At 39.6% G+C, this 128,862-nt stretch overlaps 6 protein-coding genes across 6 annotated transcripts; 3 read left to right on the forward strand and 3 right to left on the reverse strand.

The window, feature by feature from the left end:
* Positions 1-766: 766 nt before the first annotated feature.
* LOC135463481 (ficolin-1-like) lies at positions 767-1,273 on the forward strand. The gene has a single exon (XM_064740742.1). The coding sequence runs from the start codon at positions 767-769 to the stop codon at positions 1,271-1,273; it is 507 nt and encodes a 168-aa protein (XP_064596812.1).
* Positions 1,274-18,394: 17,121 nt separating this feature from the next.
* Positions 18,395-30,479, forward strand: LOC135482386 (uncharacterized). The gene is made up of 12 exons (XM_064762341.1): positions 18,395-18,784; positions 19,682-19,841; positions 20,932-21,102; positions 21,285-21,376; positions 21,756-21,988; positions 23,584-23,837; positions 24,703-24,925; positions 25,526-25,615; positions 25,849-26,057; positions 28,642-28,845; positions 29,654-29,834; positions 30,351-30,479. Exons 1-12 carry the CDS (start codon positions 18,543-18,545, stop codon positions 30,464-30,466), a joined length of 2,175 nt encoding a protein of 724 aa, XP_064618411.1. The 5' UTR covers positions 18,395-18,542; the 3' UTR covers positions 30,467-30,479.
* A 1,330-nt stretch (positions 30,480-31,809) lies between these two features.
* On the reverse strand, positions 31,810-41,990 carry LOC135482379 (uncharacterized). The gene is made up of 12 exons (XM_064762332.1): positions 40,553-41,990; positions 39,291-39,450; positions 38,700-38,870; positions 38,127-38,218; positions 37,319-37,554; positions 36,760-37,013; positions 35,519-35,741; positions 34,984-35,073; positions 34,496-34,704; positions 33,304-33,507; positions 32,541-32,718; positions 31,810-31,962 (listed from the first exon to the last, which is right to left on the reverse strand). The coding sequence occupies exons 1-12, from the start codon at positions 40,855-40,857 to the stop codon at positions 31,847-31,849; spliced, it is 2,238 nt and encodes a 745-aa protein (XP_064618402.1). The 5' UTR covers positions 40,858-41,990; the 3' UTR covers positions 31,810-31,846.
* Positions 41,991-54,336: 12,346 nt separating this feature from the next.
* On the reverse strand, positions 54,337-80,669 carry LOC135474749 (uncharacterized). Its single transcript, XM_064754334.1, has 2 exons — positions 80,386-80,669; positions 54,337-57,449 (listed from the first exon to the last, which is right to left on the reverse strand). The coding sequence occupies exon 2, from the start codon at positions 57,375-57,377 to the stop codon at positions 56,766-56,768; it is 612 nt and encodes a 203-aa protein (XP_064610404.1). The 5' UTR covers positions 57,378-57,449; positions 80,386-80,669; the 3' UTR covers positions 54,337-56,765.
* Positions 80,670-86,387: 5,718 nt separating this feature from the next.
* LOC135461314 (galactose-3-O-sulfotransferase 2-like) lies at positions 86,388-92,791 on the reverse strand. Its single transcript, XM_064738338.1, has 3 exons — positions 92,741-92,791; positions 89,240-89,330; positions 86,388-87,848 (listed from the first exon to the last, which is right to left on the reverse strand). Exons 2-3 carry the CDS (start codon positions 89,272-89,274, stop codon positions 86,777-86,779), a joined length of 1,107 nt encoding a protein of 368 aa, XP_064594408.1. The 5' UTR covers positions 89,275-89,330; positions 92,741-92,791; the 3' UTR covers positions 86,388-86,776.
* Positions 92,792-117,621: 24,830 nt separating this feature from the next.
* LOC135463492 (uncharacterized) lies at positions 117,622-126,517 on the forward strand. The gene is made up of 8 exons (XM_064740753.1): positions 117,622-117,684; positions 118,416-118,534; positions 120,669-120,732; positions 121,197-121,310; positions 121,855-121,939; positions 122,910-122,998; positions 124,801-124,911; positions 126,329-126,517. The coding sequence occupies exons 1-8, from the start codon at positions 117,622-117,624 to the stop codon at positions 126,515-126,517; spliced, it is 834 nt and encodes a 277-aa protein (XP_064596823.1).
* The last annotated feature ends 2,345 nt before the right edge of the window (positions 126,518-128,862 follow it).

Consider the following 128,862-nt stretch of genomic DNA (forward strand, 5'->3'; position numbering starts at 1 on the left):
CGAAGCATCGTTATCAACATTGAGAATAATTTGGAGTAATACTGAAGGTAATATCTCGAATATTCATAAATCTTCAGTTATGCGTGAATAGATGTCAGTCATGACACAGCTTTTTTTTTAATGCTTGGCCTGAACTCAGCTCAACTCAACTGGTCGTTCGCAGATGGTTGCAGACGCTGATAGCCATTCGACTTTGGACTGAACCGGCAAAAGCAACGATTGAGTACAATTACCGTTGAATCGCGACCATCGGGTTGATTTGAGTTGTGGTCTAGTGCTTTCCGAGCTTATAGTCACATCGCTTTACATTTTTAGCCGTAACAAGCAGCTCCATACTCTCTTTGTCCAGTCGGCCTGTCTGTTGGTTGGTCAGATAATCAGATAATTTTGACAACATATATCTGCGCAACTGCGCAGTTAGTTGAGTTCTTCAACTAACGAGAGATATGGATACAAAACAACATCGGCTTAATTTTTGAGGGATGTTGTGGCCATTGCGAAATTGTTCTTGTTTTGTTTGCATTTCTGCTTGAAATTTTGTCCATAGAACAGCAATTTTCTATTATAACTTTGCATACTTTGGATAATAGAAAACTTGTCAATACGTTCCGACGGCTCGCAGTTGATGAATTCCTTTTGTTTTCCAGACTGCAAGGAGGGTTTTAATCTCGGTGGTAGAATTCTGAGCTCCGCTCCATTTGATTACGCTTATATTCAACCCGCTTTAAGCGCCACCCCCCTTTCCAGTCTTCTGTTTATAATTTGTATGGAGGGTACACTTACCTCATGGTGCGCAGAGGCCCTGAATATTGTATCGACTTCAACAGAACATGGGGAGGAATATCGCCGAGGTTTCGGGAGTATCGAAGGGGACTACTGGCTGGGTTTGGAACAATTCCACATGGTTGCACAAACACAGGAATACCTGGATGTTGCGCTCATTGACGGTTCTGGCAACGAGACCATTTTATATTACAGACATTTTAATGTAGACGACGAGGCCGGAGAATATAGTATTGTGGCTATGGACTTCCAACGCCACCGTTCTAACCCCGATGCCGTTGACTCGTTTACACCTCCAACTAACCAAAGCATAAGTGGTAAACCATTCATCACCTACGACCACAATCCCTCCGGAAGTTCCTGTCCAACTGACATGCGCAGTGGATGGTGGTTTGGAGATGGGGTGCACAGCGGGGAATCTCAACGGGCCGGCCTTGACAGAGGAAGAATACAACAACAACCCTTCACAACCGAGAATTACTTGGACTGACTTAGGTTACATAAAATATGCTCACATGAGAGTTAGCTCTCAGAGTAAATGAGATTTGTAGAAAATGGTAAATTAGCGAAAGTTTTTGAAAATTGTTGAAAACTTTTTGCGAACCGAACATTTTGAGATCAATACGTTTTGAGTATACACACAACTGAACAAATGTCGAACTATGTCGAAACAATAAATATCTAGAAAAACTGTCCACTAGATTCGTTAACTCAGTTGAATCATGAGGTCAGCATTTACTTCTGTGTTCATTTGCCGTGGAAAGAAGTTAGAAGACCAAGATCATATGCGTGAGAGATTTTGGTAGTCGCCATGTTTTGTTTTTTTTTAGTACTTAGTAAGGCGCGGAGTAAGTCTTTTGCTCATTTGTAATATCAACAAAAGGCGCAAAGACAAAAGCAACTAAAATTGCAATGATTATTTATTATAGAAATATTTATTTATGAAAGCGTTCGAGGGTGAGAAACGCTCTTGCCGTGCGATATAATGCCCAAATACATGAATTTAATGCCAGAGCATCGATCGACTAGTTTCATACAGATAACTCAGATTTGTCTTTCCTCGGAGCTATCTTCGTATCACATATATCTAACGTGCGATGGATAGTATTCATTTATTGTATCGACAAATACAGAGGATTAGTTGGTCACAGTTGCCCATGAAATATCCCCGATCATTTTTACACACAAACACTTATTTATAAAGTAATTGGTTTAACTTTCACCATGGTGACCTTTATGTTTTATTCAGATCATTGTTAACGTCAGGATTTAACCAATAAATGATAATTCACTAATCCCTCAAGGATATATAGGTATCTATGTATGTATGTAGCTTGTAGTTTTACGTCGTGCTTAACAATTTTTCAGTCATATGACGACGAAGAGTCATTAGTTGTATGTACATATACTGTGCCTTCTTGTGGCACTCATGGATATAAAGTTAATGCAATTCTGCGACGGTGGCCGTGACATTTGTCAGCCGTTGTGTTGAGTGCTTGAGGAAAGCAATTCTTATTTACAAACTTCCTTAGCAAGTCGGATCTAAAGATGATCAACCAGATTGTGCCGCACGAGGTATTTCTTTCAGTAGATAATCTTCTCCATTGCCCCAGAGCTTAAGTCATCTAAGTTTTCTGGCTAATGGAAGACGGCACGCATGGACTTAGCCATCAGGCGAATTAACATGACATTCCTGCACAGTAAATACCAAAATCGTTAGCAGTTTTGTCTTATTGCTTAATCCTGGAGAGCTAAATACAATGAAGTTAAATATCAATTATTTGAAACAATGGTTGGCATTAGTGATGTGTACAAAATCTCAGAAGTAGTGAGGAAATGGTACAGTTCATAAAGGGAAGTAACGGACCTACACTCGAACACGCAAGACTGGAAGAAGTATCCGCCACTTACACAAACAGCAAAGAAGAAACATAGAGTTTAAATTGAAGTTCAGTTAAAATTACGGAAAGACACACCAATATAGCAGGTTCTGGCGGGAATTATAGGCTAAATGAAGCGCAGTAAACTTGCCAAGCGGGAATATTAATGGAAAGTTTGACTCACAGAACTTCAATGCCGTATGCTGATCATTGCTGTAGATAGGGAGCATGCTGATTGCTGAGCGTGCGGATAGAGGCAGTTCAACCAGGCGTCTAACGGTCGATGAGATACACTCAGAAAACGAAATCATTCCTTTTTTGTCATTTTGTGCACAGACGTACGTAAAAGTGCTCAAAAGTTCTGAGGAAGGGTATTTGCATAAGGTATATATAACAGAATTGATAGCAGGGGTTAAGTTATAGCCACAGGAATATGTATATGCATGTTAGCAAATGTCGAACCTATAACAAGCATCGAATCTCTGCGATCTGAAAAAGACTTGTCCTTCGGCTGACAGTCTGTCTTATCACCCTCTGTTCTATTAACAACTGTCAAGACTTGCGGGATGGACTATTTTCAAAGAGTCTTGTGAAAAAAGATTGCTTTGTCTGGGTTGGAATCACTTTCGTGCAGGATCCTATCATGGACGGGTTCGGACAAGAATCCAGCGTGTATCACGCTGCTTGCAGGATGAAGGGTGTGCCAGATTTTTGTATTGTCCTCACAGAGACAATAACCGCATCATGATTAAGCTGTTTGGTGTGTTCTGTTCAAACCAAAAAACACGTACTAATTGTTATTGTTACACCAGGGTGAGCACAATTACATTATTGAAGAGTATTAATTAGATTTAAACGACAATTAAACAGAAATCAAAACAATAATTATTTCTGAGGAAATGTATGTAGACCTTACTTGAGAGCTCAAACATTAAGTATAACTTTAACAGCAGCAATTACCAGACAAGTATGTATACTTGCAGAGTAATGATGTGTGACTTAAGTATAAAACCAGCATTGTATATTGCTTCTGTCGAATCCTGACAATGGAAATCCATTTTCATACTCCGATATATTTTGTACTGGAAATAGTTTTTGTTTTCTTACGCATTTACATATACTCTTTTTTATCCCTTATATCCCTACATTCCTTAATGTTCGAAGTATTATTTCCAGAACGAGTCATTGCCGTGTAAAGACTCCTCCAAATGTTTCCAAGGATTTTACGGTAATACATGTGAAAATGTTATAACAGGTAATACAATCAACATTGATTCTATGAGACATTCTATGTTACGTTCTGTTTGACATTCTATGTAATACTCTGTAAGGGAGAACACTTCTAATTTGCTTTTGTTGGAAAGATGTGGGCCAGTGCTGATAAAACTCAAATTGTAAAATATAGGCTTGGGCTCCTCGACGATTTATTTACAATTGCTTAAAAGTGATATATAGCGGCTTCAAATTAAACGTTGTATACGACTTGCCTGTTCGTAGGCAAGTCGTATACAGGCAATTGATTAACACTCAATTTACCTGTTTCCTTGTAAACTAGGAGTTACAACAAAATATACCGAATATAACCTTTGCTAATCTGATGTGGAGTCTTTTCTAGAGAGTCTCTATATAGCGATCATTGCTGTATGATATAATATTCAGATTGGTGGTGTACTCCAGGCTCTTGCAACACAGAGCTATCTTAGACTTTAGTCAAAATTTCATTCATTACATTTGGCATGTTCCTTTCCGTTATTTTAACTGAAATTTGTTGTACAGTAACTTGCCTAGAGCATTGTCAAGCAATATTTTGACCTGATTACATAAGAAACACCACTTTTAAAGTGATTTTAAATTTTGACGATCGCTTCGTGATTCCCGGTCCAGGCTCTCCGCTTTCTTCCATCCCTAAACTTGACAATCGGCGTATATGAAATAGGAGCACGACGTTAAACACCAACCAAGTGAACTTAATGGTTCAATAAGCGAGCATCGAATTCGCACTCTTTTATTGCTGAAGGTAAAAAAACTTTCTGCTTTGACCTGTCAGAAATGTTAGGCAACTATTTTTGATTATAGATTTACTACAACATGGGCGCATGAAAAAGTTTCACAAAAAGTTGTTTGGAGTAGACGAACGATGGAAAGAATTGAGGTGCTGAAACTTTTTGAACTGAAGTTCCTGAAAGAAAGAGGTGTCATTAGTAGCTCTGGAACAGGGAGAGAAAGGTGATCGATAAACTAATGTCACCAAGTGTTGCCTAACATTTCAAAAAATCCCATGATGCAGGCAAACTCTTCTTAACTTTAGCGACAAAAGAATTCGAACTCGCAACTCTACTATTGTTGTCACTCTTCTCTAGGGTGATTCTAAATAGGCTATTGTACTGTTGTCCGTTAGATTCCTTAGCTTGTCAAATTATTATAACATGCTTGATAGCAGACAATTTCTACTGATTTCTCCGGAGGTGGGGCAGCACTATGGTCTATCGTATACGGTTGTAATGTTTTAGCAAACTGTTGAATTAACATGAACAACCCTTAAAAGCTGACGATTCAACCGGACTTGGAACCTCTCATCAATACGGTCGCTTTGAGTTAAAATCCAGCTCATGCTGACTTCCTCTGATCGTACATGGGGAGGGTTTATCAGCAACCTGCGGATGGTCGTGGGTTACCTCGGGATCTGCCAGGTTTCCTCAGACCATAGTGCTGGATGCCGTCACTAAAATAAAATATTCTTAAGTACGACATATGACAGCAGTCAAATAATAAATAAATAAATAAATTCATTGGCGCATCTTTTTAGACCACAGTGGAGCTATGCTCAATTCAGCTACGAATGGGTATGCTTACATTCGGCCTCCTGGTAGTATGCCTCACTTCCCAGTGAAATACATTAGTATGTGGGGATGGTATAGATATTTAATGATACGCATGGGCCCCGAATATGCCATCAGCTTTAAAAGAACTTGGTATGAATACCGCTGGGGGTTCGGGAGTATCGAGGGGGTTTACTGGCTGGGTTTGGAACACATCCACCTATTGACATCATTTTTGAAATTTTTGTTCCTTGTTCGCAAAGACGGTGAAAGCAAATATGTTCAGCTCTTTTACCAATCTTTCGAAGTCAGCAGTAAGAGTCGTGGGTTTTCGATGCAGGCAGGTCTCTTAAGGTTTTATTTATTTGTAATTTCATAAGCCTACATACGTTTTTCTTTCCAGAATGTTATGACTTCATCTTAAACTTGCTCGATAGCAGCAAACTCAGGACACATCATACCTACTTTTTTTTACACCTGCAAAAATGTTGCTCTGTGTAAATTGGTTGTTCTGTCTATATGTAAGTCGGACATTTTTTTAAATTCCTATCTTTTAATACGAGCCTCTGATCCTTTAACATGTGCCTCCTATGTTTTAATATAGGCCTCCTATCTTTTAATACGGGCATCCTATCTTTTAACATGGGCATCCATTGTTTTAACATGGGTCTGTCGTTTAACATGGGCATCCCATCTTTTAACACGGGCATCCTATCTTTTAACATGGGCCATTCCCTTAATCAATGTCGTGGATGCAAGACGACACGAAATCCTTTTCGACGGAGCTCGATGGTATTGGGAATTTGTGCTTGTTTATAGGCAGAGGAAACCAGACCGAGTCTTAAAGGAACCCTCTGCCGCGTGACTGGCATCCATGAAACCAGGTTTCTTCTGGTGGACTAAGCATCCCCTTTGCATTTCTAATGTTATTGTATGTTAAATGTGATGGAAACACATCACTATTTAAGCATTTACGTGAACAGTAAGGAAAAAAAGCGAAATGAGGTAAATTGACAATAGGCCGTATTCCACCGGTTACGTGTGACCATTTACCAACTATCACGTTGTCGTCACTGTAGAAGAGTATTTTTTTAAAAATCTGTGTATACCCATTTTGCCAAACCAACTATAGCGTATCTAGACGATTACTGTGACTCTAATATTGATTGACTACATGATCTTTCACACGTTGTACTGTATTAAAACTTAAATGATTAAACGTCGGCCATTTTTGTGTCGATGCTGGGTAGAGCCTAGATTTATTTATTTATTTGATTGGTACTCAAGAAAATTCCACTTATATGACGGCGACCAGCATTATGGTGGGAAGGGCAGAGCCTAGAGGGAGTCGCCGCAGCTTAGCAGGTCCCTATAGATAGTATCTGCCCCGATGTCTCAGTTGATAGAGTGTCCGCTTCGGGGGCGGTAGATCCAAGTAGATCCAAGGTCAATCCTAGGTGATCCAAGGTCACGCCTAAGACCTGAAAAGAGGAAGTTGTAGCTTTCTCGCTTGGCGTTCAGCATTAAAGGGATGGTGCAACAACTGGTTGACCAGTATCAATATAATGGCTCGGGTGGGGCGGTTTACTTGCCTTCGGTTAGTCGCCTCATGAAGCATCACCAGATAAAAAAAGCAATGGAAATCCGACCTGGAACAAGGAGGCACATTACTAAGCATGCCAAATAGACAGATTTATTTTCGAACGTTGACTTTACCTCTCAGGACACTTGTTGATATAGCCCTTGTCCAATATATACGTCTCATTGGCATGGTCGGTCAACATTTCACTTATCTTTTTTAATGACAGATCACCAAGTAATGAAGGCATATACGTTCAATGTTTTGCTTCAGTGCTACTTTCAAGCGCAGGAATCTTCTATCGAATAGCAAAATATACCCATCACAGTCCGATGGACTCTTAAGGTCGTTTGGAGTGCCACAAGGTTTACTAATTTCGCAAACATTATCTGTTGTGTACATTAGGATGTAAACAAGGTTTCCCGTTTTCTTGTTAATAACATTTCTTCTTGTACAATAGATCTGTGAAAGGAATCAACTTTACAGCCTAGAGATGAAATACTTTCAATATACGCATGAATTTCACAGCAGCTATATTGGCTGGCCTTCCGGGATTTGTTACTCCTTTACGTAAAGATGGGACAGCACATTGGAAATATTTCTTTTGTGGAAAGAACATGCTTACATGTTGGTATCCAATTATAAGTTTCAGGTTTAATGGCGCTTGTTTGCAATGTGAATGTCGATCCATACACTAGATGATAGATATAGATGAGTGTACCCGATTGGTGCGTGTAACTATAAAGAAAACATACGTATGATGCAATTAGTGAACTAACGGACATTGGAGATCGGATAAAGTCAGTACTGACAATGACGGTTGATTGTTAGAAATCATTTCTTTCTCCAAAGGGAAATTATATGAAAAATGGCAGAACACCATATGAATATATCGCTTTTCCGTTTGTGGTTTCATAATCGGGATTTCAGCACGAATAAGAAAGTCGATCCTTTCATTTCACAGTATAAAGAACTGTGACAATGCGTTATTGTTTGACGAATGCCATCCATATAGATCTTGGCTATTCAGCAAAAAGAAAAAAAATCTTGTATAACAATGACACTTCGAAATTGTTATATAATGAACGCATAATCTGTAATCGGCGAAAGCTGTTTGCTGACATACTAAGAACTGCCTTGTGTTTGTTATAACGGTTGCGTTACTACCGGCCAACTGGTTCTATACAGATCAACCTCCTTTGTGTCTGTTCCTTGGCTTTTTATTAAACAAAGATATAATCAGCTTTTTTCTGTTTTGCAATTTCAATACAGCTTTACTAACGAGCAAACTTACTTATACATAGTTTATGATTGCTAATCGAAATCGATTCTTTGTTATTTTGGTAGATATATTTTGTTTTCCTCTTACATAAACCATTTTGCCACGCGAAAAGTTTAAAGCACAGACTCACTTCCACAGCCAGATATTTCATGGCCGATACCAATGGCAAAATTGGGCAAAATTTTAGGTTAAAGTGACTATTCCTGAAATTTTCGGCAAAGAATCCGTCAAATAAACTTTTCCTTTTTTATCCAAGAACAGCCCAAAATCTGAGACTCGCACGTGTGCAACTTTCATTCTTAAAATAATTCTGAATTTTGGAAAAGATATTTCGTGGTCGGCAAAGAGCGTCAAGAATGATCCTTCATGTCAATGCGCTTTTGTTTCTAGACAATGCGGACTAACTGGTCTCGTGCCATTCATCTGATAATTAGCAATGTATAATATAAATTTATAGAAGGTAAATCAATACCTTAACTTTGCGGATACATTCGGCTCACTGACATCAGCTAGATGAGAATAGCTAGTATAGCTGTGTGTATGTTAAAGAAGCTGACTGGCCCTCGTTGCCTGTGTTGTGTTTCACATATCATATAGAAGTATCAGTTATTGTTAAAAATCCGGGCTAAACTAAAAGCATTCTTTAAGAAACAATCAATAGCAGAGAGTCCAAATTACAGTAAAAACGTATCGCTTTTTAGTGTAACGCCGTATAGCTTGTAGAGCTACTACCTGAATCATACATAAGCACATATAAATCGGAAGTTGTGACTTACTACAGGATAATACAACACAGTACGTGGCTTTTGTTCACTTTGTCAAAGACAAGAAGTTTTAGGAGTTCACCATTACAATACACAAAGCTATTCATCAGTGTCGGCAAAACGTCATGTAATAATCAAACGGAAGAATCGTGACAAGATCCTTCAGTGGCGAGAACAAGTTGTGTTATACGCATGTGTTGGCTTTTTCTATTGAATACTTCTGTTTGAGAGACCGTAAATTGTTATTCATGGTTTAGAGCTTTCATAAATATGCGTGATCACTAAAAGGATATTCAGCGGCTTTTCATGAAAAGCGGACGAGTAGCAGTGTCGATTTAGATGCTCATTGCACAAGGACACCATATATATGCCTCAAGAGTTCAGCAAACACAGTGCCCTCTGCTAGCGGTTGTTTTTACTACAACTGCTCCTGATATGGCCATAGTTCCGTTCGCTTTCCTGTGGAACGGCTTCCATGTTGTTTGTATATATTTGGGAATACTTAAGCTCTGACTAACTTGTAATAAAACTCCAGCAGTTGTTCTTCTTGAGATATTTATATATCGATTCAGGACCTCTCCTGTTCTTTTCCATGCACCTGTGTATTTGTAATGTTAAATTTCATTCAACAATTCTTGATCATGTGCACTTTATGTAACGATATGATCCCTTTATGGTTATATGGCTAGTAGAATTCAAAGGCGGAAATTAAAACATTGATAATCAAAATTAGCTAATCCCCTTTAGGGTGGCCAATACTGGAAAACATTACAACCAGAAATCAGTGATTGAGTTCTTACTTTGAAAATTATCAGTATTGATTTACGGAATGTAGTTCATGATGCTCTTGTGTGTAACTGATTGTGGGATCAGTCGCTCTCGAAAGCTCATATCAATAACACCATGTATATATTTGTACAACTCGTCCTGTGTTTATATTTTTCCATGCTATTTTTTTACACAGTTCTTACTGTCATTATACAGTTGTTGTACATATCGTTGAACAGAATTCACTTGTGTATAATGTGCTTTAATACAGAGTTACAGAGTAAGTAACGATCTGACTATTTATGTTTACGCCGTACTCAAGAATATTTCACATAAGCGAAGGCGACTAGCATTATGGTGGGAGGAAACTGGGCAGAGCTTGGGGCAAACCCACGGCCAGCCGCAGGTTGCTGACAGACCTGTGTAGGTGAGACCGACTTTATGAAGTAGATAGATAATAAAAATTAAAACTGTAATAAACATGTATTTGATAGTCAAGCTTTTGACGAGCATTTAAAGCGCAAAATTAAGGCCAGCAATAAAGTTCATTGTGGGAACAGCTATTAGCATCATGTTCTCGCTTTCATCCCTGAAATGTCATATAATAAAGGAAGAGATTACATTAGCCGAGAGGTTTCCTCTTCCCTATATCCTCCTGGTTTACTTATCCAGACGAAATCCCTGGCAATAAATGTTCCGGATACTGGTGGCTTTTGATCGGGTACCAAGCTTGTCACCAGGGGGCGCTTTAAACGCCAAGCGTGAGGAGAACCCAAAATAACTTAGTGTGACTCGACAGATTTGGCATTATCCATACTGACTGACTTTCCGATTATCTCCGATTATCCGCTGGATCCGCTGTGATGAATAAGAGTTCAGTTGGCAGAACGCTGACAATGTGCTCCATTGGAAGGCGAAAGCGCAAAGCTAACTTCACCATTTTGCCTTACTGACTTTTTGAAACTGAAAGTTGGAAAACCCGAAACCCAAAGCGAAAACTAAAAAGTACGAAGTGAAAACCCGAAAATGCAAAGTTATAACGACCTCGCTCTTTCAGGTTCCCGCCTCTTGCTTTCGGGCTATTGTTTCACACGGTAGGTTTATTTGCACTTTCGCGATTCGATCTGAAAAATCACTAATGGCCACATCCGGCATCGACACACATTATGCCCTACACCGAAGCCACAACTGCTAGCAGAAACGAGCAGCAAAGAATAATATTTCTTTATTTCGGGAAATGTATAGCGACAACGTCAAAGTCCTGGTCTTTTCTCGCCACTGAAACTTGGGTCTTGTCTGTCAAGCTATATTCAGTGGGAATAACAGTGTAAATCAGAGTCTAGTATTTTTTCATGCTGTCTTCAGATTAGAAGCCTAGTATTCCTGCTTCATCATGAAGACCAATGTACCAAAGATGCCAAGGCTGGTTAAATCCATGAGTCTGTTTACGGTAACCAAGGTGACTGTTATGGCACTCCGTGCCATTTCTATGATCTCAGTCCCTGATCTTATCCCACAGCTTTTCATAACACGACTATCGCTTTAGCTTCCTTGGGTCAGTATATAAATAACTGTGAACATTAATGAGGTACTCTACGTCGCTCAGTGATATTATGTAATAGTATTATTATTTTATATGTTTTATTTTTTTTATTTATTAGTAGGCCGTATTTTAGCACGACAGCTCCATCATTGCTATCTCTGTTCACTTAGGGGTTCCTGCGTTACTCATTTAAGCCCTTATCATTATTAAAAAATAAATACTTGAGAGTGCAAATGTGCAATATACATTTACAATGTACATTCATGTCGGCTGTGACAGGGCAACATTATTTCTTACATGGGGCCTCCGTGGCCGAGGTGATTAGCGTGCCAGCGCGGCGCAGTGACCCAGGAGCCTCTTGCCAAGGCGGTCGATGCGAGTTCAAGTCGAGTTCACACTGGCTTCCTCTCCGGTCGAACGTGGGAAGGTCTGAGAGCAACCTGCGGATGATCATGGGCTTCCCCCGAGATATAAAAATGTCATTAAATTTACAGATAATCATATACTGAGATATCATTTACCTTTAGGAAGACTTCACGCTGTGAGAGGAACTCACCCTGACCACTTACTGGTCACTCACTGATTACTCAAATAAAAACATTTGGTCAAAGGCTGCAAACATAATAAATGCCACATAAACATGACATATCGGGTGGGCATAAAAAATGGGCCGTACTTTGATGCTGCATTGCTCCATTATCCTTTCTTTAAACCCTTTCAAACTTTAGACAATCAAATTGCATGCTTTTGTTAATACACTGACGAATTTTCAAGGTCATAGCTTGAGTAGCCACAGGGTACACAGGGTTAAAATGAAAACATAACCTCAAAAACGCACGTTCTGGTGACCCACATTGCATCATCTGTCAGGTGTCATGAGCAAAGGCCCGCTACACCTGTGTGACACGGGTCAATCAAGTGTCGTCGGGAAAAAATGTCTGGCTCTAGTGTCAGAGAAACCCTTCTGCCAGATAGGCACAAGTTTTGCTGGATCGAGATTTTTTTCTCTGCGACGTGCAAGGAATTGATCGCAACATGTTTCACTAGAAAGGGTTGGAGAAGGGCAAAAATTGTGAAAATTAGAAAGGAAGTCAGACAGTGAACGACTAAAAACTGTTTGCTCGGAAGAAAATCTTCAGTATGTATAAGAGGCACTTTGTTCCCAGAATCCCGGCACTCACAAATCGCAGAGACAGATTGCAAGGAACCTTGGAGTATCTCGGACCTCTGTGAGAAATATGACAAAAGAACTGGGATTAAAATCGTACAAGCGAATGCGGACTTCAAGAAGGGATAAAACGGTTCGACAGAAAAGAAAAAACGCGCTGCAGAAACCTTGATGATAAGTATTCAACGGAAAAGTTGAAGAAAATTGGCTTCATGGATGAAAAAGACTTTCCATTTGAGATTGCCCGCAGTAGACAGAAAGATCGCGTTTATGGCAAGCCAAAGCCGGGCATTCCTGTTAAGAAGCTGTATTATGAATCAAGTCAGTTTACAAAAAGAAGTTCATGGTTTCTAGAGGAGTTTGTTGGCGCGGGAAATCCCTCATACATTTTATTGATACCGAAAAGACTAAAGTAAATTCCGAAAATTACATGAAACTTCTCGATCGTGGCCTTCTCCCTGATTTTCGCCGGTTGTACCCAGAAAATGACTTTGTTTTCCAGCAAATCAGCGCCCCATCCCATGCCAGCCGTGCAACACAGCAGCATCTTGAGGAAATAACTCCTTCATTCATAATTAAGGACGAGTGGCCACCGCAGAGCACCGACTGCGATCCCATGGACTACTCTGTGTGGAATTCTCTGAGCGAGAAGGTTTATGAAGGTCGCACGGAAAATTTACTCTTAAGTATATTCGGGACTGAATCAGTTCATGGAAGAAACGTTTGCGCGCCGTGTGCCGAGAAGATGGAGGACCAATTGATCACCTTTTCAAGTAAAACAAGGTAGAACATCATTTTGGAACATGTGTTTTTGACTCTATTTTGATTTTGATCCCATGAACAGAAATCTTAAAGGATGAAATTGAAATTTTGTCTGTATACTTAGGACATAATGGCTTTTAAGAGTGTAAATATTTAGAAGCTGATGTAAGAGAGTTTTGGAGATTTTGAGTTTCAAAGTACGGCCCATTTTTTTATGCCCACCCGATATGTTTACTATACTGACATAAGTTACACGTTTATCGGCGTTTTGCATTTAGTATAAACATGAAGCCATGCTCTCTGGACTATTTCTAGCTTTGTAAACAAGCGTACAAAAAAAAAAAACATCCACTATGATACTAAATACTGGAACGAGTTTCTAAACACAGGAATGTGTTTAACACGAAGCAGCCATTATAGTATGTACTTGTCCACCAACATTTTGATTATTTTTGTGACTAAGATTTTCTTCGTCCCGACGACCAATGATATTAAAATGTGTCAAATTTAATTTCGGGCCTAGTACTGACAAATATTGGAGAAGCGACAAGCAACAGTTGATTCTTGAAAAAAAATCGACAAGATGCAGAGCCATTTTCAAGAATCAGTTATGGCGAGTTGTTTCTCCTACTTTAAATGTGTTTGTAGTAATGTAACGACAGTCGATTATTTTTCAAGAATCGCGCGATGTTATTTTGTGTCGATGAATGCTCTTTCGTGCCGGCTGAACCACATTTATTTGCACAGTTGAAAATAATGCGTAGCATGGTTGATCTTTCGTGACGGTATTACATGAAGTTTTAGTGCAACACCTATAGAGCTTTTAGCCAGTGGGAGTAGAGTCGGTTGTACTATACATAGGGTACCATATGAGCATACACTGGGTGTGTAAGATTATGGAGAGTGACTCGGGAATCGTTATTCTTGACGCAGTGTAGAACGGCGAGCAAAAACGAACAGGAGTTTGAGTTCTCAGCTGCCTGCATGACATACGAAGAGCTTTTTCAAACTGCATGTGAGATGGAGGAGGAAGTCTTCCTCGCTCGACGATCAATTCATTCCGGTAACACCATTGAGGCCTTGTCGTTTCTAAGCCTCTAAAACTGATGTCGAAGTGACGCTCTGTTCCCCACGCAGGTAAGAATACGTACATAAGTAGAACCATGGTTTGGTGGGTAGCGTTTCGGACTGCACATCCGCCGCTCCAGGATCGTTGCCCCGGTTAGGAACAGAGAATTTTCCTATTCCACCACAGGTAGTTCAGTGATTATAGAATCTTGTATACTTGTGAAAACGGGACTGCAATCGTTGGGGACCGCCTGCTCACCACCGCCGTATATACGTGTGGGGAAATTGCCAGTTATTTGCCAAGGGTCGGTGGTTTTAGTTCGGTTTCTTCCACCCACTCATAAATACAGATCCGTCGTCATATGTGGAATGCTCTTTGAGTACGGCGTAAAAGACGAATCGGTCAATCTGTCTATCATATGTTGCGTTGGCGTTCATCTTGCAGAGGTTGTTTTGTGCATCACTAGCTTGACTGAATGAAGTTGCATGTCTATTTTTCACTTCGCTGTAGTCCACAAGAAGGACTGGCTTTTTACGTTCGACCTCTTGACAAACCCCAAAGAGAAGTGTTGTATTCAAACCAACTCATTAGGATAAGCATACTGGCCAAAATCGTGGGACATCTGTGTAAGGTTGCCGAAATCCCAGGGTTCCGTAATCACTGGTTACGTGCGACTGCTGCTACACTGTTGCACAAGGCTGATGTTGACAGCTCATCTGCGAGATTACCGGACACAAAAGTACGGCAGTTAGAAAGTACAAACGGACGAATGACCAGGAGGTTTGTCATTAGCCCGGTTGTTTCTCGGCGACAAAGCGAGTGCCCTGTAACTGCAAAAATGTTCGTGTGGATGACATTCGTGCTCCTCCATATAACTGTAAATGTGCATGAAGGCAATTAGTTTTCAGACCTGAAGATATCAGTCTTCAAGTTTAATCCAAGTAGATGTAGACAGATGTGTCTGAAAATACACTGGATAACTGCAGAACTTTTTTCCTTGTCTAAACAAACTGAAACAAAAGTAAACTGATTTTCGTTTGTGAATTGTGTTTAATAATTCAGTTGTCTAAATATACCGTAATGCTTAATTGCTTAATAATGCAATAAAGCACAACACACCTGTTCATTTAACCTGGCCATGCGCGTTGCCAACTACTGGCCTGTTAGTATACCACCACTGTGATTTAATTTGTTTTAATTCTTTGTTCTTTTGTCACTGTTCACTACAGAATTGCATGCCACATTTAGATCAGACTACGTTAAATAATTCGTGTAAACATCTTTCAGATTAGGCTACCTTAACCCCACGATACACCGCTTACCCACAATTTTTGAGGGTGGGTGGGGTGGGGTGGGGGAAACAGCCTTTCTGGAAACTCATAATGCATTACTCCTTAACATCATCAACTGAATTTAAGAAATAGCACCGAGATTCAACTACATGGATGGAACTGTGTAACTCTGCTTATATTAAGCTCAAAAGATCCTGTATAGTCCAGCTGAGTTCCTCCTGTAGTATATGGCCCTGTGGATATCCCACAGTCAGAATCCACTGCAAAATGAGTTTGCCTCGACTTTCCAATTCTCTCGTTAAACTAGAGGGTATTTGATTTTTGGTGCATGGTGGTGATAGTGGGTGTCATGACTACGAATTTAAAACAGGAAAGACTTGTCACTTCAATCCGAGTGGGATGCGAGAATAGGCCAAGTACTGACCATACACCCTGTTTCAATTTTCTGTAACTGTGGGCGTTCATGCTTGGTATCTTTGGCTGGTCATACAAATTTTTCAACATACGATGGCGATAATTCTTATGTGGAAGGAGGAACCCGCATATTCCGGAGAAAAACCACCAACATTCGTTAAGTTACTGCCGAACTTTTCCACGTTTGACGTCCATATATGCACTCTATATAGGTCGAAGATAAGTGGTCTTTCCAAAAAAAAAACGTTACAGTGCACAGAGACGGCTAAACCACCGTGGTTGGCCTCTGATTGTGAACAAGGCTCTACGAACAGTGAAAACCATGCATTGTGGAAATTCATATAGACATAGCAGGTGTTTGAGATGATAAAACATGGACAGAAATTTTATCAGATATGCCTAAGGCTTTCATGTCCGCAGTGTTATCGTAGCAATAGATATAAATAAAATGGTGTCAGTGTGCTTCTTTGCAGTTTTACAAATATGTATAAAACGTTAATACGCCAATCATTAAAGTAGTACCAGTGAGTAAATTAGCCACATAGCGATTTTCCATTGTGCATTGGTATCAGAACACACCAGTAGGTCCAGCGAGATATTTTCACATGTCTACTCTGTGAAAGCTTTCAGTATAGCAAACGTGCTGTATGTAGACATGCGCAATAGGCTGAATAGGTAGCTTCTCAGTTGTCTTAATTATTTCCTCTTACATAACTGCAAACCTGTTAGCTTCAGTAAAAACTGGAATTAACTATAATTTAAAAGATTTCAGTTATATGACGCTTCTCCCCTAATGTGAATTATGGCACAAAAGCCTGCAAGGCATTTGATGTTTGTTCATCTAACCCCCAACACCCGCCTATCACCTATTCGTTTACTGCTATTTGCTACTATAATCATGTTTAGTTTCAGTGAACTCTACTTAGCAAGAAATTCTATAAATCGAATGTTTTCTGAAATAGGCATTGTACTGTTTGATGATGGCAAAGAAATATAGATTTACCGAAATGGTTATAACCTTGCCTTTCTTCCTGTTTACATTCATACATGGAGCCAATCAATGGTCCAATAGGTTGTTAGGAGCTAAATTGTCCAGAGCCACAATGCGTCAAAGAAGTCAACGCATTTTCAGTAAGGTTAAATCTGTGAGGGTGTTTATAGTAAGCACCGTAACTGTTATCACCTACTCTGCCATTTTCAAGATGCAGATTGCTAATCTACAGCCCTTCATAGCACGTCTACCACTTATGGTTTTCTGGGGTCCATATCTGAACAGCGGTGGACGTAAATGAGTTACTCAAGTTGGGTAGCGGTGTTACAAGAAAAGACTTTCTTTACTAAAAGTGTCTATGTATGCATGCCTGGGATTTAACATTGTACTTAACGTTAGACGTAAGCTCTGTGTATATATACTGCGCCGTCTTGTGACAGGGAGATTCCATGCCGCCAAAGTGCTGCCGTCACTGAAGTATCACGCCGAAGACACCAGACATGACACCCACCCAGTCACATTATACTGACACCGGGTCAACCAGTCCTGTTTCCTTGTCCTACCCTCTCAGTACTGAGTCCCAAGCGAGGCAGCAACGAGTACCATTTTTAAAGTCTTTAATATGACCCGACCTGGAGTACTAAAAGGTAAGCTCGGTGAAGTTATTATAAGATTCCAACACAACATTCAATACCATATTCGCCAAAATGATGCCCGTGCAGCTGCGAATATGGTGTTCGAATTTTGTGTCAACTTTAGTAAGCGTTATTTTTTCTTGGTGTTGGTATTTTGGGGATCATGGTCGTTTGGCCAATAATGTATGCCCATAGCAATCGTCGGAAAATATTAACAAATATCTAAATCACGACAAAATCGCGACTCCGCAGAATCTCATTTGCATGATTTATAGAGACCTTTATGAATGTTCAGATTATAATGTTAGGGATTATAATGATACGTCTTGAACAGTTTAGCTGTATTCTTTATTCATTCACATATACAGTTGTATGTTCGAGTAATATTGAAACGAACTGGAATATTCCATACTTTTGAACGAACTGGAATATTCCATACCTTTGAACGGCATATGCTGTTATATTTACTGGGTGAAATGCATAAGAAAGTTGCAATAAAAAAGCAATTATCATGTGCATAGTATATCTCGAAGACAAATAGGGCAACTGAATACAGGGAAAAAACTTCACACACGTGTACCTTGAGTGATATAGGTTCCTTATCTGACACTGAATATTCTGTTAAGATAGTGGGTGTCACAAGTTTAGAAGCACTCCAGAGGCTTAGTTCTGCATCCAGTCACTCTGTACAATTATTCCCGTCGCTCAGTGTACCAAGCCATCATGGCTTGCAAACTGTTCCTTTTGCTTGTCGTATTCCTCGTTTTTAACCAGTCCACGGGCTTCCTGGTGGATGATGCGGACTACTTTAATACAAACCTTCCCTGGGAACACCGCCGTGGACGACCTGGTGAAGAGACTGACGCCCCAGGAGATCGCAGATCTCATGCAACACGGGGGTACAGGATCTTCCCCCGCCATACCAAGGCTGAAGATACCGGAGTTCTCGTGGGACACGGAGTGCCTTCATGGTGACGGACAAGCCGGCAGAGCCACCTCCTTCCCTCAGGCCATTGGGCTAGCAGCGGCGTGGAGGTAGGCCGGTTGGGAATAATTGTATATGTTCATGTTATTATTGCTATCTCCAGTAAGGTATCATTGTCATGTGCCTGAAAAATTGCTAAATACGTCGTTAAACCCTAATTACTCACTTGCACTCTAATGAGGTAATGCTTTCCACGTGTTTATATTTTTCTGTCTGCCTGCTCATCTGAAACTTTACGTAAAAAGGGATTGGGTGAGTGAATCAACAAATAATTTTGGCATGAAACCGTGATTTGGATGAAATTTTGGGCACATGCTAACCTTGGGCTAATGATCTGTTAAATACTTTTGATTTTAATCTAGTTGAGGATCTAGGATTTTTGAATCGATTCTTCACCATTTAATGATAGGACAGTAATGTAAAGTATTGTCCCTTTGCTTGTAGTGTATTTCTACATTTAGCTGCTGGGGGGGGGGGGGGGCGCAGGGGTAAGCGCTCTAGATCTGCGTCCTTTTCAGTTAAGATTAGCAATTACATGGCGATACATGCTTGTTGCTTTTCTCATTACAATAAACCATGAAAACTTGGTTGTTCGTGTAAAAAGTTTGGCAAGGGAAGGCTACAGTTACATGTAGGACCGCTATGATCTATCTAGGAAAAGATGTTTCCTTTCGACATGAGCACATCCTTAATGAACTGTACTTAAACATGCACGGTTGTGGTCATATACAGGCATCTATGTACCAGACAACAAAATCTCCAAACTCTTCCTCTCCCGCCGCACGTGTGAAGGTCTTACAGCAACCTGCGGATGGTCATGAGTTTTTCCTCGGGTGAAATATTCTTAAATGCGGCGTAAAACACCAATCAAAAAAAAATGAATACATAATTCTCCTCCGAATTGTTTCGGCTAGTGTCACACTGATCCCATGGCATATTTTATTTAGTACACGGCTGATTCATGATATCGCCGAAGCCATTTCCGTTGAAGTCCATGCCAAGTACAACGACTTCATCAAACAAGGTTTACACGGCTTCCACAAGGGGATCAGCTGCTTCAGTCCCGTCATTAACATCATGAAACACCCGCTGTGGGGAAGGAATCAGGTAAGATGTCACTCACTCACCCGGGGAGGGTATAAAAATACTAAGTTTAATCAGGTAGGCAACCTATTCTCAGGCGATGTCGGCTCAGGTCCAAGTTGTTTAGGCCATTGTTTTCTTGTAATATATGAGTATTTTCCTCAATTACCAGTTTGCCCACAAATCGCTATCTTAAAGATAGGAATGAATAAAAACAATAATCTTGGACCCGAATTACTTACGGGAACTGTCCGAACTGAGTTCAACGCTCAAGTACTCAAGAATATAATCCGGCTCTTGAGTGCCCCTCTGCACATCGAACTTTTTGGAAAGTTTGTCACGTTCATTCAGCCGTTTCTATTTGCCTTTCCTATAGTCGATATGCCTAATTGCAGAGGTATTGTACAGTCGTAATCGTACTGGCGGAAAGTCAAATAGCGGTGTTCGTGAATTAACGTTAAGTAGGTTTCTAAAAGGATCCTGGGGAACATTTGACAAAGTGTGGCAGCGCTGGGTGCACGTAGCTTCCATGACAACCAGTGCTGTAGGTATTATGTCACGATGGTAGTTACGCGAACGTAGCGCTATGTTTGCTTTGTGAAACGCGCCCCTGGATTTTCAAAATCACAATACATCAGTTCTCGAATCCAATAACACAGTGACAGAAGACTGCGATACGTACGTTTAGTTGCAGCAAACTCTACTTAGCTCTTACTTCTAAAAAAGCGAATGTTGTCTGAAATGCTCACTCAATCTCTTGACGATAGCAGAAATGTATGTCTAAAAATAGATTTATCAAAAGGAATAAGCCTTGGCGTCTTTCGGTTTACATTTATACATAACGTAGAGGGCTTTTATTTTTGCATCAGTAGGTCTTATACATGTAGCTGACCTTAAAATGATGCGATATATCTCTGTTGTATCTGTCATGAAAAGGACAGAATTTGGAGCAATAATCTTGACACACATGAATTAAATGTCCAACTAAACGTATCTTAGTGGTTCAAGTCCTCGTGCAAATTTACGAACTGCACTGGGAAAAAACATATGCTTTCTTTTTAGCAAAGCAGAGAATTTGTAAATTATTGGATTGTTTTGCCCATATTTTCTACAGGAAACTTATGGCGAAGATCCTTATCTGTCGGGCCTTTATTCCCAAAACTACGTCCGTGGTCTCCAAGGCAACCATTCTCGCTATCTAAGAGCTAATGCCGGATGTAAACATTTCGCTGCGCATGCTGGGCCAGAGAATTTCCCCGTCTCCCGCTTTTCCTTTGACGCCAAGGTAAATAGTATGGCTTTAATCCCTGTCTAGACATATTTTAAGATCAAACCGTTGTAACCACCGATTCAGCTTAGTAGACTATAGTATTTTTGGGCAAAGGATTTGTTTTTCTCACCATTCTCTCACTGGAATATATCGCTAGGAAGCCTGTGTTTGTATGTTACTCCTATATTTTCTTACAGGTGAGTGAAAGAGATCTGCACGTGACCTTCCTGCCTCAGTTTCGGATGTGTGTCCAGGCTGGAACATACAATATTATGTGCAGTTATAACAGGTTTGTCAGAAATGACCCCCCAAATATCTATGATTTCTGAAAAGCGGAAAACATTTGTTTTCTTTTTAAACATATACTTGAAAATATTGATTACATACATGTGTTCTTTCTTTTTTGTTTATATTCAGGTGATGTAACCTACTTGATAAATTAAAGCTACTCTGTTCTGCTAAATATAACGCACATATATTAATTCAACACAAAGATTCTATTAGATTCTAAATATGACAGATTATTGTGTTATGATAACAGAAAACCTTCTAGCATCACTTAGACAACAGACTTTCCGTTAAAATTAACAGATTAATTTTTTGAGTGCAATGGATTTACACTATATTGTCTTTTTTGACTCACTAACGATACCTGTAAATCACTGTAGAGTGAATGGAGTCCCTGCGTGCGCTAACCGGAAGTTGTTGACGGACATATTGAGGACGGAGTGGGGGTTTAAAGGTTACGTCATCAGTGACCAGCAGGCCCTGGAGAATATCGTCACAAAACACAAGTGGGTAGACAACAACGTGGACGCTGCCGCTGCCGTGGTGAATGCCGGTTGTAACCTGGAGCTCTATGGATATGGTCACACCAAGCATCCAGTCTTTGCTTCTATTTGTAAGTGTAGGCCTGTACAGGCCTTAGTATTAACGCCCAGGCAAATGTTATACTACAATGATGATATGTTGATAAACAAGAGACATTCCGTATATACAGCACAATGGTGGAGTGGTCCAGATTGTAGGGTTAAGAGACAACTTCCAGAAGAAAACGTTATCTGATAAAAATTAAAACCAGCAGCACTGGTTTTGCTATAAACAGGCTTCTGGAAGTAGCTTTATACGTTTCGGTCACATACGGCGATGTTTTTTCCACTCTCAGACGGATTGACATCAAGTTAGGCCTGTTCAGCGAGTGACTTCAGGAGTTGTAGGATCAGACTGAAAACATGAAATAAGTTACACTTATGGACTTGTCTAAACTATGAAGTAAGAGTGTTCAGTTTGTCAACCTACTGTAAACTAAAAGCGCAAATGTAGTATGTGTCTTGCAGGCTCCTTAATGTCGACAGTCTTTGTCCATTCCTTGAAGTATCGCTCAGCGTTAGGATATAGATACTCCATGTTAGGTCAGTGTCACTACACTGTGGCTTGACCAAGCGTATGGTGCCTTCGACATGGTATAAATACACTATAAATATGTCCTCATTTCGGTAAGCCTGTTCTACAGAGACATCTGCTCAAATGGACGAAACAGTCTTATTTAGTATGAAAAAGCATTGACAGATAATTCTCCTCAAATAATAAAGTCGGGCCTCCGTGGCTCAGTTGGTTATCGTGCTACCGCAGCGTAATGACCCAGGAGCCTCTCACCAATGCGGTCGCTGTGAGTTCAAGTCCAGCATATGCTGGCTTAATCTCCGGCCGTAAGTGGAAAGGTCTTCCAGCAATCTGCGGATGGTCGTGGGTTTCCTTCTGGCTCCGTCCGTTTCCCTCCCACTATAATGCTGGTCACCGTCGAATAAGTGAAATATCCTTGAGTACGGCGTAAAACACCAATTAAATAAATAAATCAATCAATCAAATAATAAAGTTTGCTGCCTGAGTGATGCTAGAATGAATTCTTTTATTATAGCATAATACTGCGTCATATGCAACATGATATCCTGTTTGTAAAATAAAACCTTTATGCTGAATTAATAGAACATTTGTGTTACAGTTAACGAAATAGTCTGCTGCAATAACAAATACATTTTAATACAATTCAGGTAACAAACTTTTTGTTAAATGTAAGAAATTTTTAGTTGCACCTCTTCAGGTGGAATACTCATTGGAATACACTCACAAAGTGCAAGGTCTAGGGTATATGACTTGGATTCCTGGCAGTTTCTGGCTTGATGTTTTATTGTGAAACAGAAGTGACTTTTAGTTTCACGGCTGAACAAGGAATACTGAGTCAGAGATCGGAAACTTAAGCTGGCCTTACACTCAAACACTGAGCCATAAACCGGAAACTGCCCGCCAGTTCCGCAATTCAGCATTCTATAAGACAGCCCGGAAGTGATCACCCTAGCGTGAGCGAAAACAAAATGGCCACCCCATGTTGAAGCGTAGGGAAAAAGGGCCATGTTTGCCACTCATGCAGGGACAGTAGTAATAATAACTAACTAATAAGCGCAAGTTTCAAACAACCCTGCAATGTCTTTAAAACAGATGATGCATTCAAAGCCGGTAAGATAACAGACGCTACTCTTCGTGAGCGAATGAAACCCCTGTTCATGACCCGGATGAGATTGGGAGACTTTGACCCCAAATCCATGAACCCGTACAGTAAACTGGATATGTCCGTTGTTCAGGGTCAGAGTCACCGAGACCTCAGTCTCAGAGCCGCCATAGACACATTAGTGATGCTTAAAAACAGCAATGGCTTTTTGCCATTAACAAAGGCAAAGTACAACAAGATTGCGGTAAGTTTCATTTGATACTCAAATTACTCCAAAAGTAACTTACGATTCTCTTTGTCACCAGTCATTTAACATTTAACCGTATTGTCTAATTTATAAGACAGTTATTGGGCATGAATTTTAGCAATATTTCTGCTTTTGGAGGCACAGAATGATTAATTACCATGATGTGGACCTAAGAATTAAAGTAAATATCATTAAGGTAAATAACATTTAGAGGAGCATCTTTGATATTTTCTTTGCGCAAGGTGGTGAGTTCTCAAGTTAGGGCAAACCGCTTTATTATAGGACCTATTTATTCCATCTTTAAGTTCAAGATAATTTTGTTCCGGTAATATTACTGTCTAGCTGAAGGTACATAAATTTTAGTGCTGGGCCAATAAATGTATCGGGCGCAAAGTGTTTTTCAAAAAGAATAAATATCTCCAGACAGCTTCAAAAACAGCTTCGATGCACCACAAGTGAAGTAATTTCAAAACGTAAAGTAAAAGCTTAATTACTTCATTAATTGTTTATCTAAAGGCATTAATGGTAAATAACGGATCACGCCTCGTTGCAATGGTATGAGGAATAAGCTCCTCTAAGCCTCTGTTGGGGGAAGAGTTTACAGTTACACCTGTCTGGCCCTTTGCAGAAACTATTAATATCATTGACCGTACACAGTATTTAGTTAACATTTGACATGTTAGTAACAGCCAAATTTAAGCAGCTCATGAAACCACACATGTTCTAGAAACCCGATCTCAAACAAAAATGGCTCCTCCACACTGAGGAGGGTTCCTAACCTAGAAAATAACTTTCGCTCCTTCGGCCAAATCTTGAAATCAAGAAGTCTGTCATACAGGTTTGTTTCACTGTCTTCGAGCAGGTTGTCGGTCCGATGTCGGATAACGTTAATCAGCTGTTTGGAGATTACACGCCACAAATAGATCGTCATTACACCACGACGCCTTATGCAGGCTTGAAGAGCTTAGCAAACACTGTGTCCCATGCGAGCGGCTGTTCGGATAACCGCTGCGCAAAATACGACCAAAGTGGCCTTCAGTCCGCCGTAGGACAATCCGATGTTGTTGTTGTGTGTTTAGGAACAGGTAATATGATTTGCAGTCAATCTGAAAAGCAAGCATCGCTTTCTTTCTAAAACTTTAACGAAGTTAAACAAATGGATTGAAACATTTGAATGACATGGTGTCTTTTTGGAAGACATTGTTATTCTTGGGCATCAATGACATCACAAGGACTTTACTATTATTATTTAAATATTGAAAAAGAACAACATAAAGTTATCTTCGAAAAATTTGAAAGCAATAACCGAAGGTACACTTAGGAATAGTTTTTAGCTCTGTATAGATTTGATGATGATGGCTTCTTTCCACAAATAATGATATGCTTGATAAATTCCAATGTCGGGATATTGCGATGCTTGGTTGCAGTGTTATTGGGTGTATATGTTCAATGCGTAGCTTTAAGCTCACATGTCGGCTAATGCCTTATGCCAGGAGGGTTGGCAGGAACCTGTCGAAGAACAGTGAATTTTTCTTCTAGATTTTGACATGTTTCTTTCATCCTAAATTCTGACAGCTTTAAACCCTAATCATGCCTTGTGGTTTGGTAAGTTTCTTTTTGTCTGCTCTTGTGCAGAAGTCAGAAGTCAGCTGTTATGTCACCATGTTCGTGCTTTGTTCTTTCAGGTGTTGAAATAGAAAGGGAATTCAGTGACAGACATAATATGGATTTACCCGGGCATCAGCTGCAGGTTTTACAAGATGCCGTGCACTCTAGTAAGTATAACTAGTACAGTCTCCTGCCGTATTTTCAAAGAATAGGATCCAGCATGGATTATACACTAATGTCTTTTCAAAATAAACTAAGGTATATAAACCGCAACTGTGACAAATATCAAGAAAAGCGGTGAAATGGAAACAATTCAAAATGACGAAACATACTTCTAAATCTTTAGTAGGCTTATTAGCAATTTTGATCATGTCAATTTAGAACGCTTTGACGACTCCAGGTAATGGTGCCCCGGTCATCTTACTGCTGTTTTCGGCCGGACCTATCGACGTCTCCTGGGCCGAGTCTAACCCGAACGTCAAAGCTATCCTCCAGTGTTCTTTTCCTGCCCAGGCGGCCGGTGAGGCCATTCGGAAAGTCCTCACCGCGGACTCTCACGCCAGTCCGGCCGGCCGTCTGCCCTACACCTGGTACAAGACATTAAATCAGGTAAATGAAAGTATCATTGTTGTCGATTACGAAGCCACGTCCTGGCTACAAGAATAATGGAGGCATGCCTTTCACACCGTGTGACAGGTAGAAATTATTTTCAATGGGCACCGCATTAGTAACTATTGTTAACGACATGAAAAGTCAAGATGTGGCGGAAAAGGGGGAATAACTTCATAGTCTTTGCTATCGCAATATACGTGTATTACTCTGGGCGAGTAAAGCGTACATAAGCAACTCAAGTTGAAAATTTTAATTGGAACGGTTCTGTAGAAACAGCATTAACGCCGAAATACTGAAGGCCACCATAATACGACCCGTCATTAAAAGTGCTCATATAAAAGAGGGATATCACAATCGGTCCAAAACTGATTAATCAAACACCCGAAGACAAGAGCAGAAACTTATATTGTTATGCTCTGAATTCAGACTATACAGAGTATACTGTAAGTCCTAATTACTGTAGCGCTTTTTATCATCAATTAAACAATATAGATTTTTCAGTTCAGTGTATAACACAAGGGGAAACACATTTCAGTTATACCCCTGTCAGAATCAGTATTGGTAGCATGAAACAACCAGTGCCAATCTATGGGACAATATCCATATACTCCTGGAGACGTCCGCTACTATGGATTCGTTTGAAAGTCAGCTCCGGTCAATCCATGTCATTTAGTCCCATATGTGAGAAACCAGTTATTAGCTCTGAACTTCTAATAACCAAGAAAAGTCAGATTTCAAGGTTCAGCAAACAACAGCAATAGTTTATTAAAATAATGTAACAGGAATATATGTTCAGAGGTGGATAGGTACGGTTACATGTGGGCAGGTAAATGGCATCTGTATGACGAACTAGATATTGTACTAGACAATGTGTAGGGAAAATATCAGCAAATATTTCTTCGAGTTCTTCTGTGGGAATAACAGTTCAAGAAATGGTACAGTAACAACTTGAGATAACTAATTCCAAAATCTGGGACTTAGGGTCTCACTATGGCGAAACTGGGGAACCCAGTCCAACGGTTGCATGTATGTCTAGGTAACTTTGCTCAGTATAACTGTTCCAGCACTGACTTTTGAATTATAAACTTAAGTCCAGAAAATCTCAGTTGTAAACTATTGAGATAAGTTGTCTCAATCACGGTCAGGAATATCAGTCCAAAAGCATGGGAAAGTCAGTCCCACACCCTGGGAACAGTTGTGACACAATTTGGTACTGACAGTGTCATATTCTGGTGCTGAAATATATTCAAAATATCTGACTTACACACACTAACAATGTTGAACTTGAGATGTTATCTTGATGGCGGTCCAAGATCACCTGGGATTAAAAGTCGAAATTTGCATGTGAATGTACTGCATGTAATCTTATAATGCAAAAATGTAACTGCAAATAAATTTTAATAGTGAAAATATGAACCATAAGTTTTAGAAAAAAAGGTAATGTATGGTAAAAATGTTTACATTGACCAGCACAAGTTCATTCATTTCACTCTCCAGCATGTTTAACAGTAAAGTGTACCAAATCGTAAAACGGCATTTCACCATGAACTATGATTGCGTGTAGCTAAACAACAACAACAAAAATGAATTCTTGTCCTAAACCTGGAAAATGGACGTTTAATGCCGAAATCATCGTGTATCCAGTAAGTACTTATTTCTTTAAACTGGAAAAGTACAGTACATAGTTGCTTAGAGCATAAATCTATCCTAAAGAGATGGAAAGTCTTGTCCTATTTTCTCACATCAAAATATTTAACATGGCGGATGTCTCGCAAAATCTGTGGTCGTTAGAAAAGTGCTGCGTACGTCCTAGTCATATCACAGCTGATCACCAGACTTGAAAAGTAACATGTCTATGTATTGTACGTGAAATATGATCACCCAATGGAATAGTTAAGTATTGAAATTCTTACACAGGGGTCCTCGAAAATTGTGTCCTTCAAAATTTAGATATCGGCGCCAAAAAATATAGTCTATCAGATCAAAAAATTCCATGTCTCTATGTGTTAAAAATATTCCAAAAATTTCCCCAAAAATTCTTATTTAATTTAACCATATGTAAAACCCATGAATCTTCAAATTCTACAGGTAAGACATGTCTATTTGCACTATATGGGCAAGGCAGTGGTTTAACCCTAACCTACTAAACAGTCATATGAACGTATTAACTCTGGCAAAATCTCTACATCACGGAAAACGCCATACTCAAGAATATTTCGCTTTTTCGAAGGCGGCCAGCATTATGTTGGGAGGAAACAGGGCCGAGCCCGAGGGAAACCCATGACCATCCGCAGGTTGCTGTCACACCTTCCCACGTACGGCCGGAGAGGAAGCCAGCATGACCGGTGGGAGGCTCCTGGTGCATTGCGGTGTGCTGGTGCGCTAACCCCAACGGTCAAGGAGGCCCCCTTACGGAATGTAAATTGGTAAATACGTTTCATTTTAAAGAGTACTGCTGGATTACGTAATTCATGTGAACAGATGCCACGAGCTCCACGCGACGTTGGTGGTGGGTGTGTGTGTGGGAAAACTAGGAAAACTGATACTTTGCGAACCTTATTATAATTAAATCCTTCTCCAGGTAGGTTCCATCACGGACTACAGTATGGCGGGGAAGACTTACCGTTATTTTACCGGAGAACCGTTATACCCGTTCGGATACGGCCTGTCCTACTCGTCATTCCACTACAGTGATCTGCACATTCATCAAGGCTCCTTACACGCCGGACATAGCCAGCAAGTCTCCTTCAAGGTGGCCAACACTGGACACCGACACAGCGATGAGGTTCGTGTAAAAGATGAAATAATAATATAGGCCTAGACAAATCACGTATTCATTTTTCTTAATAGGAGACAAGCCTCATATAAAATTAGCAATTGACCATAGTCTTAGGTCCATGCAAGCTAGCCTACCAGAACGGCAACATTTCACTTCTGAAAACATCATATAGGCCTCATCTGGATTCCGTTTCACACAATCATCCAAGAGACAATTTTGAGTCAAGTATCTAAAAATCTGACTAATTCCAATTCCACACAGGTACTGGGTTAGATCAGATCGGCTGTATCGTTTAATATATATCTGGCGGCTTTTGTGACTCACTAAAGGCAACTGAGTCATTTGGCTACCCCTTTAATCATGGCCATGTGACTCTGTTTTATAGAATTATAATACCTCAATCGGAATACTAAAACTTTTGAGCCAGCTCACCCAAACCTTTCTCTCAGTATATATGACGGCGAAATCTATCTTATGAGCTGAGCGTATGTTGAATGTGTAAAAGATACGATCTGAGCGTCATGGTTTTCTCATGGTCTTGGTGGCAATATCTGGTCTTAAGTTCATGTTCGTTTTACGTCACTTGCTTTCTATCAAGACAACTGACAGTTCCATCAACTGAACTCGCTCTGCGGGTGACAGTCTGTGTGTCACACGCCAGAAGGGTCGCTAGTTACTTGCTTAAGACCTATGGTTTTCATAGTGATTGGTAAGTGTCCATGATTCCATCATACAACTGAAGCCCACAGTCAAAGACACTACTAATGTCGTCCAAGAACAAATTAATTAATTAGAGAGCTATTCTCTTCCCCAGGTCGTCCAGATTTACTTGTCCAGAAGAAATCCCTCACAACCAATGCCCCGGATACAGCTAGTAGCTTTTGATCGTGTCCCAAACTTGTCACCAGGGGGCGCTTCTAAAAGTTTGACCTTCACCGTCAATCCTGATCAACTGGCTGTCTGGCACGATGACAAAGGCTTTGTCGTGGAGCCAGGTGGGTGTAAAGAGTTTCACACAGAAAAATATACAACTATGCAAGGTTCCAAAGTTAACTGAAATTTGGATACTTAAAAAATTCAAAGGACTTATGACAAAGGGACAACATCACGTAACAAGAATTGGGTTTATTTGTTAACGTTTCGTTCGACCAAATCAGAACATTACCACTTCCTGACAGGCGAATTTCTTTTATGCTTCATCAGCAGTTTAGAACATTTTTTTAAGTCAGCGGACAATTTCAGTAAACTCCATATTTGCCTAAGCTGTTGTCATTTACAGATGGGGATCTCTGTATGAAGGTCCGTAAAATTACATAGATATGTAGATAACAGATGCGTATAACTGAACACTTGAGACAAAGGAAGACGTTATTATGACTTACTGGTAACATAAGCAATTTCCGCTAGTATTATGTTATAAAACATGCTCTCTTCACTTTACATCATAATTTACATTCACGCATGTCTGTGTTGATATATTCATATTTATGTCACTTCCTTTATTGCTACAGGTCATATTGACGTTTACGTGGGAGGTCAACAGCCTAACCAAACCAAGACGACTGGTTCTAACGTTCTACATTCATCTTTTACTGTTACTGGCACCAAAGTTTTGGGCAAGCACTGAATTAAAACGAACGATCGCTGTTGTCTTGCTGTTTCAGTTTTAACTGTTTATATTCTGTCAGACTTTTATATATTCTTGAGTACGGCGAAAAGCACCAGTCAAATAAGTTAAATCTTCATGAAGGGGTCTTGAACCACTACCCCGGTTTTTGATGCTTCTGCATGTATTTTGCTTATTTGATTGGTGTTTTTATGCCGTACCCATGAATACTTCACTTACACGGCGGCGTCCAGCATTATGGTTGAAGGAATCTGGACAGAGCCCGGAGAAACCCACGATCATCCGCAGGTTTGCTTGAAGAACTTTTGCTGGAAGTTCTACATGTATGTTGTGGACGCACATCGCGATATCCCTGTTCTATTAGTCCTTGGGCAAGCCGTAAATATGACCCAGGCTGAAACCAGGCTTTGGCCAATGAGGTCAGTCCTTATTTGAATTATCATGAAGCATGTGAATCATGACACTGAGGGATGCATGGCTTGAGCACTCTTAAGTCACGGAACGAATGTCATTGCTAACATTGTAGCAAAAATGACTTGAAAAATGACATATTTGAGCATCAGACAGTTCCCTGATAATCTGTATTGCCTTGATGCCCATTCTAATATGAGTGAGTGAGTTCTAGGAATTTAACGTCGTACTCAACAATTTTTCAGCCATATGACGACGAAGGAACCATTCCAATATGAAGAAGGGAGCTAATCTTTGCAGAATGATTAAGGTTCTAGCCTTTCAATCACCAGGTAACATGAAACTTTTTATTCTGGGACAGGCAAGTTTCAAAATCTCTGTTTCAATTGCTCTCGAGACCTTGGTATCAATGCTCTCGTGGGAATCTTAGATGACGTTTACCTAAGAATGGATGCCTACCACCAATATATGACATATTCACACTTGGAGAAGTTCGCCATTAACATGCAAAGGAAGATGGTTTACTCCGGTCGTAAAACTAGTCGCCAACATATAAGTGAAAACTTTGTAGCATTTATGGAAGCCGATAGAAAACATTAAACTTCATCGCTAGCTTCGCTGCCTCGCTATTGCTTGACAGCGAATGGTGTTCTATCGGGTCCAAAACCAATCATCATTTACGGCCAGAAGCTGAGTATCGACAAGGATTTTGAGAAACCCTGGGCAGTTCGCAGGTTAACGGGATGAATATCATCACCTACGATAGCTGACTGGGATAAACACCAGTTAAAAAGAAATCATAGACTGGCATAAGTACCCTATATACTCTTTGTAAAGATGAAATAAAGATCAAGTAAAACACTTCAACGTCTTTCTTTGTTTCAAAAATATGTTTCAGAACATGCAGGATCATGAATCTGTTATATCTCGTTGACTTGAAACATTGCTCGTTTTGGTAAACACATCCCGTTAGTGTTTCCCCAGCACCTTCGTCCCGGTAATAGTGAAGGTGGACTGGAGGACATTAGAGTTACCCTTCTTGTGTTGATTGGGCTGCTGTCCGCCAACATACACATCAATCCGGCCTGTAGGAAACGGACGCATCGTTCAAAACGTAACGTTCAAATATATAGCTGTATAACAAAATATTGTACATGTAATTATATTGTGCAAGAAAAATAGGAGGAAAACATATATTTAATTTTGATAACTAGTGAAGGTGCAGTGAACAACTTACTACAAAAACTACAAAAATGCGAACCAAGTATGCCGATTAATTCATCAAGTACTGCTCTACACTCACAGTATCAATATCAATTCATATTCACATTCAGTGACTATAGGCTACCGCAAGGGCATGTAACTTTTGTTTCCACAATAAACTAATCAAAAATAAAATAATAAACCATGAAATAAAGTAATCAGGTTCAATGTGTCGATGTTGCTAATTTCTGTTCACGTTTCATTTCACCGCAGAAAATCGTCTTATAGAGAAGTTTTAGAGGTTTGAGAATAGGACTTAAACTGTGACATGATATCAAGATTTACATTTATCTATATACATGCACCTCCTATGGCTAACAGGGGTGGAAACTGTGCGAGAGTCTTGAACGTCTGATGGACTAATAGTACTGTACAGGACTAAAAGCAATAGAAGAAAAACCTGGCTCTATGACGAATCCCCGGTCATCGTGCCACACAGCTAGATGGTCCTGATAGAGGTCAAAGTTCACAATGCGGGAGCTGTGTGGCTGGAGGCCCTCTACTCGGTCAAACCCGGACAGCTGTAGGTGTGGCATGGCCTGTGATGGATTCCTCCTGGAGATGTACACTTGCACAACCTGGGTCAGGGGAGACAATCCTGTAGCGCATGACTCGCTCAGAGATTTGATTGAACAAATACGTTATCCGATGAATTCACGAATATCTTCCCGTAGTCCACATTGACTGGGACGGTCAACGATTTGTTTCGCTCTCGCTTTCAGGCCCTGGACCAATGGGGTCGAGTGTTCAAACCCAGCTTTGGTTGTTTCTACTGTGCCTTTAAGTCAGGTTGTTTTTTGTGTTTTCTAGACACTTCGGCTTCCTCCAATAATAATCCTTTGAAAAATTCTTGAATACGGCGTTAAGCAACAGTCAGGGATATAAGTGATAATATTATGTCTTAGAGAACAAAGTGTTCATGAAGATCGGTGGTTTACTCTGGGCACTCCGGCTTCCTTCATCTATAAATCTGACACCGTCATATGAGTGAAATATTCTTAGACACCAACGTGGGTAGTTCAGCTATCATGTCGCGAGTTCATGTCGCGAGTTCGTGTCTCACTCGAGCCAGTAATTTCGCTTTTCTTAGATTATTAGCATAAGAAATCATGTCTATTGTATGTATTTCCGGACGACAGTTGTAATTCGCCATTCTCACTTACCTCGTCACAGACTCTGTTTCCGGTGTTCGTCACCTTGACAGTTACTGTCTGCTTATCACCAGCGTGTAGCGTGGAATGCTGAACACGGAGATCGCTGTAGCGGAATGTTGAGTAAGACAAGCCGTAACCGAATGAATACAGAGGTTCCCCTGTAAAATAACGGTATGTCTTCCCCGTCATGCTGTAGTCAGTCATGGAACCAAGCTGTGGAAGAACAACAACACGCGGGATGTTTCTCAAACATGTAACGAAATTTAAATGTTGGTCAGTTGACAAATTATCATATGGTGGCTAACAGAGACAATTTTTGACCACAACGTTGGCGACCTCCTCGAAGGGTGCGGTCTTAACAAAAGAGGTTTTCCGCGACCTCCGTGGAATCATTAAGGTCGTGCATAGCTACACAGTTTGTGGCGTTTTCTTCACTTAGCCAATACGAGTTTTACCTGCGAGACACCATGACAAAATTCTACTGAATATGATGACCGTGACGTAACATTTTTCGCTGAATCAAACTTCATCAAGAATAACCCAATTCCATTTCTCCTATTAGAAAGTCGTATGCAGACATGAAGTTGATGTTCCATGCGTGGATATCTTTGGTATATCAGTATATATGTATGAATATATATGGATATATTTGGTATATTAATTATTTCTCATATGTTAGAAAGTGGGTCAACGTAATTGTGTGACGTTGACTGCAAACATTCTACTTAAAACGAGAATGAACAAGCCCAAGCCCAGCATTACAGTGGCCTCCAGTCCGCGGTGATTAAGATTGGTTACGATTGTCTTTGGATGTGAAGGCGGGGAAGGGTAGGGGGGGTCTCCGTAGCTCAGTCGATTAGTGCGCTTGCGCAGCGTAGTGACCTAGAAGCCTCTCACCAATGCGGTCGCTGTGAGTTCAAGTCCAACCCATACTGGCTTTCTCTCCATACGTGGGAAGGTCTGTCAGCAACCTGCGGATGGTCGTGGGTTTCCCCCGGGCTCTGCCCGGTTTCCACCCACCATAATACTGGCCATCGTCGTATAAGTGAAATATTCTTGAGTACGGCGTAAAACATCAAATAAACAAATCAAAGAAATAAATCTTTGGATGTCGAATAGTCGAAGCCATATTTGTGGATTCGAGGAGAATACAACTGAATCATGAACGGTGAACATATGACTATAAACACCTTGACTGTACCTGATTCAAACTCTTGTACCATGTGTATGGTAATCTCCCGGCTGGTCCCACATTCGATTCGAAAATCAGCACTTTCCGCAGGGCTTCCCCAGTGCCCTCAGCGGAAAATGAGCACTGAATGATAGCTTTGACGCTAGGATTAGATTCGGCCCAGGAGATGTCGATAGGTCCGCCCGTGAACAGCAATAAGATGACCGGTGCCCCGTTACCTGGAAAAGGAAACCAGGCAGTATACGAAAAACGTGCAAGTAACACAATTTGAGAACCAATCCAAATCAGTTTTTAATCATATTTTTATACGTTATTCTGAGTTTATCATCCATCTTGTGGGCACCTCTGTAACATTCCAGCTTTTATTTATTTAGTTATTTATTGGATTGGGTTTTTACGCCGTACTCAAGAATAATTCACTCATACGACGGTGGTCAGCATTATGGTGGGAGGAAACCGGGTTCAAGCTTTCATGATATAGGCCTACATGTACATACTGTGTGTAACGACGTCTTGAAGAATCCTTAACTGATTTCCAGGAAGATTAAGATCCCGACGGTCTTTGGATTCTGTTTCTATGTCAACTCCTGCAACAAATCAACGATAAGAAGAATGAATGAATGCTTGGGGTTTGACGTCGTCCTTAACAATTTTTCAGTTATATGACGACGAGTCATAAGGAGTGTGTACAGATACTGTGTCTTCTTGTGGCAGGGCGAGTCCATGCCGCCAAATTGCAGCTGCCAAAGTATCATGCCAAAGACACCAGACATGACACCCCACCCAGTCACATTATATTGACACCGGGCCAACCAGCCCTGTTTCCTTCATTTAATCTCTCAGACATCAAATCTCTCAGACATGAACAAGTATCATTTCAAAGTCTTTAGTATAACCCGAAACGGGTTTGAACCTGGGTCTCCCGACTTCGAGGCGGACGCTCTAACCATTAGGCCACCGAAACGGTCGCGCTAAGGTAAACATCTAACATTTTTCACCGTTTCTCATGAGCTATTTGGGAGTCTGTATTACCTGTTCCCAGGCAGACGACGACAATTTCGGAGTTCTTCATTGAGTCCAGGACCTCGCCCTGGTTATACTGTGTACAGCGGTTATCTGAACAGCCCTGCCCCAAACTGCCAATATCTGCCAGTGTCTTCAGACTGGTGAAGGGTGTACTGGTGAACCTGGCGTCAACGTCAGGCGTGTAGTCTCCAAACTGTTGGTTACGGTTATTCGCCATTGGTCCAACAATCTGAAACATATAAAGAGAGATATAAACAGACACCGAAAGATATATTAATCAGATACCGCACAGAGCGATACAAACAAATATAAAAAGACACAAAAAGATAAAGAGAGATATTAATAGAAACAGATAGATGCAAACAAATATAAACAGATAGAGAGATACAGATACAAAGAGACACGAGCACAAGTAGAGAGATACAGAAATAAAGATACCTAAAGAAACAAACAGATACATTTTATGGGATGAGACACTGGAACTGAAGACATCCAAAGCAAGATTGTGCAGTCTACTCTCTCTCTCCTATCATACACAGTAGAGTGCCGTTTGTCTCTGTCAAAGAAGTTGCGGAACTGTCACTTTGGATCTCTGACAAAAGAATTCCATGATCTCTTCTTGACTTCACCGTTTACTATGCGCACTCGACCATGATAGAATGAGTGCTTGGGGGTTTAACGCGACCATGATAGGGATCCAACATGGTCGAGAATGCAAGTCAAATGTGAGAAGACAAATGATATTGGCTGTGTTTAACAAGAAGTTAGAAACTGTGAGTACAAATGTCCTCTTGGAAGTTTGCCTTTCATTTTTTTCTCTACTTTTTTCTTTTCCATTTTGTTTTCCTGTCCAACTAGCTACACTTGCAAGTTTCGGGCATACTTTATTGGTCGTTGCAATTTATGTGTTCATTATCAATATTCTGACTAATTATAATGCTCAAAATAGAGCTCTGAGGCAACACCAACAAATAGAAATGCCTAACCACTCTTTGATTTCAAGTTGTTTTGCCACATTATTTACCAATTTATCAGCTCGTCAACCCATCAACAGGCATCCAAAGGGTATGTAAATCTTTCGCAATGTCAAAGCAAAAAAACGTCCAAGAGCTTTAATACAGGTTCTATATTTGCGCTAGGCTCTCTGCTATAAACTATAAACTATAAACAAGAGTTACAAACCAATAAGTTCATATGATGAAAGAAAGCGTTTATGGCAATGTTTTTTTTTTCTGAAAAATACTCACCGCAATTTTTCTGTAATGTTTCTTCGGGAGTGGCAGGAAACCATTAACGTTCTTGAGGAGAACAATAGACTCGATGGCTGCTTTGACAGCCAAGCTCCTGTGAGGTTGACTCTGTACAACGGACAGATCCAGTTTACTGTACGGGTTCATGGATTTGGGGTCAAAGTCTCCCAGTCTCATCCGAGTCATGAAAAGGGGTTTTACTCTCTCACGGAGAGTTGCCTCGGATATCTTACCCTGCTTGAACGCTTCATCTAGTAAATAGAAAATGGAATACAGTTATTCTATATATGTAGCTGGACAGATGTTTATAGAATTCTTTTTTTGTTTATATTCTGCATTTTTGTCTATGGAAATACTTAAAACGCTTCATTTATATGATGTCGGGGAAAAATCAAGGGAAAATTACAAAAGTGTGAAAGTGTGCTAAATATTTGAGATGGAGTGTTCACTTATCTGACTATAACAACATTACTCGTGTTAAATTACGGCAGTATATAGTCTCTAACGTCTAACATATATTACGTAGTCGAAAATGAACGCATGGAAACCGGCCTACAGATTGCGGTATACACGGGTTGTGGGGCATTAGGGTAAGGTCCGAACAACTCCAGATTGCACCCCGCATTTACACAGGCGGCAGCAGTGTCCACGTTGTTGTTGATGTATTTATGCCAGCCGATGATATTCTCCAGGGCCTCCTGGTCACTGATGACATAGCCTTGAAACCCCCATTTCTTTCTCAGTATGTCAGTGAGCAGCTTCTTGTTAGCACAGGCCGGTACACCGTTTATTCTTGAAAGAAGAATGAATCATTTTGACATTATGCCACTTCATCTAAATCCCACGTCTGTTAAATTGTAATCACTGTATTTTTTAAACCTAATTCTGCTTAAGTTTGGTGCTTCCGGGCGTGCAGTTTGCTACCTTTTAAGTATTTACAGGAACTTATAATAAAACTCTAACAAGGCTAAATTGACATGAGACCGTATTAAAAATTTCATCGATTATTGATGCTCTGGTTTTGATCTCTGTATCTATGTCTTTTATTAGATATTATACCAGCTTTATCGTGGCAAAAATGAAAAAGAAGACAACTGATCATGACTGAACTTATGGCCAAGACTAGACGTTTTCAGATTTTACAAACACTTTTAGACAAAAGTAATTCACCAATCTTTAAATGCAGTCAGGTCTACACCAAAAAGACAGGACTTGGATTGATTGAATATAATATGCATTGCTTTCCCCCTAAATGATTCCTTGGTGCTTAAAATCGTGCAGAATGAGTCAAATACTGTACGTTTCACAAACACTTGAAAAATGTGAGTCTAGATAAATTCTTGCGATAGAAACGTTTTTCTCACCGGTTGTAACTGCACATAATGCTGTAAGTCCCAGCTTGGACGCACATCCGAAACTGAGGCAGGAAGGTTACGTGCAGATCCCTTTCACTAACCTGTTAAGCCCGGCATAACTGTTAGGTCACCGTTATGAGTACCCAAAATGTTTGCGAATCGCACTTTTTTAAATCTTGGTATGTCGATTTCAACTGATATCACACATAATTTAGGTTATTGCCAGAAAATGGATGTGTGTGTTTCATTTTACGATATTTAATTGTGTTATTGAAATATTTTATAAAATACAAACCAACCATAAATAAAGACAATCTCAATCACTATTTAATACTATTCCCTTCTTAACTTGCCCAAACACCCGCTACTCGACAGAATTGGCATATACAGCATCTTTGACGATGAAACGGACAATTAACTTTGGGTGTCAACACTTACAGGTAAGATTTATTTTTCAGTGAGCTTTAAGAAATGCAAGGAAATTTCCATTGGTGCAAGTGAACCAATAAGTGACACGCTATTTTCTCAGTTATTCTTAGATGTCATAAAATGTAATGTACAAAGACGTAAAAAGACACAAACCTTTGCATCAAACCCAAATCTTGACACAGGGTTGTCTTCGGGACCAGCATGCACCGCGAAATGTTTACATCCGGCGTTAGTTCGGATATAGCGTGAATGGTTGCCTTGGAGACCCCAAATGTAGTTCTGAGCATAAACTCCACTGAGATAAGGATCCTCACCATACGTCTCCTGTGCATTGGTATGATACAAAAACAAGTCACAGTATTTTGCATTATCAAAGTATTACATCAACTAGATAAATGTAGACATTATCTTTTTCTATATTTACGAAACCAGACTACACAACAATGTTGGATTAACAATGGATAATGATATGATATCAAATGAAAAAGCAATTTGTTGTAAGTGAAAAGAAATTGTGCATATGATTATAACGGCTATACTTTGCATTTAATGTATTTATTTGGCATTATGGTGAGGAAAGAACGGGGGAAACCTATGTTCATTCGCAGGGTTGCACGTCAATGACACTGTTCACAGTATAAAACGAAGTCAGACGAGAATAGTCATTGTTTCAGGAGGTTCACTCGTCAAGTTTGAAAACTGGTAAGATATTTAGAGTAGGTTGATGAAACAAGTAATACATACCTGGTTCCTTCCCCAGAGAGGATGCTTCATAATGTTAATGACCGGACTGAAGCAGCTGATACCTTTGTACATACCGTACTGATTGCGCTTCACGTAGTCATTATATTTAGCGTGTACCTCCACAGAAATGGCCTCGGCCACTTCACGGATCAGCCTAGGACTTAAGAGAGTAATAAAAAAGACCATTTCTTAAAATTAATAACTGCAACACAGACTGATATTACCTACAATACAGCTGCCTTTCACATCGAGGAAGAAATATGTAAATCCATAAAAAAAATGTGAAAAGCCAAAATGGAATTTTAGCAGGGTTTTGTTTTGAGGGTAATGAATTAGTTTTGCAGGAAACCAATCATCATCTGAAATAAAAGTGTTACTTCGTTGTTTATGTACTATGTTATATCACAGGTACCGGCCCCGATAGCACGATTGGTAGAGCGTCCACTTCGGGAACGGTAGATCCAAGGGGATAGTGCAGCGACCGGTTGACCCATTATCAGTATAATGGGCGGGGCGGCTTACTTGCCTTCGGTAAGTCATCTCAGTGCAGCAGCACTAGATAAAAGAGGGGTGGAAATCCGTCTTGCAACAAGGAGGCACATTACACGTGCATGCACCCTAAGGACTCCTTCGTTGTTATATGACTGAAAAATTGTTAAGTACGACGTTAAACCCCAAGCACTCACTCACTCACTATGTCACATGTACTGTATTGATCTTTATATTTGATTAATGTCTTACAACGTATTTACTTCTGTGTTGGCGGTCTCTTGTATACCTGAAGGAAACCAGGAACCAACCATAGTTATACTTAGAAGAAATCAGACGACGGTCTGACTATAAGGTTTATACCTCGAGGAAACCTGGTGGTGGTCAAAGTTCTACCTGGAGGAAACCAGGTGGCGATACGGTGATATACCAGTAGGAAACCAGACAATGCAATGGGTGGTGGTAAGGGTTACACCTGGAGGAAGCCTGGTGGCGGACAGGTCTATGCCTGTAGGAAACCACGTGATGATCAGGGTCATACCTGGTGGAAACCAGGTGGCTCCCAGGCTTATAATAGAAGAAAACCAGATGAAGAACCGGACGGGTCACCATACTTCTCCAGATATCTAGCAAATATTGCGTATATTTCCGCAGGTGAGCTAGTGAACATTTAGCGACTTGTGACACTTTGCCTGGCAGAATACACTACTTTAAACATCTCGACCAAAGACAGCTGTGTTGATAAAATGTTCACCAGTTTAATTGAGACCTACTTCCAGGCTGCTGCTAGTCCTATGGCCTGCGGAAAGCCCGTGGCCTCTCCGGCAAAAGCGTCCCCTCTCAGGCACTCAGTGTCCCAGGAATAACGTGGGATTCCAAGTCTGGTAATGGCCGGAGAGGCGTCCGTTCCCCCGTGAAGCATCTGGTCAGCTATTTCCTGGGGTGTTAGCCTCTTGACTAGGTCCTCAACTCTCTCTTCCCATGACAGCTTCGTGTTCCTGAACGGTGCATCGTCCACCAAGAACGCCTTGGCGTGGACGATAAGAAGGCAACCGAAAAGTATGCCCAAACCATCCATAGGTCCTGTCACCCAGAACAACTGTTGCTCAGGCCTCCAACGAATGGGATTACATTCCAAAACACTTCTTATCAACACACCTTGGTCTGCTTCTATATCTAACCTACTTCACTCTGTTATCAAGCAGTATTATACAAGAAGGAGTTATGACATTGAACTGCTAAGCCTTCACTATGGCACAGAATCATAATAGATAATATGGAATTCCATATACAAAGGACATGGGTAGCGTTGGAACAGAAAGAGCTTAAAACAACTGATATATTTTGCCTATCGACTCATAACATATCAGTTGTTTTCTTCGGTTTAAATTAGGTAGAACATGCAGTATTACCGTGTGAGCACAAGTAACCTGTTAGCAAAATCTGAATATGTATTTGAAGAATATTTCCCCATGCCCTAAAAGTAAGAAAAAAATGAACTGTGACCACCTACTTAAACCTGGCTCCACAAATCGTTTAAAGAAGCACTGACCCATACGTACATGTATTTCACGAGGCTTCTATGACCTTAAAATGAATTACCGTTACTTCAAAAATTTGACACCTGGAACCAAAAATGCTTAGAAAAATTATTATACCCTCTAAAAATACGTCGTAGACATGCACTTTACTTTACAGTTAACATGACTATCCGTGGTACGTGATGTTCGTGGTTCGAATCCATCTCTTGGTCATATCACATACCTGCATCATATTTTATACCTTTGTTATTTTTGCCCCTTAATACATTAGACCCAGCAAAGTAAACACTTTGAGAAAAAGAATTATATTACTTTCCAAAGGAATTTTGTAATGAAAATGTGTATACAAGTTCCCGTTAATCCAACCCAAGAGTTCATATATATACATATCAATGAAATGGCAATCAACACGTACGCATGCATATATAAACACAGAGTTAATTAAATGACAGTAGTATAGGCTGTACTTAGAACAAACCCTCAAAACCGATATAGAAAATATTTCAGCTAATAAAGCGGAAAACATGAGTTTGATAAAGCTAATAAAGTGGAAATATTGGTTTTGATAAAGTATAAAAAAAAACGTTGGTTTGATATTCGTAATGGTATGTTGTACAGTAGTTACAAGGTCACGGCTGTTTGTTCACTCCCACGTTCTACCTAAATTTACCGTGTATGTAACGTCGTTTCCCTTGAAAACCGAGTCCTGCCGATGCTGACGTCACACAAGACAGACGGACAATGTCAGCGACTGTGACGTCACACCGATTGTCCGGCTTTGTGTTGGTTACGCTGTTGTAGGCGGCATACTACAGACAACACTTGGTTGATGTGTGACGGATATATATTGTGGCAAAGCGATCTTACGACTTATCCTAGTCACAAAGATGGTACAATGTTAAGGAGTGACTATAACAGTGACTATGTACACTCAATTAGTCTCTATCAGCACCATTTGGATGGTGTTGGTGCTCAGCACTCGGGAGCCGTCGTCTCTCACAAACTTCACTGAGGTGATGGACGAGGAAGGAAACCTTCCCGACTGTAGGTAAGTGGGATGTAATGGTAGAGACACAACACAGTCGACATGAACTTTACTCGTGGATGAGCCACTTATTACAGCGGCCATACCGAAGATTTCACCCGTGACTTTATATAGGAATTGAACTCTGATCAGCAAGGCCGAAGTCATCAGGTATGTCAGAAGGGTCGTGGTTTACTCCAGACATGCGCTCTGGTTCTCCTCGTCTATCAACCAGACCATCGTCGTATATGGGTAATTTGGTAACTCTCGTGAACAACATTAAATATCCATCAACCTAATAATATATAAACACAGAAAGATAAGGATTTAAGGAATAGTTAATTTCTCGTTTCTTGAATATTTTTTAAGCGTATTTCATAAATTATCCAAATAGTTTTAAGACATTCATTTATAGGCGTTATAGGTTAGGCGTTTCTTACTGACAATTTTCTAACTCACAGGAACAAATTCCCTCTCCGAATCATCGACATGGATGCAATATCCAGCACAATGGCTACAGGAATGTGTCCAAATATCCCTTGGGGCTTGGGGATGGGCACGGCAAAGCAGGGGCTTCGTTATCCAAGAAAACCTCGAGGCGAAGAACAGACTCCTGTTAAGGTAATGTATACAACGCTGTAAAAATATCATCTTGTCCCTATAATGAATTTTATATTTATTTTTTAGTATAATTTTATTTCCATCTGCGTATGAATACCAATGTACGTAATAGTAGTAAAGTACTGTTTTTTCTGTTTTAAGCCTTCACCGATGACTGGGTACCACAGACTTCCTCCAGCTCCCGCCATCTTGTATAACACAAAGGAGATGTATTCTATGAGGAAGTATGGAGATACGATGGCTGTCAACACGACCCTCTATGTGGCACACAACCACACATGGGGTGATCAGATAGAAACCGATTGTGGACGCCCACAATTTGACGGCCTGGATACTGAATGTGTGATGCTGATTGTCACACACCTAGCACACCTAATAATCTCCAGGAAGAATTTCTGGAAAGCAGGTATGCAACAGTAGAATTAAAATGAAATTTGTATGTCACGTTTATTTAATGAAAAAAAAAGATTTTAATATCTGAGCGTTAGAGAGTGGTGCCATTCGTCTCTGCTTTTAACAATGTGTTGGGAAAACAAAGAGGTTTTCAGTTATCTTTGTCAAAAAAAAAACGTTCCCCACGTTTTTTTTTCTATTTGATAAGCCCTATTGACATGATATATTTCGTAATTTTGGTATTTCATTTTCCTTTACAGGATTGAACACTTGTTTACAAAAACTTAAACCAAACACTGGTGATAAGGATTGCAAGGTTCAGATAGCAAGTGAAGCCGATATGTGCACACCAAAAAAGCGCAAAAGGAGGAGAAAGATGAAACCCAGAAAAAGGAATGCACCTGACGCGGCTCCAGTAGCCGATTCCAGCTGTCAGAGTGAGGACAGAAACATTGAGAATGGGAAAGACAAAGTTATACATAATGTGGACGAATTTAAATGTGGAAAGATGTACAAAGAAGCCGGGGACAATGGAGACTACAGTGAAGACGAGTGGACTTTAGTGTGCAGAAAAGCAAACAAACTTAAGAAAAAGAAATCGAAAGAAGCAAAGGCGGCTGAAAAATGTTGGCATGAAAGCCCAGCCGACGAAAAGAAAAACGCCGAAACACGCAAGGGACGACGAAAAAGACGACGAAGGTCTTACCAATCACGAAATAGAGAAAATACCCATGGAGAAGAAAGATACAGTTGAAGGTCACAGAAGCCTGGAACGTAATCTGGACATTGCTAACTTTGCAAGTGATGTTAATAACAAAGGAGTTGGGAAAAATCATACTACATACATCCTTTTTAAATAAATAGGTAAAATTAATGCTACCAAGGTAACTTTGTAAACAAAGTTGTTTACAAAGTTACCTTGTTTAGTCCGCAGCATTTCTGTACATGAAAAGGACGCAAAGAAGATGGGAGAGACTGCTCAGAAGACATCATCCACCCCATATCATTAAAGAATGACACGACGAGATTTTCTGGGGGAAAATGAATCAAAAATACATGTTCTTTTTCTGATTAGGTCATAATGAGACTGTAACAGTGAACTCTCGCATCTAAACTATTTAGCCGAACCTAAGCTTGTTTCCAGTTCGTGATGAACATAATTTATATATAACTGATCTAACTGGTGTTGTCTTTCTTCCACAAGTGTGTATTTACGCTATCCTACGACTTGCCAATGAACTTACTTATGACCGATTTGTCGGCTGTGGTTTAATTGATTTGCAATGTTAAATTACCAAAGCATACGTGACATGTATTAATTAACTAGGTATTCTGATAGCAAAATATGCGACTGAGACAATCCAGTACAATGAACGTTTTGTGAACTAGCATCCAAGTCATCTTCTGTTGTACTTGCGTGATGTTTTACCATCCCACGACGTTGACGGCTTGCAGCAGTCAGGTCTCAGTTCTGCAATTTTTTTGTGCTGCCTCAGTTTAATGCCATGTCGCAAACTCTTGATGTACCGCACCATATTTGTACATATGTGGCTTCTCGATGGCTAATTCGTGATTTACGTTCTCCTGTCAAATGAATTAAAATTTGTGGAAAGTATAATGTTTACGTAGATCTCACATAATTTTCTTCAGTTAGAAAAAAGGGAGACCACTCCTACTGACATAACGCATGTTTCAAACGATTAAGAGTGATGGATTGCCGCTTAACACCTTTGGCAAATCAGTGACTAATACGTCATATTGGTGGTCTCTAACAAACGATAGCCCGTGGAAACATGCACACGAGTGTCTCCGATAGCGTTTTATCATCATAGAACCACTGACAGGCTTTATATTCTGGAACAGCCAGATGCTGAAGTTAAATGAATGTTAATTGAAGTCCATATAGCAAATTCTTTCTTCTGCAGCCTGTCGGCCGAGGTCACATGTGCGAAAACATATCTTGCTGTTTCGGCTGTGACATGTAGTCAGTAACTCTTGAGTAGCGCGCGGACGCTGTCTTAAATTGCCCATATAACTCAACCATTTCCCTCCATAAACTTGCTTGGTTTTCCAGTTGCACATAACGGAACATTGTCGTCAGTATGTGGCTTGACCTACATGTTATCAAGGCATGGATACATATTCAACTGACCCTTGGGATCATGAAGCTTACACTGAAGTCAGATTTAGTCAGTGTAGATGTACATATCTTTGACAATCAAGACATCTGTAGAGTCATACGCTGCTGTCGTTATCATGGTGTATAGCGTTCTTGTTGTTCAGGCACCGGAAATACGAAGAGACATTAGACGGAAGTCAAAATTTCAAATTACTTTAAAATTGTTATTTCTGAGGTAACAAGGTCAAAATATTACTTGACAACGTAGAATTTAGGTAAGTTAATGTACAACAAATTTCAGCTAAAAAACCAAATTTAATGATTAAAAACTCCAAGGCCGCACCGTGATCTTGGGGCCTGTGCCTTCGTTGGCTTATTTCACCCAGGCGCTCTCTCCATAGCCGTCCTCAGGCTCGAATCTAACCCCTTCTTGGGTTGTGCTTTGGGTTGTGGGTTGTGGCAATATACCAAAGGGTCCTGCATATGGCGTATACATTTCTCGCCTTGTGGCATTTGTCAGATCTTGCGTTAATTGTGATGACTTTAATCTGCGTCACAAGTTGCTAGTTCAAAAACTAGTTTGTCAAAGATACTCCATCAAACGCCTCCATTCTAAGTTTCTCAAATTTTACAATGAGTATAACAACACTCTTGTTGGCAGGTATGGACAGAGCGTTCAGAATGTCTGGCCGTCTGCATTGTGATCAACCACATAGACGGCGCTGTTATCCCTATGTACATATCTATCACGTACATGGTATTTAACAACATAGATGGCGCTGGATGCCCAGTGTAACCGTCTATCTTGTATGTCATGTGTAAAAATCATAGATGACGCCTCTTGTAGTATGAGATCTTTACATATTAAACGGGAAGACGTAATCGTCCGTTACTTTTTAATCACAGTCTGATCGGATAGAGTCTGTAACGCTCGTCATTTTCGAACTGTATCTAATACCGCTTAACCTGGGGCTAGGGGCCGTAAGGTAGCCATGCTCATTCCATCAGCATGATGCCTTTATGAACAGTTACAATCAAAGCGCGACTGAGACACCTTGTTTAATTGTTATTTGACCTGGAACTCATTTCACGCACTACGAATTTGAACTTGTGATATGGAGTTCATGCCTGGAGTATCCACTGTCTGCCCGGCATCATTGAAACTGATGACCGCTTCTCTCTTGTGTGTTGCCGGCTTTATTTCTTATTTTGTATAATTTCTTACATACCTTTGTCTTTGGGAGCTAGTGTTAAACGTTGTTTCGGAAATGGATCTTGCGATTATCGACTTGGAACGCCTTTTACGGACTACGAATGTATATGAATGTCGGACATGGACGCGTATATTTCACTCAGGAATATTTTTAAGTAGCTGCTCAACGTGTATATATATGTGGGCACTCCGGTGCTTTCACGCACAAACCTTTCTGCCATCTTAAAGAGAAACATAAACAACTTTAAAAACACCAGTTAATTTCATATTACTTAATTTCAGTTGGTATCTACTTTATTGTGCCCGAATAATCTTTAGAATTCTTTGAACTACCTTTAGCTGTGAAAATATTGGTAAAGTTGTTAGCCCTTCTATAGATATTCTGAATAAACTTAGACTGGTGTTTATGATTTGTATACTTTGCAGATCAAGTGTAAATGCAAACACTTCTCATTCATCGAGTCTGGCAGCTAAATTAAGTACTGTGGTAGTATTTTGAATTCCTTGCCTAATATGTTTTCTTTTGTCGTTGAAACATACTCTCGGAATAGTTTCAGTGCGATGATATCTAGCTGACGGTCGTGGATTTTTACATCTGCATAATTCAACCGAGGAGGATAGATTTCGCTCTAGCAATATGCTGTTGGATAGAACTAACAGTTAGTTGAATATGCTGTTGAGATAATATGCTGTTGGATAGAACTAACAGTTAGTTGAATATGCTGTTGAGATAATATGCTGTTGGATAGAACTAACAGTTAGTTGAATATGCTGTTGAGATAATATGCTGTTGGATAGAACTAGCAGGTTAGTTGAATATGCTGTTGAGATAATATGCTGTTGGATAGAACTAAAAGTTAGTTGAATATGCAGTTGAGATAATATGCTGTTGGATAGAACTAGCAGTAGTGTGATGACAGATATGACAGATGATATGGATTCTGGTACTGACGCTATGTTTCTCTCCTTCCACTATAGACTGTTTAGTTCACACCTTCCATTGCTCCACAACACCGGCTATAGAACTGCTATAGAATAAATCACACCGTATAGATGCTTGAAGAGCCGCCACATTGTCGGAATAAAGCAGTACTTTGCACATCTACAGCAGAGGTCAGACTGGATGTAAACAAACGGAACTTAAGAGCAAATATCAGTCAAGTGATGCACACATGCTGAGTTTCTCCAGTAGATCATCTGGAAAGACAGGATCCCGGATGTTTGCGAAAGACTTGTTTACAGCCGCCCATCTGGTGGCAAGGCTGTCCACTGTGTTAAGTATTAGTAAACAAAAGAAATGAAATATTTAATATGTTGGGAAAGACGTATTTCCAGGTGAGTTAAACGAACACAACAAAAAAATAAATCCACGGCAGTGAATGTTTTTTGGTGATGTAAGACCACATTACATTTATCTCATCCAGGGGTTTTGTTGCAAGCAAAGGTCTTCATGCAAGGATAAAGGATTAAAATTGACGACGACCATAGAAAGTTGAATGTATCTCTGAAACCATTTTTGAATCACCGATTGGACTGAAGGACTGATTAAGTGGTTAATAACGTCGTGTTCAAGATTTTGTTTACAGAAATGGCCTGAATCGGTCAGGTTTATGGGCAGAGAACTGGAGGAAACCACCGCCTTTCGCAAGATATACATGATAGACATCCTGACTGAAAGCCGCGAGCTAAAACAGAAGAAGTGCTCAAAGTATGGAGCCATAGTGGTTAATTATATAGTGGTATAGTGGTAATTCACCTACGATATTATGAAATGGAAAAAAAGTATTCTAACGTCATTTTAAAAAATAATATAGACGTCTAATATACCGATGTGTAGGGCTTGTGGGTTTTCGTGTCATTGATGAAAAACCATTTTGGTGGCGAGTACAACTGGTTTTACTGGTAGCTAAATATGGTTAAAACAAAGAGACTATCAGATTAAAATCTTTGGGCGGCACCTTGATTGAAATTCGTTTCATAATTACTCACACGACCCCGTGTCAAAAAAAACAGTGTTTAGAATTCCAATTTCCCCAAATGAGCTGTACAGGCCAAAAGACGCTCAGCATTTTCTTCCGTTCTGTTAAGTTTTATTTGGGTAACCTGGCTTGTACCTGGTAAAAACGTTTCCTTTTTATTTCTTGGTGAACAGTTTTTCGAGTTTAGATTTTATACACTGAGTGTATTATCATACGAACAAAATAAGGATTTCAAACAAACCCCAAAGAAATGCAGGTTTTGTACACTTATTGCATATCTTTATACATTCTTTATAGTTTTCCAACCTACCGCACTAATTTCCCAAAATGTGAATAGCCAAGGTCATAGTCTAGACAAATAACCAAATAGCAGTTTGCACATATCAATGCTCAGCTCTTTCGGTGTTGTTAGACCCTTTTTTCTTGCTTCTGTTTTGTATAACGTTTTTGGACTAAATTCCATTAGTGCACCCCCACCTCAATGCCCAACCCCCAAAAACTTACATTTACTGTTTGTACTGTCCTTAAACGACGTGCAAAAACATAATTACTCCGATGCAGCAAAAATCGGCCAGACACAAAACCATTGATTAATACTCCAGGAAATGAATATGGCAACGCGTTTATCAAATCACTAACCGGTTAGTGAGTCTTCTCAGCTGTCAGAATATAACAGACGACTCAGACGATGTTATCATGTTTTACTTAGATCTCCAACCTGTATTATCTCTTAGTGCACCTATGTCTGTCTGGCTACTTCTCTTTCGCTTCACATCGGACATATGGTTGGTCAATTAATTTCTAGGTCAGTTGATTATATCGTATACTAGTATTAGTTCAGGCCCAAGATGAGATTACACTATTTCTAGGGCGGTATACAGCCACTTTGAGCTCAATATTCTGTATTGCAGCTTGCATCTGGTAAAACATACATACTCGCGCTGATAATATAAGTACAAGTCTTCCCTAAGTGCTTTAACGGCTTCAAACTCACGTTGCTGAAACTAAGCATTTTCTATGATTAAACTGAAACGCAACGAATAAAAATTAAGTACGTTCGTGAAAATTGAAGAGAAATTAAAAGTTACTCTAAAACGGCACATTTGATATGCTTTCCTTAATCGCGATTGCATAAAGTTACTTATCCCGAAACAAATCCGTTAATGCCGTTTGTAGTGCAGTACTTATGCAGAGCTAGCATTGTTAAACCGTCAGCAGACAACTATGTCTCACATGTTTTAAAACTTTGAATATCCAAAAAACTTATTATTTACTTGAATATTTTCCCATCAAAAATGCAGGACCCGAGCTAGAAGATGACATATTGCCTGGATTCGAACGCGGGACCTCATTGTTAACGGGCTAGTAAAGCCGTCAAGCAATGTCTCAAAAAGGAAACACAACAATGTTTTCATCTGCATGATATGACAAATACCAATAGTGTGGGGAAAAAATTAATCTCTTCGTTTCAACAGAAAGTCTGCTTTCTGAGTGACGCTAGAATGTGTTCTTATGTGTTATTTTAAGACAATATTCTGTCATGTTCAGTATGATATTCTGTTTGTGTAACAGAATCTTTATGTTGACTGAATAGAATATGTGTTATTTTTAACAGAAAAATCAGCTGCCATAGCAAAATACATTCTAGCATCACTCGGGCAATAAACTTTCTGTTAAAATTAACAGATTATTTTTTGGAGTGTAATATGTACTGTGATCTGGCCTTGCCCCGCCATGAGCTATCGTAGTGAGTCACAGGTCGATCTGTAGCTAATCGGCTAATTCTTTGCAAAAGGCGGAAACAGCTGACTTGTCATGCACCGTGTGTAAGTTTAAGCATCGTAAAAAGTCTCTATTGTAGACGGGTCGTTTATACGAGGTAGTTAAAACACTTTCCTCAGCTGTACAAGCCAAGATATGGCAACCTGCCGGCGTTTTTTTGTGCCGTGCCAATGAACGAGAGGCCTCCACAGTTCACCTTTAGCACTTATACCAGCATCTGGACAAACTTTGCTCCAGTTTATTTAAGATTCATAAGATATTCTGCTTTTATACGCTGTTTTAAGTAAACAACCCAACGAAGTCTCAATTAACAGACGCCAGAGTGGATCGACTTTCGGCTAGGCCGATTTACAATACCATGACCTTTATTTTCGGACAATCTAATTACTTACTTCATGAAATCCTGCATTTTATATTTAATTAAGAATTCTGTTATAGTTTATCTATTTTGTTATATCGTATGTCTTGAGATTCTTACGACTAGCTCGTATTAAATGCTTTCTCTTGTTATAAAGCTGCGATACAAGTCTCCACTGTTGAAACAGCTGTAAGTAAACCGTTGTGATGGCAACCACCTAGAAATTAAATAGATTACATGCTTCGGCGAGATACAGCCAGATGTAAGATCTGCGCAATACTATGTATGTATGTATGTATGTATGCCTGGGGTTTAACGTCGAACTTAATAATTTTTCAGATATGACGACGAGGAATCATTAGGTATGTGTACATATATACTGTGTCTTCTTGTGTTGAGCCGAGTGCACGTAGCCAAAGTGCTGCCACCACTGAAGTATCATGTCGAAAACACCAGACATAACACTCCACCTATTCACATAATACTAACACCGGGCCAACCAGTCGAATTCCCTTGCTCTCATCATTCAACGCCAAGCGAGAAAGAAAAAAATACAACTTTTAAAGTCTTTGGTATGACCCAACAAGGGTTTGATCCCGGGTATACCTGTTTCAAGGCGGACGCTCTAAGCATTCGGTCCCCAAAGAGGACTGTAGACTTACTAAAGAGACTCCATAAATGTACACCTTCGTAATGTGTTGTTGTTAGAAATGCTGTATCTTTACTACACTTGTGTACATATGTCCCATTTGGTAGGTCATAAATCGTGATGGCTTGCGTCACTCTGCAAGATGTATATCTACCAGCTTGTAAATCCAGCTCGGTTTGAAGACCCTGACTTTGTGTACAGAACGCTAAAAACGTTCTGTACATGCAATATATAACTGTAAGGAATTACGCAAACGTGAAAGGCTCATATACATGTATGAACCTAGTACGTAGTTGTAACCACAGGTGTTATATACGTTTTGTTAGACTTCAAAGCGTATTTCCAACTCTCACGCAACCAGTAACCTTAAATTCACATTCATAAGACAGTCTCAGCCACAGAATAAATCATTAATTTTCATTACTTTCTCCTCTAGCTTTTAGACGTTTCATTAGCTTGACAGAGATTTTCTAAACGACTTAGCGCGCACAAAACCTTTTTGAAAGCAGTGTATCCTGGCGTTTAGCATTTGGCAAAATAATAAGTGATCGTAAATAAACGGTACGTAATGACGTGTCCTAAATAACGAGTCAGTTCATCGGCCCCTCATCCGCTTGTGTTGACCTTGGCTCTCATGTAAGCCTACGTGATTGAAACAAAGTCGATAAAACAACAGTGATGGTAAAGCACAGGAGGTGCCTGTAAATCCAGACGTTATAAAAACTGAAGTTATAGAACCAGAATTTACTGTAATTTAGACCTGTATTTAGGGAGTTTTGTTTTCTAGGCGTTTCGTTTACTAAACTTGAGTCCTTTCTAAGCTAATGAGGCACACGTGTATCCAGTGCTCAGATTATGCGGATACTGAGTAAAACTACGTAAAACTAATTTCATTCCAGTAAACAGTCATACAACTTCTTAGCACGGAATTATTTCAGACAAGTGTGGAAGTCAAAATTCAAACCAAGACTAGGTCGACAAGGCTACATTCAGTCAAGATTTCAACGATTCTCAGTCGAGAATCAGTCGAGTCCTCTCTGAAATCTTGCTCTTCGTTTATTATTCGACCAAATCTCGTCTATAATACATCTTGAGCAAATCTCGTCTATAGTGAATCTTGACCAAATCTCGTCCGTAGTACATCTTGACCAAATCTCTTCTGTATTAGACCTACATTTTAACCAAATCTCGTCTCTAGTTGCTCTTGACCAAATCTCGTCTATAATACATCTTTACCAAATCTCGTCTCTAGTAGCTCTTGACCAAATCTCGTCTATAATACATCTTTACCAAATCTCGTCTCTAGTAGCTCTTGACCAAATCTCGTCTATAATACATCTTTACCAAATCTCGTCTCTAGTAGCTCTTGACCAAATCTCGTCTATAATACATCTTTACCAAATCTCGTCTCTAGTAGCTCTTGACCAAATCTCGTCTATAATACATCTTTACCAAATCTGGTCTATAATACATCTTGACCAAGTCTCGTCTCTAGTAGTTCTTGACCAAATCTCGTCTATGAGTAGGCTTACATCTGGACCAAATCTCGCCTATAGTAGCTCTTGATCAAATCTCGTCTATTGTACATCTTGACCAAATCTCATCTGAAGCAGACTTACATTTTGACCAAATCTCGTCTATAGTAGCTATTGACAAAATCTTATACAGTGCGTTGATGTCAGGATGTCGCCTAATTCTGAATATCGATAGAATATTGCGTACTCCTGGAAATAATTGATCTGATTATTCAAACCTAACCTGGAACTAAGCGCAGGAAAGACGACTTTCAGACGACAACCCAAGATTAGAAGGATATTCGGAAAACATTGCAACATTCTGACCAGGTTAGGCGTCATTCAGACGACATTGCAAGATTTGAAGGAAACTGAGCCGTTTGGAACCGAAACTCCACTGATACACTAAATGTCAATCGAATTTTTTCCGAATCTCGCGATGCCGTCACATTCTCGTGATAATGCGCCTTCTTTACTAGACTCTTCTGCAAGTTGTGTTCTAATCTTATGATTTGGGTCGCTATGCGAAAAGGGTATAACAATCGGCGTTTTTTTTATTCTAGGTGCATGAGTCTGCAATAGGAAAAGATATCGGTAGACACAAAGCTAATTTCTTTGTAACCATATACATGCCCAATATGACCTTCCAGCACATTTAAGTAACAACACACGCTCTCTTCGGTGGTTTGCAGCTTTTGTTCCCCAGGAAACTGATGACTTGACTATAAGGTCTATCCACCTGAGTAGGGTCACCGATGTTTTCACAACCATACGCTACATTGGCAATACACTTACAGCGGTGGAGCCTACAGCCCGTTAGAATGTCTAGGAATCCATGAAGAACCAGTAGAACTATGTTTGTTATGCACCCAGCCTTTCCCGTCTGTTTATTTTACCGTCTGTTCTGGACACAATTGCTCTTGCTCTTGGAATAAATAAATTAGCATTCTGACAACGTAGAGTGAGTGCCAAACAATGTTGGTCATGGGTTCTCAGTAATACTCAAACCAGGTGAGTTCACATGCCATTTTTCACTTGTAAGACATTAATCACATTTACAAGTGGAGGAACTGGACAGAGGTCGAAGGAAACAACCGCACCTAACCCTACTCACTTAAAGCCTCAGCCAAAGGCGTTAATTGTTTTAATGAAGGTAAGAAACGTTGTTCTAACTGAATTTAAAGTTTGATATTTTTGATGGACTGGAGCACGTCATTTCATAAGCAAGAAAAGCCTGATGCATCAAATTTTACAACAAATAAACACAATGTCTGAGCAACTTTAGCTATACTCATTTGATATCAAACGATGCTTGTTAAGTACGCTATTCGTTATAATAAAAAAGAATCAAAGAAAACAGGAAATGTGTTATTTATCATTTTATATATACAGCGATTGAAACAAAAAATCAAACCACCATGTAAACAAGTGATAATAAATAAATACACATAAATACATCTATACCACACATTCCACAAGCCCGCTTCACAGAATGCTTCACAATACACAACTCGAACGTGTATACAAGGACAGACGTGAACACGATGTCAAGTGTATAGATGACCATATGTATATAGCAAGTTTTGGTACACACGACACACAACTTTTCACAAATAACGTGCATAAACTTTGGCAAAGATATCGCGACTGAGAATGTTTCACAGCTGGCATAAGGTTGTGATACACATATACAGTTTAGGATACGGGTAATTTTCATTTTCGGTCTTATATTGTACAAAAGCATTAGAGCACGTATCTGTCAAAAGTCATTACTGACAATTTAGGTGGGGGGAGGGGGGCTGTGCCTGGAACGCACAGCGTATAATACACAATCATCGTAATATGTTGAACGCTTATAGTATCCTTAATGAGCAGTTACGCAAAAAAAAAAATGAAATGTTAAGAAAGCTAACACAGTTGATACCTTTTGACCTTGATTCACGGTAACATACCAGTCCATCAGTGTCATATATAGGCGCATATCACTGTATGTTCACAGACGTAGAAGTTCATCGCTTGTCCACCGTTAGGAAATTTACAAAACAAACTCCAAATTCAAACGTGGCCAGTGTCGTTTTAATACATTAGATGCATGTTCTAGTTGGTACTATACTCCAATCAGAGGACGTCATCTTCACAGGCGCTCCTTTCCTGGCTAAATATCGTAACAATTGTGAGAAAACAATCCAAATGTCTGGTGTATTTATCAATTGTTTGGTAGTAGATATTTAAGCAATTCAATCTACGGTCCACATTAACAGTAGCCAGTGTTTATGTTAACACACCTGAAGCCCAATTAGAAGTCTGCATAGTTAAAGACCTAAGGCATCCGGTGCTTTCAAATAATCATCCAAAAATCATGATTATCTCATAGTATTAAAAATATTTCAACACATCTTCGACATAAATCTCTTAATCATGATGACATACATGAGAAATAGTCCGTGAACATCGACTAAAGAAGCTATCAAGTGCCTGGCATAAATGCTCGAAACTTGCCACGCACACTCAAGAGCAACTCATGCTAAGTTCACTTCAACGTGATCCCACAACGAGGGCAGCGTGTTTTGATTAAGGACATTTAGAATGGACGGGCGTCTGATCTCAAAAGTTATTTACATTTAGTTGGTGTATTTATCTTTACTGACGGAATAAGGCCAAGGCACGTATTTATCAAGCAACTCATAATTTACAAGTATTTAAAAAGCCCAACTCAGAAGAGTTAAGAGCTCATATAATTGTACTTTGCACATTGTTCTGCAGTAAAAATACAGTGTACCGGTAAAAACTGTAAACTCGCACGAGCAAAAAAAAAAAACTTTAATTGTAGCTGTGTTTGAACTTTTGACTTAAGTGTTAAGGCGTTTGATAAGTATAGGCCTTGGTCTGTAAGAAAGCCAGGGTTTTATATTTTGCTGCCAGATGCAAAGGTCACCATGCACATTGCTTGCCCCAAAAGAAGAACCTTACGAACAGTGTGGTGATGGATGGTTCAGTCATATTTCCTTATACAACGCGCCAGGGGTGTATTATTTGCTTAGGCAAAGGCAAAGTCATATATAGATCCTCAATTAAAGCAATTTACCTCACTAAAAGACACTTTGGTACTTCGGATGGGCAGAAATCTATGTTTAGGTTTAAGCCATATTTAAAATAAGGAACTAATGTTTTGGGTGGTTTTACGTGTAAAATAAATTGTGAATGGAAAACGAAAAAAAAAACAAAAAAAAAACTGGGGAAACAAACTGTAGGCATAACAAAAAGAATCAATTTCATCAGAGCTATATACAGCAATGAGCTTAAAAAATATTGACCGAGTCATCAATATTCTTTGACACTGAACAGATATAATTTCATATTGTAAAAACCCAGCCATTATCCTTCCTGGATTGCAGAGAAAATGTACAAAACTTACGATGTAGGAGGGAGGAATTGTGTCATCTGCTGATACTGGGTAAACAAATGTATTATTGACAGGTCACATTGTTATTAGCCAATCACTCACATCAAGGTCTACGTCCATGTAACATCAAGACACTGAGGACCGGTTAATCATAAGCAACTGTCATCCGTATGACCAGTTGTACGGAAAACACGGAAGGCCACAAAAGCATCACAGCCCTGACATGGATAGAGATATGTATACTGATGAACAGACAGGCTGCATTGTATTACTTACAACATCACCAAAAACTGTGACAATACATTACTATGTTAAAAATAATATAAGTAACAGAAGTTAAATATGTAAAAGAAAAAGAGCGCGTTTTGTTTGTTTGTTTTTCTGATCAGGTTAAGTGTCCGTAGAATCCGCTCTCTCTTCCTGCGCTAATTTCCCCCGGCGAGCCTTTCGGGCCTCCCGGGCTTTAGCCGCTCGACCCTGACGATAGTCTGTCTCATTTGTAGCAAACGGTAAGTTCTGAGAGGTATTCACCGCGGGGAACGGCGGTGGGGCTTTGCTAGGGTTTTCCGTCCCTGGGGACGGCATTGGCGACGTCTCCTTGCTCGAAGCTCCACCAGCCAACCTCTCCTCGGCCCGCGGGATCTCCGTTGGCACGGGCAGAGTGGGTTTGGGGGGCTTAGACTTGGTGGGTTTCGGTCTCTGACCGCCCATCGCTCTTGGCAACAAGCCGTCCATAGAACGGGAAAACTGCTGGAACTGGTTTTTCAGACCGTCTTTTTTAGACTCCTCTAAGTTCTCCTCGTCAACTTCCTGTATTTCGTCGAAGGTCACAGGCTGTGTTTTGTATCGAAGGCCCGACCGCGGTCTCTGTTTCTTCCTCTTGCTGAACGGTTGAGGGTACTCCGGGTTATCGTGCAACAAGGAGACCTTCTCCGGGAAGTGAGTCTCGTAGTGATACAGGGGGTCCTGCACAGACGTCTTCACCTGACTAGACGTCGCCATTGTTTGAAATTGTCGCTACTCTCTGGACAGTCTGAAGGACAGCTACACCGACGAGGTGGTCATTGCACAGATCTGTAGCAGAAGAATAAAATACATATAGAGATTTGCGGAGGTGACTATTGGTTTATGCTGAAAGTTTTCCACCCCTGCACCAATGAGGTCACAGGTTCGATTATATTTGTCGTTAGCTGTCGTTATATTTATTTATTTGATTGATCTTTTACGCCGTACTCAAGAATATTTCACTTATACGATGGCGGCCAGCATAATGACGGAGGGAAATCAGGCAGAGCCTGGGGGAAACCCAGGACCATCCGCAGGTTGCTGCAGATGAACGGCCGGAGAGGAAGCCAGCATGAGCTGGACTTGAACTCACGGTGACCTGAGCTGCCGTTATAAGTTATAAGTGGCTCATCAGGCATCCGACGATGAGCAGTCATTTCCCTCGAGGCTCGCTCGGTTCCCTCTCTTCATGATCGTGCAAGGCTGCCGTTGTACGGGGGAAATATTCTTGAGTACGCAGTCAAGCACCAGCCAGACATGAATGTATTTAAGAGCACAAGTAGATACAAATACACAGGTCTATCATTGCGATAGAGTTTCTCCAGTTGACTGCATTTTCTCAAGGCAAAATGTCTAACGCCGTGAAAGTTAGCTTTTGCATTACTGAAGGTGTTTGGAACTGCTCTTAATGGTTCAAACTCACGCCAATCAGTGCAGGGAAATTTTGTTTTTCAGGCAAATAGTTGGGGCATGCCACTATGTAGGCATCTTAACGTCACCAAAAAATGGATATTATGAGAGTAAGTCTACATCATTGCTGAGAGGCTGAGTGTTTCTACAGCCTAAAATGGGTTTAGTGAGTTGTATGTTCTGTGTTTAACACTGATGTATAAATACATTGTAATCAAATACAATAATCCGAGTAAATGGCGAATAAATGGACAACATAGGAGTTAACATACATTAGAATGGAAAGTCGTTGTAAAATTTCTTTTTCAGGGTTTTATCTTTTTTGGTTTGTCGGACCTCCGCGACCGAGGTGGTTAACGTGCCAAGGGAGGCGCATACAATGACCCAGGAGCCGGCCGTACGTGGGAAGCAACCCGCGGATGTTCGTTGGTTTCACGTTAACTCTGTCCGGTTGTCTTCCACCATAATACTGGCCGTCGCCCTAGTAGCGACATATTCCTAAGTAAGGCATAAAACGCCAGTGAGACAATTTGGATGGTTTAAACTTTGCCTACTTTCTTCCAGAGTGAATGTGCTTGTCGGTATCGTGTTTGCATACATTACCAAAACAGTAGTTAAGTTTTCTATCTCTTGCTGTCTGCTCTCGAAATAGCGCTCTTGTTGTACTGATCTTCGTAACTTTTGCTCCATCCCAGTGAACTATTTCAACTTGATACTTGTCAAGTATCCTATCTATTCTGCACTATATAGCATTACCTATCTGTCGCATGGAGAAATATCTGTGATAAACTTACACATGAGATTTAGCTCGCACAACAAAGATATATATATATATATATATATATATATATATATATATATATATATATATATATATATATATATATATATATATATATATATATGGTGTTAAGCAGCTGACTGATCAACATTGATCAAGAGGAAAATTTTACGCTTTAAACTCAGTCATAAAGTAATAAGTCAGATGTAATGCTTTAATTTGGAAACCAAGAAACTAGGATTTGTTTGACCTTTAAAATGAGTTTCATTAGTTTTTTTGTGAAACGTCTGACCGGGAGGCTGTGCATGCATCGATCGTAACTCGCAAGTCTCGAGCCAAAAGCACAAATCTGATATCAATGAAAACATTTCCTATATGATTTCAGTCATTTTGACACAGCCTAACCTTGAGATGCTGTTGTTTTGAACTTGTTTTAGAGGAGCGTCCGTGAGCTGGAGATGAGCTGGCGCACTGTGATGACCCCCCCCCCCCCCCCACCACCGGCTAAGATGAAGGTAGAGGGACAAGGGGAGGGGGGAGAGGGTACATGTATCTTTGTCTATTGAGGGAGATAGACAGGTTAACCAAGAGCCTGTGTACCCTACATGACTCAGCCGTCAGCCAGCCCAGTGCGCCTGCCAGTTTCCACATTCATGAGATTGTCTTTATAACTCGTTCCAACTTTCCACTTGTTTATGTGTTATCAAGGCACAAAGGTATTGCAAGCGCGTATCCATGTTTTAATTAAAAGTGAAAGGAAACACCGAGATAGGCTATTATCGTGAAAATTCAGAGGAAGCCATTGGATCTGCGCCGTTGTTGTTGAAACGGTAAACATCCGGTGGGAAATGTCGGTGGTAGTTTGTCATTTTTGACACATGTATGAAGTCATTCAATCACGTGACCAAGTGCACCCATGGCCCTCAACGCCAACTGACAATCAGTCTAACAGTTAATAAAATAAACCAGCGATTTCTACCCAATAACATACCTGTGGTTTCTACTCAAAATATTCCGGAGATTCCTGCTCAATAGAATATCCGTGATTTCTACCCAATAATATATGCGTGATTCCTACTCAGTAGAATATCCTTGATTTCTACCCAATAATTTTTGCGTGATTCCTACTCAGTAAAATATCTTTGATTTCTACCCGATAATATATGCTTGATTCCTACTCAGTAGAATATCCTTGATTTCTACCCAATAATATATGCGTGATTCCTACTCGACAGAATATCCGTGATTTCTATCTAATAATATATGCGTGATTCCTACTCAGTAGAATATCCTTGATTTCTACCCGATAATATATGCTTGATTCCTACTCAGTAGAATATCCCTGATTTCTACCCAATAATATATGCGTGATTCCTACTCGACAGAATATCCGTGACTTCTATCTAATAATATATCCGTGATTCTTACTCAATAGAATATCCGTGATTTCTACCCAATAATATATCCGTGATTTCCACCCAAAAAACATAGACGTAATTTCTACCAGAAACAATAACAATAGCGGTGGTTTCTACCCAATGATATAACCGTTGCTCTATTTCCAATCCACAAATAACAACCAGTAAAACTATTTCTACAAATAATTTCACTTAATTGTACTTAAACATTTGAATTCTAATTCTATACTGACCATATTTGAAGCGTTCTAAACCGATGTCAAGGCTTTTCTTCTTTTACTCTAATCCATGTTTCAATCTTCAGACTAGCTCAGTATGTATTCATGCCAAATATACAATATAAAAAATCATGGAGAGAAAAAGTGTGATAGCAAATACTCACAGCAGACGGCGAAGTCTACACTCTTGTCATTTTACCTCAGTTGGGACTTTATTCTTATTTATTTATGCGGCCAGCATTATGCTGGGAGGACACCGGAAAGGGCTCTGGGGAAACCCACGACCATCCGCATGTTACTGGCAGACCGGGCTTTATTTGAACTGTTAATGTAAATACCTAAATAGCACCAGCAGCTTAGGTGCACCACAGCACCACAGCTTAAAGCATAATGTAATTTTCGTCACTGACGCATCAACAATAATTAAATGCATTATTTAAACAATCACGTACATAGTGTAAACGTGCAATGTACTGCAAGAAAGCCGGAAAATCTAGCAGATCATTGTCCGATACACACTGTATTAAGAAAACCTGGCGCAGTGGTAATACTGAATTATGCTCGAGTAACAAACAATACACTCTTGTTGCCCCTTGATACCAAGCTAATTATTGACAGCCAAGAGCATGATCTCAGGAAGCTGTGTCTGTTCCCCGTCGTCACCAGACACGTTTATTTGATTTATTATTTGTTAGCGAATCCTTGATATCAGCGAAGATATGACTCTGTTCTGCCATAACACAAGTGTCAGGGCAGATTGTTATTCTTTTGGGACGATTTTTCTACCAAGGCAAAATAAAAGTGACAAAATTTTTCAAATTGACAGGGGTTCATTTATATCATAATAAATGTCAAAAGGTACTCTGAATAGTCCCTCTCATCATCAGCTTTTGTAAGTGTGTAAATTCAAGTATGTAGTTGGACATCAGGTGGCGTCTGCTTAAACCCAAAAGAATTCATCATTAAAGGGCAAGTCAAGGTTAGCAAATTAGTGAAAAAAATGTTAGGTTCAAGGATTTGAACGCACCAAAAAGCATTTTAACCTTCACCTCAAAGTGTAAACAAGTAATGCAAATTGTTGATGCACTTTGATGGTGGCCATCCTGTATAATAAAATACTTACAGCAAAGAGAGTAAAAGCAAAACAGCTATGGCAGTGTGAAGTTAGCAAGGGGCCACATGGACCCGGTGATATACGGCCCCTTGTCAAGTTACCTCAGTTATAGGCTTTTTTTCTAACTGTTCATGTAAATGCTTAAATTGTAGCAAATTACACACCCCTCTAGCACCATTGCTAATTCAGATTCTACTTAAAATACACTGAAAATGCAGTCATGTCACTTTGGAAGTCAGAAAAGGGCCGCCACAGGGTAGAGCAAAATCGGCGAAGAATAATATCTTTTTGCCGGCCTTTTGTTCCTGCAATAATTCGCTGTGAGCCGTGAAGTTATAAACCTGGCCTTGTCTACCTGTAATAACACTTGAATAAATCTGAAACTGACGACCTTGTACGCTATCAACACTGTAAATATATCACCCGATGGATATCAGGACGGTTTCACGTCACATTAAAGTATCTACATCACTGGCCAAATAATCTGCTCGGTCACTTGACCTTTCACAAGCCGACCTGGCTACCATCTCCCACAGCCAGGACTTGAAATCAAACGACGACGTGTAAAACTTCCAGAAAGCACTTGGTGGCCAACTAAACCGCCACAGCCATTTCCTTCCAACGTTCCTGGCAGCTCTAAAAATCAAGTTTTATCAGTCTGAAATTCTTTCGAGGCCATGGGATATGCATTATTACAGAACGAGGAACCATCATGTTGTGTAACTCATGCCCTTAGTTTATTCAGTCTGTATTGTGACGTTACAGCAGAAAACAGGTGCGTTCTCCGGTTACAGAAAAAATAGCGGCAAATTGGTTAAAACTGATGACATGGCACATCTTCGAATTTCACTGAACTCTTAATATTTGTTTCAGTTATACAACATCACAACAATAAAAAGAACAGCTTTTTATACTCTGTGTGAGATGCTCTAAACTTGAACACTTGAATATATAAATTTGGTCCGGTGTTTTCCAGTAAAGATACGTTTTATTTTGTCTTCAGTTCACTTTTTTGTTTTAAATGTAGCTATACGATCTAAAAGATAGATAATGCATCAGGAATAAAGGATACATGGATTAGTTCCAACCCAAAGATGTGTATTTTAGACAACAAAGTTTTCCCCAATTTTGCTATAAATTGTAAAGAGAAATATCAGAAAGCCTGTTAATATTTACTGCAGCAGATTTTGTCTTGCGCAATTCATGGCAATCCGCCAAAGATTGCCACATGCTGAACTACTTACGCGATGCATCCGGAACCGAATCTGCCTACGATCAACCAATTTGTCCTGATCTTGTACCGCATAACAATATCTATAAAATTATCCATTACTATTTTGTACCATCATCAGACTAATTGGTGAAAATTCCTTGCAGGTTTTATCAAAAGATGAAATGTTTTACACGTATCCATATGGCACACGTACACATCCATCTCGAAATACGTGTCAAGATCTCGAAAGCACAAGGGCCAGTTGTTCAAAAGTGTATAAAAATTAAGCCAGGCTTAAATACCAGTAATACCAGTCCCATCCGAATACAAAGTAAATGACACTTTAGCCTGGACTAAAGTTAATACCGGGCTTAAGTTCTCATGCACTTTTGAACAACTGGTCCCAGAATGCTTTACGTATGTCCATACAGCACATGTCCTCGTTCATCTTGAAAAAGGTGATGACGTAGGTAATAGCTTGTAGGTTTTATCAAAATATAGAATATAAGCGTCATGTCCGACATTCATATACCATTCGTAGTCCGTAAAGGGCGTTCCAAGTCGATAATCGCAAGATTTATTTCACAAACAACGTTTAACACTAGCTTTATGCATGCACATATAGCACACGTACCTTTTCATCTTGAAACATGTGTGCATGTAGGTATAAGTACCGGTTTGCTGATTTCATCAAAACACGGAATACTTTTACACGTATCCATATAACACACGCATCCGCTCATCTTGAAATACATGTAGATGTAATTACTGGCTTTATAGGTTTTATCAGAACATAGTGTGCTTTACACCATATAGTACACCTACCCATCCATCTTGAAATACGTATATACATAAGTACTGACTTCCAGGTTTCATCAAAACATAGAATGCTTTGCACGTATTCATATAACACATGCATCCGTTCATCTTGAAATACGTATATATACATATACAAACTACTCCCTTGTAAATTTCACCCCAAAGCATAGAATAGTTTACAGGTGTTGATATAGCCCACGTACACGTTCATTTTGAAATGTGTGTAGACATAAGCACATGATGAGGCAAGTTTTCCGCCACCATTAACCAGCTGATAGGGCTTAGCGATACAAACCAGCACCGAAGGGGAACCCACACTTGTTACGTAACAAGGTTGAGGAACTTTGCTTTTGGCAGACTGGGACGATATCCACTGCCAAGAGCCCGCCGCTGTCAATTAGGCTTCTCATAGAACAAACAACACATGTAAAACTGGGAACTTTAGTTTGTTACATCAAGCAAAAAGTTAGTGCCAGTTAGCTCCGCTTCCCTTCGCAAATGAGCAGAAGGCAGCGTTGTCTTGTATTCGCTTTCTTTTCACAGCACTAAAGTCAAGCATTTATTCCTACGGAAAGATGAGCATCTTGGATGCTGTGCCATTCCTTTAATCTGACCGTAAGATGGATGGAGCACACCCCACAATGCAATGCTTTCGTGAACAACAAACAGCGGGGTTTCACAAAATTCTGATTAATGGCACACAATCCGACAAACTGACTTTCAGATAACGTAATATGCAGACGTTTATTGAAGTTAACTTTAGGATATGCTCTGCTGGTTTCAGAGAAAGATGACTTTATTACTTACAGGGTTTTCGGGGTTTTTTTTCAAAAGCAGAAATGTTAGTGAATGTTTTGATAAACCAGTGCACCGTGTGACATGCGCCATGTTTTTGCGCAGATAAAGTTTGTACAAGCAGGTTTCATCATGAGTGGCAGACAAGACAGCCATTTCTCTCAAAACGTCCGATGAAGAATCTTCAAATGTGTTTGTGAAAAAAAAACACACGAACACTGGCTGATGTCTGTGGGTTTCCATCACATGTATTTTGAAGCGATACAGGCTAGCTGAAGGCTCGGTTCTTTTCAGTGCTGCAAAAAATTCATTTCAGAATTGACAGCAATGGAGAAAACGGTTAACGGTTCGTACAAGTGGTCTGGTAGTTCTCCAGGCAGCCATAAAACCGGCGCTGCCATTTGATGGAGTCTTCTGACAGACCCAGCTTATTTGTAAACAGCTGGTAATTTCTTGTTGCAAAAGTATGCCATTGCACAAAAACTAGCGGGAACATTAAAACACGGCTCCTGCCACGTGCCAGATTATCTCTAGGTATGGGTGCTGTGTGATTAGCCATCCTTGTTACCACCCCAGAGTAGAGGACCACTGCGTGTCTATCCAATTAGTGCCCCATCCCGACAGAAGATCGGAACCTATACCCATCGCCTTATCTAATTACTATGTTAGACTGCCTAAAGACTGCCCCAATATCTTTGAAAAGAATAAATTGAAAAAGGTAAACGATAAGTTTTATACATACTGTCTGGAAAAATTGTAATAAAAAAGACACGCTACAGGAATTAGGTCTAGAGGGGTTTCGGTGGCCGAGTACTTAGCGTTCTCGGGCAGCACATTGACTCAAGCGCCTCTCACCAATGCGGTCGCTGTGATGTTGTGAAGACCAGCTTCCTCTCGTATGCGGGGATGTGCTGCCACCCTGCTCTATATTGGTTTCCTCCCACTATAATGTTGGCCATCGTCTTATAAGTGGAATATTTTAGAGCACTGAATAAATAAACACGTTCCAGATCATTAATCTAAGACATGCATTAATCTAAGTCTAGGAGGAGAGGTGAAAAAAGTGTGTAGAAAGCATACCGGATGCGCCAAAGGGGCAGGTAGCCAGTTGTAAGGGGGCTACACTACGGTGTGTCACATAGACCCCATTTGCACCTCTGATCATAACTGACATCAACTCCACACCCACCAAATTCCCCTCCACCACCCAAACCCAAACCCACAGCCACCCACATAGTCCCTCACACACCCTACCACCTCCACCTTACACTCCACCCAATCCCCCTGAAAACATTATATACAAAACCCCGAACTTACCAACATTAATTCGATGTATTTAGGAATGCAAGTATTCAAAACTAAAAAGTAGCGTTACATCAAGCCCTACCGGCAATATGCTGTCTTGCCAACTCCATTAAGACAAACACTAAATACTGCAACAATACATCAGCAAATCACTGCACAAAAATCTGTGGCACTTGGCGCACATAACGAACTCCTTATTCCAAAATGCTAACTAACGTCAGGACGAATTATAGTTCAGGCGCAATGACCAAGGTCGTGTGTTATGCATTTCTTTTATTTTATTCGTTTTTCACGCAAGATACCACACATGAAGTTAACACGTCCTATTTTAAAGTAAGCATTTTCAGGCTGGTTTAAAATTGGAAGAGGGAGTAGACAGGTTTGGAGAGGTTTATTTCGGAAGCGATGGAAAATGGCCAGTGGGCACACAGCTAACTTGAGCCAAGCCAGATGTTCAACTCGCTGCATTCAACATGGCGACTCAGGAGTTTCCTGGCGCAGCACATTTACATGTATAAGCTGCGGATTGGCAGCTACACTGTCTTCAGGAAGAGCACAGAACTCAAGAACCTTTTGCTCGGTCATGTGCCGTCTAGACGGCTGATCCGTTTCTCTGAATCAATTACATGTGGTTACAAGATCGCCTGACATGTATTTAGTACGGCACACAGTTCAGGACTTATCTGGGACCTCCTGCGATCGTAGGCTAAATTGATTGTATCTACCATGGAGACAAATGTTGAAAACATACGTTTCCATAATAGTTACAGTCGACTTTGGCCACGGTTGCTTTCTTTAAGAGACCCATAAACCTTGTTCCACAAAGCCATTTTACCCTAAGTTGGCTGTTACGACCATGGCTTTAACACTTGTAGTCATAGTACACGTAATTACAATCATCTTACCATAGCTTTGTTGAATACGGCTCAGATGTTCTAACGCTTGGCTTCTTCCCTATCTTCTATATCGAGCATGGAACACACAGTAATATATCAGTGTCCATGCAGTCTTCCCTTGTCATCTATAGTACGGCATTCACACACACATACACATGCAGTAATATATCGGTGTTCATTCTTCCCTTATCACCCATCTCTACTACGGCAGGTACAGATACACAATCATACATCGGTGTTCATTCTTCCTTTATCACCCTTCTCTAGTACGGCGTGTACAGATATACAGTCATATATCGGTGTTCATTCTTCCCTTATCACCCATCCGAGTACGGCGTACAGAAATACACAGCAATATATCGGTATTCAATCTTTCCGTTATCACCCATCTCTAGTACGGCGTGTACAGATACACAGTAATACATCGGTGTTCAGTCTTCCCTTATCATTCATCTCTAGTACGGCGTGTACAGATACACAGTAATATATCGGTGTCCAGTCTTCCCTTATCATCCATCCCAGCACGGCATGTACAGATACACAGTAATATATCGGTATTCAGTCTTCCTTTATTATCCATCGCAGCACGGCGTACCCAAATACACAGTAATATATCGGTGTTCAGTCTTCCCTTATCATCCATCCCAGCACGGCATGTACAGATACACAGTAATATATCGGTATTCAGTCTTCCTTTATTATCCATCGCAGCACGGTGTACCCAAATACACAGTAATACATCGGTGTTCAGTCTTCCCGTATCATCCATCTTTAATACGGCACGTACAGATACACAGTAATATATATCGGTATTCAGTCTTCCTTTATTATCCATCGCAGCACGGTGTACCCAAATACACAGTAATACATTGATGTTCAGTCTTCCCTTTATCACCCTTCTCTAGTACGGCGTGTACAGATACACAGTAATATATCGGTGCTCATTCTTCCTTTATCACCCATCCGAGTACGGCGTACAGAAATACACAGTAATATATCGGTATTCAATCTTTCCTTTATCACCCATCTCTACTACGGCGTGTACAGATACACAGTAATATATCAGTGTTCATTCTTTCCTTATCACCCATCCCAGTACGGCGTACAGAAATACACAGTAATATATCGGTGTTCATTCTTTCCTTATCACCCATCCCAGTACGGCGTACACAAATACACAGTAATATATCGGTGTTCAGTCTTCCCTTATTATCCATGTCAGTATGACATGTGCAAATATACAGTAATATATCGGTGTTCATTCTTCCCGTGTCATCCATCTCTAGTACGGCGTGTACAGATACACAGTAATACAGTGGTGTTCATTCTTTCCTTATCACCCATCTCTAGTACGGCGTGTACAGATACACAGTAATATATCGGTGTTCAGTCTTCCCTTATCATCCATCCCAGCACGGCATGTACAGATACACAGTAAATTATCGGTATTCAGTCTTCCTTTATTATCCATCGCAGCACGGCGTACCCAAATACACAGTAATACATCGATGTTCAGTCTTCCCGTATCATCCATCTTTAATACGGCATGTACAGATACACAGTAATATATCGGTGTTCATTCTTCCCTTATCACCCATCCCAGCACGGCGTACACAAATACACAGTAATATATCGGTGTTCAGTCCTCTCTTTATCATCCGTCTCTAGTACGGCGTGTTCAGCTACACAGTAATATGTGTTCAGTTTGGCCTAATCATCCAAGCCATGTACTGCACAGACAAAAGTGCACTGTGGTGCGTTTTCTTAAGCAATCGCAACTCGCGTCCAAACTGCATTGACCAATCTTGCAATACACGTGTACTACGTAAGCAGTTTACCCACAAATCGCCCTCACAAAGGCAGAAATGAAAAAACATACAGAGCTTGGTCCCGGAAGGGCCAAATTCATTTGTGCATACTGTTTGATTTATACCTTTACCGACATCAAGTGTATCACATTTGACGCAGATACATTAAATATACATTTGACGCGAATACACCTTAACTCATGAGATTCCAAATAATTTTTGGGTGAAAAAAGACAAAATTTGTATTCAATCCATAAGATTACAAACAAACGCTGCAAATCAATAATTTCCAGAAAAAAATGTAACATAATAAGCATCAGTGTGATCAGAAAGACATGAGGGATGTGTTGTGGAAATTTTCAAGATATACCCGTGCTTCTATTGCTCCCCCGTTTTCGGGGCAAGAAACGCTGGCCTTCCACAGACTTGACTTTGGTCAACCATTGGAAGGTTCGCCATTATAGTTCGCCCGATAGCTGCCAACTTGCTTTAGGCCGGACAATCCAGTAGTTCCCCACAGTATACATGTGTAAATGATTTCTTTTCACTTTTTGCAACAATAATCAAAGAAAGAAAGAAATGTATGAACCGTTTTTTACACGTGATGTTGGCGGAATAATTCTGTATCAAAATCAAAATGCCTGTCTGTGACATGTTGATTTAATGAAAATGGTGGATCTCTCACACAATGACTGGGGTTTACGCACCAACGGCGTCTAACTTTACAAGGTTCGAAAACACATTTTCACCACCCTAAATACATTTTTTGTACGAAACTATAAGTAATGTACTTAAAGGGCATAAAATATCCTCATTTACACGGTAATCGCCTGACCCTATACCATTTTGCCAGACAGATTTAAACTGTCATTATATAAGCGTCGAAGTTTTAAATCTGACATTTTAGCACAAATAACTCGATCTATACATACAACAAAATTAATAGAATTGTCCTGCACTTCATATCACATGATGCCTTTTGTATACGTGGCTGCCTAGTGGTTATAACTGTTTCTTACATGTCAGTGGATAAACGTCAAGATGTGACCATTCATTCAATTGCACAGGCTACAGGCCTACAGGCTTGTACATCCTATGTAACACAACGTGTTATCTGTCACTGCATGACGAATCTTCGCGTTACGTAATCTCGCTTTCAAAATATATACAGTTGTATAATATATACCCATAACAACACAATATATTTGCGCTAGCGTTAGCTTGTTTGCATCCCAGTACACACATACCCTAGCAATAAAGGGCCTGGCGGAAACTTTATATACGCTGTTCATCCATATACGCATAATGAACACCAGCCAATAACACTCTGTGCATACTGCTTAATGCGCCGAGAATCAGCGTACATCAGCACATGGTGTAAAACAGGTAGAATACCCCGCTGTTTGGCGTCATTTAGTATAGAGAGTTTTTACCTCAGCTGTATAGAGATGTCAGGGTTAAAATACAGTCAAGCCGCTGCTATTTCAATGATGGTGCACTAAGATATGAATACGTGTAAGCACGTCTATTTTCAGTCATGCTCTACGTTATCTCTACACAGTGGTGGGCTTCCGCACCGCTCAGTCAGTTGTCAGATGGGCTCATAAATTCCACGAGTCTGTCGAGCTAAGTGATACCACCACGTGGGCTGGAACGTATCCACGTGCAGCCTATCAACAGCTACGCCGCAATAACCTACGATGCATGTGCTGTGAGTTATATGCACCAAATAGTGAGTGAGTGAGTGCTTGGGGTTTAACGTCGTACTCAACAATTTTTCAGTCATATGACGACGAAGGAATCATTAGGGTGCATGCACGTGTAATGTGCCTCCTTGTTGCAGGACGGATTTCCACCGCTCTTTTATTTAGTGCTGCATCACTGAGACGACTTACCGAAGGCAAGTAAGTCGCCCCGCCCGAGCCATTATACTGATACGGGTCAACCAGTCGTTGCACTATCCCCTTCATGCTGAACGCCAAGCGAGGAAGTTACAACTTCCTCTTTTAAAGTCTTAGGTGTGACTCGACCAAGGATTGATCCTGGATCTACCGGTCCCGAAGCGGACGCTCTACCAACTGTGCTATCCGGGCCGGTCTATGCACCAAATAGGTCGTTTCTTTAAATTAATGGCAAATAAATCTACCGTTTCTTTCATGTAACGTAAATATGCCGTTTCTTTACTGGCACATAGTACGGCATAAAACACCAATAAAATAAATAAATAAATAATGACACATAAATATGTCGTTCATTTAATAGCATATATATATATTAATATTCTTGAGTATACGGACTCAAGTCCATTTGAGAGCAGTCATATTAACTATCATCCACTGTGAAAGATTTGGCTGGGTTTGGAGTTATCGGCTTCAAGCCATTCGACATTCGTCATTTGTACTCCATTTTCTGCACAGAGCACTTTGTTAGCTTGTGTTTTGCCACTTGCTATTTTTTGAAACGTTATTTTGGAGCTCATTTTTTCTTTGTGCGGTTACATACATTTCATCCCAATTTACCCTGAAAGTGACTTTGTGTATATTTCCGAGGAGTGAAACATTCATCGCAAGCTCGGTATCCCGGACGCTTCTGGCAACCCGTCCGCCCTGAGAAGTTACACATTCAAAGGCAGTTGAGGAATAAACCACCGTCAGTGTGCCGTGCCCACTACAGTTTGTCATCCTGTCATCCATCGATTGAGGAATATACATGCATATATTCAAGGTAGTAACACGTGCACCAGAGCCAAGGTCATGAATGAAAGAAACAGGACATCGGTGCTGCTGACCATCGCGCGTTGGCGGAAAACATCACTTTATAAAGATGTAACAGGACTATCAAGACGTGGATTTAAATCTCGAAACGCTCAGTTGGTTAGCGCTCTAGCGCAGCGTAATGACCCAGTGGCCTCTCACCAATGTGGTCGCTGGCTTCCTCTCCGGCCGTACCTGGGAAGGTGTTCCAGTAACCTGGTCGTGGGTTTCCCCTGGAATCTGCCCGGTTTCTTCCCAGCTTAATGCTGGCCGCCGTCGTATACGTGAAATATTCTTGAGTACGGCGTCAAGGACCAATCAAATAAATAAATAAATCTCGAAACAAAAAAACAGAATCACGCATTTGGCGGTGCCAAGTGGTCGTATCATATGCGTACGTTATGTATGTGTTTGATGTAGTTTCAAATGCTTGTTTCTTTATATGATAAAGAGGCACATTCCTAGGCCTCACTGTTAACGTGGCATACTGCCTCCTACACTTTTGTCTAATAATAGCCCAGGGTAAAGTTACACGTAAAACAAAAACAAGGTACATGTAGCATCTAACTTCATTTCACTTCCTGGGATGGTATTGTACACAAGGATTTACAAGAACTGGATGGAAAGTGTGTCGTAATTACTTTATTCTGACACATCTCATTACGTAACGTGACACTTATGTAAACCGGTTTAACGGGATTATATTCTGCCGAGAGTAAACAGCTAGTATTGTCAAAACGTGACAATTACAGGAAAGTAAAAGCACTGTGAGTTTTTAAGGGCAAGGTCCGTATATGCATTAGCTTATGAATTGTCAAGAAAATCAGATTTTGCAATTTCTCAGTATATGATTCATTTTGTACCTAAGTTACATGAATTACATTAATAACTATGTATAGTTTGAATCACAGGTAATCAATAACTCCACACGTGACTGTTGCTTAGCTTGTGTGATTCTTTGCAAGTTTAAGTTAGATCTCATAAGCCTTGTTAATATCCTTCTACAATGTAAATGCGACAAACGAAATAGACCATACAAGTGTCTCACAGACTTGCAAACACTGCCGAAAAGGCTCAGTTAAGTTCATAAAGATAAGCAAGTATGAGCAAGCCACTCGTGCTGTAAGATAACAAACAACTTGCAATGATGGGCTGATCAAAGACGAAGTCATTACACGCAGATACCAAGGAGGCTTTACAGATGGCGCTGTGTTCTTGTGCAATCATTAACATAAACTACTAGCTTTAATCAAGGGGCGTTTCGTTGATGTATACATCTTGTCTTCACATGAATGTATAAACTTGAGATATTTTCTTTTAGAAAACAAAATAATCCAATTTTCTGCACTCAGGCAACCCTTCATTAAACACCTGCACGGACTGTGGTGGTATGCCTGAGTAAAGCGTATGCCGATCTCATCGCACTAAACTCACCAAAACGATGTGTCTAAGTAAAGTTCTCAAAGCACTGAACGCCTGAATTTAGCAACATGTGACGTACTCATCGAAGTGAACATCTGAACCGACCAAAGCGGAGTGTGTGAACGAAGCATATGCCCATCTCATTATGCTGAACACCTAAAGCAATGTGTCTGAGCAAAGCCTATGACGTGATCCTTGGACATACGGTGGTTTAAGCGATTTTTTTTCTTACTGCGATCAGACTGATGAAAATCTCATTACGAACGACTGTAAATCCACAACTGACCGACAATGCTTCAAATGGACATTCATGTATTATGTGGCAAGATCAGAATTTTATGTTTTCACTTACGATTTTTTATTGTCTTATGTATACAACTTTGTCGGACAGGTGAAGCAAGCAATATGTAGAACATCAAATAAGCCCATGTATTTAACTGTCAACGAAAATAAAGTATGTGAAATGCCTTTTTTTCAGTAAATCGGTGAATGCAGATACACTCCATAAGACAAAAACACTGTAATATCAGACGCAAATCACAGGCCTACCTATTTATGTATCTCCAATGTATGATCTCCAAAAGTACATGCAAGACGTTGACTCCATACCTGTGTGACAATACCTTACACATAATATGAACATTTTACATCCTTGAATGGTGTGTATGAATGTAAGAATTCGCCCATGAAATGCATTGTTAGATTCAAATAAATGTCATAAAATATAATTGAAAATCATTTTACTTCATCCAAACAAACTTATGTATACCTTTCTATTCAAACGATTCGACGAAAAAATGAGCGAATTTGTGGTCAAATACAATAAATCAACCCACTTATGAACTTACACCAGTATTACTATACTTAACACGTCAACATAGAGTAGACAGAAGTAAATTAAGATTACTTAATATTTTTTTTCAGGAATCTCTAAAAGTATCTCCATTGTTATTATAGTCACATAAACCTGATACGATTCAGTGATATTGAAGCAATCTTGTTTTCCCACAAATTTTACCTGTTTATGATGATTTCGTAAATTAGTCCTTCAAAATCTGCATACAGTAATTTTGTAGCAATATCAGAGGTGCATGTATAGTCCCTATGGCCAAAACATGGCCTATTTAAACAAGTAAAACCTTTCGTTAACCGTTGGTTGCATGTAACCGGCTGGTATAAAGGACAACTCTTGTTGTTCTTTGGTACGAAGCACAGCAACAGCTCGCCAAACTAAACAACAACCCGCGAAACAGATTTGAAGTAAAGAGCGAAGAACGGTCTTGGGGTCTTGACAAGCATATCATAGACTTCTCGCTGTGAGAGTTGCATACCCTGACATTGAGATGAAGCACAAGGGTGCTCTGTTTGGGCGCCAAGCCTGGGATGGTGACTAGAACAGCAAAGTTATCATGCTGCGAGGCATGTAGATGTTAAACCGACAGTTATCTATATGCTACAGGTTTAGGTAGTGTAATGTAGGGAGACGGCTTTTACCAATTCTTCTTTTACTTAATAATATAAGCAAGGTCAAACCAGCATTGCTTTATTCAAAGAGAATACCAGATATGTGACCTTTATGTGGGAACGACTGATCTGTTCTCTTGTAGCTGCTTCGTCTGCGAGTCACAAGACTTAGTACAAACCGACACGGGCCATCTCCTATACGGACTTGTGTTCTTCTGCGCAGTTTCCCGTTACCCCAGCGATGCCATGGAGAGTTCAAGGCGAATTGCGTTAGGTTCAAGGGCGTGCTGATCCGGCTGTGGGCTGACAGGTGGGCTGATAGTCAGCGAAGATAAAGCAGTTCTTTACACTGTCTATATATCCGCGGTGAAAACAAACACTGCTTGTATGCTTGTACGTCTCCTTGTGCAGGTAACAGCCACAGCACGTCACAGACTAAACTCTGACTGGAATACAAGGATGTAAACATCCATCTGAAGCGTACTCAGAAAAACTATAATAACAATAGAGATACTTTAAAAGCTTCACTTAGAGATTCCTAAATTATAACACTTACAGTGGATTTTTGAGTGCTATTTTGGGGGAGGGGACAGTTGAAGGGTCTTCTTTGTTTTTCTCCCCGGTATGTCATAAACATAGTTCTTATTGCAAAATTCATGTCGAAAAACCTTCAAAGCAACCCTCGTGCAGTAGGTCCAAAAACAATTTGTCACTAATTTCAGTACTTCCACATTGGCGTGAATTTTGAAACAGTGACGAATAATTATAGTTAAAACGTCATCGCTTCACAGCTGGATATCCCAACATGTCTGTTACGTCAAACATTCTGCACAGTTAAACATAGAGTTTAGGAGTAAGAAAAGGATCGAGCAAGTTATCTGAGGTATAATAGTTTGGCTGAAATGAGTGTTGTGATACATTACACTTAAAAATTGACAGTTTCATTAACTTTCCCATTATTTTGACAGATTAGACTGCATAGACAGAAACTCATCCACTGTTCCTGCTGTTAGACGGTTATATCCTAAAGAGGGTTATAGACAGCGTGTGTCAGGGTATAACATACTAAATCAAAAGGCAATTGCGCACAATGACAAACACCCAATGCATTCTCACTGCAGTTTATGTTACAGAAATTTTTCCTCCGACCATGGATCTCTTAGCGTGTCATCCATAAACCTCACGCAAAAAGGGAAGCACAATGCGGTTAAATGTTGCGTTCATCATTTCTATATTATTACTAAACATAAAACGTGTTTTGTCGAATAGATTTTGAATATTACTATGTAATAGTACATGTATATTTTATTTTAAACTTTCGAAGGACTTCGCACAGCTCTTATCTTGATGGATAGAATGAATATGTACAAAAACTTGACAGAGATAACAGTATCAATGTTGAATATTTCCCCATGACTGATTACTTTGACATTGATTGTATCAAAGTAACATGTAATACCCAAAACTTCTGACTTAAATTCAGTCTTACATAAAAGCACGCATTAGTGATCGCTTAGATTGTTGAACAAATTTCCTCGTCGTAGATTGTACCATAAGTGACATAATACTAAAACAAAATGGTCGCTAAATGCGCCAGAGTCTCAACAAATTCTGCCAAGGGCAAAAGAGCTAATGCTATTCTCAGAAGCCCCAGTGTCTCGATGGGAATATCACAAACACTGCTTTTCCTTCCAATCTATACAAAAACACCTGTTTTCACTCGTGACTGGCTTGTAAATATAGTAAAATGTATGTCAGAATTGACGGCGTTAAAGGTCATGCCATAAACTTCCATATATCTCCGCACCAGGGCGGTGAACAATTGAAGGTAATGATCCTGCCACGGTAACTTTAGAACTGTACTCATAAATGTTACACTGTCGCGTAATTGTGTCAAAATCTGTCACTAACCCAGTGACTCTTCGTGGAGGAAGTCCTTAGGTATTCAAATCACAAACTGTTTGTCTGACACGCATGCGTATGTACCTAAACATAGGCGGATTCGCGTGATAAGTCAAACAGAGAGGAATTGTGACTAATAGTCTAAGATGGAGGCCATAAACTGGAATATTAGATGCTCGTCACTTCACAGCTTTCCTCTTGTCTATGTTGCATTTGTGAGGTAGATTTTGCGTTGGCTTTGTTTGTTTTCTCCTGTTTTCGAGAATGACAATTTTCCTACAAACTACAATTGCCGGTTGGCCTAATGCATTAATAAAACGTTTCATCACATGTTCTTATTAATTTAAATTCTTATATAAGATAAACAATGCCTTAACTATAACAGACTTCCATCAAGTTCTCCCTGTTCACCGTTACAAGAAACTGTCAACGACGCTCGAATGTCCATTTGCTCAGTTTAACGTTCGTTGAAGATCACTTGTCTTCCACTAATATGACAATAATTCTACGTCACAAGCAAGAAAGTTCGCATCTAACCTTTCAAAGGACAACGGTTTACCCCGGTATGTCCAGGGTTTCCTTCATCCATAAAACTTAACATCTTCGTATAAGTGGAAAATTCTTAAGGATGGCGTTAAATAACAATCGAAAATAAATAAATAAGTAAACAAACCTGCTACTGTTCCTTCACTACTGCTTCCTTTCAGGTAACGCTTGGCTAAGGTTGTCAAATCTAGATTGATCTTGCCTTAGGTAGCACGTTACATGCCGAACACAAAAGAGCAACTGTTTCTAATATCCAACTACTGTACAATGCTGACACCAACACTTACAGTACAATACGGTGATCTCCGTTTTCCCCTTGACTATTAAATTGCCTGACGAGTGTCAGCTATATATAGCACACAGTCCACACCATTCTAGACGATGATGAACCAGTGTGTATGCTGGGTTTTGGGGAATAATTACAGTCTAATCTTAGATAAGGATGTCTGGAAACAAAACTGTCTCCTTTTTTTCATCCATGCACACACACCACTTTCAATTATACATGAATTATTTTGAGTTGATTAGAGTGCCTCAAACATTGTGGATGTATTTCTTATAGCTCATTATACTCTTCACCAATGAATGGGCTCGAAAGCAATTAACCGATCTATTAAGGTAAGCAACGTACGTTTATACCACACAATACCAATATTTTGTCTGTACATGGCTTGACATGTTAAAATCGCTTTCAACATTATTTCGTTCATATCGTAACGGCGTTTCTTCATAGCAGGCCTCTCTCAATACAAACAAATTGATGGTACTGCCTCACTTAACACAGTGCCGAAGATACCGTACAGAATGACATCATCTGCCCTTCCAGCAATCATGATCATTACATAGCACACTGATTATTAATCTAAGATATCTACGATTCTTCACTTTCCTGGTGAGGGGCCTCCGCGGCTCAGTTGATAACCGCGCAATAGCTCAGAAGCCTCTCACCAGTGAGGTCGCTCTGAGTTCAAGTCCAGCTCATGCTGGCTTCCTCTTCGTCCGTACGTGGGAAGGTGTACCAGCAACCTGCGGATGTAGTGGGTTTCCCCCGGGCTCTTCCTGGTTTCCTCCCACCATAATGCTGGTAAAGTGTACAACACCAATCAAATAAATAAAGAAAAACAGGTTTGAAAAACCGGGCCTTGTAGTAAGCTTTCTTTTGAAAGACAAAATCTTGTATGCAACTGGCGATCACACTGATCATGCAGCCAAATGATGTTACAAATAAACCCAAACTTTTGAGACTCTGACCCTGGCGACCAACATTGACTGGTGATAATGATGTAAATAAATGTCGAAAATTCAACAATATTTCAATTTTCAGCGTTATGCACATTTTTTACTACCAGATTTTATATAAGACTGAATATCTAGAAAGCCGGGTATGTTAGACATGTAATGATCATAAACCCTCAAAAACATGGTGCAGGGTTCACCTTTCCACCGACCTCTGTCACTTTCCCACCTGTGATGCACACAAATGCACAAAATTATGTATTGATCTAAGACAAGTGGTTTTTAACGAACGTTAAACTGTATAAACCGCCACACTAGCGTTGTCGATAGCTCATTGTCAGGAAGTACACACGAGCAGTGGAAGTGTGGGAAACTATAAATTCCCTGTCCAAGAACAGAATTGAAGCCCCGCCTTGTGTACCCCATAGACTGGAAGACAAGCGTCTTAACCGCTCGGCCACGACCTAGCTCCCTACATATCATTAGACCACGGTTTTTATTCTCAACTTTCGTGACCGAGGTGAGACCCGGAACGTGAAAACTTTGGAACACTGCTAACAACATCGGCCCACAGTTGCTAACAACATCTGCCCACAGTTCCACAGAAAGAAACGCGAACGTGTGTGTACCACTAACAACCGCGTTACATCACACGGCAGTAGATGGATCGTTTTACACACTTACCTAGATAGTCAGTGTCAGTAACATCAAAACAAGGATGCACTACACGTCATTAATCAACACACACGCTTGTTTGTAAACGACATACGATCTGTATTTCCTTCTTTCATGTTCCACAGTTGCGTTATAAGTAAACATTTTGTTGTTGTATCTTGCTTCATCTTTGTTTTGAATTCCTTCCTTTTTTATTCTTAGAAACCGTATACATATCAGATACAGCGCGTCTCAAAATAAGTCCGTCAGTATTAAACAAGGAGATGAGGTGAACTCAAAATACAAAGGCTCAATTGCATGTACTAATTCGGAAACTATATTATACAGTGGCACACAAATAATGGATCATAAGTGTAAATTTTATACCTGTGTAGGGGTTTGCTCTAACGGTTACTTCAGCAGAACCATGCCGTGCCATATCAATGGCCCCAAGTTTCTAATACAGGCAACTATATATGGTCTCGCTAAATATTGATATATAACGAGAATACACGAGATGTGAGTTCAATGCTGTCCTCGGATAGGGAATTTGTGGATTCACTCGATTTCATTGTTCTCGGATCCTTGGTGACAATAAGTGGATTACGACACCCGTATGGCCGTTTACGTATTCAATATTGTGTGCATATCTGTACGTCTCGTGTGGGAAAGTGCCGGGGAAAGTTCGTCTGTAACTGGCCATAGGTCAGTGGTTTACCCCGGGCATTTTGGTTTCCACCCACAAATCTGACAACCATGGTGTAAGTGAAAAAAAAAATCAACACCAATCAAATAAATGGATAAATATAAGTGAATAATAACTCAGATCTTAATAAAAGATTCGAACGACACATTTCCGCTGAGCTTCCGAGATTTGTTGTCTTTGTCTTCCATTGACATTGCAAATACTGATAGTTAGAAGACTGTCACTGTTGCAGTGATGTATTGAAGACCGGCAAACCAAAGATACTTTTTAAAGAATAACTTGGGGTTTTACGGTAGACAGCAGGCCATTTGCGCGGTAGTCCGCATGTTTACTATTCATATAGCAACCCAAAACTTGCCGGGTAAGAAACTCACGAGGTGTTCAGCAGCTGCTATACCTTTAATTGGACATCCGTCTTTTCCTAGTGATCAATTAAGGTAAAATATACCGTTAACAACACCTTAATTCTTTTCATGTGGGTAATATTCAATTACGACTATGGAAATGTACGCAAATTAATCCGAGTTAAAGTCTATGACCATTCAACGACTGTTTGTAGCTATATATATATATGTCTATATAACTTTATATGTATATAAATGCATGCTTTTGTCAAAACACTTATTTATTAAATGCTTACAAAAACTCTTCAAGATTGGGTAAAACTAGATAAATCAAATCAATTACGGGACATGTTTTTTATACTATGCGTATATATATATATATATATATATATATATATATATATATATATATATATATATATACACCTCTATGCACATATATAAACACCTTAACATACGTAAATACACAGGCTAAAGAGAGCGTGTATACAAATGCATATCGCCTTCATATAACAAGGCTAAAGTCGTTGAAATTAATATATTGGTATAAATAAGGCAAAGTAATACTCGATTGCTGAGCCTCTGGAAGCCTATATAAGCCATTGTGTATGTCTTCACATCGGAGCATGCGGGCTGGCGGGGTTTGATTTACGGTAATAGCTAACGTTATATATAGAATTCCAGAAAGGCAAATCTGCACAGTATCTGATCTCCCGAGGAGGACCAGGGGTTGGCTTGTCACAAGAAAATTATGTATTCACTTAGGTAAACACAAAATGACCACTCGGTATACTGCGGATGTACTTAACAAAAGCCAATGACTCAGCATCTGATAGTGCGTATGTACAGAAACAAGGTTTCAGCGATATCGCGTTCTCAAGGGCATGGTAAAAGCAAAGCTGACATAACGTAGATACTTACTGTAGGTCTGTCTGCCGCCAGGTATAAGCCAGGGTCAAAGTCTTTACTTTCTTGTCCTTGGTATATTTACGGTACAAAAAGGAAGCTCTCTGGTAATCACCATATACAGTGATCACTGTCACTCTGCTCTGGCCACTTCACACTTGCACAGTAGGTTAGGTGTGAGAATCCTGATCTGTGTCACTGAAGATCGAACCACTTCACCAAAACGGCCAGAAACAAAGTTTCAGCACAGCCGCTGTACTGCTTCAGATGCTCACTCGCGTCCGCACTTCAGCAGTCAGTCTTACCTATACACCCGCCAGCTGCCGCTAATCTCAATAACAAGCATGAGAGTGAGAAGTTATTTCGGGCCGTGCGCTTGTATATCTCGTCCAGTCATGTGACTCTACCGCCTTGCATGTACACGTAGGCTACATATGATTCAACTTGTGAACTCTGCTACAGTTTACGTACTACTTTTTTTCACGTACCAAAATATTATGATTTATTTCGTAAACCATACCTGTTGGAAATAAACAAATTATGCGATTATGTGTGACCATGCAACCTCGTCCCTCTTCATAGCTTTCGTCTTTCCTTCTCATGGTCATACTGCCATATAAACAACAGTTCATTCACAGTAAAAAGTGCCTGTTTACACTAAGTTTACTTTTGATATATAAAACAGTTTTCAGTGCGTAAAACATACAACAAGAAACGATGTTTGTTGACATGCACGATGAGTGTAATATTACAAGAAAATATGGCGAATTTGAACAGCTTCGTGTGATACAGAAATGCTTACAGCCTGTAACTTCACACTGCAAAATGCTGGAATGAATGATTATGGCTTAACGCCACATCGGCAATATTTCAGCCATATCGTGGCGAGAAAAATGCTGGAAAGTTGCATCACTATCTCTTTTGAAAGTGTAATGGAATTTTTGTTAAGAACCTTTACTCGATTCCTAACTACTTGATCCATAAACTGAATAAAGCTACCTTCCGAAGCAGAGAAAGAAACTGAATTATCTACCTGAAGATTCGTAAGGTTATACGCGACGGTACACCCCCTGAATTATCTACATAAAGATTCGTAAGGTGACTTATGCGCGACGGTACACCCCCTGAATTATCTACGTGAAGATTCGTAAGGTGACTTACACGCGACGGTACAGCCCCTGAATTATCTACGTGAAGATTCGTAAGGTGACTTACACGCGACGGTACACCCCCTGAATTATCTACGTGAAGATTCGTAAGGTGACTTACACGCGACGGTACACCCCCTGAATTATCTACGTGAAGATTCGTAAGGTGACTTACACGCGACGGTAGGCCTACACCCCCTGAATTATCTACGTGAAGATTCGTAAGGTGACTTATACGCGACGGTACACCCCTTGAATTATCTACGTGAAGTTCGTAAGGTGACTTATACGCGACGGTACACCCCCTGAATTATCTTTGTGAAGATTCGTAAGGTGACTTATACGCGACGGAACACCCCCTGAAGTACTTACGTGAAGATTCGTAAGGTGACTTATACGCGACGGTACATCCCCTTAAACTGAGATGGGGTTACAAAGAACACGGAGTTAAAAGCTCACGGCTCAGCTTCACGATATTCCCTGAGTTCAGTAAATTGCTGAAGTGGGTAAATTTTGTGTAAGTCGGTCATGGAGCTAAAAAACTTAAGAAGTTTCGTGAAACCGGACGAGTCGCGTGACTTCAGGTTTGAAAGTTAGTAGGGCCCCTATATATGTACCGGTATGTAGAATCGCTGATGTTGCGATGTGTAATCACCGGGACTAACGTTATGCCTGACTTCACCATTACTACAAACCTAATTAAGGGCTTTCGGTTGGATTATGTTTTATGTCACTCAAAAAATTAAAGAAAACTAGTGCATCATTGCATGGGATAAGTAGGCCTCTATTTATAAACGTAAATGAATACCATATGACAGTTTTACAAGCATGCCAGATATAACTATTGATTGATCACATGAATGGCTGAATGATTGCTATCGTTTGATTATATAATTGATCCTTCAGGTAACTCAGTTATCATTTGAATAAATACATGTATATGTAGAAATATCATTTCTTCTTTCATCAGAGGATTTCAGTTACTAGGACACACGGGCTACAGACTCAATTTCGATCATGCACGCGGAATTTGTGAATTCTTTCATTCTCACTCTTAGTGTATGGAGTTTAAGTGATAAGCAGCCAATAATGCATGGTCATGTGACCGGCTGTGCAGTTTAATGGTTCTTGAGGACCACATGTTTTCCACTAATACGGTGTGCATAACTGTATATCACACCTGAGAAAGTTCGTCAGTAACTTGCCAAAGGACAATGGTTTACCCCGAGTAATACTGATCGCCAAGGTAAAAGTGAAAAATTCTTTAAACAACAATAAATAAATAAAAGAATGAATGTAAATATATTTACATGTGTGTAAATATCTATATAATGTAAATATCTTTAAAGTATATTTAATATTTGCACGCGCCAATAAAAGTGTTATTCAGGTAGTGAGAAAATGTATATATATATATATATATATATATATGTCTCGTTTATCATGTAAACCCAGGAGTAAATAACTGATATGATCATGATTCATCGCTGCAAAGACATGCGCACAGGAACATTACACAGTCACCAATAACATCTCGATAGATAATTATTCTGGGGAAAAAAGGCGACTAATTACATCAATTACCTTCTCTGTTCAGATTGCAAATAAACCAGAAATAAGAAAACAAAGGCGTCTTTTTCACTGTTACATACGCTACAGGGTCAACCAGTGTGACAACTCCCGATGAACATTTGTAGGCTTCCCTTAGAAATAGTTTATAGCTATAGTCGGCAATCTGTGTAACGCTGCGTAACAGGGGACTTGGATACATCAGTTTTATTTATTTGAAAGGTGTTTTACACCGTACTCAATATCTCACGTACTCGACGGCGGCCAGCTTTATGGTGGGAGAGCACGGGGGGAACCCACAACCATCCGCAGGCTACTGACAGACCCCACGTACGAGCGGAGAGGAAGCCAGCATGAGCTAGACTTCAGCGCATTGTTGAGAGGCTCCTGGGTCTTGTGCTGCGCAGGCGTGCTTACCACCTCCATCAACGAGGTTATGCTTTTTCTGGCGTTAGTTTTGTCTGCCTGTTTGTCAGCATCATTACGAAGGATACGTTATGCAGAGATTTGGAAAAATATTTGTGCACAACTTCGCCATGTGCCGATCACTGGTTGTTCACATTTTGGTCGTGATTGCGAGCTAAATCCGGTTTCAGGATTTTTTTTTTAAAAACTGCCATTCAAAATTGCCAGACGGAACACGAATACTTGCTTTTCTTTGGCATTGCGATAGTGCCTAGCAGAGTATTGTCCCCTTGGTGGGACTCGTCTTGCGCTTTTGTACATTTAGTTGTGAAGGAGCTGTGCACTCGGCACAGAAACTTCGCTGGTGCTATTAGACACAGCGTTATTCTGTCCGCGATCTATCGGTACCTTAACAATGCGATCGTAGGTTCGAATCCAGTTCTCGATGATTCGGCTGCGCGTTCGAGTCATAAGGTTTCTCAGGTCATACTCCTTTCAGCTCTATACTTTCGCTTTCCTTCACGGCCACCACTAACACATTTTGTAAAGAAATCTTTAACAACGCCAAACACTAGGGTCACGGTGATGAGACAAGGAATTATGACAGAAAAAAATTCAAGTAATCAAACAAGCAAACAATTTATAGCATGTAAATTGATTACTTACACAAAGCAAATCGATCTTTTTCATGGATGCAACTTCAGAATGAGCTGAAATTGTACTTAATTCTGTCAAACAGATGAAAGGGTATGGATCATGTCACAAATCATTGTACAACGCAAACCATTTGATCATTTCTGTTAGCTGCTTCAAGAATTTAAAAGCTATATATAAATGTTAACTGTTTAGACTATATATACAGATTTCGCTGTACCAATGTCCAAACCAGATATTTATGCGATAAAATGAAAAGAAAAAAAGGTTTAGACTCATTTATTAAAATGTCCCAAATAAGACAAATAATTATCTATTGCAATTTATGGGCAATTCTATTTTCCGCAGTGGGCAAAAAAACTGAGATGAAACTCCACGGTATCATATGACTTCTGAAACAGACCCTTGGGAGCACATCTGTTTATTGATCATAAATGCATACAATATCATTACAGACGTACAGCACAGAGAGCAAAGTGAGATTCCTTCCAACATAATGCTGGCCTGAAATATTTTCGGGTACGGCGTAAAACACCAATCAAATAAATAAATAAATGAAACAGAGAGTAAAACCAGAGCAGCGCCGACGGTGTGATAGCTGGCAAATAGTCACATGTAACCGGTGAAATACGGCCTCTTGTAAATTTGCCTCAGTCAGGGTTTTATTCTAGCTGTTCATGTAAATGCTTAAACAGTAGCAAATTACACGCCACCTAGCGCCATGGCTTAAGAAGAACCGCAAACTCGACCATGAGTATACTTCTGTATGTACAAGTAGCATATATTTGACACATGAGCCATGGCTTTGCCAATTGGTAAAAACTGTCTCTTTAAATTTTTGAAAAGCAGTAATCTTTATTGTCGTATAACGTCGTACACGTATCACACAAATATAACAATATCACGCAAGTGGACTTATGTAGTGTTCACCATGGCAAGCCATTTTGGTATTTATACTCCAATAGCACATGTGCACTATAATTGTAAATGTGTCATATTATTTTGTATATATGTACATATAGATCTACTGCACATATATGCAAATCTCTTGTACATACATATGTACAAATAAATATTTATTCCACATATGTACAAAAGATCTGTACATATGTAAACATTAAAAGCAGCAATTTTGTACAAAAGTGTTCCACAAATGTACCAGTAAAAGAGGGGTTTTAAAGGACAAGACAGCACCTGGCTTAAACACATTTCAATCGAAATCTGGATAGCCAAGCTCTCTGAAAAGTATCATACTTTATTATTTTATTGAAATTTCAACGAATAACATATACAACAAAATGACAATACTGCACACATGACTGATGTGAATTAAGGCAGCAATCTTGAGAATTTTATCCAATCAAACACGTTGCTATCAGATTTCGCGGCCTAAGCTGTGACATCATTTTCAGATCATTTACAACGATTTATTTATGTGTGGCCGAATGGCCGTTCCACGCAGTGTTGTGGAACAGTGTTTACGGACCACCACAGACGTAAAATCAGTTGATTTACAAGCCGTGTAATATACAACGGCGGTATCACAAATTATGTCAAACAGCAGCATATCGTATCGACGCAAATAGCATTCATCTCTGACCTTGAACCTACTTAGACACGCTGTTCAAATTATTCAATTACATTTTTATGTCGTATATTGAGCGTTTCGTCAGTATGTAGTTGCTAGATAACAAATAGTAGAGTCAGTGTAAAAATTCATTAGGTATCCCAAACGGTTTAAGGGAATGAGAAGAAGGCATCTCATCGGACAACGTTTACAATTAATTAAATCTTACGGTAAATTTTTTTTCTCTAAATTTTTAGAACAGGAGATTTTTAATTTTGCCCTTCTGTCTTTCTCACATAGAGAGGATGCTTTTCTGTTTTCTTTTATGAAATACAGTAAAATTATTGAAACCCAGTGTTCAAGCCGAGATGTTTTCTCTGGCGTCCGCGATAACTAGGTCAGAACTGCTCTCATCTTAGAGGCAAGCACTACAAAAGTTGTATTGTAATTTTATAACGATTTAAAAGGGGTCAGAATTACTGGTACAAGAACAACCCCTCCGGAGGCTACCACCTTTTGCACAAACGTAAAGGATTGACATAGTTCCCTAGTCATATGGAATAGAGTGAGTGAGAGCTTGGGGTATAACGTCGTGCTCAACAATTTTTTAGTCATATGACGACGAAGGAATCCTTAAGGTGTATGTGGTGTGCCTCCTTGTTGCAGGACGGATTTCCACCTCTCTTTTATCTAGTGCTGCTTCGCAGAGACGACTTACCTAAGGTAAGTAAGCGGCCCCGCCCGAGCCATTATACTGATGTGGGTCAACCAGTCGTTGCACTATCCCCTTCATGCTGAACGCCAAGCGAGGAAATTACTTCCTCTTTTAAAGCATATTGAATAGAATACGACATTCAATATTCCCTGGATCTTAAGAAAATATTTTACAAGGGATTTGTATGAATATGCCCTAAATCAAATGGGCCAGCGTGCCCCACATTTAGAAAGAAAGGAATTCCCCTCCCGCTGTTTTTCACATATCATTCACTTTCTCACGTAACAAGAATCAAAAAAGTATGCTTATTCAGATATATATAACTAGAACTTATTTCAAATATGGTTTCTAGATTCGCACCTGTCTCTTTGCGAGGATATTCCTCAGTGTTCCTTCGTTTGCCTGAAGAAGTTTACAGTCAGTCAGTGAAAACGTGACATTACCACTCCAGTCACTGAACTCTACCTCATGCACACCCTTTTGTCTTAAAGCATGGCCACAAAAGTCGTTTACGGTTGTTAACGCTTGTCTAAATTTTGACACTTCGACGGCAAATGTCTCCCCACCTCTTTGAACGTATTCATTAAGTTTATTGTTGAAATGCTCATATATTGCATAATCCGCTTCTGCCCATGCGCGGTGTTTGGCAACGATGTCTTCCATTTGCATCATATCCGGAAAAATTTCAGGTTTTTGTTTCAGATTATAACTGATGTCTTTGTACGACCAGCGCATGACTCTCCTAAACATAACAAGAGATTCGTCCATTTTCTCCAGAATCAGCACTGCGGAGAAATCTCTGTCTATTGTCGATATCAGTTCCTTTATCAAGGAATCGTTGTGAAAACAGTCCGGGGGCATACCAAAATATCGGGCGTAAGGATTATTCGTTAGGGAAATCTGTTGAGCCCACTGTTTTTCAAAACGACCTGGGTTTTCAAGGAAGTCTTTAACACTGATGGTAGTAGACTTGCCATCCTTAGTATTGGGGTTTTGGATGGCGGACTGAAGATGAACCAGCGGATGCCTGAGGACGGTAATGTAGGGCGTATTCACCCGTAAAAATTGGCGAAGAATAGTCGGGTTGTAGATCAGCTCTGTGACGGCGGTGTGATACGGCCGTAAAAAGGAGTTCTGAGCCTTTGGGCTTGTACCCAGCCGATCTGTTGATTCACCTCCTTTTGTAAGAATGGTTGACAGACCATGTGTTATTGTATAGCGCCAGATAACTGACCCAATTGTTTCCCTTGCTTCGGTGAAAGGAATCGTGAGCAAAAACACGCGCCGGTGAGGATCAGTATCAGTAAGGCTGGCAGTGTTCACACTTACAGGATAGCCTATCAACATCCTCCAAAGATAATGCCCCAGGATGAAAACAACAACCACGTATACAGACGTTTTTATATTACGCTTCCACTGACTTTGACCATGAAAATAAATAAATAAACAAATAAACAAAAACAGCAAGATTAAAGTTTTCGCAAACATGTCATCAGTGTTATACCTTTAGTCAGCCGGGAATTACACGGTTTCCCACAAAATGAGTCTTGTGTATATCAAGAATACACTTCATAATTCTCTTTTTTACAATAAATTTGAAATGGCATACATTTTGTTTGTTTTTCCCACATTGTCGTAAATTAACTGCATTCTAATAGTGTTGTTCCTTGTCAGTATTTTAATATAAATCCACGCTTGCACATAACTAACTGGTCGAGGTGATCTCATTACTTACATAACATGTCACTAATTTATTGAAGACAGAGTAAATATCAGAATATAAGTACATATATTTTGCTTTTAATTACGGCATGGAACTGAAGGTCATAATTCACAAAGAATTAATGTAATAAGTTTCTGGTAGAATGAGACAAATCACATGCAGGAATATTGTCCTGTTAGTAGCAGGATAGTGTTGCCTTTTGACCCTGTTTAAAATCTCTTTAATCAGCATCAGGCAAAGACAGACTAACCAATCCACTGACTAACCAACCCACTGACTAACCAATCGTTGCTATGCCCAAAAGACAGCTATAGCTACCATAGACATACTCTCTCCACGACAGTGACAATGACAAAACAGTCCCAAATATATACCATGTGGCTAAGGGATTCTCGTCCACAGTGCATCTTTGAGCATTCCTGATCTCGTGGGAAAATGCGTGAAAAGCGAACTCCTAACTTAATTCATACCTATATCCTGTAAGACGCATCTGAAGCTAGAGATCACGGGATCTCCTAGGTAACAAACGGTGTTTTGGAAGAAAATGGTCCTTCTAACGTTATTGCACAGGAAAATGCCTATTTTTGAATCGCTGTGAGCGATCTTGTATCCGTTGGATTTGTATAATTTTAAGCTTTCCAGATAGCCTGAGTATTTGTGCAGAGCTTTGGTGATGTTATTTTGTACAGCGAAGTGGTAAAAAGTGACCTTTTCCCCAGTGTTATAACATTAGATGGCCATTTTGTTTTAGACACGAAAGGGTGGTCACGTGGCCTCCAATTTCTGACCCGTCTTACAGAATACGACAGTAAGCAGATAGCCTATCAGTAAAAATATCTCACGTCACTATGAAATTCTCGATTCACATTGTAGCGTGGAGCATTGCTGATCTCGCGGGATAATGCGTTGAAAGCTGACCCTGCACCAAACTTCGCCAGTCCCGAAAAACAATGTGCACACCTTAAAACCACATGAAAAACGCTTACCTGACTGGAAGAAAGCTGAACTGGATTTCAGAATAAAATACAACAATAACCACGTGGTCGACCCACATTCAAACAAGCAAAATCAACCGTATATATACCAACCTTACGGTAGCGGCGTTTAGTCTTGAACATGCCATCGAAATTAGTCAGGCCAGCTAGCCTTAACGACGCTTCTATCGGATCGCACTGAACCCTGACAGAGTAAAGTATAAGATATAAGGATATACACGCTGGTCACAGATGTACATATGTAGTGCTACGTCACAATGTGGACTGAAATAGAAGTTCAAGACAACTTATCCTCTTGCGTCCGCCTTAAATCCCTATCAGCTATATCTATAAGCTAAAGAAATGCACAAAATTATTGAGCTGCCAACACCTGGGCTTACCGAAGTGTTACGGGGAAAGAGTCACCTTGTATAAGTCCTAGATTACAGCTTACAAAGTAGTACCACATGGATTTTGTGCACTCCTCAGCGTATATGTAGGTCACATTCATCATTAAACTGGTTTGAGAAAAGGGGCTTACGAGTCGTCCACGTGCGTGTTTACAGTCTAAAACTATTCTGTTAAAAGTGGCTAAACTTATGGTAGCATTACTCAAAAAACATAATATTATGTTAAATTTAAAGTAGAAGAAATGGTCTTTAATATATTTTTTTATTTTTATTTTTTTCAGAAGAAAAGGGTATTTGAGAAAAAACAGTTGTGTGCTGGGTTTTTGGAACTACAATTTGGTATAAATACCCAAAAAGTTAATTTGTTAGAATGTATTCTGTTATTGCAACAGATTATTCTGTTAAGTATAACACATGTATTATATTAATTAGCATAACGAGTCTATTAGATTAACAAACTATTATGTTGAATATGACACAATATTGTGTTATAATAACAGGATACATTCCAGTATCACTCAAACAAGACTTTGTGTTAAAATTAACAGATTAATTTTTGAGTGTATCGTTTTTGCATAGTAATGTTCTATAAAATGAATGAATGATTATGACTTAACGCCACATCGGCAATATTTCAGCCATATCGTGGCGAGTGTTCTATATAAGGATATGATGCATGTTTAACATATTTACTTGAATGTAAATTTGTTATTCATATTCAAACACATGAATTTAATATTTATGAATACATTCAAAATATAAATAATCAAAATCTGGATTGTGCACATTTGTTAGCTGAAAAGACCAAATTGTAGTGCTTAAGTATTTATAAAACATGTGTTACATACTCATTTATAACATTATTACACAAAAACAATATATATCAAGCGACACCACCATACAAAAGATTGTGTCTTTTTCTGTTTGAAGAAAAATCAAAAAAGACATAAAAGGCCATATTGACAATTAACTTGTCGCACTCTCTCATCCGAACTTTTTATGTTTGCTCCACCTTTAACATCTCATTTATTTATACTTTTATTTATTTATATTTTTATTTATATAATTGTTGTTTAAAGCCATACTCAAGAATATTTCACTTTTATGACAGCGGTCAGCATTATGGTGTTAGGAAACAGAGCAGACTGCGCGGAAAACCCATGACCATTCGGAGTTTGCTGGCAGACTTTCCTACGTACACGTACGACTGGAGACGAAGCTAGCACGAGCTGGAATTCACGAAGGCCGCATTAGTGGGAGGCTCGGGGGTCATTGTACTGCACTACGACGCTAACCACTTGGCAACGCAATAGTGTTACAATACAATTTACGTTACTGTAATGTAACACAACAGCCTACCTCTTACATAAGATTTTAGAACTTAACAACCAAGAATGCTTTTATAAGTCTCATTTGGATTCGGCTGAGACATTTTGATAGTTTGGGGATCGGCGGATGATACAGGGAATGGATCAATCGACAAAACATCCCAAATGCACAAGTGTCCAGTGGCCGTCTACATGTTACACGAGGGCTTTGGTATTCCTTACTATTCATGTTGTAAATTTGTCAACTTCAACCTCAAAAATATATATGCCCCAACTTTCACGTGATACCATGCCATACCTCCACATGCAACTTGAGATGTTTTCTCTACAACATATCAAAAAATCATCCTAGCATGACCACCAGTTAAAAAAAACTGGTGAATAGATGACCCGGGTTATGGAGTCAGACACCTGTATAGGATATAACTGGAAATAAGTAATAATATATCAGGTAAGCGTTTTAATTGTGCTTTTTTATTAACACAACCCCTCACTCCTGATGACAATACAAACGACCCTATCAGCGTCATTCAGCTGGGGGTTGACCAAAATGGACACCGCTGTTCGATACTTTCTTGAAAATAACCTGTATAAATGTATATCATTTATCGCCGTACTGCATTCTTAATCTTCCTCATTTGAGGCCACTACTCCATGACTATAGCGCCTGTTCGAATACAACTTCCGTGTGCACCATGACACTCTTCTCTACTGTGATAGTGAGATAGAAAAAAGACACTGTCCACTACTGTGATAGTGACAGAGAAATAGACACTGTCTAATACTGTCATAATGAGAGAAAAAAGACACTGTCCACTACTGTGATAATGAGAGAAAAAAGACACTGTCCACTTCTGTGATAGTGAGAGAAAAAAACACACTGTCCACCTCTGTGATAGTGACAGAAAAAGGACACTGTCCACTACTGCGATAGTGAGCGAAAAAGAACAGTCTTCCACTACTGTGTTAGTGAGAGAGAAAAAATACCCTGTTCACTACTGTGAGAGAGAAAAAAGATACTGTCCGTTCCTGTGACAGTGAGAGAAAAAACGACACTGTCCACTACTGTGACAGTAAGTGAAAAAAATACACTGTCCACTACTGTGATAGTGAGAGAAAAAAGACACTGTCAACAACTGTGATAGTGGGAGAAAAAAGAACGTTATTTATCAGGCACACAACACGATTACATGAAATAAATTAAGGTGAATTAATTTCAATTCAAGCCAATACAACTCTTTCCTTTTGAGTCCGATTTGTTTTATTTATCTGTTGGCCAATGAGGAAGCGGGCTGAATTTCTTTTTGGATACTTTGAACCGCAAACGTCATGTAAGATAAATACTCTGGGGTCAGTCCATTTGAATATGTATTCACGTAAGTGTGCTGAAAACGATATTTGAATAATCTACTGTACACACACATGTATCAATGATAATAATACTAAAATGTGTTACAAAAAGCTTAATGAATAACTCCTGATACAGACACATGTATCAAAGATTCACATTTATAGGTGTTTTTCCCAGATATTTATGACTAATCCAAACTACAAAAACACTTATCATAATGTTACATAAATGTTCCACATTGTTTATGGATAATCTAGGATACAGACATGTGTACAATATATTCACATAAGTATATTTCAAGAGCATTATGAATCTAGGACACATAAATGTGTTACAAAGATATTTATGTGTAATGCAAAGGCGCCATACACTATCTGAGATATAAACAGCTGTATAATATAATCCCACACGTGTGTTACAAAAGCTTTATGGATATCCAGGATACAGCCGCATGTATTATAGATTCTCATAAGTGTGTTACAAGAACGTATATGAATGACATTGGTGCCACCGTAACATGAATTACCTTGCAGGGTCAGAGTCAGATTTTCTCCACTGTGCTGTTTGTAAGTAACAGTTTACTTCCTTGTACATACTATCATAATATTTTAGAACTCTTCTGTGTTAGAGGTGCGCTTGACATGTCTACTGTGAAATGAGAGCACGTTTTATTTTCTCAGTCAGATCTGCATAGGTTTATGTATACCACAGTGTCAGTATTATTAAGAAATTGATTGCCATAAATGTCACACGGTTTATGATGTTTTATTTGTAAAATAATACTGAAGTACAATTTTTGACATGCATGTTGCACCACTACAACAACAGCATGCACATTAGATAACTTGTGAGATACTTCTGAAAGAAATGTACTTATGATGAAGACAGGTAGGGTATAGTAGAAATGTTTTCACAGAGATATTATGACATTTTCTGAAGTTGCTGCCTTGCATTCATAAGTGAAAACTATTAATCTAAAATAATGTAAACATTAGCTCATGGGCGTAGACAAGCCCGTTCAGTTTTTATTAAATTAGGGGGAACTACTCTCTCGGTCACTAAATTAAGGGGACAATACTTTGGTTAGCCTAACGAAGAATGTAACGTAACGCCATTTGTAGGGTGGCTTGTATCGTGGTGATTCGTTTTTCTTATTTCTTGACAGCTTTTTACCATACGTCAGAGATTCAAGTTAGAAACAGGTAGCGCTACTGGGAGTTGCAGATCACTCTACAATAAAGACCATTGTGGACGTCACTCTCGTTTCGGATGCGTTGTATTTTACTGACTTGGGCCACTCTGCGGTTAACGAACTGGTATTCCTCCATGGAAGAGGCAGAACATCCACCCTCTAAATGCAGTACCGTCGTAGGAGTAAAATAGTTCCAAAGGGTTAAACCTCAAATAAATAAATAAGTACAGAAATATAGAAATAAGTAAATATAGGAATAAATAAATCATTGAATGAGGAACGCATGACTTGAAAACAGTCATTCTCGAACCGCGTGCAATGTTGAAGAGCATTAGAAACTGCATTGGAAACAGTAGATTTACGGTCACTTTTCCTGACCATACTGATGTACAGTTATAGGCCACAACAAACCACTGCAGAATCCGATGCTTGAAAAGCATTTTAATCAATTAGAAAAATTTTTAAAAAATAATGGAACTAATTTCTAGAACAGTGTTTAACGGTCTTTCATCTCAAATATACTCTGTGTTAGTGATTTCCTTGTCATTCCTTGTCTTTGTATTATAATATCAATTCAAGGTAGACGTTTTGAAATGAGTGAAGTATCACTGTGATATAACATAGCAAAGTCATTTATCCGTGAGGACATCACAAGGGCACTGTTATATTGTTAAAGATATACCTAGTTATGAGATACCGCTGAAGAAAACCAAGCATATAACGTCAATCTTATAATAGTCCTTTTATGAGGGGGGGAATAGTCCTTTTTATGATTAGTTCTTTCCAGCTGGTTACCTAGCTGTCCCGGTTTCTGCAGAATGGCTTTGAGATAGTTTGTTATTGCATATCGCCAGATCACCTTACCAATCGTGTCCGCTCAAGACCATGGAATCATCAACATGAACAGGGGCCTCCGTGGCTCAGTTGGTTAGCGCGCTAGCGCAGCGTAATGACCCAGGAATCTCTCACCAATGCGGTCGCTGTGAGTTCAAGTCCAGCTCATGCTGGCTTCCTCTCCAGCCGTATGTGGGAAGGTCTGCCAGCAGCCTGCGGATGGTCGTGGGTTTCCCCCGGGTTCTGCCCGGTTTCCGCCCACCATAATGCTGGCCGCCGTCGTATAAGTGAAATATTCTTGAGTACGGCGTAAAACACCAATCAAAAAAAAAAAAAAATCAACATGAACACGCTGTTTTGTGGAACAGCACAACCTGTGGTCGATTCGAGATGGTTGCCCTGGACGTGCCACCAAAGATAACACACTACCGGTAAGATGAAAGTACCAATCACCATTCCTTTCCAGCAACTGTAAAAACAAAAAAACAAAGTCGTCTGTCAAGATGTTTTTGCAAATACACATCCAATTTGACCTATTCTGAAAATTAAAAGAAAAATGTACTGCGGCTATACTAATTATAATTCTGTTTACTTATTTATTTGTTAACCTTTGGCAAGCTACTGAGAAACTTTCCCATATGTGATGAATATACATGTATGTTAAACAAGTGGTCGTCCACGATTCGGGGCCTCCGTGCCTCAGCTGGCTAGCTGACCTAGGAGCCAATCATCAGTGCGGTCGCTGTAAGTGCTGGCTTCCTCTCCGGCCGTACGTGACAAGGTCTGACAGCAGCCTGCGGATGGTCGTGGGTTTCATATACGTCGCATAAGTGAAATATTCTTGAGTGATAAACAAAAGCACATGACCATGAGTAAACACACGGACTTCGTGTAACTACCGAGGATCATGATGCTATAACACGGTCACGTGGATATGTTTGAAATTCGAGCATGCGCAGTGGAAACAGCTATCCATTTTATTGCCACTAAGGGCATATGAACAGTGCGAGCGGGGAATCTATAAAGTCCTTCTCCCTGTCTCCGGGACGTAAGAATGTAAGAATTTATGAGCGTCGAATCCTCCATGTCACTCTGGTGGCGTGAAAATCGGTTTTGTGTTCGAAAAATATTGCATCCTCAGAGCTCGCCATGTTTCGAATGAAGCGTTCAAACTCATTCGCTCGGCTTATATACAGCGTTACCTTTTTCGCATTATCCCAGCGCTTCAAGTGAATGGAAGTCGGTATGTGTGCAGATGTTCTTTACGTAAAGCGACACGAACTAACTGTTCCTTGTTAACTGTAACTTGGAGGTGAGTCCTGGTATTGCCAGGGTTAGAAAGTGAATGCATTTTTGACCGGTAAATCGTTCCAGAGGACAATAGAATTATAGCTGTTGATTCTTGAAAAATAATCGGCAGCTGCATAACACTGGACTCCTTTTCGTAAGAGAAACACCTTGCAACAATTTTTCAACAATCGTCATTTGCTCGGCGTTTCTCTACTACGTGAATCAAGTATTCACGAAAATCAGTTAAGGCCAACATTATACTACTGTACCATCAAAGAAACGCCCGATGATGGAACGATGGAACGAAGCGATATGACGAAAAGCAAGCATCGTCTCCGTCTCATCTTTTCTGTCGATGTACTTGAATCATTAAGCAAATATACTAAATTTACTGAATTTGTCTGCCTCATAAATGTCTTGGAAAGCCACGGCCATTCGCAGGTTGCTGACAAAATTTATGCTGTATAACAGGAGATGAAACCATGAGCTGGACTTGAACTCACAGCGACCGCATTGGTGTGAAGCTCCTCAAGTCATTGCGCTGCACTAGCACATTAACCACTAGTCCACACCTTAACCACTTCCCGACATTTGACCAAAACGGAAGGCTCGTTAAAAAGTACGGTGTACGAATGGAACAAAGTATTGTGACAAAAATACAAATCCACATAATTGTGGATGTGGAAATTTGGCACACTCGAGTTTAGAGAGTGCAGGGCAATATTAAAGATGACCATCACATGACAACACTTGTGGTGGACATTTTTTACCATTGTGATATAGGGCTGGTCAGTGAAATCACGTCACTGAAAATAACAGGTAACCTAAATTTTGCTTCCATGGAATTCGCCTATAGCGAATGAATTTTCCTGTCCAACGCTTTATGCATATGTTCGTTAGAGCCTTGATTAAAGAATTGCAAAAAAATAAATAAGACACTTGTTTATTTGTCAGCGATAACATTATTTGTTTACAGTCCAAATAAAGACTGATAAACATGGGTCGAAAGGTCCAAAATGTACATCAATAGGCAAAAGACAAGCAAATGTATTATGGTGCAAAGTTTCCAAATCTCATGTCCTATTTGTAAAGATCTTGTATAAACATTGTATACTGGCAAAGGTGAGAACTAGTAATTATACATTACAGATAGCTATACATCCATTAGGCCACGAGGGGGACAACCTCTGCGATAACCAACTTATGTGAGGTGATAAGCGGCATATAAAGAGCGGTGCGAATTGATGAAACAGTCGGGTCGGGACGTTATCCAGTTTGGAGAGACGCTGTTAGAGTAATCGCACAGAAGCAAAGGATACCTGTAGGAACGTTAAGGTAAGCATTCGACGAAGTTTTAGTTTGAATTTTTTTTTCTTCTAAGGTGAAACTACTCTTACAAATGCATTCTTTAGGTTTTCTTTTGTTTTAAGCGAATAATCGTTTCTAAGTCTCTGCACTAAGAAATGTTGCCCGTATTCTCATCACATCAGTGTGCCATGACATAGTGCAAAGAAAAGGGTTCCATATCGAGACGCTTTGACATTCTAAAGCTAAATTTTTACATATTCTCTTTCTGATATGTCATTTATTTGGAACTTACGTGATGCTTTCACTTGTATATCCGTTCCATTACCCATTTGTACCATTATCTTAAGACTGACTTCCAGTGGGCTTTTGAGATATTGTGTTTCAGGAGCGGAAAAAACACCATGAAACGATAGAATTTCAAACCTTAATCATATAAATTACAGCCCTTTCACACTATAGTATATTTCTTTTAGCCAGTCACCTATATTCAGCTGTCTGTAAAATCAGCTATACTCGCTACCAAAATTGCCTTTAGTCAGTGACACGTAACAAACAAAGCCCTAAATATTGACATGTTGAACGTTCATACTATTACAAAGAAAATATTTCATAATGTTAAACTCCATAAGCTTAGTTTGGACACCAAGAACTCATTGCCTCGGGTGACGTCGTAATTACTCAAAAGCCACCTGCATGCTGGACAATTGGCGTGGAGAGTAATTTGTTTTACAATGGCTGCACCAACAAACGGCCAGAACAAACTGCACGCATTAACACAACCTACACTGCTATGTCTGCAAACAGATTACATTGCTTAAATTTCCTAACATCATTTTCTTGCCGTTGAAACCGAGCTTTTGGACTTTAAAAATAATGGAGTAGAAAAGAGTTCTATCTTCATTTTCCTGGCAAGAATATGGACTTCCAACATATTCCTTTGTAGAGGTTGTGTTGTTACGTGTAACGCTTAATAAAGGGTAGATTTTAGACGTAAATGTGGAGTGATAACAATATTTCCGGACAGGAGTTCGCTGGCTCGAGCGGTTAAAACACTGGCTCACCGGGACTGATGAGGAACAGGCGCTATTACTTTGGCTGTGGCTTTAGTCAGGATGTTTGTAATGTGCCCAGGGAAGGGCGGTGTTTTATTCCCGGATCTCCGGTTTCCTCCATTCATAAGCCTGATCGTCGTTATATCACTGAGTGAAAAAATCTTGAGCACTGCGTTCAACACAAATCAAATAAACCAATGATTCATGTCTCGACATTTTACTTGACTTTCACTTCGTTAGTTCCAGTAAGTACAGTTTTTGTAGGACGTTTTAACCCTAATACAAAGTTTCCCTTTTAGATGGGATCTTTTGATTTTCCTGTCGTGGACTTCTCCATACTGAACATAGCAGATGTTAGGGGAAGCGAAGTGCCTCTGTTACGGGAATGTGATCAGCTGACGGCATTGGCTGATGAAGTCATGGCGGCTTTAAAGGAATTTGGCATTTGCTACCTAAAGAATCATGGTATATCCCCCGAAAAGGTTGGATTTTTTGTTCTATGTAATTTTTTGTTTAATATCAATTTCTGTTCGGTCATACTGGCAGCAATAAAAGTGGCCTGTAATTACGGCCTTAGCACATTTGTATTATTTACCTCCCAAAGAAACGTGTACTATTATTATAATTATATTAAATATACATATATGTACATATTTCATATTCTATAGTGGAAGTTTATCCAACTTTTCAACCATTACAGTCTTTAAGAACTAACTGTAATTGACAAGAGCGTAATTTTAGCCTTAAAACACAGGCATTGGTCTAATATGTTTACAATAGTTTAATGATGGAGACAAGGTGTCCTTCATCTAATGGTATGAAAGATTACGCCATTAGTTACTGGCAAATGGCCTCTCTCTGATTCCTCTGTTGTTATCAAGTAACAGACGAAGTGAAAAAAGCGGTAGTATCAAATGCTTTTAACAAATCAGGTCGCTTGGTCAAATCAAGAACTCGCTGGTTTGGCTTGCTCTTTAAATTTTGTCATGAACAATCTCGATTCCTCCACCCATAAACCTGACTTTCGTCAAATGAATTAAACATTCTTGAGCACGGCGTTAAGTAACAATGCAATAAAAATTTTAAAAATCAATAAATCAGTGAATCGATAAACTGAAATCATTTTACGGCACATCTTAAAGAACATTAATAAAAATAATGTGAGACTAATTGCGTAAATATGAGTTTAAAATATTCCTCTTTTCTTTTGAAGACAAAGACACTCTTTGACCTTACCCGGGAAGTATTCGCACTTCCGACGGAAGTGAAGATGCGCATGTCCCGACGACTGGATGCTCTTTACCATGGGTATTGTACTAGAGGGATAGAAAGGTGAGGGTTCAGTTAATAGTAGTTCTGAATCTGCGAATAGTCTGGCGTGGTTTACAGAATGTGCCGAGCGATTAAGGGCCAAGGGTCAGTTTCACAAAGTGCACTTAGTTCTAGTAAGCCCTTAACTATCATGACAACGTATGTTGTAGAGATATAAAGTACACTTAGCTGTGGGCTACTTATCACTAAGTACTCTTCATGAAACCGGCCCAGTCGTCAACATACATTCTGTCGCCACGCAGCTCTGCAGGTTCTCGGTTCCAACAGCAGTAAAGGTGAAAGTTATCAAATCTTCTAATGACAACCCACATAAAGCTGCCAATTAAAATATATACACAACAACAGCTTCAGGTTCATAGAAAATTAAATACTCAGACACCTACTTTAAACACATATCATTTTCCGGTGTTCGTTACACAATAAAAAAAAGTGGCGGTAAGTAACCCGTTATCTATCTATCTACTTATGCATTTGATTGCTGTTTTACGCCGTACTCAAGAGTATTTCGCCTATTCGACGACGGTCAGCATTATAGTGGGAGGAAACCGGACAAAGCCTGGGGGAAATCCACGGCCATGAGCTGGTTGTTGGCTCGTATGGCCGGAGAGAAAGCCAGCATGAGCTTTCACAGCGACCGTATTGGCAAGAGGCTCCTGGGTCATTGCGCTAATACCTCTGCCCTGGATGCCATAAAATGATGCCCTTGTACCCAACACGGTTCAAGACAAACGTTGTTGAGTGGGTTGGCCGATAAATGAATTATTTCAGTAGCCAGCTCTGACAGAAAACAGGTCACTGGTGTGCAGAGTAGTGAGAGAACTACATGTTTTAAAATGTCCACAAGACTCTTAAGATATGTCAGAATCCGTGGTATCCGTTTCCATGAATTTTGATAATTTCATAGCAGAAAATGGTTTACCCTTTATACGAAACAGCATTTATGGAAAAAACATAACGCAAAACAGAAAGTACGCTAAATAAGTACTAGGAAGTGTCCAATGGAAAGACTTGATTCTTACATTTAAACACCTTGTCCCGTGTTACATGTCCCGTGTTAAACACCTTGTCCCGTGTTACATGTGCATTAAAATGCGATAAACACCCAAAGCATACATATACAAGCATTAAAATGAGCATTAGTTATAACATGCTAGTCAGTTAGGAATATAACATGCATTTCTTATTGCCTAAGCTGTATGTGACCGCCTGGTTACTCACCGATATGATAAGTATTTATCTATCAATACGAGGAACATATCAGTCGATAACCTGTGGTTATTTCCTTTGCAGATAACTGCTTTTATCTACCTCACGTGCTAACCTTTTCAGATAATAACTGCTTTTTTCTACCTCACGTGCTCCACACTTAGTTCGCATATGTCATACTAGTGTTTTAAGCGTTGGTCTTGGCGACCGATAACAGCCCCTGACAGCTAAAGGAACGTTAATAATGGTATATCCTAAAACATTCAGCATGTATTGAGCTCCGATGGTGCCTATAATACATGTTAATCAAAATGGGGATGAGATGGGGTCTTCAATCATTGATGCATATTAGCATACCGTAAACTACCAAATTCTCCATTTAACTGATTGTACATTGGAATGAGCCTGGGGGAAGTCACGGCCACCCGCAGGCAGGTTACTGGCAAACGCTTCCCACGTAAGACCAGAGGGGAAGTCTCTCAATACACGAGCTGAACTCACAGCCACGGCATCAGTGAGAGGTTCCCAAGTCAATATGTCGTACCAGCAAGTTAACCACTTGGTCAAGGACTCCTCGTTGTGTATATATATAAAGCACAATAACTCGAGATAGGTGTTCCATTGTTGAGTTTGTATGCGTAAATTTCGAAATCGCGACTTGCGCACTGGAGCTGGGATTAAGATAGTCTATCTTAATCCCAGATTAGAGTACTGGTACTGAGAGCTTAACCCGACTAACTTGACATTCAGGGCCATAGGCTAAAGGTCAATGAACCAATAAAGTTGTTTAATAACGGAAATCTAATGACAGATGTAATGTAATGTTGTATAGCGCCATCAGCGTCAGTTTTATTGAGGACGAAATCCTGTTATTTCACCTTCACACTTATGGTCATGTGTGTGCAAGTTATGTAAGCTGTGCTTCTTCATTTGAGCAGGCCAAAAGACGTGACCTCTGTGGAAAGGTACGAGACTTTTATGACGTGTCCTCGACAAGCCTTTGTAAGTACAGTAACATATAAAATGCCAACAAAACCAATAATAAAACAAGTTATTTTGAAGTATCACCATCCATGTTATTCCCTTTTTCGGTAAGGCCTAATCAGTGGAATCGCACACCGTTCCAAACTGTAGGGACATTTTCATGTACCATTTCAAATCTTCTTGTCTTATATACAAAAATATCACATTGAAGATTAAATTGCCCAATTATTCATCTGTCATTTATCTATTATCAGAGATCAATTTATTACCTTTATATTGTTATGTTGTTTTCACATGCCTATAAATAAATATACATTGTATTCGTTTGCCTAAAATGAAAGGTACACGTCTGATGAAATTGTTGTGTAGTGGGTTTAAGGTTATAAATATTCATTTATTTATTTATTTATTCTGTTGACGTGGTATACAGTGGTTTACATTTTGTTTCGTTGATCATCTCCTCCAGGCCTGGCCGGACGAGGTGCCTGCTTTTAAACCGGCATCCTTGGACGTGTTCTATGAGTTCGAGGAGTTGTCTTTTCGTGTCTTTGATGTTTTGGCAGTTGGCCTCGGCCTGCAGGTAACACATCTTCAAATTGAGGTTACAATGCATATGTTTTTTAAAATTCTTGAAGACAAAGAAAACACTAAAGTGATGAAAGTACCAGATGAAAGATCTGATCAAGATTTATTCGGAGAAAGCGTGCATATGTAGGCCTATACACATTTGGAGTGGTGAAATCTAGCGGTCCATGAGTGTTCAGTGGCAAAATCCTGATGTGACGTCACTGGTCCCAATAAGTCAGAAAAGGTCAACGTAGAACCAGACGTTTCAAATACATGTACGTTTTACTAGGTTGTACAATTTCAAAAAAAAAAATTTTCTGTACAGAGTTATCTGACATATATTCCACATATATTCTGACATATGTTTTCTTTGCCTTTAAAATACTTATGTGAAGCCAAATGTTTGAAAATCAAGTTAACATGAAATCCGAAATGTAAATCGATTACCCAAATTCACATGTTCGTACATGTATGTTCCAAAGCAGGTTATAGGTTACGAGTGATATCTTGTGTTTAGGTTTTAATCACTATCGCGGTTTTGAACCTTTCTTTTTCAGGATCGTGGATTTTTAAGACGAAGCCACATGGAAGACAGTGGGGATCTGAGAAATTCTCTCTATCACAGTTATCCCGATGATTTCGGTAGGTAAAGGATTCTATTCCATCTTACCCCGATGAATTCGGTAGGTAAAGGATTTTATTCCATCTCACCCCGATGATTTCGGTAGGTAAAGGATTTTATTCCATCTCACCCCGATGATTTCGATAGGTAAAGGATTCTATTCCATCTTACCCCGATGATTTCGATAGGTAAAGGATTCTATTCCATCTTACCCCGATGATTTCGATAGGTAAAGGATTCTATTCCATCTTACCCCGATGATTTCGATAGGTAAAGGATTCTATTCCATCTTACCCCGATGATTTCGGTAGGTAAAGGATTCTGTTCCATCTTACCCCGATGATTTCGATAGGTAAAGGATTCTGTTCCATCTTACCCCGATGATTTCGATAGGTAAAGGATTCTATTCCATCTTACCCGATGATTTGGGTAGGTAAAGGACTCTATTCCATCTTACCCCGATGATTTGGGTAGGTAAAGGATTCTGTTCCATCTTACCCCGATGATTTCGGTAGGTAAAGGATTCAATTCCATCTTACCCGATGATTTCGGTAGGTAAAGGATTCTATTCCATCTTACTGGATGATTTCGGTAGATAAAGGATTCTATTCCATCTTACCCCGATGATTTCGGTAGGTAAAGGATTCAATTCCATCTTACCCCGATGATTTCGGTAGGTAAAGGATTTTATTCCATCTTACCTCGATGATTTGGGTAGGTAAAGGATTTTATTCATATTAATCTCACATACTCAGTGATGTAACACTGTTATACACTGAAGTCGGGGATAGGTTGTGCCTATGTGTTCATCCATGCAAAGTTGAAGAATGAAAAGATAGAAACACAATTTTAAGGTAAATTTTTGTAAAAACAATGCATGCGGGAGTAGTAAGAAAAACAACGCTTGCGCACTAAATCGAGATCGGGTTGCATCTGTGCGTCGATCCAAAATATTGTAAAGAAAACCAAATCTGCGGTGATCTGTCGTTGTTACAGGCTTATGTCTATTTTATGTTTCTTCCTTTGATCAGTTCCAAAACCGCAACAAGTCCGATACATGGAACATTATGACGTTGGAACTGTGTCATTTGTTTACCAACGTGACGTTGGAGGACTAGAGGTAAATGACATATTAAAGACAATCTTCCAAGTATCTCAACATAATTTTTTTTCCAATTTGACCAGCTATGAACCATCATGTCGGATCCTTTCTTAAGTGATTATCTATGTTATTCAAGAGATATGAATATAAAAGATACTGAAAATGAACCAATGAGAATATGTTGTGAGAACATGACTATAACGTAACTATATGTTTAAATAACATATTTGTATTCACTGGAGGATTTTATAAGATCGCCCTTGAAGTATTCAACACAACCCACATATCTTATACAATATATTAGTGCAGCACAATGATTCCGGAACTTCTCACCAGTGCTGTCGACGTGAGTTCAAATCCAGCTCATACTGTATAGCTTCCTCACAGGAAGGTCCTTAACAACCCACGAATGCTCGTGTTTTTCCTCCGTGCCCTATCCGGTTTCCTCCCACGGTAATGCTGGTCGCTGTCATGCAAGTGAAATATTATTGAGTACGGCGTAAAAAGCCAATGAAATACATGGATAAATCAGTATGTTAGATTTAATTTGTTTAAGATGGGATAGCACTGTCTATGAGCATCTGTCATCTGAGAAGCATTTCTGGGTTCCTGTAAAGATCTTGCCACGCAGATTTTATTGAATGTGCGTAACCATTACGTGAATGGCTTTTAATCATAAGTCAGATAAAACATCATACATCCGACAGGTTGTATATGTGGCCATGTGTCAAGGTGCAGAAAAACAGGCGCATTTTGAGTATACTACTGTGTGCATGGAAACCTGTTTTAACAAATGATTTGGTTGGCCAGGCTGCGACAAGCACGCGACAGCAGATTATAGTTACAATGTAACTACGAATATATCAGTATAACTCACCATAGGCGTTACACTCGTTGCCCTTTGAGTACGAATGCCTCAATACATTTCAGCTATCATGCCGTCTTGGCTACTTCTACCTAGAAATACCCCATAACATTCCAGTTACAGTATCATGATTTGTTCAGTTGCCTTCCGACTACGAGTACCTCTTCAGGCACAAATTACCCCACGCTGGTATAGCCACATTGCTCCCCCCCCCCTTATTACTTGCTGAACATCTTACCACATATCATATTGTCGTAACTACTTTGGTTTAGCTGACCTCACAGGTTTTCCTCTTTCCAAACTCTGTAAACTTGACTTCTGTCCATTGAGCGAAATAGTAATATAGTTTGGAGTAAAGAATAAAGTCCTACCTTTCTTCATTAACACAAACCAGAGAAAAGACTAGAAATTCCCTACCCACCTTACAAATAAAACTCAGAAACACAACTTGAATTAGTGTATGAGTTAAGAAATAACACTGATATTTTTTTATTCCAGGATGTAAACTTTGCCACGATAAGGTTTTTTTGGGGGGGGGTTTTCGCCAACAATTTTAAACTCCAACATTGTTTCTCTTGAAAGATTTGTTTTTGATCCACAATCTTTTTTCCATGCAAGTTATTCTCGTTCATCGTTATTTTTCCTCCAAGAATTATTTTTTACCTCCACCGTTCACATGATCACTTCAAGACTCATATGAATGGCCATGGATGAAAATAACAAGTCTTCCACTAATAAAGAATCTTTGAATTAGTAATCATTTAACTTGAAACTAATTTTAGATCAAAAAAATTAATATTTCATAAAAGAAGTAAAATAAACGAAAAAAGAAACTTATTGGGGTAAAATCCAGCCTTGGTGGGTTTTTTTTACACTTTAGTATTCCATACTTTCATCAGTATAGTGATGGAGCTGTATATGCAAGCTATATAAACCCCTTTTTGTTTACCGCAAGATTCAAACGAAATCCGGAAAGTGGATTGGCGTCCCATGCATCCCTGGCACAGTGCTTCTGTTAACTGGTAAACTCATGGAAAGATGGACGAGTGATAGGCTCAAAGCTGTGGTGAGATTTTTTTTCTTTGTCATTTAATGTCAATTCAATTTAATGCCGATTCAATTAAGTGCAAGTAACAAACGAAAAAACTAAATATTCTCTATTTACCTAAAACAGTAACTGAAAGAAAGCAGCATTTGCATCAACATCTAACACTATAAATAATTAACTAACGTTTATATGAACAATCTTCATAGTTTTGTATTTTGTTCACTATAGTGGGAATATTTTTGTGACATTTCAATCTAGGGAGCTCAGGCTTTCTTAGACCACTCCGAAAGCCCAATTCAGTTCATTTGGTTTATATTATTCGAAAAGGACCTGGTATTATAAGGCAGGAAAATCGGCCTCAGTGCAAAAAATTGTGACCCTCTAAAAGCGAAGCTGACTATAGCTGTAATTCACAGCTGTTGGTACCTTCGTAAGGCCAATTCGGTTTTCAGTTCCGTACAAATCCTCTTTTCCTGCTATATGACAAACGTGCGATTTATAAACCTTTCAAAATATCCACTGAAGCGAGTCTATATCCGTGTATGGCGATATAGATCATAAAATCGAAAAATTGTAGCCCATGGTCTAGTCACACCGAAACACATCTTCGATTTAGACACTGTAAAGTGGGGCACAAAAACTGCATCCCACATGTAACTTGCTGAAAAATAAATATATAACAAATGTAACTTTCAGCATTATAATTCCAGTACATATTACACATACTGTAGCATGGCAAGGTAGTGATAGGCGACCACATGTGCTCTCAAGCAGGATTCACGTATGATTTCGGTGTAGTTGCTACACGTTACTCATGAGCATACCTAACAGTTATTGATTCTGATTCCTGAAAACACGTATTTAACACAAGTTATATCTTGATTCACACATAAAAAATGTTTCCAGTGAAAAAGAAATGAACAACTGAGATTCTAACTCTTTCTCTAAGTGCTACGTATTCTCCACACTGACATTGTTAGTTCACTATTTCATGAAAGATGCCTTTCATATCTCGTCAGAAATTCGTATTTTGAACTTTGTATAGCTTATGCTTTACATATGAGGGCAAACGTTAACCAACACGAAACTTTGAGAGCACGTACCAATTCATACGTGAAGGTTTCATTTAAAATGTTTTTGGTTAACGTCTATCTGCATACATTAAATTAAAATCACAGTGCCTCGGGTTATTACTAAACAATCACCTCCTCTATTACTATATAACTTCACGTTAGCGCTTAGCGCTTGGACTGAGTTTTAGTACTTCTGCTTCAGAAATTTACAGAATTATTCTACATGGGGTTTTGAAATTTGCACTTTCTTATAGTTCTTAGTCTTAATGCACTTTATCCGCCTAACCGTACCAGTCTTTTCTTTGATAAGACTAACTATGTTTATCTCGATGTGTTATATTACATTCCAACACTCCTTCCAGTTCCATCGGGTTGCTATCCCAGAGGACCAGGCTTCAAGACGCAAAGATAGACAGTCGCTATCGTTTTTCCCGCTTACGGCCGATGATTTTGAGTTCCGTTGCTTGGATGGGTCCAATAAATACGACCCCATCACTCTGAGAGATTACTGCGCAAAAAATATATTGAAAGGAGAATATGTCGACGTCTAGCATCACCTAAATACACTGGGCTGAGCGACATTCAGACTACAGGATGTCGCCATTTTCGTTATACATAATGGACGTAACAATTAGACAATTACAGTTTTGCTTGTTTACACAACCGGATAATGCTCGGAAAAACGGAAATTATTGTGAAAGTGATTTTCAGTTTCTAACAAAAAACGATCTTAAAATTAAACTTCACTGCGAAATCATGTTTGTTTTGAAAATGGCAATATCTTGTGCGTGTCTTTTTGTAACTTACTTTTGTTATGCATGTCTTGGACTCATCTCGCCCTTCGAGAACACCAGAATGACACCTCTACAATATTCTGGCAAAGGTTTAACCAGAGCGTGGCCTGCGACTTCATTAAGGAGCCCTAAAAAGTGACATGGTTAGAAAAAAATAGAAATAAACACACACACAGACAACTTTCAAAGTGTCAATTATGTTTTTAATAACAGTATAATTGATTAGTAGAATGCATAAGTAAGTTGTGCGCACGATTTAATAAAGACCTTTTAATAAACTTTAAAAGCTGTGTTTTTTTTTTTCTATGTACAATTTTTTTCCTACAATGCTACTGTTACGGCTTTATTCATCTCTTCAGATGAGAATCATATGACAAGCTATGTGCACACGAGAAAATCATCGCCGGTTGGCTGTGTTCACGTCACAGATCTAGGAAATCCCCTGAACCAAAATAGCTAAACACTGTACTCTGCCCTGAATATATGAAAATGGTTTATTCCCTTATGTTGGCGAGAAAGCCAGTTTATTACCTGACTAAATTTTAACCACATTTGCAAAGCATTAAGTAACACTAACCAAACTGACACCGAAGGCTAACAACGTGAGGGCACCTGGAACGTGAAACGATTTTCTTCTTTCATATAATTTATTTATTAATTTATTTGAATATTGTTTAACGCCATATTCAAGAATTTGCATTGACAAAAATCAGCACATGTGTGCAGCCCGTTTACAGATGTGTGTCTTGGTATCTTTTGCATCCCCCAGGGCTTTGTTCCCTTTGACCATCTATACATTCCGACTGTAACGCTTCAACAACATATACAATCATGCACTACAAAGCGCAAGATCCATAACATTGTTCACCAAATGATGTTCTAAATATCTCACAACAAAACCATGAACACAACGAAATACCATGGTCATACAAATCCTCAATAACATAAATATAATGTTTCTGAACTTTACATATTTTTCTTCGGTAATTTCGATTATCTTATCTTCTACAAACTCTTTACACAAGGACAGCTGATATGAACAGTCACAGACTCCACACATGCTTGGAATAACTGGAAACATGATCTGCTTCAAACACAACCTCTGCAACAGCCACTTGATGTGAGATGTAGAAATAAAATGCGCCTGTAAGGTGTAGATGGTAAATGCGGCTGGAGTAGTGGTGCGATAGCGTTGCAAAACAGGCTTCAGGGCGTGTGCTCCAAGCTTCAGGATGGTTAATGCGCCTGGTGTAGTTGTTCGATAGGTTTGTAAAATAGGCCCCAGGGCGTGTATTACAAGTTATTTATTTATTTGATTGGTGTTTTACGCCGTACTCAAGAATATTTCATTATTTATACGACGTCGGCCAGCATTATGGTGGGAGGAAACCGGGCAGAGCCTGAGGAAAACCCAAAGCCATCCGCAGGTTGCTGCACGACCTTCCCAGGCCGGAGAGGAAGCCAACATGAGCTGGACTTGAACTCACAGCGACCGCATTGGTGAGAGGCTCCTCTGACCAATGCGGTCATTACGCTGCGCTAGCGTGCTAACCAACTGAACCACGGAGGCCCCATGTACTACAAGTTTCAGGCTGGGATTCGGATTAGAGGTTTATATACCCTTAGAGAATCTGGCTTGACAGTACGAAAACAAGCTTCAGCCAAATTCAGCTAAACTGTTCTGTGAGAATATTCTGAATTTACAAACACCGTATATCTTAATCCCAGGTCGTATTTAACAATTTTACAATCATATGACGACGAGGAGTGTGTGTTCATATATTGTGTCTTCTCATGGCAGGGCGTATCCATGCCGCCAAAGCACTGAAGCGTCATGGCGAAAAACCTGACATTATACCCGACTCAGTAACATAATATTGACACCAGGCCAGTAAGTCCTGTTCCCGTGCTCTAACCTCTCAGTGCTGAGTGCCAAGCCAAGTATCAACAAGCACCATTTTTAAAGCTTTTGATATGACCCGATCCGGGTTTGATCTCAGAGGCGGATCTCAAAAACCGTTAGTCCACCGAAGTTACCCTTTAGAATCGAATTTCTTAGTTCAATACAATGTGTTTTAGCATTAACATGCATGCAGTATGAACTAAATATTACGAAAGTGTGCATCTCAATGTTTTGGGCAAGATAAATATGTAGTATTTCAACGTCTCCAGTTAGCTTGTTTCTAGATAGAGTAATATAACCGTAATCACCCCCACTTTCACAGCAGTGTTTCTTGGTACACCTGGTCGGTCTTAGTGCAGACATCTGTATAATACTGCTTCACTAAAACGCCATGTCAAAGCCACCAGGTTTCGCTGCAGACGATTTGCATGAATCTGGCCAGTGAGATTGTAGCTCTCACTGTTTCTGCTACAGGTCCAAGTTAGGAGGTTTGTAGGCTACCTGGTGAAAGTCGGGTGGTTTACTTAGGCTCCGGGTTCGTCCTCCCAAAGCCCAACCGACCCCCTGTACGAGAAAAATTCTCAAGAAGGGCGTTAAACACCAATTAACTGACTCAGTGTAGTAAAATGACAATAAAGTAAAGATTTCATTGTTACGCCTGACCCAATGGTATAAATGCAGCTTTTCTTCGTGTAAAATTCGAGGATCGAATTCACATAAGCCTCCCTGGACACTGTGCATTGTTTTAATGTGATTGTCTGTAATATGTGATGACAGCACAGCATTTTGAGTTATTGTAGACCAGAGGCGTCTAATAAATTAAAATTAACATCACTGGATTTTTTTACCTAATTGTATTTAAAATGAACATAAAGTCTGCAACTATATATATAATAGAAAAAATGATATAGGATATAAAAATTCTACAATTTTTTGAAAGCCCAGAAGATGAAGTTCAGCATTAGGGATATGGCACTGACGGACAGTTCACTCCGAGTAGTCATCTTGTAGAAGCTCTTATGAACTTGGCCAGTCACTAGCGCTGAAAGCGTGACGTGATAATTGGCGGTCACGTCAAAAAACCTATTTGCTCTCGATTGTCAGTGTGGTTTTTTATAGTCGATAGGCAGATATCAATGCAATAAACTAGATTTTGCGGTTAGCTTAAGTGTTAAACTGATGCATTTTCAACCACACATTTGTGAGCAGGGAACTGAGAACGGCTGCCCGTGTCACAATGCGTACATGTTGGACAGATTACTGCTGTAGCTTGTCAGGGTGAGCTGGCAAGAAAACTGCCTCGGGAGAGTTATTGGTTAAAGAAAATATTGTGACTTAGCAAAGTCAGATTTATTACGATTATTATATCTTCCCAAAATCTGAATGATTGGGTCTGTTATCAATCAGAAACTCCTGCTCTGTTCGGTGAAGTCGGTACAGCCAGCTAGACCAAATGCTTAGAGAACGAGCAGAGCAACTAGAACACAACGGTTGTGTCCACAAACATCGCCCCGACCGAGCGCCAAACTAAAAGAATCAATGGCCTCATGAAAACGGAACAGAGCTGATGCTCTTTGATTGGATATGAGGCGTTTTTGTATTTTCTCATTGTCACATTGTTTAATCCTGACTTTACGGGAGAGTTCCTATGTTTTGTGACGTCACTCTAGGCAGCTATAGCATGGCAAAATGGCGTCACCTAATGAGTGGCTAGGTACTGACGATTGTTTGCTATTTACTTTGATAATCAGAGTAGAATTCTTTTTAAATATTTTAGAACATTTCTGGAATACTGCTTTATTAACTAATTCAGCTTTAGTGGCTGACTTTATGTTCACTTTATGTCAAGGTGATAGGGGAGTACAATCTGCCACTATTTAAGCATTTAAACAGTTAAAATAAAATCCTGCCTGAGATAAATTGATAAGAGTCCGTATTTCACCGGTAAACGTGTGACTATTTGCCAGTTATCACCATGCCGTCGCTGATCTGGTTCACTCTTTACGCCGCAAGTTTATAATCATATTTCTATGTCATGTTGTCTCGATGTTCACTAAAAGGGGGTCACTGTAAAATTAACGTCAAAAGCAACAAGGTACTATTTCATTCTACTGTTATAAATTTTAGGATATATTGGGAATTTTCATTGTTTACTGTATAGCTGGAATTCCTTTGTAAGAACGCGAAACGACTGTGTGCAGAAATTATTTAAAAATATTCTTTATGATGCTCGAGACCTTGACAGAGATTTACACACAAAAAGACTTGGGTTCAAATCTAACACAATTTGTGTTGTCTTCTTTCAACACAGAAATCTGTCACCCCAACCTAAAACGTGTGTTAAATAAATGTGAAGTGCATATGTTTGTGTTACAAAACAATAAAACACAAACTTGTGTTGAACCAAAATGAGGTAATTCATGAAATGCAACAAAAACTTGTGTACTTTGCAACGAGTGTTGTGTCAGATTTGAATAGAACGAGATAGAACGAGATAGTCCTGGGGCAAAACTCATATTTTGAACCTATATCTGTGTAGGGATCAGGTATGTTCACTGCTCTCTTTTTGACAAAAGAAATAATTTCAGTTTTGAAATTATAAATATGGACAGTAATTAAACAAAGAGTCCAGCATGCATTTCTCGCTTTGCAGCTTTTGCTACAACAAGTGTAAATGTGACGATTTCAGTCAACGTCACCAGCTATTCATTCAAAAATTGGTGTGTGAAGGACACTTCATCAAACGCCTTCAGTATTACTTTCTTAAAATCTACAGTGAGCGCAACACTCTTGTTAGCAATAGTGGACAGAGTGTTCAGGATCTGTGGCGATTGTGTCATAATTTTGTTTATAAAACGGCTTAACCCGGGACTATGAATGTATAAGCATGCAAGTTTTTTTACGTCAGCATGGTGCTTTTTGGAACAGTTGAAATCACAGTAGATCTAAGACAACTGTATTGAAAAACAGATGGAAGTTACTTGAATCTAATGTACAATTTCTACGCATGATGCCTGTGAAAAAAAATGGTGTATTGTGTTACTTTTTGTTTCATCGGAGGACAAAAGTAAGGTCAAATGCAGATTTCGCCAGTATAAAGCTTTTTCCAGGAGGGATCTCCTCTGTGACTTTAAAAGTCTGATATCAAAAGTTTTTACATTCTGTTGCCTAGAAAATATTTGTAACTGTTATCACCTACATACTGCATGCTTTGATAGGCGAAGCCCCACTTGTCGTAGCTTCACGCCTCAAAAATCAATCAAACCAATAAAGTCATATTCGCTGTCGTGTAACAAGGGAGATAATTCACAGTCAGCCTATTCACCATATTACACCAACAGTCCAGGCGGCAGTTCGATTCCTGTCACTGGTTCCACGTCGTCAGTGGTTAGCATGTTATGGAGACTTCGATTAAACCACACAAGAAACTATTCTTATTTGTCAATATTTTGCCAGGCTCCATATTAGAAAAGTTTCAAAAATGTCTGGATGATATATAGTATATATTTTACTTCCAGTGAAAGAAGAGTGTAGCCAAATGTGTTAACGTAGTGTCCAAGATGTTCTATTCGACGTGCCACGTGTTAGGTGTCAGCGTACCGTAGAAATGCACTGTGGGACAGACCCTTTCATACGTTTATCAGTCCATCCACTTCATAAATGTCGTCGTCAGGTGGCTGAAAAATTAAACTGAAAAAAGTACGACGTTAAACCCCAAACATACGTGCACCCTGAATAAAAGCCCCACAAATGCCCAGTTATATATTCACCTAACAGTTTGCAAGACAATACATTGCCAAAAATCATCTTACATATCTGACGGAAGAAGATATTAGCCCATGTATTTAAAAAGAAAGACACAGTAGGCTATATACAGTAGCTAATGCCTATACCTGTTATGTTTGGGAAGCGCTCATCTTTTCCAGAAGAGCTGCTACTTTGAGTAGGTTGGCAATCTGCCTAAGTGACTGGCGCACGTTTTCTCATCCCTTTACAATGAGTCTTTTAATTTGATTTCATGCCTGGAATATTTACTGTCTTTCCTGCATCACTGAAAACTGACGCCTCTCTTACTTGTTACACTTGCATGTTAGCAGCAGTAGTTGCTATTTCTTTATTACTTTTTACATATTCCTTTGGTACCGGTAACTGGCCTTTTAAGTAGTTTCAGAATAGTTTTGCAATTTAGGTTTCAAGCAATCGCCTTGAAACGCCCCTTCCTAGTCTACAACTGGTATATGAATGTCGGACTTGACGCTTAGACTTCTGTTACACTTTAGAGACCTATGTTTGAAACTAACCTTTGACAAAACAGCTAAAGTAAGATATAGTAGTAGGATCACCACGAATGTGCATAATATTGCCCTCGTTCTGTCTGGCCGAATGATGACCTCGTCCTATATTTACGTGTAGTAGTATACTGGCACGTCTGCATGTACTCGCATAGCCTCAGTGTAGTTTTCACATAACTGGCTTTTGTATTGCCAAGTTAGCACTCAGCGCTGCGATTACTGATTACAAACGGACTGTAAACTGAGATAAAGACTTCTGGAAACTTGTGCCAGCAGTGTAAGTAATTTTGTACTTTTACAATGATAATGTTTGATCAGGTTTCCACACAGACTGACCCACTTTTCTTTATCGGTGCATCGGAGACCTAACTATAGCGGGCCATCTGATCTGGACTGGACGTTTGTGTTTTGCTATTGCATCTGTCAACCGTAAATGAGAAAACTGTATGTGTAACGAGTACCCCACATCACCACCAACCTAACATTTACAATACTAAGGCACATTACATAGTTTCGTGGAAAACAACCCCGAACATGTAAGTGATTTTGTGATCACACTCATCACACATGACAACTTCTGTGGCCCAAATTTAGACCATGCGCCTCGAAAGTCGGGAGACGTGGCACACCGAATGTTCAACTGGAGTAGACCCAGAATCCTCGTGGCAGCGGGGTGTTCCGGCCCGTCACAGTAGTGGGACGCTACTGTAAGCCCTTAAGTCTGACGCAGAAGCAATCCATAGCCAGAAAGCAAGATGGGAATATTTTATCACAGCTGACTTGGCCATGCGAACTTTATCAAATATACCATCAGGAAAAAGCACTTTGAAGTATGTGGTGTCGAAACCCATTTTAAGGTGTTCGCGTTTACGCACAATATGGCATGGACATACCTCGCCAGGAAGCCGCTCCTGGAGATCTTACCGGGTTCTAGGTGACGTAATGGAGGATTGAATTACGAAATGAACTACTCGCGGGGGGAGGGGGTTGGGGCGCAAATCTGTTAATAAACTTGATGAAATGGAGGCCCTGCAACAAAACAGCCTGTAGCTGTCAGCTCCCAAAACAGTGATTGGCCCGAGCTCTTTGAACATGTTGGTCAAGGCTAGATCTCAGCCACCCATCATCGAATTTTCCAACAGCAACAACTTTCGTGTTCCAGTATTTCTTCGGCGCTAGTAATCGTCGCTCGTGTTGTTGAAGGTTGAGATATTCTGCTGTCCCCAGTGGACGTTATGATTGCCGGACATGCTTCCCAAAACAAAGTGTCGTGGCATGATAGCCCTCCACAAAAAGTTCGAGACGGCCCATAAAGGGGCTTCACTCTCATCGATATATCGTACTCCCCAGTCCAAATGATCAACTGTGGATTATCACAGATGAATCGGTCAAAATAAAATTGCAGTGGCGCAGCACTGTATGTTTCCCGTCAGTGCAAGCGGCCTTTCTCAAGATTCTTCAGCGTTGCTGTTAAACATTTCAGCCCTTACCCGATTAAATCAGAACACAAGGTATTAATTAACAGTAAACCCTGTCCAATCTTCAAAAAAGCTTCCTCAGTTATCCGGAGATTTTCATTGGCAAAATATCTGCCTTTCTTCGCCGTCCAAGTTAACACTGACCAGCCGTACTGCCTATCGTCGAAGAAGCTTACCAATATGCAATAATCTGAAATAATTCCTCCTTTCAGTTAATATTGCCATAGACGGCTCGTTAGTATATGTCATTGATATAAAAAGACATATGGAGTAAAAGCAGAGCAGCGACAATAATGTGGTTGATGGCATATTATCGCGTGTAGCTTGTGAAATCCGGTCTTATTTTGTGCTATATCCCAACTGTTCATGTAAATGATAACTTAGTAGCAACTTAAGCGCCTCCTAGTTCTATGGCTTAGGCAAAATTAGATAATACTCAATATCTATTCAATCACCTCGTGACTGCACCGTTATTCCACTGCAGTTCTTTGTTAGCCTTCCTCGCCGCCTTTAATTTTAAACTTGATCATCCATCATCAAATCAGTTTAAACAGGTCGTTCCTCGTCACTTTTCCCGCTCGTTAGCGTCCAAACCAATTCAGCCCCCGAATTTCAAGCTTTCAAGCCTCAACCAAACCTTAATTATTTGTTTACAGTCCAAATAAAGACTGATAAACATGGGTCGAAAGGTCCAAAATGTACATCAATAGGCAAAAGACAAGCAAATGTATTATGGTGCAAATTTTCCAAATCTCATGTCCTATTTGTAAAGATCTTGTATAAACATTGTATACTGGCAAAGGTGAGAACTAGTAATTATACATTACAGATAGCTATACATCCATTAGGCCACGAGGTGGACAACCTCTGCGATAACCAACTTATGTGAGGTGATAAGCGGCATATAAAGAGCGGTGCGAATTGATGAAACAGTCAGGTCGGGACGTTATCCAGTTTGGAGAGACGCTGTTAGAGTAATCGCACAGAAGCAAAGGATACCTGTAGGAACGTCAAGGTAAGCATTCGACGAAGTTTTAGTTTGAATTTTTTTTTCTTCTAAGGTGAAACTACTCTTACAAATTCATTCTTTAGGTTTTCTTTTGTTTTAAGCGAATAATCGTTTCTAAGTCTCTGCACTAAGAAATGTTGCCCGTATTCTCATCACATCAGTGTGCCATGACATAGTGCAAAGAAAAGGGTTCCATATCGAGACGCTTTGACATTCTAAAGCTAAATTTTTACATATTCTCTTTCTGATATGTCATTTATTTGGAACTTACGTGATGCTTTCACTTGTATATCCGTTCCATTACCCATTTGTACCATTATCTTAAGATTGACTTCCAGTGGGCTTTTGAGATATTGTGTTTCAGGAGCGGAAAAAACACCATGAAACGATAGAATTTCAAACCTTAATCATATAAATTACAGCCCTTTCACACTATAGTATATTTCTTTTAGCCAGTCACCTATATTCAGCTGTCTGTAAAATCAGCTATACTCGCTACCAAAATTGCCTTTAGTCAGTGACACGTAACAAACAAAGCCCTAAATATTGACATGTTGAACGTTCATACTATTACAAAGAAAATGAAAATATTTCATAATGTTAAACTCCATAAGCTTAGTTTCCACACCAAGAACTCATTGCCTCGGGTGACGTCGTAATTACTCAAAAGCCACCTGCATGCTGGACAATTGGCGTGGAGAGTAATTTGTTTTACAATGGCTGCACCAACAAACGGCCAGAACAAACTGCACGCAGTAACACAACCTACACTGCTATGTCTGCAAACAGATTACATTGCTTAAATTTCCTAACATCATTTTCTTGCCGTTGAAACCGAGCTTTTGGACTTTAAAAATAATGGAGTAGAAAAGAGTTCTATCTTCATTTTCCTGGCAAGAATATGGACTTCCAACATATTCCTTTGTAGAGGTTGTGTTGTTACGTGTAACGCTTAATAAAGGGTAGATTTTAGACGTAAATGTGGAGTGATAACAATATTTCCGCACAGGAGTTCGCTGGCTCGAGCGGTTAAAACACTGGCTCACCGGGACTGATGAGGAACAGGCGCTATTACTTTGGCTGTGGCTTTAGTCAGGATGTTTGTAATGTGCCCAGGGAAGGGCGGTGTTTTATTCCCGGATCTCCGGTTTCCTCCATTCATAAGCCTGATCGTCGTTATATCACTGAGTGAAAAAATCTTGAGCACTGCGTTCAACACAAATCAAATAAACCAATGATTCATGTCTCGACATTTTACTTGACTTTCACTTCGTTAGTTCCAGTAAGTACAGTTTTTGTAGGACGTTTTAACCCTAATACAAAGTTTCCCTTTTAGATGGGATCTTTTGATTTTGCTGTCGTGGACTTCTCCATACTGAACATAGCAGATGTTAGGGGAAGCGAAGTGCCTCTGTTACGGGAATGTGATCAGCTGACGGCATTGGCTGATGAAGTCATGGCGGCTTTAAAGGAATTTGGCATTTGCTACCTAAAGAATCATGGTATATCCCCCGAAAAGGTTGGATTTTTTGTTCTATGTAATTTTTTGTTTAATATCAATTTCTGTTCGGTCATACTGGCAGTAATAAAAGTGGCCTGTAATTACGGCCTTAGCACATTTGTATTATTTACCTCCCAAAGAAACGTGTACTATTATTATAATTATATTAAATATACATATATGTACATATTTCATATTCTATAGTGGAAGTTTATCCAACTTTTCAACCATTACAGTCTTTAAGAACTAACTGTAATTGACAAGAGCGTAATTTTAGCCTTAAAACACAGGCATTGGTCTAATATGTTTACAATAGTTTAATGATGGAGACAAGGTGTCCTTCATCTAATGGTATGAAAGATTACGCCATTAGTTACTGGCAAATGGGCTCTCTCTGATTCCTCTGTTGTTATCAAGTAACAGACGAAGTGAAAAAAGCGGTAGTATCAAATGCTTTTAACAAATCAGGTCGCTTGGTCAAATCAAGAACTCGCTGGTTTGGCTTGCTCTTTAAATTTTGTCATGAACAATCTCGATTCCTCCACCCATAAACCTGACTTTCGTCAAATGAATTAAACATTTTTGAGCACGGCGTTAAGTAACAATACAATAAAAATTTTAAAAATCAATAAATCAGTGAATCGATAAACTGAAATCATTTTACGGCACATCTTAAAGAACATTAATAAAAATAATGTGAGACTAATTGCGTAAATATGAGTTTAAAATATTCCTCTTTTCTTTTGAAGACAAAGACACTCTTTGACCTTACCCGGGAAGTATTCGCACTTCCGACGGAAGTGAAGATGCGCATGTCCCGACGACTGGATGCTCTTTACCATGGGTATTGTACTAGAGAGATAGAAAGGTGAGGGTTCAGTTAATAGTAGTTCTGAATCTGCGAATAGTCTGGCGTGGTTTACAGAATGTGCCGAGCGATTAAGGGCCAAGGGTCAGTTTCACAAAGTGCACTTAGTTCTAGTAAGCCCTTAACTATCATGACAACGTATGTTGTAGAGATATAAAGTACACTTAGCTGTGGGCTACTTATCACTAAGTACTCTTCATGAAACCGGCCCAGTCGTCAACATACATTCTGTCGCCACGCAGCTCTGCAGGTTCTCGGTTCCAACAGCAGTAAAGGTGAAAGTTATCAAATCTTCTAATGACAACCCACATAAAGCTGCCAATTAAAATATATACACAACAACAGCTTCAGGTTCATAGAAAATTAAATACTCAGACACCTACTTTAAACACATATCATTTTCCGGTGTTCGTTACACAATAAAAAAAAGTGGCGGTAAGTAACCCGTTATCTATCTATCTACTTATGCATTTGATTGCTGTTTTACGCCGTACTCAAGAGTATTTCGCCTATTCGACGACGGTCAGCATTATAGTGGGAGGAAACCGGACAAAACCTGGGGGAAATCCACGGCCATGAGCTGGTTGTTGGCTCGTATGGCCGGAGAGAAAGCCAGCATGAGCTTTCACAGCGACCGAGGCTCCTGGGTCATTGCGCTAATACCTCTGCCCTGGATGCCATAAAATGATGCCCTTGTACCCAACACGGTTCAAGACAAACGTTGTTGAGTGGGTTGGCCGATAAATGAATTATTTCAGTAGCCAGCTCTGACAGAAAACAGGTCACTGGTGTGCAGAGTAGTGAGAGAACTACATGTTTTAAAATGTCCACAAGACTCTTAAGATATGTCAGAATCCGTGGTATCCGTTTCCATGAATTTTGATAATTTCATAGCAGAAAATGGTTTACCCTTTATACGAAACAGCATTTATGGAAAAAACATAACGCAAAACAGAAAGTACGCTAAATAAGTACTAGGAAGTGTCCAATGGAAAGACTTGATTCTTACATTTAAACACCTTGTCCCGTGTTACATGTCCCGTGTTAAACACCTTGTCCCGTGTTACATGTGCATTAAAATGCGATAAACACCCAAAGCATACATATACAAGCATTAAAATGAGCATTAGTTATAACATGCTAGTCAGTTAGGAATATAACATGCATTTCTTATTGCCTAAGCTGTATGTGACCGCCTGGTTACTCACCGATATGATAAGTATTTATCTATCAATACGAGGAACATATCAGTCGATAATCTGTGGTTATTTCCTTTGCAGATAACTGCTTTTATCTACCTCACGTGCAAACCTTTTCAGATAATAACTGCTTTTTTCTACCTCACGTGCTCCACACTTAGTTCGCATATGTCATACTAGTGTTTTAAGCGTTGGTCTTGGCGACCGATAACAGCCCCTGACAGCTAAAGGAACGTTAATAATGGTATATCCTAAAACATTCAGCATGTATTGAGCTCCGATGGTGCCTATAATACATGTTAATCAAAATGGGGATGAGATGGGGTCTTCAATCATTGATGCATATTAGCATACCGTAAACTACCAAATTCTCCATTTAACTGATTGTACATTGGAATGAGCCAGGGGGAAGTCACGGCCACCCGCAGGCAGGTTACTGGCAAACGCTTCCCACGTAAGACCAGAGGGGAAGTCTCTCAATACACGAGCTGAACTCACAGCCACGGCATCAGTGAGAGGTTCCCAAGTCAATATGTCGTACCAGCAAGTTAACCACTTGGTCAAGGACTCCTCGTTGTGTATATATATAAAGCACAATAACTCGAGATAGGTGTTCCATTGTTGAGTTTGTATGCGTAAATTTCGAAATCGCGACTTGCGCACTGGAGCTGGGATTAAGATAGTCTATCTTAATCCCAGATTAGAGTACTGGTACTGAGAGCTTAACCCGACTAACTTGACATTCAGGGCCATAGGCTAAAGGTCAATGAACCAATAAAGTTGTTTAATAACGGAAATCTAATGACAGATGTAATGTAATGTTGTATAGCGCCATCAGCGTCAGTTTTATTGAGGACGAAATCCTGTTATTTCACCTTCACACTTATGGTCATGTGTGTGCAAGTTATGTAAGCTGTGCTTCTTCATTTGAGCAGGCCAAAAGACGTGACCTCTGTGGAAAGGTACGAGACTTTTATGACGTGCCCTCGACAAGCCTTTGTAAGTACAGTGACATATAAAATGCCAACAAAACCAATATTCCGCGTATGAAATAATAAAACAAGTTATTTTCAAGTATCACCATCCATGCTATTCCCTTTTTCGGTAAGGCCTAATCAGTGGAATCGCACACCGTTCCAAACTGTAGGGACATTTTCATGTACCATTTCAAATCTTCTTGTCTTATATACAAAAATATCACATTGAAGATTAAATTGCCCAATTATTCATCTGTCATTTATCTATTATCAGAGATCAATTTATTACCTTTATATTATTATGTTGTTTTCACATGCCTATAAATAAATATACATTGTATTCGTTTGCCTAAAATGAAAGGTACACGTCTGATGAAATTGTTGTGTAGTGGGTTTAAGGTTATAAATATTCATTTATTTATTTATTTATTCTGTTGACGTGGTATACAGTGGTTTACATTTTGTTTCGTTGATCATCTCCTCCAGGCCTGGCCGGACGAGGTGCCTGCTTTTAAACCGGCATCCTTGGACGTGTTCTATGAGTTCGAGGAGTTGTCTTTTCGTGTCTTTGATGTTTTGGCAGTTGGCCTCGGCCTGCAGGTAACACATCTTCAAATTGAGGTTACAATGCATATGTTTTTTAAAATTCTTGAAGACAAAGAAAACACTAAAGTGATGAAAGTACCAGATGAAAGATCTGATCAAGATTTATTCGGAGAAAGCGTGCATATGTAGGCCTATACACATTTGGATTGGTGAAATCTAGCGGTCCATGAGTGTTCAGTGGCAAAATCCTGATGTGACGTCACTGGTCCCAATAAGTCAGAAAAGGTGAACGTAGAACCAGACGTTTCAAATACATGTACGTTTTACTAGGTTGTACAAATTCAAAAAAAAAAATTTTCTGTACAGAGTTATCTGACATATATTCCACATATATTCTGACATATGTTTTCTTTGCCTTTAAAATACTTATGTGAAGCCAAATGTTTGAAAATCAAGTTAACATGAAATCCGAAATGTAAATCGATTACCCAAATTCACATGTTCGTACATGTATGTTCCAAAGCAGGTTATAGGTTACGAGTGATATCTTGTGTTTAGGTTTTAATCACTATCGCGGTTTTGAACCTTTCTTTTTCAGGATCGTGGATTTTTAAGACGAAGCCACATGGAAGACAGTGGGGATCTGAGAAATTCTCTCTATCACAGTTATCCCGATGATTTCGGTAGGTAAAGGATTCTATTCCATCTTACCCCGATGAATTCGGTAGGTAAAGGATTTTATTCCATCTCACCCCGATGATTTCGGTAGGTAAAGGATTTTATTCCATCTCACCCCGATGATTTCGATAGGTAAAGGATTCTATTCCATCTTACCCCGATGATTTCGATAGGTAAAGGATTCTATTCCATCTTACCCCGATGATTTCGATAGGTAAAGGATTCTATTCCATCTTACCCCGATGATTTCGATAGGTAAAGGATTCTGTTCCATCTTACCCCGATGATTTGGGTAGGTAAAGGATTCTGTTCCATCTTACCCCGATGATTTCGATAGGTAAAGGATTCTGTTCCATCTTACCCCGATGATTTCGATAGGTAAAGGATTCTATTCCATCTTACCCGATGATTTCGGTAGGTAAAGGACTCTATTCCATCTTACCCCGATGATTTGGGTAGGTAAAGGATTCTGTTCCATCTTACCCCGATGATTTCGGTAGGTAAAGGATTCAATTCCATCTTACCCGATGATTTCGGTAGGTAAAGGATTCTATTCCATCTTACTGGATGATTTCGGTAGATAAAGGATTCTATTCCATCTTACCCCGATGATTTCGGTAGGTAAAGGATTTTATTCCATCTTACCTCGATGATTTGGGTAGGTAAAGGATTTTATTCATATTAATCTCACATACTCTGTGATGTAACACTGTTATACACTGAAGTCGGGGATAGGTTGTGCCTATGTGTTCATCCATGCAAAGTTGAAGAATGAAAAGATAGAAACACAATTTTAAGGTAAATTTTTGTAAAAACAATGCATGCGGGAGTAGTAAGAAAAACAACGCTTGCGCACTAAATCGAGATCGGGTTGCATCTGTGCGTCGATCCAAAATATTGTAAAAAAAACCAAATCTGCGGTGATCTGTCGTTGTTACAGGCTTATGTCTATTTTATGTTTCTTCCTTTGATCAGTTCCAAAACCGCAACAAGTCCGATACATGGAACATTATGACGTTGGAACTGTGTCATTTGTTTACCAACGTGACGTTGGAGGACTAGAGGTAAATGACATATTAAAGACAACCTTCCAAGTATCTCAACATAATTTTTTTTCCAATTTGACCAGCTATGAACCATCATGTCGGATCCTTTCTTAAGTGATTATCTATGTTATTCAAGAGATATGAATATAAAAGATACTGAAAATGAAGCAATGAGAATATGTTGTGAGAACATGACTATAACGTAACTATATGTTTAAATAACATATTTGTATTCACTGGAGGATTTTATAAGATCGCCCTTGAAGTATTCAACACAACCCACATATCTTATACAATATATTAGTGCAGCACAATGATTCCGGAACTTCTCACCAGTGCTGTCGACGTGAGTTCAAATCCAGCTCATACTGTATAGCTTCCTCACAGGAAGGTCCTTAACAACCCACGAATGCTCGTGTTTTTCCTCCGTGCCCTATCCGGTTTCCTCCCAGGGTAATGCTGGTCGCTGTCATGCAAGTGAAATATTATTGAGTACGGCGTAAAAAGCCAATGAAATACATGGATAAATCAGTATGTTAGATTTAATTTGTTTAAGATGGGATAGCACTGTCTATGATCATCTGTCATCTGAGAAGCATTTCTGGGTTCCTGTAAAGATCTTGCCACGCAGATTTTATTGAATGTGCGTAACCATTACGTGAATGGCTTTTAATCATAAGTCAGATAAAACATCATACATCCTACAGGTTGTATATGTGGGCATGTGTCAAGGTGCAGAAAAACAGGCGCATTTTGAGTATACTACTGTGTGCATGGAAACCTGTTTTAACAAATGAATTGGTTGGCCAGGCTGCGACAAGCACGCGACAGCAGATTATAGTTACAATGTAACTACGAATATATCAGTATAACTCACCATAGGCGTTATACTCGTTGCCCTTTGAGTACGAATGCCTCAATACATTTCAGCTATCATGCCGTCTTGGCTACTTCTACCTAGAAATACCCCATAACATTCCAGTTACAGTATCATGATTTGTTCAGTTGCCTTCCGACTACGAGTACCTCTTCAGGCACAAATTACCCCACGCTGGTATAGCCACATTGCTCCCCCCCCCCCTTATTACTTGCTGAACATCTTACCACATATCATATTGTCGTAACTACTTTGGTTTAGCTGACCTCACAGGTTTTCCTCTTTCCAAACTCTGTAAACTTGACTTCTGTCCATTGAGCGAAATAGTAATATAGTTTGGAGTAAAGAATAAAGTCCTACCTTTCTTCATTAACACAAACCAGAGAAAAGACTAGAAATTCCCTACCCACCTTACAAATAAAACTCAGAAACACAACTTGAATTAGTGTATGAGTTAAGAAATAACACTGATATTTTTTTATTCCAGGATGTAAACTTTGCCACGATAAGGTTTTTTGGGGGGGTTTTTTCGCCAACAATTTTAAACTCCAACATTGTTTCTCTTGAAAGATTTGTTTTTGATCCACAATCTTTTTTCCATGCAAGTTATTCTCGTTCATCGTTATTTTTCCTCCAAGAATTATTTTTTACCTCCACCGTTCACATGATCACTTCAAGACTCATATGAATGGCCATGGATGAAAATAACAAGTCTTCCACTAATAAAGAATCTTTGAATTAGTAATCATTTAACTTGAAACTAATTTTAGATCAAAAAAATTAATATTTCATAAAAGAAGTAAAATAAACGAAAAAAGAAACTTATTGGGGTAAAATCCAGCCTTGGTGGGTTTTTTTTACACTTTAGTATTCCATACTTTCATCAGTATAGTGATGGAGCTGTATATGCAAGCTATATAAACCCCTTTTTGTTTACCGCAAGATTCAAACGAAATCCGGAAAGTGGATTGGCGTCCCATGCATCCCTGGCACAGTGCTTCTGTTAACTGGTAAACTCATGGAAAGATGGACGAGTGATAGGCTCAAAGCTGTGGTGAGATTTTTTTTCTTTGTCATTTAATGTCAATTCAATTTAATGCCGATTCAATTAAGTGCAAGTAACAAACGAAAAAACTAAATATTCTCTATTTACCTAAAACAGTAACTGAAAGAAAGCAGCATTTGCATCAACATCTAACACTATAAATAATTAACTAACGTTTATATGAACAATCTTCATAGTTTTGTATTTTGTTCACTATAGTGGGAATATTTTTGTGACATTTCAATCTAGGGAGCTCAGGCTTTCTTAGACCACTCCGAAAGCCCAATTCAGTTCATTTGGTTTATATTATTCGAAAAGGACCTGGTATTATAAGGCAGGAAAATCGGCCTCAGTGCAAAAAATTGTGACCCTCTAAAAGCGAAGCTGACTATAGCTGTAATTCACAGCTGTTGGTACCTTCGTAAGGCCAATTCGGTTTTCAGTTCCGTACAAATCCTCTTTTCCTGCTATATGACAAACGTGCGATTTATAAACCTCTCAAAATATCCACTGAAGCGAGTCTATATCCGTGTATGGCGATATAGATCATAAAATCGAAAAATTGTAGCCCATGGTCTAGTCACACCGAAACACATCTTCGATTTAGACACTGTAAAGTGGGGCACAAAAACTGCATCCCACATGTAACTTGCTGAAAAATAAATATATAACAAATGTAACTTTCAGCATTATAATTCCAGTACATATTACACATACTGTAGCATGGCAAGGTAGTGATAGGCGACCACATGTGCTCTCAAGCAGGATTCACGTATGATTTCGGTGTAGTTGCTACACGTTACTCATGAGCATACCTAACAGTTATTGATTCTGATTCCTGAAAACACGTATTTAACACAAGTTATATCTTTATTCACACACAAAAAATGTTTCCAGTGAAAAAGAAATGAACAACTGAGATTCTAACTCTTTCTCTAAGTGCTACGTATTCTCCACACTGACATTGTTAGTTCACTATTTCATGAAAGATGCCTTTCATATCTCGTCAGAAATTCGTATTTTGAACTTTGTATAGCTTATGCTTTACATATGAGGGCAAACGTTAACCAACACGAAACTTTGAGAGCACGTACCAATTCATACGTGAAGGTTTCATTTAAAATGTTTTTGGTTAACGTCTATCTGCATACATTAAATTAAAATCACAGTGCCTCGGGTTATTACTAAACAATCACCTCCTCTATTACTATATAACTTCACGTTAGCGCTTAGCGCTTGGACTGAGTTTTAGTACTTCTGCTTCAGAAATTTACAGAATTATTCTACATGGGGTTTTGAAATTTGCACTTTCTTATAGTTCTTAGTCTTAATGCACTTTATCCGCCTAACCGTACCAGTCTTTTCTTTGATAAGACTAACTATGTTTATCTCGATGTGTTATATTACATTCCAACACTCCTTCCAGTTCCATCGGGTTGCTATCCCAGAGGACCAGGCTTCAAGACGCAAAGATAGACAGTCGCTATCGTTTTTCCCGCTTACGGCCGATGATTTTGAGTTCCGTTGCTTGGATGGGTCCAATAAATACGACCCCATCACTCTGAGAGATTACTGCGCAAAAAATATATTGAAAGGAGAATATGTCGACGTCTAGCATCACCTAAATACACTGGGCTGAGCGACATTCAGACTACAGGATGTCGCCATTTTCGTTATACATAATGGACGTAACAATTAGACAATTACAGTTTTGCTTGTTTACACAACCGGATAATGCTCGGAAAAACGGAAATTATTGTGAAAGTGATTTTCAGTTTCTAACAAAAAACGATCTTAAAATTAAACTTCACTGCGAAATCATGTTTGTTTTGAAAATGGCAATATCTTGTGCGTGTCTTTTTGTAACTTACTTTTGTTATGCATGTCTTGGACTCATCTCGCCCTTCGAGAACACCAGAATGACACCTCTACAATATTCTGGCAAAGGTTTAACCAGAGCGTGGCCTGCGACTTCATTAAGGAGCCCTAAAAAGTGACATGGTTAGAAAAAAATAGAAATAAACACACACACAGACAACTTTCAAAGTGTCAATTATGTTTTTAATAACAGTATAATTGATTAGTAGAATGCATAAGTAAGTTGTGCGCACGATTTAATAAAGACCTTTTAATAAACTTTAAAAGCTGTGTTTTTTTTTTCTATGTACAATTTTTTTCCTACAATGCTACTGTTACGGCTTTATTCATCTCTTCAGATGAGAATCATATGACAAGCTATGTGCACACGAGAAAATCATCGCCGGTTGGCTGTGTTCACGTCACAGATCTAGGAAATCCCCTGAACCAAAATAGCTAAACACTGTACTCTGCCCTGAATATATGAAAATGGTTTATTCCCTTATGTTGGCGAGAAAGCCAGTTTATTACCTGACTAAATTTTAACCACATTTGCAAAGCATTAAGTAACACTAACCAAACTGACACCGAAGGCTAACAACGTGAGGGCACCTGGAACGTGAAACGATTTTCTTCTTTCATATAATTTATTTATTAATTTATTTGAATATTGTTTAACGCCATATTCAAGAATTTGCATTGACAAAAATCAGCACATGTGTGCAGCCCGTTTACAGATGTGTGTCTTGGTATCTTTTGCATCCCCCAGGGCTTTGTTCCCTTTGACCATCTATACATTCCGACTGTAACGCTTCAACAACATATACAATCATGCACTACAAAGCGCAAGATCCATAACATTGTTCACCAAATGATGTTCTAAATATCTCACAACAAAACCATGAACACAACGAAATACCATGGTCATACAAATCCTCAATAACATAAATATAATGTTTCTGAACTTTACATATTTTTCTTCGGTAATTTCGATTATCTTATCTTCTACAAACTCTTTACACAAGGACAGCTGATATGAACAGTCACAGACTCCACACATGCTTGGAATAACTGGAAACATGATCTGCTTCAAACACAACCTCTGCAACAGCCACTTGATGTGAGATGTAGAAATAAAATGCGCCTGTAAGGTGTAGATGGTAAATGCGGCTGGAGTAGTGGTGCGATAGCGTTGCAAAACAGGCTCCAGGGCGTGTGCTCCAAGCTTCAGGATGGTTAATGCGCCTGGTGTAGTTGTTCGATAGGTTTGTAAAATAGGCCCCAGGGCGTGTATTACAAGTTATTTATTTATTTGATTGGTGTTTTACGCCGTACTCAAGAATATTTCATTATTTATACGACGTCGGCCAGCATTATGGTGGGAGGAAACCGGGCAGAGCCTGAGGAAAACCCAAAGCCATCCGCAGGTTGCTGCACGACCTTCCCAGGCCGGAGAGGAAGCCAACATGAGCTGGACTTGAACTCACAGCGACCGCATTGGTGAGAGGCTCCTCTGACCAATGCGGTCATTACGCTGCGCTAGCGTGCTAACCAACTGAACCACGGAGGCCCCATGTACTACAAGTTTCAGGCTGGGATTCGGATTAGAGGTTTATATACCCTTAGAGAATCTGGCTTGACAGTACGAAAACAAGCTTCAGCCAAATTCAGCTAAACTGTTCTGTGAGAATATTCTGAATTTACAAACACCGTATATCTTAATCCCAGGTCGTATTTAACAATTTTACAATCATATGACGACGAGGAGTGTGTGTTCATATATTGTGTCTTCTCATGGCAGGGCGTATCCATGCCGCCAAAGCACTGAAGCGTCATGGCGAAAAACCTGACATTATACCCGACTCAGTAACATAATATTGACACCAGGCCAGTAAGTCCTGTTCCCGTGCTCTAACCTCTCAGTGCTGAGTGCCAAGCCAAGTATCAACAAGCACCATTTTTAAAGCTTTTGATATGACCCGATCCGGGTTTGATCTCAGAGGCGGATCTCAAAAACCGTTAGTCCACCGAAGTTACCCTTTAGAATCGAATTTCTTAGTTCAATACAATGTGTTTTAGCATTAACATGCATGCAGTATGAAC

Source organism: Liolophura sinensis, chromosome 1 (genome assembly GCF_032854445.1).
Source record: "Liolophura sinensis isolate JHLJ2023 chromosome 1, CUHK_Ljap_v2, whole genome shotgun sequence".
NCBI classification, from domain to species: Eukaryota; Metazoa; Mollusca; class Polyplacophora; order Chitonida; family Chitonidae; genus Liolophura; species Liolophura sinensis.

Coding starts and splice junctions, on each gene's coding strand:
- LOC135463481 (XM_064740742.1), top strand. CDS start 767: ATGGAGGGTACACTTACCTCATGGTGCGCAGAGGCCCTGAATATTGTA.
- LOC135482386 (XM_064762341.1), top strand. CDS start 18,543: ATGATGCGGACTACTTTAATACAAACCTTCCCTGGGAACACCGCCGTG. Junction 24,926..25,525: donor TGTTGTGTGTTTAGGAACAG/GTAATATGATTT, acceptor TTGTTCTTTCAG/GTGTTGAAATAGAAAGGGAA. Junction 25,616..25,848: donor ACAAGATGCCGTGCACTCTA/GTAAGTATAACT, acceptor TGACGACTCCAG/GTAATGGTGCCCCGGTCATC.
- LOC135482379 (XM_064762332.1), bottom strand. CDS start 40,857: ATGGATGGTTTGGGCATACTTTTCGGTTGCCTTCTTATCGTCCACGCC. Junction 37,014..37,318: donor ACCCGTGTATACCGCAATCT/GTAGGCCGGTTT, acceptor TCTATTTACTAG/ATGAAGCGTTCAAGCAGGGT. Junction 31,963..32,540: donor GGGATTCGTCATAGAGCCAG/GTTTTTCTTCTA, acceptor CGTTTCCTACAG/GCCGGATTGATGTGTATGTT.
- LOC135474749 (XM_064754334.1), bottom strand. CDS start 57,377: ATGGCGACGTCTAGTCAGGTGAAGACGTCTGTGCAGGACCCCCTGTAT.
- LOC135461314 (XM_064738338.1), bottom strand. CDS start 89,274: ATGGCATGTTCAAGACTAAACGCCGCTACCGTAAG. Junction 87,849..89,239: donor CTAAACGCCGCTACCGTAAG/GTTGGTATATAT, acceptor TCATGGTCAAAG/TCAGTGGAAGCGTAATATAA.
- LOC135463492 (XM_064740753.1), top strand. CDS start 117,622: ATGGCGGCTTTAAAGGAATTTGGCATTTGCTACCTAAAGAATCATGGT. Junction 117,685..118,415: donor ATGGTATATCCCCCGAAAAG/GTTGGATTTTTT, acceptor TTTCTTTTGAAG/ACAAAGACACTCTTTGACCT. Junction 124,912..126,328: donor GTGATAGGCTCAAAGCTGTG/GTGAGATTTTTT, acceptor CACTCCTTCCAG/TTCCATCGGGTTGCTATCCC.